Here is a 101,475-nt window from a genome sequence, read left to right on the forward strand (position 1 = left end):
TTGGCCAGGCTGGTCTCACACTCCTGACTTCAAGTGATCTGTCCAGCTAGACCTCCCAAAGTACTGGAATTACAGGCGTGAGCTACTGTGTCCAGCCCATAGCCCTAGTTTCAACACGTCCCTCCCTAATCCTTGATATTTGGGGGCTGGTCCCAGCCTGTACGTTTCTGGATTCACGTCTTCCCCCAGGTACCTGTGACAAAAGTGACCTTGGAGGGAGACCAGTGCCCCCCACTGACTTCCCGTGCATTCCATTTCAGTGTCACTAGGAAGGGGCCCGATGGCGAGTGTCACTGATGATTGGGCCGACACTGCCATCGTCAGCATAGTCTTCCCACAGCTCTGCTCCTTCCTTCTCCCCAGCAATCCTCTTGCCTGTCTTGAGCTCTGGCTGGAACCTTATTAATTTCTGGAGCCAGCTCCCAGTCTCAGTTGTGTGTGGGCAGCCTACAGTCAGCAGCATCTGACATTACAGCCATGTCTCCCAACCCCAATAGAACACTCTTTTCTCTTCCATCTTCTCCAGCTTCCCCACAAAGGCTGGACCCCAATGTGGGCATGGAGCATTCTCGAACCGCAGACGGAGGATTCCTGCAGTCTTAGCTCGTCCATCGCCTCCCTGAGTGGGGCGGGGCTCCTTCCCAGGCTCTGCAGGGAAAGTGGCCACTTGTCCCCATTCAGAATGCAAAGATGTCACCTTTCCCTCTCCCTTCTGGGCAGGCGTTCAAATGACTGTGCTCCCAGCTAGGAGATAGTAAGTATGCATCATGGGAGAGATATCAGTAATGAGCTCCATTAATTTCAGGAGTGGGCCAGACATGGTGGCTCACACCTGTAATCACAGCACTTTGGGAGGCCAAGGTGGGAGGGTTACTGGAGGGCAGGAGTTTGAAACCAGCCTGGACAACATGGTGAAACCCCATCTTTACTAAAAATACACAAAAAAATTAGCCAGGTGTGGTGGCACATATGCCTGTAACCCCTGCTACTTGGGAGGTTGAGGCAGGAGAATCTCCTGAACCCATAGGCAGAGGTTGCAGTGAGCCGGGATTGCTCCATTGCACTTCAGCCTGGACGACGGAGCGAGACTCCATCTCAAAAAAAACAAAAAACAAAAAAAATTCCAGGAGTGGAAAAGGTCACTTCCTAATTGCGCATGACTTCCTGGAGGAGGTGAGGAAGGTGTAGAACTGTAAAGGAAAGGTGGGATTTTCACAGGTGAGAGAAAGCGGAAGAGCGGGAGGGCACTGCAGGTGTAGGAATGGCTCAGGCAAGGGCCTGGAGTGGGGCAGAGGCTGAGGTCGGGGGTCTGGTGGCTGGAGCAGAAGGGGGTGTGGGTATTAGAGAGGTGGTGGACAGAAGGGGTGGTGGATGGGGGTAGATCTGGGATCCATCTCCCCAGGAGCCTGGTGATCTTTACTTACAACAGGGATCCATTTTCCATTTACATCTGTGTCTCCAGAACAGTGATGGGAATCTTATGGTGTTTGATACTTAAAAAAAAAAAAAAAGGCCTGGAAACCCCTGAAACCTCCAGCTTGGTTTGCAGCGTCTTGGCTGGCTGTGGTGCTTGACCACGTGGCTTCAGTGGTTTCCACAGAGACTGCTCCGAAAAACAACAACAAAACTTTTTGCAAACGACTATCTTCATGCTGGGCAACTTGATCAAATGTATTAAGAAATCGAAGTGGAAGACCCCAAGAGTAGCCCTGCTCCATGTTGGCCCCTCCCCTGAGTTACCACCAATGGTGTCATTGTCGGGCTCTGAGCTCTACTTCATTTGGACTCTTTAGCTTTTCATTTCTTTGCTCACTTCCTCAACTTGACCACACACCCTGAGGCCAGGGCTATATAATGTGTCCCCTGGATTTTGGTGCAGCCATTTGCACAACCGATGCACAGGCAGTGTCACTTGGTGGGTATGCACAGCACCTCTTATTTAGGGTCCCTTCAGTGACTCTCAATAAGGACGAGGTCCCCCAGGAGACATGAGAGGCACAGCCCCTCACGAAGATCTCCCAGCGGGCCTGGCCTCAGAGAGTTCGCTGGCTGCCTTTGCAATCCTGTCCCTTGGACCTGCTGGGAAGAGGAAGAGCTGCAGTTTCTCTCCGCAAAGCTTCTTCCCTTAGGGATGGTCAGACCTATTTAGATCTATTTTTCTTTTTATGTTTTTTTTTTTTTTTTTTTTTTTTTTGTAGAGATGGGTCTCGCTATATTGCCCAGCGTGGTCTTGAACTCCTAGCCTCAAGTGATCATCCCGCCTCGACCTCCCAAAGTGTTGGGATTACAGGTGTGAGCTACTGTGCCTGGTCTGACTTAATTTTATTTTATAATTTTTTTTTGAGACGGAGTCTTACTCTGTCACCTAGGCCAGAGTGCAGTGGCGGGATCTTGGCTTACTACAACCCTCACCCCCTGGGTTCAAGCAATTCTCCTGCCTCAGCATCCTGAGTAGCTGGGATTACAGGAGTGCACTACCATGCCTGGCTTATCTTTGTATTTTTAGTAGAGATGGGGTTTCGCCATGTTGGTCAGGCTTGTCTCAAACTCCTGACCTCAAATGATCCACCCACCTCGGCCTCCCAAAGTGCTGGGATGACAGATGTGAGCCACTGTGCCTGGCCCTGACCTAATTTTATATTCATAATTTTTTTTTTTTTTTTTTGAGACAGGTTTTCGCTTTGTCACCTAGGCTGGAGTGCAGTGGCTCGATCATGACTCTTTGGAGCCTCGACCCCCTGGGCTCAGGTGATCCTCCCATCTTGGCCTACCAAGTAGCTGAGACCACAGGTGCACACCACTATGCCTGGCTAATTTTTTGTGTATTTTTTTTTTTTTTTGGTAGAGATGGGGTCTTGGCATGTTGCCCAGGCTGGTCTGGAACATCTGGGCTCAAGAGATCCTCCTGCCCCGGCCTCCCAAAGTGCTGGGATTACAGGCATAAGCCACTGAATCTGGCCTGAGCACAGTGTTCTGTAGGGTGACTATTCCATCTTCTTTCTGGGTTGAAACAATCGTTTGGGCTGTTTCCAGTTTCCATCAAAATTGCCATAATTGAGAGTCAATAAACATCCTCGTGAATGCTTCCTTGAAAGACTTCTTGGACACAGAGATGGAGGGTGAAATTGCTGGGTCCTAAGGCACTCATTTAAAATTTTAATAGATGCCACCAAATTACCCCTTTAAAGCAACCCAACCCACCTACACACCCACCAGCTGGATAAGAACATTTGTTTTACTTTATCTGATTTTTGAAATGAAGTGTCGCTCTGTTGCCCAGGCTGGAGTGCAGAGGCACGATCTCAGCTCATTGCAACCTCTGCCTCCGGGGTTCAAGCAATTCTCCTGCCTCAGCCTCCCAAGTAGGTGGGATTACAGGTGCCCACCCCACGCCAGGCTAAGTTTTGTATTTTTAGTAGAGATGGGGTTTCACTATGTTGGCCAGTCAGGTCTCGAGCCCCTGACCTCAAGTGATCCTCAAATTAACCTTTTAAAACAACCCAACCCAACTACACACCCACCAGCTGGGTAAGAATGTTTATTCTTCACAGCTTTGCCCAAACTGGGTAGGTCAAACAATGTGCTGGGTCCAAACTAGTTTTTTTTTTTTTTTTTTTTTTTTGAGATGGAGTCTCGCTCTGTTGCTCAGGCTGGAGTGTAGTGGTGTGCTCTCGGCTCACTGCAACCTCCACCTTCTGGGTTCAAGCGATTTTTCTGCCTCAGCCTATTAGTAGAGATGGGGTTTTGCCATGTTGCCCAGGCTGGTCTCGAACTCATGACCTCAAGTGATCCACATCCCTCAGCCTCGCAAAGTGCTGGGAATACAGGAATACAGCCACCGTGCCGGGCCCAGACTAGTATTTTTGAGTGTTTCCTTTGGTCATCCATGTTTCCTTTTCTGGGACCTAGCCCCAACTCTTCAGATAATAAAATGACTTCAGATGGAATTCTGTGTTAATCACTCCCACGGTTTTGTCTGGCCTATGGGGTCCTGCGGGGGGCAGGATGGAGCTGGGGCACACTGAGGGACAGAAGGGCCTTGAAGGAGAGCGAGGTTGCACTGTCTCCCCAGCAGGAGGAACTGAAACTAAGGAGAGGCTGCAGGAGTCGGACCTGACTCCAGAGTCCAAGTCCTCGGTCAAGGGTACCCTCTACGAGTGTCGGGGAGGAAGGGCAGCTTCCAGGCAGTTCCATGTGGGCCAGGCAGGCTGTGGAGCTGAGCCAATAGCAGCTCTTCCTCCCTGACACTTCCTGGACTTGTCCTATCTTTTCCCCCGTGTCCGCTTCCTACAGCGCTGACGTCTGTCTGTCCGGGTGCAGGGAGAAGGGAGGAAGAGGGGAGAGGTGGGGCGGTGCAAAGGTGAGGCTGTGCTCAGCCCTGACGCTCAGCAAAACCGATACCAGCACTTTCATTACGTGCAGGCCCCAGGGCCACGTCCCTGCCGCTGTCCTGGTCCTGAAGCCTGTTCTGCCCCAGCCCTCTGCCCGCTGGGCCCATGCAGCTGTTGGGGTTCCTCGGCCTCCTCTGGATGCTCAAGGCCTCCCCATGGGCCACAGGTAAGAGGGAGAGGCGGGAGGGGGTTGGAGAAAAGCTCCTGATGTGATGTTCCAGGAAAGGGGAGGGGAAAGTGGCTGTGAGGCCTGGGGAGGGGGGATAAGAAGGCACCGCTTGGGGCTCTGGGTGCAGGGAGAACCCAGGCACGGCCTGATTGGGGGAGGGGGCGATGAGGAGAGGTTTCTTCCAGAGCTCCAGGTGCAGGGAAAACCGAGGTTGGGAAAGAGTGAGGGAGCTGGGTCCCTGCCACTCTCCACCAAGCACTGAGCAGGTTGCAGGGGCTGAGCCCCAATCTGTATCTGCAGCTGGAGGGTAGAGGGTGGGATTTACGTCTTTCCAGAGCAGTGCCCTTCCTGCCTTGGCTCCTTCTGTCACCTGCCTCACGCCCCCAGCTTGAATGCCCCCTTCACACTGGCCTCTCCCTCCCTGACAGCCCTCTAACTTCTACCCCTGGTCTCGGTCCTCTGGTTTCAGCCTCTCTGCCTTTTGTCCCCCAGCGGCTCCTCCCCAGCTCTGCTGTCACTCTCTCACCCCGGCCAGGGCCCATGTGTCTGGGCACAGCTGTTGGTACCAGGGCCGGGGCAGGGAGCTCCTGAAGTCCACTTCGCTTCCAAGGGTGCGTCTGAAACTACCCGGCATGGGGTCCCAGGCTTCTCTCTTCTGCCCTGCAGGAACACCCAGCAATTCCTCTATACTTCTCTTTTCTCTCTACTTCAGTGTCTGCTTCTGATCCCCGATCCCAGGCCACCCAGCCTAGAGGCCCATGAGTCCCCTTCTCAGTCACCTCCAGGGCCACATCCTGGAGCCAAGGACTGTAGCCTGGGGATTCTCATAATCCCTGACCCCACCTCCCTGGCACCCTCGAGCTAGGGTGAGACGTGACACCCCAGCTCTCAGCCACAAGATGGGCTGTGCCCGAGGTGAGGGGTAGCAGGTCGGGTACTTCCCACTTCCCATCTGCTGTGGCTGCCTGTCTTCCTCGTCCCCGACACCCCTGACAGCTGGATCTCTGATCCTAACTCTGACCAATTGTGAAATGGGTTGAAATCCACGTGCTGGGGTTCATGCTTGTAAACTAATGAATCCCACGGCCAAAAGGGAATAGTTATAGAAAAATATGTCTATTTTTGTGATGAACACTCACTGCTAAGCCTTAAGGTCTCCAGAACTCATCACGCCTGACTGCTGAGGTAGCTCGTTCTGGAAGTTTCCTTTTCTATGCTGTCTCTCCACCTCTCTGCCTAGTCCTCACTCCATGCCCTTTGAAGTCATTAGCGTGTGAGCTTAGCCTGTTTCTCTTTGGTGTTCTCTGGGCAGTGTTTTTGTTTTTGTTTTTGTTTTTGTTTTGATGGAGTCTTGCTCTGTCACCCAGGCTGGAATGCAGTGGCGCCATCTCAGCTCACTGCAGCCTCTGCCTCCCGGGTTCAAGCGATTCTCCTGCCTCAGCTACAGGTACACGCCACTACGCCTGGCTAATTTTTGTATTGTGTTTTAGTAGAGAAAGGGTTTCACCATGTTGGTCAGACTGGTCTCCAACTCCTGACCTCAAGGGATCTCTTGCCTTGGCCTTTCAAAGTGCTGGGATTACAGGCGTGAGCCACTGTGCCTGGCCCTCTTTGTGCAGTTTTCCCTGTCTCCTGGTTTTTGTGATGCGCCCCCTGCCAGGACATGGCTGGGTTCTCTCTTTTTCTCTTTGAAAGCCGGAGTCAGCCCAGACAGCAGCAGGGTGCAGGGAGAAGCAGTGGTGGGAGCAGAAGGTTAATTGGTGGGGGGGGATGGGAGGACTCCAGGCAGTAGCAGGGGGAGGAGAGGAAGGGGCAGAGGGAGGAGGAGCCTGGATGTGACCAGAGGAGGGAAGGGAGGGGAGGGAGGCTCTGCCCAGCTCGGCTATATCAGGACAGGAGGACCTGCCATGACAAGGCCAAGGCCGGGTGAGGATGAGGGCTCCTATGCCCCACTGCTGCCCTAGGAGCAGACAGGCAGTGGGCTCCAGCACCACAAAGCGCCCAGCTCCAAGCTGCCTCTGATGCAGGAGTGAGCTGCGGTATGCCCTGCCCTCTGTGATGCTGCCTGGAAAATGGGTGAGTGAGTAGCTTACATGAGTGATGTAACAAAATGACCCACGGATTTACCAGTGGATTCCTCTGCTCTGCTGCCAATGCAGGAACTTTATCCACGGCCACATCCACCTCTCATGTGACTTTCCCCAGGGCGGAAGCAACCCGCGCTGCCCTCAGCAATTCTCCACACTCCAGAGACCTGGCTGAGTGGCCACTCGGTGTCCCCCAGCTCGCCTCTCCTGCTCCCGGCCACAGGGAAAATGCACCTATGACGCTCACTACTTCCCCCCATGACACACTCATCTCTGAAACATTGCTCACCTCTCCAGTCAGTTCCAACACCTCAACCACCCCGACGTCCAAGTTTGCCTTCAAGGTCGAAACCACTCCACCCACCGTGTTGCTCTATTCGGCCACCACTGAGTGCGTGTATCCAACGAGCTTTATAATCACCGTCTCCCACCCCACCTCCATCTGTGTGACCACGACGCAGGTGGCCTTCACCAGCTCTTACACCCCCACTCCCGTGACACAGAAGCCAGTGACCACCGTCACCAGGACTTACCCTATGACCACTACTGAGAAAGGAACGTCAGCCATGACATCTTCTCCCTCTACCACCACTGCTAGGGAAACTCCCATAGTGACAGCGACACCCTCCTCCTCTGTGTCAGCCACAGACACAACCTTCCACACTACAATCTCCTCTACAACTAGAACCACAGAAAGGACTCCCCTGCCCACTGGAAGCGTCCATACAACCATGTCCCCAACCCCAGTATTTACCACTCTCAAAACAGCAGTGACTTCCACTTCCCCCATCACTTCTTCAATCACTTCCACAAATACAGTGACTTCTATGACAACGACCACCTCCCAGCCCACAGCCACTAATACATTGTCATCACCCACCAGGACCATTTTATCTTCCACACCTGTCCTGAGCACAGAAACAATCACCAGTGGTATCACAAACACTACCCCTCTATCCACCTTGGTGACCACACTCCTCACTACCATCACCAGGTCTACACCTACATCTGAGACCACCTACCCTACTTCTCCTACCAGCACTGTCACAGACTCCACAACCGAAATCACCAACTCCACAAGTATGACAGGTACATTGTCCACAGAGACTTCTCTCCCATCCACCTCTTCCTCTCTCCCAACCACAGAAACAGCCACGACTCCTACGACAAACTTGGTAACCACCACCACTGAGATCGCCTCCCACAGTACTCCCACCTTCTCTTCTTCAACCATCTACTCCACAGTCAGCATATCCACAACTACCATGTCCTCACTTCCCCCTACCTCAGGTACCATAGTGACTTCCACAACCATGACCCCATCTTCTCTGAGTACAGACATCCCTTCCACAACACCAACAACTATCACCCACCATTCGATGGGCTCTACCGGTTTCCTGACTACAACAGAACTCACATCAACATTCACTGTTTCCAGTTCCTCAGCAATGTCCACAAGTGTCATTCCATCTTCCCCCAGCATTCAGAATACAGAAACCTCATCCCTTGTCAGCATGACCTCTGCCACTACTCCCAGTGGGAGACCAACTTTTGCAAGTACACTCAGCACTCCTACAAGTTCCTTCCTGACGACCTTCCCAGCAACATATTCATTTTCATCTTCCATGTCTGCCAGCAGTGCCGGGACCACTCACACAGAGAGTATCTCCTCACCTCCAGCCAGCACCAGTACACTCCACACAACAGCTGAATCCACACTGTCACCCACTACCACCACCTCATTCACAACTTCCACAACTATGGAACCACCTTCAACCACTGTAGCAACTACAGGAACAGGTCAGACCACCTTCACCAGCTCTACAGCCACATTCCCTGAGACCACTACACTGACTCCTACAACTAACATGTCCACAGAATCTCTCATAACAGCCATGACTTCTCCCCCCATCACTTCATCAGTCACTTCCACAAATACAGTGACTTCTATGACAACTACGACCTCTCCTCCCATAACCACCAATTCTTTTACATCACTGACCAGTATGACTCTGTCTTCTACACCTGTCCCAAGCACAGAAGCAATCACCAGTGGCACTACAGACACAATCCCTCCATCTATCTTGGTGACCACACTCCCCACTCCAAATGCCTCATCTGTGACTACATGTGAGACCACCTATCCTAATTCTCCGACTGGTCCTGGTACAAACTCCACGACTGAAATCACCTATCCCACCACTGTGACAGAGACATCATCCACTGCCACCTCTCTTCCACCCACCTCTTCCTTGGTCTCAACCGCAGAAACAGCCAAAACTCCTACCACAAACTTGGTAACCACCACCACCAAGACCACCTCACATAGTACCACCAGCTTCACTTCTTCAACCATCTACTCCACAGCCAGCACATACACAAATGCCATCACCTCAGTTCCCACTACGTTGGGTACCGTGGTAACTTCTACATCCATGATCCCATCTACTGTGAGTACAAGTATCCCCTCACAACCAACAACCATCACTCCCTCATCCGTGGGCATCAGTGGTTCATTACCTATGATGACAGACCTCACCTCAGTGTACACAGTCTCCAGCATGTCTGCAAGGCCAACAACTGTCATTCCCTCATCTCCCACTATCCAGAATACAGAAACCTCAATCTTTGTTAGCATGACGTCTGCTACCACCCCCAGTGGAGGACCAACTTTCACAAGTACTGAGAACACTCCAACAAGGTCCCTCCTGACAAGCTTTCCAATGACACATTCATTCTCTTCTTCTATGTCTGAAAGTAGTGCTGGGACCACTCACACAGAGAGTATCTCCTCACCTCGAGGCACCACCAGTACACTCCACACAACAGTTGAATCCACCCCGTCACCCACTACCACCACCTCATTCACCACATCCACAACGATGGAACCACCTTCATCCACTGTATCAACTACAGGCACAGGTCAGACCACCTTCCCCAGCTCTACAGCCACATTCCCTGAGACCACTACACTGACTCCTACAACTGACATTTCTACAGTATCTCTCACAACAGCCATGACTTCTACTCCTCCCATCAGTTCTTCAATCACTCCAACCAATACAGTGACTACTATGACAACTACGACCTCTTGGCCCACAGCCACTAATACGTTGTCATCACTCACCAGTAGCATTTTATCTTCTCCACCTGTCCCAAGCACAGAAATGATCACCAGTCATACCACAAACACCACCCCTCTATCCACCTTGGTGACTACACTCCTCACTACCATCACCAGGTCTACACCTACATCTGAGACCACCTACCCTACTTCTCCCACCAGCACTGTCTCAGACTCCACGACTGAAATCACCTATTCCACAAGTATAACAGGTACATTGTCCACCGCCACTACTCTCCCACCCACCTCTTCCTCTCTCCCAACCACAGAAACAGCCACGATGACTCCTACCACAACCTTGATAACCACCACCCCCGATACCACCTCCCATAGTACTCCTAGCTTCACTTCTTCAACCATCTACTCCACAGTCAGCACATCCACAACTGCCATCTCCTCAGCTTCCCCTACCTCAGCTACCGTGGTGACTTCCACAACCATGACCCCATCTTCTCTGAGTACAGACATCCCTTCCACAACACCAACAACTATCACCTACCCTTCTGTGGGCTCTACTGGTTTCCTGACTGCAGCAACAGACCTCACATCAACATTCACTGTTTCCAGTTCCTCAGCAATGTCCACAAGTGTCACTCCATCTTCCCCCAGCATCCAGAATACAGAAACCTCATCCCTTGTCAGCATGACCTCTGCCACCACTCCCAGTTTGAGACCAACTATCACAAGTACTGACAGCACTCCAACAAGTTCCCTCCTGACTACCTTCCCAAGTACATATTCATTTTCCTCTTCCATGTCTGCCAGCAGTGCAGGGACCACTCACACAGAGACTATTTCCTCACTTCCAGCCAGCACCAATACAATCCACACAACAGCTGAATCCACCCTGTCACCCACTACCACCACCTCATTCACCACATCCACAATGATGGAACCACCTTCAACCACTGTAGCAACTACAGGCACAGGTCGGACCACCTTCCCCAGCTCTACAGCCACATTCCTTGAGACCACTACACTGACTCCTACAACTGACATTTCTACAGAATCTCTCACAACAGCGATGACTTCTACTCCCCGCATCAGTTCTTCAATCACTCCCACCAATACAATGACTTCTGTGAGAACTGTGACCTCTTGGCCCACAGCCACTAATACGTTATCATCACTCACCAGTAGCATTTTATCTTCTACACCTGTCCCAAGCACACAGATGACCACCAGTCATACCACAAACACCAATCCTGTATCCACGTTGGTGACTACACTCCCCATTACCATCACCAGGTCTACACCTATATCTGAGACTGCCTACCCTAGTTCTCCCACGAGCACTGTCACAGAGTCCACGACTGAAATCACCTATCCCACCACTATGACAGAGACATCATCTATTGCCATCTCTCTTCCACCCACCTCTTCCTTGGTCTCAACCGCAGAAACAGCCAAAACTCCTACCACAAACTTGGTAACCACCACCACCAAGACCACCTCACATAGTACCACCAGCTCCACTTCTTCAACCATCTACTCCACAGCCAGCACATACACAACTGCCATCACCTCAGTTCCCACAAACTTGGGTACCATGGTGACTTCTACATCCATGATCCCATCTAGTCTGAGTACAGATATCCCTACCTCACAACCAACAACCATCACTCCCTCATCCGTGGGCATCAGTGGTTCATTACCTATGATGACAGACCTCACCTCAGTATACACAGTCTCCAGCATGTCTGCAAGGCCAACAACTGTCATTCCTTCATCTCCCACTGTCCAGAATACAGAAACCTCAATCTTTGTTAGCATGACGTCTGCTACCACTCCCAGTGGAGGACCAACTTTCACAAGTACTGAGAACACTCCAACAAGGTCCCTCCTGACAAGCTTTCCAGTGACACATTCATTTTCCTCTTCCATGTCTGCCAGCAGTGTAGGGACCACTCACACCGAGAGTATCTCCTCACCTCCTTCCATCACCAGTACACTCCACACAACAGCTGAATCCACCCCATCCCCTACAATCACCACGTCATTCACAACATTTACAACGATGGAAACACCTTCATCCACTGTAGCAACTACAGGCACAGGTCAGACTATATTCACCAGTTCAACAGCCACATCCCCTGAGACCACCACACTGACTCTTACCCCTGACATTTCCACAGGATCTTTCAAAACAGCAGTGAGTTCTACTCCCCCCATCACTTCTTCAATCACCTCCACATATACGGTGACTTCTATGACAACTACCACCCCTCTAGGGCCCACAGCCACTAATACGTTACCATCATTCACCAGTAGCGTTTCATCTTCTACGCCTGTGCCAAGTACAGAAGCGATCACCAGTGGTACCACAAACACCACTCCTCTATCTACCTTGGTGACCACATTCTCCAATTCCGACACCAGTTCTACACCTACATCTGAGACCACCTACCCTACTTCTCTTACTAGTGCTCTCACAGATTCCACGACCAGAACCACCTATTCCAGCAGTATGACAGGTACATTATCCACTGTGACCTCTCTCCGACCCACCTCTTCCTCTCTCCCCACCACAATAACAGCCACAGTTCCGAGAACAAACTTGGTAACCACGACCACCAAGACCACCTCACACAGTACTCCTAGCTTCATTTCTTCAATCGCAACCACCAAGACGCCCTCACACAGTACTCCCAGCTTCACTTCTTCAATCACCACCACCGAGACCACCTCACACAGTACTCTCAGCTTCACTTCTTCAATCACCACCACCGAGACCACCTCACACAGTACTCCCAGCTTCACTTCCTCAATCACTACCTCTGAGATGCCCTCACACAGTACTCCCAGCTTCACTTCTTCGATCACCACCACTGAGAACACCTCACACAGTACTCCCAGCTTCACTTCTTCAATCACCACCACCGAGACCACATTCCACAGTACTCCCAGCTTCACTTCTTCAATCAGGACCACCAAGACCACCTCTCACAGTACTCCCAGCTTCACTTCTTCAATCACCACCACCGAAACCACCTCACACAGTACTCCCAGCTACACTTCTTTGATCCCCACAACCGAGACCACTTCACACAGTACTCCCAGCTTCACTTCTTCAATCACCACCACGGAGACCACATCCCACAGCACTCCCAGCTTCACTTTTTCCATCACCACCACTGAGACCACCTCACACAGCACTCCCAGCTTCACTTCTTTGATCACCACCGAGACCACCTCACAGAGTACTCGCAGCTTCACTTCCTCGATCGCCACCACTGAGACCACATCCCACAGTACTCCCAGCTTCACTTCTTTGATCACCACCACGGAGACCACCTCACACAGTACTCCCAGCTTCACTTCTTTGATAACCACCTCTGAGACCCCCTCACACAGTAGTCCCAGCTTCACTTCTTTGATCACCACCACCGAGATCCCCTCAAGCAGTACTCCCAGCTTTACTTCTTTGATCACTACCACCGAGACCACATCCCACAGTACTCCCAGCTTCACTTCTTCAATCACCACCACTGAGACCACATCCCACAGTACTCCCAGCTTCACTTCTTTGATCACCACCACGGAGACCACCTCACACAGTACTCCCAGCTTCACTTCTTTGATAACCACCTCTGAGACCCCCTCACACAGTACTCCCAGCTTCACTTCTTTGATCACCACCACCGAGATCCCCTCAAGCAGTACTCCCAGCTTCACTTCTTTGATCACCACCACCGAGACCACATCCCACAGTACTCCCAGCTTCACTTCTTCAATCACCACCACTGAGACCACATCCCACAGTACTCCCAGCTTCACTTCTTCTATCACCATCACCGAGACCACCTCACACAGTACTCCCAGCTTCATTTCTCCAATCAGGACCACCGAGACCACATCCTACAGTACTCCCAGCTACACTACCTCAATCACCACCACTGAGACCCCATCACACAGTACTCCCAGCTTCACTTCTTCAATCACCACCACCAAGACCACATCCGACAGAACTCCCAGCTTCACTTCTTCAATCAGGACCACCGAGACCACATCCTACAGTACTCCCAGCTTCACTTCTTCAAATACCATCACTGAGACCACCTCACACAGTACTCCCAGCTACATTACCTCGATCACTACCACCGAGACCGCCTCACACAGTACTCCCAGCTTCACTACCTTAATCACCACTACTGAGACCACCTTACACAGTACTCCCAGCTTCACTACTTCAATCACCACCAGTGAGACCCCCTCACACAGTTCTCTCAGCTCCACTTCTTTAATCACCACCACCGAGACCACCTCACACAGTACTCCCAGCTTCACTTCTTCGATCACCACTAGAGAGACCACCTCACACAGTAGTCCCAGCTTCACTTCTTCGATCACCACCACCGAGACCACCTCTCACAATACTACCAGCTTCACTTCTTCGATCGCCGCCACTGAGACCACCTCACACAGTACTCCCAGCTTCACTTCGTCGATCACCACTAGCGAGACCACCTCACACAGTAGTCCTAGCGTCACTTCTTCGATCACCACCACCGAGACCACCTCACACAGTTCTCCCAGCTTCACTTCTTCGATCACCACCACCGAGACCACCTCACACAGTACTCCCAGCTACACTTCTTTGATCACCACAACTGCCACCACCTCACACGGTACTCCTGGCTTCACTTCTTTGATCACCACCACTGAGACCACATCCCACAATACTCCCAGCTTGACTTCTTCGATCACCACCACCGAGACCACATCCCACAGTACTCCCAGCTTCACTTCTTCAATCACCACCACTGAGACCACATCCCACAGTACTCCCAGCTTCACTTCTTTGATCACCATCACTGAGACCACCTCACACAGTACTCCCAGCTACACTACCTCAATCACCACCACTGAGACCCACTCACACAGTACTCCCAGTTTCACTTCTTCAATCACCACCACCGAGACCACCTCACACAGTACTCCCAGCTTCACTTCCTCAATCACCACCTCTGAGATGCCCTCACACAGTACTCCCAGCTTCACTTCTTCGATCACCACCACTGAGAACACCTCACACAGTACTCCCAGCTTCACTTCTTCAATCACCACCACCGAGACCACATTCCACAGTACTCCCAGCTTCACTTCTTCAATCACGACCACCGAGACCACATTCCACAGTACTCCCAGCTTCACTTCTTCAATCAGGACCACCGAGACCACCTCTCACAGTACTCCCAGCTTCACTTCTTCAATCACCACCACAGAAACCACCTCACACAGTACTCCAAGCTACACTTCTTTGATCCCCACAACCGAGACCACTTCACACAGTACTCCCAGCTTCACTTCTTCAATCACCACCACCGAGACCACATCCTGCAGCACTCCTAGCTTCACTTTTTTGATCACCACCACTGAGACCACCTCACACAGCACTCCCAGCTTCACTTCTTTGATCACCACCACCGAGACCACCTCACAGAGTACTCGCAGCTTCACTTCCTCGATCGCCACCACTGAGACCACATCCCACAGTACTCCCAGCTTCACTTCTTTGATCACCACCTCTGAGACCCCCTCACACAGTACTCCCAGCTTCACTTCTTTGATCACCACCACCGAGACCCCCTCAAGCAATACTCCCAGCTTCACTTCTTCGATCACTACCACCGAGACCACATCCCACAGTACTCCCAGCTTCACTTCTTCGATCACCGCCACTGAGACGACATCCCACAGTACTCCCAGCTTCACTTCTTTGATCACCATCACGGAGACCGCCTCACACAGTACTCCCAGCTACACTACCTCAATCACCACCACCGAGACCCCCTTACACAGTATTCCCAGCTACACTACCTCAATCACCACCACTGAGACCCCATCACACAGTACTCCCAGCTTCACTTCTTCAATCACCACCACCAAGACCACATCCTACAGTACTCCCAGCTTCACTCCTTCAATCAGGACCACCGAGACCACATCCTACAGTACTCCCAGCTTCACTTCTTCAAATACCATCACTGAGACCACCTCACACAGTACTCCCAGCTACATTACCTCAATCAGCACCACCGAGACCCCCTCACACAGTACTCCCAGCTTCACTACCACAATCACCACCACTGAGACCACCTCACACAGTGCTCCCGGCTTCACTTCTTCAATCACCACCAGTGCTCCTGGTTTCACTTCTTCAGTCACCACCAGTGAGACCCCCTCACAAAGTTCTCCCAGCTCTACTTCTTTAATCACCACCACCGAAAGCACCTCACACAGTACTCTCAGCTTGACTTCTTTGATCACCACCACCGAGACCACCTCACACAGTACTCCCAGCTTCACTTCTTCGATCACCACCACTGAGACCACCTCTCTCAATACTACCAGCTTCACTTCTTTGATCACCACCACCAGCACTGAGACCCCCTTACACAGTACTCCTGGCCTCACTTCGTGGGTCACCACCACTGAGACCACCTCACAGAGTACTCCCAGCTTCAGTTCTTCAACCATCTACTCCACAGTCAGCACATCCACAACTGCCATCACCTCACATTTTACTACGTCAGAGACTGCGGTGACTCCCACACCCATAACCCCATCTTCTCTGAGTACAGACATGCCGACCACAACCCTACGAACTCTCACCCCTTCATCTGTGGGCACCAGCACTTCATTGACTACAACCACAGACTTTCCCTCTATACCCACTGATATCCGTACCTTACCAATCCGAACACACATCATTTCATCTTCTCCCTCCTTCCAAAGTACAGAAACCTCATCCCTTGTGGGCACCACCTCTCCCACCATGTCCACTGTGAGAACAACCCTCAGAATTACTGAGAACACCCCAATCAGTTCCTTTAGCACAAGTATTGTTGTTACACCTGAAACCCCAACACAGACCCCTCCTGTACTGACGTCAGCCACTGGGACCCAAACATCTCCTGCACCTACTACTGTTACCTTTGAAAGTACGGATTCCTCCACGTCCACGATTCATATGATTACTCCATCAACAGCCTTGAGCACGATCATGTCAACATCACAGGTTCCTATTCCTAGCACACATTCCTCCACCCTTCAAACAACTCCTTCTACTCCCTCATTGCAAACTTCACTCACATCTACAAGTGAGTTCAGTACAGAATCTTTCACTAGGGGTAGTACGTCTACAAATGCAATCTTGACTTCTTTTAGTACCATCATCTGGTCCTCAACACCCACTATTATCATGTCCTCTTCTCCGTCTTCTGCCAGCATAACTCCAGTGTTCTCTACTACCACTCATTCTGTTCCTTCTTCACCATACATTTTCAGTACAGAAAATGTGGGCTCCTCTTCTATCACAGCCTTTCCTAGTCTCTCTTCCTCTGCAACTACCAGCACTTCTCCAACCAGCTCCTCCCTGACCACAGCTCTCACTGAAATAACCCCCTTTTCTTATATTTCCCTTTCCTCCACCACACCCTGTCCAGGAACTATAAAAATTACCATAGTCCCTGCCTCTCCCACTGATCCGTGTGTTGAAATGGATCCCAGCACCAAAGCTACTTCTCCTCCCACCACCCCATTAACAGTCTTTCCCTTTACTACCGAAATGGTCACCTGTCCTAGCTCCATCAGTATGCAAACTACTCGTGCTACATATATGGACACTTCTTCCATGATGCCAGAAAGTGAGTCCAGCATCACACCCAATGCTTCCAGTTCCACTGGCACTGGGACTGTACCCACAAACACAGTTTTCACAAGTACTCGACTGCCCACCAGTGAGACCTGGCTGAGCACCAGCTCTGTGGTCCCCCCACCTCTTCCTGGCGTCTCTACTGTCCCGCTCACCATGAAACCAAGCAGCAGCCTCCCGACCATCCCGAGGACTTCAAGCAAGTCAACACACCCCTCCCCACCCACCACCAGGACTTCAGAGACACCAGTGGCCACTACCCAGACTCCTACCACCCTTACGTCGCGCAGGACAACTCGCATCACTTCTCAGATGACCACACAGTCCATGTTGACCACCACTGCAGGTTAGACCTTCTGCCTCTCTGTTCCCCTCCTTCCTCCCCTGCAAAATTCCTGTGTCGCTGAGGTGAGGCTTTCTCCCGAGCTTCCCTTTCTTCCTGTGTTTTCCAGGCACCTGTGACAATGGTGGCACCTGGGAACAGGGCCAGTGTGCTTGCCTTCCGGGGTTCTCTGGGGACCGCTGTCAGCTCCAGACCAGATGCCTGAACGGGGGTCAGTGGGATGGCCTCAAGTGCCAGTGCCCCAGCACCTTCTATGGTTCCAGTTGTGAGTTTGCTGTGGAACAAGTGGATCTAGGTGAGTCGCCAGAGCTATGCCTTCTGCACTTCCTCCCAGAGGGTGTCACTGACTCTCCCCAGACTTATCCCTCTGTGGGGCCTGGAGGCACCCATGCCTTTTTGCCCGGTCCTTCCCTCCCTGCCATCTCTCCCATGCCCTCCGCTGCCCTGTGTCATGCTCCTCTCCGTCCTCACCCTTAGGAGGTGGCTGGCACCACCCTCCCTCCTGGGGCCATCTCCTGACTTGGGCTGCTTGGAGCTGTATCAGTTTCCAACTGCTGCCGGACCAACAAACACAAACGTGGCTGCTGGAACAACACGACATTATCATGTTAGAATTCTGTAGATTAGAAGTCTGATGTGGGTGTCACTGGGCTGAAATCAAGGCATCACCAGGGCTGTGTTGTCTTTCAGAGGCTCCAGGGAAGAAACCATTTTTTTTGCCCTTTGCAGCTTCTGGAGCCTCCCACATTTCGTGTGCCAGGGCCCCTGGCTCCATCTTCCAAGCCAGCAAGGCTGCATCTCTCTGTGTCTTTCTCTCATAGCCTCATCTCCCTCTGATGAACTCTGGCCTCCTCAATTGCTTCTCCCACTGTTAAGGACCCTTGTGATGACTTTGCCTCCTCCCCAAATAGTCTATGTTAATTTTCTTAAGATCAGCTGATTAGGCTGGGCAGGGTGGCTCACACCTGTAATCCCAGCACTTTGGGAGGCCAAGGCGGGAGGATCACCTGGGGTCAGGAGTTCGAGACTAGCCTGGCCAACATGGTGAAACTGTCTCTACTATTAGTTGGGCATGGTGACAGATGCCTGTAATCCCCACTATTCAGGAGGCTGAGGCAGGAAAATCGCTTGAATCCAGGAGGCGGATGTTGCAGTAAGCCGAGATTTAGCCACTGCACACTAGCGTAGATGACAGAGGGAGAGCGAGACTCTGTCTCAAGAGAGAAAAAAAAAAAAAATCAGCTGATTGTCTTATAATCCCTGCACTTTGGAAGGCCGAGGAGGGAGTATCGCTTGAGGCGAGGAGTTCAGGACCAGCCTGGGCAATTAAGCGAGACCCTCATCTCCACAAAAAATTAAAAAACTTACCTGGGCATGGTGGCTCATGCCTGTGGTCCCAGTTATTTGGGAGGCTGAGGTGGGAGGATCACTTGAGCCTGGGAGTTCAAGGCTGCAGTGAGCTATGATCCCCCTATTGCACTCCAGCCTGGATGACAGAATGAGACCCTATCTCAACAATAAAAAAAAGTTAGGCTGATTAGCAATCTAATTCAATCTGCACCCTTGATCCTCCCTTGTCATGTAGTATAGCATAGTCACAGTTCTGGGGCTTAGGACATGGACATCCACCCACTATGGGGGCAGCCAGGAGGGACCACAGGCTGACCACTGTCTTCCTGCCTGCTTTCACTCATCTCCACACAATTCATTCCTTCCTTCCTTCCTCTCTCTCTCTTCTTTTCTTTTCTTTTGTCCCTCTTTCTTTCTTTCTCTCTCTTTTTCTTTCTTTCTTTCTTTTCTTCTTTCCCTCATCTTCACACAATTCTTTCTCCCTTTCTTTCTCTCTCTCTCTATCTTTCTTTTTCATTTTCTTGAGAGAGAGTCTCACTCTGTGGCCCAGGCTGGAGTGCAGTGATGCAATCTCAGCTAACTACAACCTCCGCCTCCTGGGTTCAAGTGATTCTCCTGCCTCAGCCTCCTGAGGCATAATGCATCCTGGAATTCCTACATCTGTTCCTGCCTCTTGGCATCAGTCCTCAGGGATCTTGGAGGGGAGCAAAAGGAGGAGCCTGTGGGTTGGGGTGGTGGTGGTATTGGTGGCTTCAGACAAAAGCAGACAGAGAAGTGACTGGGGACACGCATGCTCTGTGCAGCTGTGGTGGAGACCGAGGTGGGCATGGAAGTGTCTGTGGATCAGCAGTTCTCGCCGGACCTCAATGACAACACTTCCCAGGCCTACAGGGATTTCAACAAGACTTTCTGGAATCAGGTAAAGGGCAAAGAGAGGGGATTTTTTTTTTTTTTTTTTTTTTTTGAGATGGAGTCTCGCACTGTCGTCCTGGCTGGAGTGCAATGGTGCGATCTTGGGTCACTGCAACCTCTGCCTCCCGGGTTCACATGATTCTCTTGCCTCAGCCTCCCAAGTAGCTGGGATCACAGGTGCACACCATGACACCGGGCTAATGTTTTGTATTTTTAGTAGAGACGGGGTTTCACTATGTTGGCCAGACTGGTCTCGAACTCCTGACTTTGTGATCCGCCTGCCTCGTCCTCCCAAAGTGTTGGGATTACAGGCGTGAGCCACAGCCCCTGGCCAGGGAGGGGAATTGAAGGGTCTCCCCTGGAGCTGGGGCTGGGCGTCTGGGTGCCCTTAGGTCTGCAGGTTTGGACGTGAGCCCAGGGATCCTTGGTGTTTCAGATGCAGAAGATTTTTGCAGACATGCAGGGCTTCACCTTCAAGGGTGTGGAGATCCTGTCCCTGAGGTAGGAGACCCATCTGGGGATGCAGAGGCGGTGTTTGGTGGGGGAAATATGTGCACACAAAAAACCCATTCCTTTCTTTTGTAATCATCAGATTTTATAAAGAGACGGGTGGAGGGGGTACATAAGGAATCGCTCCCTGGGTATTTTTTCGGATCGTTTTCTGGGGCCATTTATCTGGAGGAGGGGTGGCACCTCTCTTCTTCCGCACACTGGAAGGAGAGAAGTTGCAGGGATATGTGGGAAGGTGGTGCCTGGATTGGTGACTTAGTCCCCCCTCTGGCTGGTCCCTGCTCTACTGAGTGGGTCAGCATTAGAGAGAGAGAGAGAGGGACGGAGAGCGCATCCAGGGGCGCCTGGTGGATGATGGCTTGATGTAACACAAAGCGAATGTCAGGCCAGATGTGGTGGCTCACACTTGCAATCCTAGCACTTTGGGAAGGCTAGGCGGGTGGATCACCTGAAACCAGTTCAAGACCAGCCTGGGCAACATAGTGAGAACCCATCCCTACAACAATAAAAATAGTAATAATAATAATAATGATAATAATAATAATAATAATAGTAAAATGATTAGCCAGGCGTGGTAGTGCACACCTGTAGTCCCAGATACTTGGGAGGCTGAGGAGAAAGGATCACTTTAGCCCAGGAGTGGGAGGCTGCAGTGAGCTATAATTATACCACTGCACTCCAGCCTGGGTGACAGAGCAAGACTTTGTCTCTGTAAAACACACAGAGAGAGGAAGTCAATCATGTCAGTCATTCCTTGTCCTGCCTTCCCAGGCGGACCAAGTCAGGAATGCTGGCAGCCCCTTCTGAAAAGGATGCACGTGGCATCCCAACTCATGACCTCTGCCCCCTTTCCCCCTTCTGGTGCACTTTGGGTTGCTTCTGGAGGTGCTCCTCCAAGGACCCATGTGTCCCTGGCTGGGGCACTCTCTAAGGCTGTGGACCCCTCAGGAATGGCAGCATCGTGGTGGACTACCTGGTCCTGCTAGAGATGCCCTTCAGCCCCCAGCTGGAGAGCGAGTATGAGCAGGTGAAGACCACGCTGAAGGAGGGGCTGCAGAACGCCAGCCAGGATGCGAACAGCTGCCAGGACTCCCAGAGTGAGCCCAGGCTGGAGGGAGGGGCCAGGGCCTGAGTTGCCACCCCAGCCCACTCCAGCTCGGCCAGGGGGCCTCTGGGCTCGGGTGCCAGCCCTGTGGTACCTCTGGCAGGTTGGGAGAAGGGGAATGAGTCCACACACAACGGTGTCAAGGGTGGGGCTAGGGAGGGTCTCCCCCGAACCTCAGTACTGGGAAAGAGACCCCCTGATTGTCATGCTCAGCATCTCCTGGATGGCTGAAGACCTCGGATTATTCAGGGGAGATGAGGCGGGCAACAGGAGTCTTCCCTTGTGGCTCCTCCACACTCCCCCAGACGGAGAGAGCCGTCACTGCCCTCCCTGTGCCTATCCTGCTTCCTGGCGCTAACCCCTTGACCTTAACCCCTCGACCTGCCCTGCCCATTCCATCCGCGCCTGTGTTCCCGCAGCCCTGTGTTTTAAGCCTGACTCCATCAAGGTGAACAACAACAGCAAGACAGAGCTGACCCCGGAAGGTGAGGGTCGGGTAAAGGGTTGAGTGATCTCCCGTGGCTATGATCCGGGCTACCAGGGACGTTTGCCCATTGAAGCCGGGGGGCAGGGAGAGAACTCTGGGGGAGGCAAGTCATGGGGCCCAGGGCGGCCCTTCCTGGCGCTGGTTAGTGGCTTCCACCTGAGGACAGCAGGGGCCACCAGGAGAGGGTGAGGGTGCTGGGGCTGGACTCCCCTCATCGAATCCCAGGGTCTACCCGACAGCACCCCACCTCGGAAATGGAATCCACCTCGCGCATATTCAGAGGCACCATTATCAGGCCCCTGAATAGAATGGATGAGGTCCTTGTCTCTGTGCATCCCCCTCCCCAACCCCCAGCCATCTGCCGCCGCGCCGCTCCCACGGGCTATGAAGAGTTCTACTTCCCTTTGGTGGAGGCTACCCGGCTCCGCTGTGTCACCAAATGCACGTCGGGCGTGGACAACGCCATCGACTGTCACCAGGGCCAGTGCGTTCTGGAGACGAGCGGTCCCGCGTGTCGGTAAGGCCCCGCTCACCATCAGCATCAGCCGAGCCCCGCCCACTCTTTCTAGGATGAAGCCCCGCCCCATGCTCCGCCCCGGCTCTGCCCCCAGGCCCTACAGTGGAGCCTCGTCCCCAGAGTCACGCTCCAAGCCCATCTCCCTTGCCCTACGGTGGAGCCCTGCCCTGGAGCTCTGCTCCGTCGCCCTAAGGTGGAGCTCCGCCTCCTTGATGGGGTTGAGTCCCGTCCCCTGGTTCTGGGATAGAACCCCGCCCACTCATTCTAGGGTGGGGCCCCGCCTCCTCGTTCTGGGGTGGAGCCCCGCCCCCTCCTTCTAGTGTGGAGCCCTGCCCACTTGATCTAGGGTAGAGCCCCGCCCCGTTACCTAGCCTAGAGCCCCGCCCCCTCGTTCCAGGGTGGATTCCCGGCCCCTTGTCTAGGGTGGAACCCCCCAGCTTGCACTAGGGTGGAAGCCCCCGCCGCCCTAGGCTGGAGCTTCGCCCCCTCACCCGCCCCCGCGGGGCCCAGGTGCACGCGTGGACCCCGAGCTCGGAGGTGAAGAGGGTCTGACCCTGCGATCTCCCGCAGCTGCTACTCTACCGACACGCACTGGTTCTCTGGCCCGCGCTGCGAGGTGGCCGTCCACTGGAGGGCGCTGGTCGGGGGCCTGACGGCGGGCGCCGCGCTGCTGCTGCTGCTGCTCCTGGCGCTGGGCGTGCGGGCGGTGCGCTCCGGATGGTGGGGCGGCCAGCGCCGAGGCCGGTGAGCGCGCGGGGGGCGGGGCTGGGGGGCGGGGCTGGGGGCGAGGGCGGCCAAGGGGTCCCAGGCGGGCAGGCTCTGTCTGACCGTGCGGCGGCCCCACCTAGGTCCTGGGACCAGGACAGGAAATGGTTCGAGACCTGGGATGAGGAAGTCGTGGGCACTTTTTCAAACTGGGGTTTCGAGGACGACGGAACAGGTGAGTCCTGCCTCCTGGGGAAGCAGGCAGGGGCTTTCCTGGGCACCACTGCGAGGGCAGACGCCCTCCCTGCCTGCCTCGCATTTACTCCGTTCCCTTCTCCCTTCCGTCCCCTCCCTCTCCCCTTCTCTTTCTCCCCTCCTCTCTCTCTCCAGACAAGGATAAAAATTTCCATGTGGACTTGGAGAACGTGGACACCATTATGAAGGTGAGGGGCTAAAGAGGGGGACCCCAAGGAACTCTCCCAGTCTCCATTCCAGAATCCCTCCCCGACTCCCACCAGGGCAGGGAGAGGGCTGGGCTCGGATCAGCAGTGACCTCCCTGTCAGCCCAAACCAGTGGCTCCGCGTTCCCGTCCCTCACTGTGACTCTGTGACAGGTGCACATCAAGAGACCCGAGATGACCTCGTCCTCAGTGTGAGCCCTGCGGGGCCCCTTCACCACCCCCTCCGCCCTGCCCCAACACAAGGATCTGCATTGCGTCCATTTCGAGAGGTGGCCCCAGGACGTGGGCAGCCCAGGCTCCTGCTGTTCTTGGGCAAATTGAGACTGTTCCCCCAAATCCCAACCTTCTCTTTCCAACTTGGCTGAAACCCACCTGGAGATGCAGTTCACGTGCAGGCTCTTCCAGTGTGGAACCTTGGGCAAGTCAGTAACGAGCCTCAGTTTCCTCACCTGCAAAACGGGTACAACATTCCTGTATGATATCTCACGCCGTTGTTGTGAAAACCACATAGACTTGGTCAATTCTCGGTCCTACGCTGCCCTCCCGTCTCAGCCCTCGTGTTGCCATTGCCTCTCTCGGATCCTCCAATCCTCATGTCCTTCGCCTGGTCTCTGGCCCTGGTTCCTATTTTCTCTCAATTCCCTACTGCATGTTTCTTACTTTGAACTGGACGCAGCCTGCAGCCCCATCCCATCTCCTGCCCTCTCCTGATCTAAGTCCCTGCTGCATCTCTTGCTCTCATTCCTTAGACGTCCTCCCCTTCTGACCCCGTTCCTTCATCCATCCTGCCCCCCAGTCCCCCAGCCCTAAATCCTCCCTCCTCTCCTCACATCCTGGTTCCTAGCAAGGTATAGATAGCCTCTGTGTCTTAGGATACCCCAGCTGCTGTTCCCCCCATCACCCCGTTGCCCAATTCCCTGTTTCTCTTGCTCTCATTCCTTGTATCCTCTCCCCTTCTGAGCCTGTCCATTCATCGGTTCTGCCCCGACTCCCTCTGACCTAAATACCCCAACTGCTGTTCCCCCCATCACCCTGCTGCCCAGTTCTTTATTCTCCACCCCTGGAGCCCCGTGGGTGGGGGCAGGGCATGAGTTCCCCAGTCCCCAAGGAAAGGCAGCCCCCTCAGTCTCCCTCCTCCTCATTCCCTTCGATCCTCCTCCCTTCTCGCCTCACCACTGCCTTTTAAACCCATCCCCTCCGTTTCCCCTCCTCCCCCCTCTCTGCCTGGTGTCACCTGGATTCCTGTGGTAACTCTGAGCCCTTGAAATCCTCAGCCTCCTTGGCGGGGAAGATCGGCTTCGGGGACAGGAAGTCGGTACATCTCCAGGTCTCCATGTGAACACAATATAGAGTTTATTGTAAAAAGCAGCAGCTCTCTGTCTGTCTCCTTTTCACCCCCCCCCACCCCCCGTGGTCTCTGTTTGATTGGAGAACAGGGATTTCCAGAGGCGGCGCTGTAGGAGGATCCTGGGAGCACCCGTGTCTCCCAGGGAGGAAGGAGGGGGTCTGTGGGCAGCCCTTGGGGGCCATGACGTTCCTCATAGAAAACAGAGGTTGGGGGGTCACATTTTGTTGGGGAGTGACTCTGGGCAGGGGCCCCTTGGGCTTTGTCATCTGTGCTCTACCCGCCCCCACCACTGCCCTGACCTTGACACTGGGGTCTCAGGGAGCAATTAGACCCCTGGTGTTGGGTCAGGGAGTTGGATGGCTCAGGGGCTAGGGCTGCCTGTTCCAGCCACCTTTTGCAAGGATGGGTAAAGCTGAGCCTCCCCAAAGATCTTGATCCCCCACAAGGCCCCCAAACCCTGATAGCAAACCCTTCTGTTCCTGCTGTTGCGGGCAGTCAGGCCTGCCTGAGGAGTCGAGAGTGATCAGAAATAACGTGTCCCCTTGGGTCTTTGGGTGCGGGCTTGCGAGAGGCCCCTTTGATGCTTGCCCTGGGCCGGGATGGGCCATGGCCTTTCGTCACCTCTGTGTCTGGCCAGGGGTGGGGACCAGGACCATAAAGTCACAGGTGTGAGTGGGCACCCGGCCCAGGGGAAGGGCTGGAAACTGGGGACCCCAGGGAAAGCCCTGGACATTTGGCAAGGACCATGTTGAGGTGGGGGATAGGGAGGGATGGCTGGAAGAGAGAGGGGCTTCTCGGGGGTAGGAGTGGAGGGTCCTTCACTTGGTCTGGCCTGTTGCCAGCTGCTCCTTCCACGGTTCTGAACTTCTCCCTCCGTGGTCACCCGCTCCCCGGCGCTTCTTGGCCTCCACCTCTTGTCACCAGTGGTGTGCTCACATCTCTAGCCTCCGTCCCTCCCTCCTGCGCTGCCCCACCCCCAGTGGCTCTGACTTCCGCTGAAAGAGAGGGACCCTGGCTCAGGGCGGTCACTGCTCCAGGACTTATAAGGGAGGAGGGTGGACAGGCTGCCCTTCGTTTAACTCCCCGTGGTCACCACGCGCTACCTGCTCCACGCCATCACCTCACCTCTACCCTGGGACAGGCACTGCTCTTCTTCAACGCAAAGTTCTCTGGGGTCCTTTTTATAGCTGATCCCTTCCTGGGAGGCTTTCATTTCTTGGTCCCTCCTGACGAGGGAAGACGGGCAGCCAGGGGCCCGTTCCCCAGGAGATGCTGGTGATCTGGATTCTGACGCTGGCTCTCCGGCTCTGCGCATCAGTTACTGCTACACCGACAGCAGGTGAGTGCTCCTGGGCTGATGCTCTGGGTCCAGTGCTCCCGGGTGGTCATGGTACACGCCCCTGCCTCAGGCAGCAGGGCTGCAGGTGGCCTCCTCCCCTTTGCACGGCAAGGGGCTGCCACAGGGCTGGAGGCCCGTGCTGTGACCTCATCTTGCCTTGGGGGTGCTGAAGGGGTCACTGTGGAGACCTGTTGGTGCCTGTGGTTGTGCAGGGGATGGTCTGCACACAGCCCCTAGCCGAGGGGCGGCTGAAATCCACAGCTTCTGCTCTCCAGGCTCCCCCCAGGATGACGAGGGGGCTTTTGTCACATAGACAGTGGTCTCTGCCTGCCCTCATCCTGGGGGCTTTATCTGCTGGAGGGATGGGTCTTTCCAAACCTCATGAGGCATTGCACATGCTGCCAGCCCTGGTCGGGAGAGAGGGAGTCCAGAGGGGTGTGTGACAGTATTGTCTCTTGACTTGGGGGAGCCTCAGGTGCACCCGGGGAATCCTCACTAGTTAGAAATGGCTGATGGGGCTGGGTGTGGTGGCTCACGCCTGTAATCCCAGCACTTTGGGAGGCCGAGGCGGGTGGATCACCTGAGGTTGGGAGTTTGAGACCAGCCTGGCCAACATGGTGAAACCCCGTTTCTACTAAAAATACAAAAATTAGCTGGGCATAGTGTGGCGCCCCTGTAATCCCAGCTACTCGGGAAGCTGAGGCAGGAGAATCACTAGAACATGGGAAGGGGAGGTTGCAGTGAGGCAAGATGGCACCAGTGCACTCCAGTCTCAGGACAAGAGTAAAACACCCTCTTAAAAAAAAATGGCTGAGGGGCTGTGGGAAGAGACAGAGGCTCGGGGATCCTTGCTCAGCCTGGTCGTGGCTGTGTCTGAAAGATGACTCTGACCCGCTGATTTCCCTCATACAGAACAGACTTTCTGATTCCTTTCTGGCAGGGGTGGACAGGGGTGAGGAGAGGCGAGAGAGGGAGACCTTGGGTTGAAGGCTGTGGGGTGGGCAGAAGGGGTGGTGAGGGGGCAGGGGAGCTGGGGTGGGGGTCTCTGGAGCCCTGCAGGACACCTTCGAGGTAAAGCCCACCAGGGAAGTTCCACCATCCTCCCAGCCAGGGACTCAGGCCCTCTGAGGCTGCCTCTGCCAGCCAAGCCTTGACAGATGAGACCTCCTTTACCCCACCCGGACATGTTGGGAGAGAGGTACAGGTAGGGAGGAGCTGAAGGGAGAGTTTCAAGGGCTGGAGTGATGAACTCTGTGGATTTGGGGACATTACGAGAGTTTGTTAATAACACATAGATTCCCTTTAAGTTCATATACAGGAGTGGGAAGCCGTGGGCCTGGATGGGTCTTTAGGAGGGGTCCTCCCCATCCCTGCTCCCAAGGCCTGGCCCAGCGGATCTCTGTAGTCAGATTATTCAAAGAGAGGGTGATGGAGGTGATGACAGCGATGATGAAGGCCCCAGAAGTCAGCAGGTGGCATTGCCTCTGTGTACCCAGCCGAGTGTTAGAGACGGCCCCCAAGCAACCAAAAGCCCCCGTCCCTCAGGTGCTTATAATTGTGTGGCAAAGATAACACAGGTGAATCCCTTCGTGTGCAAAACGGTCAGAAAAACATCTATCTATGGCCAGTGCAGAGAGCAGGAGGGAGTGAGGCCAGGCAAGTAGGGCCACTCCGGAGGGCTCTGGAAGATCTGATTAGATCCAGAGACCCCCTGCCCTCCTCTTGCAGAGGGCTCTGCTGTTCACAAAGCCATTTCCCAGCAGGTAGCTCATATGATTGTCACCAGGCGGACTGTGTAAGGAAGTCAGGGCAGGTGAGGATATGGAGGCTCAGAGAGGATGAGTGACTTGTCTAGGGCAACACAGCAAATAATGAACACGGCCACCACTTGACAGGGGATTTGTGCCCCACGCCCCTCCCCCTCTAGAGGACCCCAGTGCTCTGCACCCGCACCTCTCCTCCCCTAGAGGACCCCAGTTCTCCTCACCTGCGCCTCTCCTCCCCTAGAGGACCCCAGTGCTCTGCACCCATGCCTCTCCTCCCCTAGAGGACCCCAGTGCTCTGCACCCACGCCCCTCCCCCCCAGAGGACCCCAGTGCTCTGCACCCACGCCCCTCCCCCCCCAGAGGACCCCAGTGCTCTGCACCCACGCCCCTCCCCCCCAGAGGACCCCAGTGCTCTGCACCCACGCCCCTCCCCCCCTAGAGGACCCCAGTGCTCTGCACCCACGCCCCTCCCCCCCAGAGGACCCCAGTGCTCTGCACCCACGCCCCTCCCCCCCAGAGGACCCCAGTGCTCTGCACCCATGCCCCTCCCCCCCAGAGGACCCCAGTGCTCTGCACCCACGCCCCTCCCCCCCAGAGGACCCCAGTGCTCTGCACCCACGCCCCTCCCCCCTAGAGGACCCCAGTGCTCTGCACCCACACCCCTCCCCCCCAGAGGACCCCAGTTCTATGCACCTGCGCCTCTCCTCCCCTAGAGGACCCCAGTGCTCTGAACCCGCGCCTCCCCTTCCCCTCTAGAGGACCCCAGTTCTCTGTACCCGCACCTCTCCTCCCCTAGAGGACCCCAGTTCTCCTCACCTGCGCCTCTCCTCCCCTAGAGGACCCCAGTGCTCTGCACCCATGCCTCTCCTCCCCTAGAGGACCCCAGTTCTCCGCACCCGTGCCCTTCCCCCTCTAGAGGACCCCAGTGCTCTGCACCCGCGCCTCTACTCCCCTAGAGGACCCCAGTTCTCTGCACCCGCGCATCTCCCCCTCTAGAGGACCCCAGTTCTCTGCACCTGCGCCTCTCCTCCTCTAGGCGACCCCAGTACTCTGTACCTGCGCCTCTCCTCCTCTAGCGGACCCTAGTTCTCTGCACCCGCGCCTCTCCTCTCTAGCGGACCCCAGTTCTCTGCACCCGTGCCTCTCCTCCTCTAGAGGACCCCAGTTTTCTGCACCTGCACCTCTCCTCCTCTAGAGGACCCCAGTTTTCTGCACCTGCACCTCTCCTCCTCTAGAGGACCCCAGTTTTCTGCACCTGCACCTCTCCTCCTCTAGAGGACCCCAGTTTTCTGCACCTGCACCTCTCCTCCTCTAGAGGACCCCAGTTTTCTGCACCCATGCCTCTCCTCCTCTAGAGGACCCCAGTTTTCTGCACCTGTGCCTCTCCTCCTCTAGCACACCCCAGTTCTCTGAAAACCATCCCCTGCTCCGGGAATGGATTCTGGGTCCTTGGGGAGCATCTGTAGCTTTTTTTTTTTTTTTTTTTTTTTTTTTGAGGCAGAGTATTACTCTTTTGCTCAGCAGGCTGGAGTGCAGTGGCGGGATCTCAGCTCACTGCAACCTCCACCTCCTGGGGTCAAGCAATCCTTCTGCCTCAGCCTCCCAAGTAGTGGGGATGACAGGCACCTGCCACTACGCCCAGCTAATTTTTGTAATTTTAGTAGAGAGGGGATTTCACCATGTAGGCCAGGCTGGTCTTGAACTCCTGATCTTGTGTTCTGCCCACCTTGGCCTCCCAAACTGCTGGGATTACAGGCGTGAGCCACCGTGCCTGGTCCTAATTGTTAAAAAATTTTTTATTAAAAAATAAAATATTTTTGCCCAGGCTAGTCTCAAACTCCTGCCCTCAAGTGACCCTCCCACCTCAGTCTCCCAAAGTGCTGGGATTGTAAGCATGAATGAACCACCATGCCTGGCCCATTTTTAATATTAATATGATACCCAGACTATCGGGTCTCTGTTGACTTCTCCAACTGCGGTGTGGGGGTCTCTGGGCCTTCCCACACCCCAATGAGCTGTGGGCGACCCCAGCTCATCCCAGTGTCACCCAAGATTTGATCTTCTCCAGGGAATCTGATTACCAATATCCCAATTATCTCCCTAGCTCCGTGGAAGTTCAGACAATGCCGTTCTGAATTTGTCTAAGGCCTTTGAGCATCTGTTAATATAATACTTCCTTCCTATACGACTCAACCGCCACCAAACTCAAACGCTGCCTCTCCCTGCACCCTCATCAGCCCAGGTGGAAGGGCCCCGGAGGCCCCCTCTGTGCCCCTCCAGCCCTAGGCTCTCTCTCGTAGCTCCAGCAGCAGATTGGGCTGTGGCCATTTCTGCCCCAATCCCATCTCATTAACTCTACTATAAACTGTTTATTCACCCTGCCTCATCCAGAGCACCTGCTCAAGCAGAGCCAGCCTTTGGTGTTTGCTGAATGCATAAGTTTATTACTCTCTGTATAAAACAGCACTCCTTGTAATTGCTTCAATTTTTACATCACTTGAGTTTCAAAGGTTGCCCCTTTGTCTATTGTGAACAAATGTGTTCTCACCTCCACCGCTCTCTTCCCAATTTTATAGATGTTAACCATTTCCACCCCCAGTTTCACCTTTCTAAGCTAAAGAGTGCTGACCCCTTCAGACCCCTGGCCCCGCCCCTCCAGGGCAGACACTTTGTCCCTGTCCCCTAGCCCATCCCCTCCCCGACGCTTACTAGGAACACTGTGCAACTTCATGTACACAAAACAGGATACCGGTTCCAGTCCCCAAGTGGGTCCCGGGCATTTTTCCGGCATTTTCTGGCCTTTGTGCCCTCTGCAGCACTTGGAGAAGGTAGAGTTCTAGACTGTGTCCCTCATCCGGGAGCCACAGGACTCCAGGACAGCTCCTCCCAGAAACCCCACGGTCATTCCACACTCAACAGGCCCAACTGGAGACCCTTGTCTTCCACCAAAGAGAGGCTCCTGTCCTCCCGGTCAATACAGCGTCCTGGACTGTCCATCTCCTAGTCCAGGGTGGCTCTCGGTGCCTCTCAAGAGGCCTCTTTCAAAGGAAGATGGTAGAAATAAAAACCGTAATATCAGAGATAAAGATTCTTTTCTAATTTTTTAAAATTATTATTATTATTTGAGACAAAGTCTCTCTTTGTTGCCCAGGCTGGAATGCAGTGGCACAATCACAGCTCACTGCAGTCTTGACCTCCTGGGCTCAAGCATTCCTCCTATCTCAGCTTCTCAAGTAGCTGGGACTACAGGTGCACACCAACACACCCAGCTAATTTTTTTCTGATATTTTTTGTAGAGACGGGGTCTCAGTATGTTGCCCAGGCTGGCCTCAAACTCCTGAGCTCAAGCTATCCTCCCACCTCAGCCTCCCAAAGTGCTGGGATTACAGGTGTAAGCCATTGCACCTGGCCAAGACTTCTTTTCAACAGGATGTTCAGTAGATAAGGCACAGTAGAGGAAAGAATTATGAAGATAAGTCAGTTTTTATCTTCACTCAATTGACTGAAGATACATCAATAAAAATTACTCAAACTGAAACCCAGAAAGGGGTGGTGGGGATTTGTGCAGAGCAGAGCACCCAAAAGCTATAGTTCTATATGGAGTGTCCTAACATATGTCTCATTGGAGTCTCAGAAGGAGAAGAGAGAGAGAACGGGGCAGGAGAAATATTTGAAGGCAATAATCACTAAGAATTTCCCCAAAATAAAACAAGGACCACAAACTACAGACATTATAGTCAAATTGCTGAAAATCAAAGATAAAGAGAGAAAAAAAATGTTTTGAGACAGGGCCTCACTCTGTCACCCAGGCTGGGGTGCAATGGTGCAATCACAGCTCACTGCAGTCTCTAATTCCTGGACTCAAGAGATCCTCTTCCCTCAGCCTCCCAAGTAGCTAAGACTATAAGCATGCACCACTCTGACGAGCTAATTTTTTTTTAAGAGACCAGGTCTCCCTGTGTTGCCCAAGCTGGTCTCGAACTCCTGGGCTCAAGGGATCCTCCTGCCTCGGCCTCCCAAAGTGCCGGGATTACAGGCATGAGCCATCACACCCATCCTAATTGTTTTTTTTTTTTTTTTTTGAGATGGGGTCTCACTACATTGCCCAGGTTGGGGCCTCCCAAAGTACTGGGATTACAGGCATGAACCACTGCACCCAGCTGTTGAAGAGAAAATCATGAAGGCAGCCTGTCTTAGTCAGCTTGGGCTACCATAGCAGATACCGCAGACTGAGTGCATTAAATAATAGAAATTGGCTGGCCACAGTGCGTCATACCTGTAATCCCAGCACTTTGGGTGGTTGAAGTGGGAGGATAGCTTAAGTCCAGGAGTTTGAGGCAAGCCTGGGCAACAAAGCAAGACTTCCATCTAAAAAAAAAAAAAAATAGAGATTTATTTCTCACAGCTCTGAAGGCTGCAAAGTTCAAGACCAAGGTGCTGGCTGATTTAGTGCATGGTGAACACCCACATTTTCACACCGTGGCCCACAGCAGGGGCTGGGGCAATGGCAGTGGACCCATCCCAGAAGTCCTCCCCTGAGACCCGAGGCCTCCAGGACAGCTCCACCCTGAAGCCTCACCGACACCCCAAACTCCACACACTCAACTGGAAACCCTCGTCATCCAGCAAAAAGAGGCTCCTCTCCTCCCAGTCAACACAGCCTCCTGGACCATCCATCTCAGTGCCCCTTAGCCAACCATCAAGAGCCCCCATTTCCAGGGGAGTCGGGTTCCCAGCTGGGCCTTCATGTCCTCCTCCCAGGATGGCTTTGGGTGCCTCTCAATGGCCTCTCTGATGCTGGTCAGCCCTACAGAGGCATTTCCAGGCCTACTCAGCCCACAGAGGTTCTTCTGATGTCTAAACATCTCAAGCTTATGGGGCCGGATGCGTTGGCTCATGCCTGTAATCCCAGCACTTTGGGAGGCCAAGAGAGGTGGATCACCTGAGGTCAGGAGTTTGAGACCAGCCTGGGCAACATGGTGAAACCCCGTCTCTACGAAAAATACAAAAATTAGCTGGGCATGGTGGCATGTACCTGTAATTCCAGCTATTTGGGAGGCTGAGGCAGGAGAATTGCTGCAACCTGGGAGGTGGAGGCTGCAGTGAGCTGTGATCACACCACGGCACTCCAGCTTGGGTGACAGCGCAAGACTCTGTCTCAAATAAATAAATAAATAAATAAACAAACAAACATCTCAGCTTGGTCGTACTGCTCTTGTCACCTACAAATGCACCAGCATCATCACTCTCTCCCCAGCAAACATCACGCTCAATCCAGCACTGCCCCTCATCTTTCAGGGCATTCCTGCACCTTAGCTCCCCTGGAGAGCAGTGGAAATGATTTTTCTGCCTTCTCAGGGTAGTCTTCCCTCACTCTACTGTCTGCTTGTCCAAAACCTCACCAGTTCTCAGTGTGCACTGGAGTACCCAGAAGAGGGTACCCAGCAGAGAGTGGGAAGGAAATCAAGCTGCAGATGCTGGGCCAGGTGCGGTGGCTCACACCTGTCATCCCAGCACTTTGGGAGGCCGAGGCGGGTGGATCATTGAGGCCAGGATTTCGAGACCAGCCTAGCCAACATGGCAAAACCTGGTCTCTACTAAAAATAAAAATTAAAAAAAAAAAATTGCTAAGCATGACGGCACACACCTGTAATCCCAGCTACTCGGGAGGCTGAGGCAGGAGAATCATTTGAACCAGGACAGAGCTTGCAGTGAGCCGAGATCGCATCACTGCACTCCAGCCTGGACGACAGAGTGAGACTCTGTCTCTAAAATCAATTCTCCTGCTTTAGCCTCCCGAGTAGCTGGGATTACAGATGCGTGCCACCAAGGCTGGCTAATTTTTGTATTTTTAGTAGAGACAGGGTTTCACCATTTTGGCCAGGCTGGTCTCAAACTGCTAACCTCAAGTGGTCTGCCCGCCTTGGCCTCCCAAAGTGATTGCAGGCATGAGCCACTGCGCCCGGCCTCAAATTACCCTTTTAAAGCAACCCAACCCACCTATACACCCACCAGCTAGGTAAGAACATTTATTCTTCACACCTTTGCCCAAACTGGATAGACTCAACCTTCCTAATCGTTGCCACCTAGGAAGGTCAAATAATGTGCTAGGTCCAAATTAGTTTTTTTTTTGTTTTTGTTTTTGTTTTTTTTTGAGATGGAGTCTTGCTCTGTTGCTCAGGCTGAAATGCAGTGGTGTGATCTTGGCTCACTGCAACCTCCACCTCCTGGGTTCAAGCGATTGTCCTGCCTCAGCCTCCCAAGTAGCTGGGATGACAGGCACCCGCCACCATGCCAGGCTAATTTTTGTATTTCTAGTAGAAATGGGGTTTCACCATGTTGCCCAGGCTGGTCTCGAACTCCTGACCTCAAGTGATCCACCTGCCTCGGCCTCCCAAAGTGCTGAGATTACAGGCGTGACCCTCCACTCCTGGCCCAGACTAGTATTTTTGAGTGTTTCCTTTGGTTGTCTGTGTTTCTTTTTCTGGGATCTAGTCCCAACTCTTCAGATAATAAAATGACTTCAGATGGAGTTCTGTGTTAATTACTCCCGTGGTTTTGTCTGGCCTGTGGGGTCCTATTAGGGGCAAGCTGGAGTGGGGGAAGACTAAGGGAAAGAGCAGGCTTGAAGGAGAGTGAGGTTGTACCCAGCAGAAGGAATTGAAACTAAGGAGAGGCTGCAGGAGTCGGCCCAGACTCCAGAGTCCAAGCCCTTGGTCAAGGGTACACTCCATGGGGGTGTGGGAGGAAGGGCAGCTTCCAGGCAGCTCCATGTGGGCCAGGCAGGCTGTGGGGCTGGGCCACCAGTGGAACTCCCTGCCTGACACCTCCTGGATTTGTCCTTTTCCCTCGTGTCCCTGCTTCCCACAGCGCTGACGTCTGTCCAGATGCAGGGAGAAGGGAGGAAAAGGGGTGAGGTGGGGCGGTGCAAAGGTGAGGCTGTGCTCAGTATAACAGATAATCAGCACTTTCACTGCGTGCATGTCCAGGTCCCTGCCGCTGTCCTGGCCCTGGAGCCCTCTCTGCCCCAGTCCCCTGCCCGCTGGGCCCATGCAGCTGTTGGGGCTCCTCAGCATCCTCTGGATGCTCAAGGCCTCCCCAGGGGCCACAGGTAAGAGGGAGAGGCGGGAGGGGGCTGGAGAGAAGCTCCTGATGTGATGTTCCAGGGGAGGGGAGGGGAGGGGAAGGTGGCTCTCAGGCCTGGGGCCAGGGGATGAGGAGGGGCTGCTCCCAGCTCTGGGTGCAGGGAGAATGGAGGCATGGCCTCGGGGGGATGAGGAGGGGTTTGGTGCAGGGAAAACCAAGGTTGGGAAGGAGCAAGGGAGCTGGGTCCCCACTGCCACTCTCCACCAAGCTCTGAGCAGGTTGCAGGGGCTGCGCCCCAACCTGTATCTGCAGCTGGAGGGTGGAGGGTGGGAGTTACGTCTTCCCAGAGCAGTGCCCTTCCTGCCTTGGCTCCTTCTTGTCACCTGCCTCATGCTCCCAGCCCCGGTGTCCCCTCCAAACTGGCCTCTCCCTCCCTGACAGCCCTCTGACCTCTGCCCCTGGTTTCCGTCATCTGGTTTCAGCCTCTCTGCCTTTTGTCCCCCAGTGACTCCTCCCCAGCTCTGCTTGTCACTCTCTTACTCCGGCCAGGGCCCATGTGTCTGGGCACAGCTGTTGGTACCAGGGCCAGGGCAGGGAGCTCCTGAAGTCCACTTCACTTCCAGAGGTGCATCTGAGACTACCCGGCATGGGGTCCAGGCTGCTGTCTTCCACCCTGCAGGAACACCCCACAATTCCTCTATACTTCCCTTGTCGCTGTTCTCCAGTGTCTGCTTCTGATCCCCAATCCCAGAGGCCCATGAGTCCCCTTCTCAGTCACCTCCAGGGGCATATCCTGGAGTCAAGTGGGGATTCTCATAATCCCTTACCCCGCTTCCCTGACATCCGCGAGCTAGGCAGAGATGTGGCACCCCAGTTCTCAGCCACAAGATGGGCTGTGCCTGAGGTAAGGGGCAGCAGGTCCGGTATTTTCCACTTCCCATCTGCTGTGACTGCCTGTCTTCCTTGCCCGTGACCCCCCCCCCCCCCACCGACAGCTGGATCTCTGATCCTAAGTCTCACCATCTGTGAAATGGGTTGAAATCCACATGCGGGGGTTCATGCTTGTAAATTAATGAATCCCGTGGCCAAAATGGAATAGTTATAGAAAGATATGTCTATTTGTGTGATGAACACTCACTGCTAAGCCTTAAGGTCTCCAGAATTCATCACGCCTGACTGCTGAGGTAGCTCCTTCTGAAAGTTTCCTTCTCGATCCTGTCTCTCCGCCTCTCCGTGTGGTCCTCACACCATGCCCCTTGAAGTCATTAGCATGTGAGCTTAGCCTCTGTTTCTCCTTGGTGTTCCCTGTGCAGTTTTGTTTGTTTGTTTTTTTTTTGTTGTTTGTTTGTTTGTTTTGAGATGGAGTCTTGCTCTGTCACCCAGGCTGGAGTGCAGTGGTGCAACCTAGGCTCCCTGTAGCCTCTGCCACCTGGGTTCAAGCGATTCTCCTGCCTCAGCTACAGGCGCACGCCACCATGCCTGGTTAATTTTTTGTACCTTTTTTTTAGTAGAGAAGGGGTTTCACCATGTTGGCCAGACTGGTCTCGAACTGCTGACCTCAAGTGATCACCTGCTTTGGGCTCCCAAAATGCTGGGATTACAGGCGAGAGCCACCGCGCCTGGCCCTCTTTGTGCAGCTTTCTCTGTCTCCTGGTTTTTGTGATGCGCCCCCTGCCAGGACATGATTGGGTTCTCTCTTTTTCTCTTTGAAAGCGGGAGTCAGCCCAGACAGCGGCAGAATTCGGGCAGAGGCGGAGGTGGGAGCAGAAGGTTAATGGGGGCGGGGAGGGGATGACTCCAGGCAGCAGCATGGGGAGGAGAGGAAGGGACAGAAGGAGGAGGGGACTGGATGTGTCCAGAGGAGGGAAGGGAAGGGAAGGGGCTGCTGAGCTCGGCTATCCAAGGACAGGGGGACCAGCCATGACAAGGCCAAGGCCGGGTGAGGGATGGGGCTCCCATGCCCCACTGCTCCCCTGGGAGCAGACAGGCAGTGGGTTCCAGTACCCTAAAGCGCCCAGCTCCAAGCTGCCTCTGATGCAGGAGTGAGCTGCAGCATGCCCTGCCCTGTGATGCTGCCTGGAAAATGGGTGAGTGAGTAGCTTACATGAGTGATGTAACAAAATGACCCACGGATTTACCAGTGGATTCCTCTGCTCTGCTGCCAATGCAGGAACTTTATCCACGGCCACATCCACCTCTCATGTGACTTTCCCCAGGGCGGAAGCAACCCGCGCTGCCCTCAGCAATTCTCCACACTCCAGAGACCTGGCTGAGTGGCCACTCGGTGTCCCCCAGCTCGCCTCTCCTGCTCCCAGCCACAGGGAAAATGCACCTATGATGCTCACTACTTCCCCCCATGACACACTCATCTCTGAAACATTGCTCACCTCTCCAGTCAGTTCCAACACCTCAACCACCCCGACGTCCAAGTTTGCCTTCAAGGTCGAAACCACTCCACCCACCGTGTTGGTCTATTCGGCCACCACTGAGTGCGTGTATCCAACGAGCTTTATAATCACCATCTCCCACCCCACCTCCATCTGTGTGACCACGACGCAGGTGGCCTTCACCAGCTCTTACACCCCCACTCCCGTGACACAGAAGCCAGTGACCACCATCACCAGGACTTACCCTATGACCACTACTGAGAAAGGAACGTCACCCATGACATCTTCTCCCTCTACCACCACTGCTAGGGAAACTCCCATAGTGACAGCGACACCCTCCTCCTCTGTGTCAGCCACAGACACAACCTTCCACACTACAATCTCCTCTACAACTAGAACCACAGAAAGGACTCCCCTGCCCACTGGAAGCGTCCATACAACCATGTCCCCAACCCCAGTATTTGCTACTCTCAAAACAGCAGTGACTTCCACTTCCCCCATCACTTCTTCAATCACTCCCACAAATACAGTGACTTCTATGACAACGACCACCTCCCGGCCCACAGCCCCTAATACGTTGTCATCACTCATGAGTAACATTTTATCTTCTACACCTGTCCCAAGCACAGAAATGGCCACCAGTCATACCACAGACACCAACCCTCTATCTACCTTGGTGACCACACTCCTCACTACCATCACCAGGTCTACACCTACATCTGAGACCACCTACCCTACTTCTCCCACCAGCACTGTCACAGACTCCACAACCGAAATCACCTACTCCACAGTTTTGACAGGTACATTGTCCCCCGCCACTACTCTCCCACCCACTTCTTCCTCTCAGCGAACCACAGAAACACCTACAACTCCTACCACAAAATTGATAACCACCACCACTGAGACCACCTCCCAGAGTAGTCTGAGCTTCTCTTCTTCAGCCATCTACTCCACTGTCAGCACATCCACAACTGCCATCCCCTCACTTCCCCCTACCTCAGGTACCATAGTGACTTCCACAAATATAGTCCCTACAGCAGATTTAAAACCAGAACTTATACTCCTCGAAGTTCATGACCAAAGAATTCGAGCAAAGAACCCCCGATATTCTCAGACCCCCTTCGCCAGCTCTACAGCCACATCTCCTGAGACCACCACACTGACTCGTACGAATGACATCTCCACAGAACCTCTCACAACAGCAATGACTTCTACTACCCCCATCATTTCTGCAATCACTCCCAAGACTACAGTGACTTCTATGACAACTACCGCCTCCCGGCCCACAACCACTAATACATTATCATCACTCACAAGTAGCATTTTATCTTCCACACCTGCCCCGAACACAGAAGTGATCACCAGTCATACCACAACCACCACCCCACCATCTACCTTGGTGACCACACTCCCCACTACCATCACCAGGTCTACACCTACATCTGAGACCACCTACCCTATTTCTCCTGCTGGCACTGTCACAGACTCCATGACCGAAATCACATATTCCACAAGTATGACAGGTACATGGTCCACCGCCACTACTCTCCCACTCACCTCTTGCTCTCTCCCAACCATAGAAACAGCCATGACTCCTTCCACAAACTTGGGAAACACCACCACTGAGACCACCTCCCACAGTACTCCCAGCTTCACTTCTTCAGCCATCTACTCCACCGTCAACATATCCACAACTACCATCTCCTCACTTCCCCCTTCCTCAGGTACCATGGTGACATTCACAACCATGACCCCATCTTCTGTGAGTACAGACATATCTACCACCACACTGAAAAATATCACCCAGCCTTCTGTGGGCTCTACTGGTTTCCTGACTACAGCTACAGACCTCACCTCAACATTCACAGACCTCACCTCAACATTCACTGTTTCCAGTTCCTCAGCAATGTCCACAAGTGTCACTCCATCTGCCCCCAGCATCCAGAATAAAGAAATCTCAACACTTGTGAGTACAACCACTACCACTGGTCCCACTGAGAGAATGACTTTCACAAGTACAGAGAATACCCTGACAAGTTACATCCTGACCACCTGTCCAGTGACATATTCATTTTCCCCTTCCACGTCTGCCAGCAGTGACTGGACCACTGACACAGAGAGCACCTCCTCAGCTCCAGCCATCACCAGTACACTCCACACAACAGCTGAATCCACCCTGTCACCCACTACCACCAACTCATTCACAACATCCGCAAACATGGAACCACCTTCAACCACTGTGGCAACTACAGGCACAGGTCAGACCACCTTCACCAGCTCTACAGCCACATTCCTTGAGACCACCCCAGTGACTCCTACAACTGACATGTCCACAGAATCTTTTATGACACCAATGATTTCTGCTACACCCATCACTTCTTCAGTCACTCTCAGAAATACAGTGACTTCTATGACAACTGCCGCCTCCCGGCCCACAGCCAGTAATACGTTATCATCACTCACCAGTAGCATTTTATCTTCCATACCTGTCCCGAGTGCAGAAGTGATCACCAGTCAAACTGCAAACACCACACCTCCATCTACCTTGGTGACGACACTCCCAACTACCATCACCACGTCTACACCTACGTCTGAGAAAACCTATTCTACTTCTCCCACTAGCACTGTCACAGACTCCACCACCGAAACCATCTACTCCACAAGTATAGCTGGTACATTGTCCACTGAGATTTCTCTCCCAGCCACCACTTCCTCTCTCACAACCAAAGGAACATCCACGACTTCTACCAGAAACTTGGTAACAACCACTAATAAGACCACCTCTCATAATACTCCCACCTTCACTTCAACCATCCACTCCACCATCAGCACATCCACAACTGCCATCTCCTCAGTTCCCGTTACCACAGGTCCCATAGTGACTTCCACAACCATGACCCCATCTTCTCTGACTGCAGACATCCCTACCACCACACTGACAACTATCACCCAGCCTTCAGTGGGCTCTACTGTTTTCCTGACTACAGCAACAGACCTCACCTCAACATTCACTGTTTCCAGTTCCTCAGCAATGTCCGCAAGTGACATTCCATCTTCCCCCAGCATCCAGAATACAGAAACCTCATCCATTGTCAGCACGACCTCTGCCACCATTCCCAGTGTGAGACCAAATTTTGCAAGTACACACAGCACTCCGACAAGTTCCCTCCTGACGACCTTCCCAGAAACATATTCATTTTCCCCTTCCATGTCTGCCAGCAATGATGGGACCACTCACACAGAGAGTATCTCGTCACCTCCAGCCAGCACCAGTACACTCCACACAACAGCTGAATACACCCCGGCACCCACTACCACCACCTCATTCACAACTCCCACAACTACGGAACTACCTTTGTCCACTGTAGCAACTAGAGGCACAGGTCAGACCACCTTCACCAGCCCTACAGCCACATTCTCTGAGACCACCACACTGACTCCTACCACTGACATTTCTACAGAATCTCTGACAACAGCCATAACTTCTCCTTCCAACACTTTATCAGTCACTTCCACAAATACAGTGACTTCTATGACAACTATGACCTCTCCTCACACAACCACCCATTCTTTTACCTCACTGACCCGTATGACTCTGTCTTCTACATCTGTCCCAAGCACAGAAGCAATCACCAGTGGCATCACAAACACAATCCCTGCATCTACCTTGGTGACCACACTCCCCACTCCAAATGCCTCGTCTATGACTATATTTGAGACCACTTATCCTAATTCTCTGACCGGTCCTGGTACAAACTCCACGACCAAAATCACCTATCCCATCACTGTGACAGAGACATCACCCAATGCCACCTCTCTTCCGCTCATCTCTCCTTCAGTCTCGACTGCAGAAACAGCCAAAACTCCTACCACAATCTTGGTAACCACCACCACCAAGAGCACCTCACATAGTACCACCAGCTTCACTTCTTCAACCATCTACTCCACAGCCAGCACATACACAACTGCCATCACCTCAGTTCCCACAACCTTGGGTACCATGGTGACTTCTACATCCATGATCCCATCTAGTCTCAGTACAGATATCCCTACCTCACAACCAACAACCATCACTCCCTCATCTGTGGGCATCACTGGTTCATTACCTATGTTGACAGACCTCACCTCAGTGTACACAGTCTCCAGCATGTCTGCAAGGCCAACAACTGTCATTCCCTTATCTCCCACTGTCCAGAATATGGAAACCTCATCCTTTGTCAGCATGACCTCTGCCACCACTCCCAGTGAGAGAACAACATTCACAGGTACTGAGAACACTCCAACATGGTCCCTCCTGAAAAACTTTCCAACGACACATTCATTCTCTTCTATTTCTGCCAGCAGTGCCGGGACCACTCACACAGAGAGTATCTCCTCACCTCCAGCCACCACCAGTACACTCCACACAACAGCTGAATCCACACAGTCACCCACTATCACCACCTCATTCACCACATCCACAACTATGGAACCACCTTCAACATCTGTAGCAACTACAGGCACAGGGCAGGCCACCCTCCACAGCTCTACAGCCACATTCCCTGAGACCACCACACTGACTCCTACAATTGACATTTCCACAGAATCTCTCACAACAGCCATGACTTCTACTCCCCCCATCACTTCTTCAGTTACTCCCGCCAATACAGTGACTTCTATGACAACTACGACTTCCTGGCCCACAGCCAGTAATACGTTATCATCACTCACCAGTAGCATTTTATCTTCCACACCTGTCCCGAGTGCAGAAGTGATCACCAGTCAAACCGCAAACACCACACCTCCATCTACCTTGGTGATGACACTCCCAACTACCATCACCACGTCTACACCTACATCTGAGAAAACCTATTCTACTTCTCCCACTAGCACTGTCACAGACTCCACCACCAAAACCACCTACTCCACAAGTATAGCTGGTACATTGTCCACTGAGATTTCTCTCCCAGCCACCACTTCCTCTCTCACAACCAAAGGAACATCCACAACTTCTACCAGAAACTTGGTAATCACCACCAATGAGACCACCTCTCACAGTACTCTCAGCTTCACTTCAACCATCCACTCCACTGTCAGCACATCCACAACTGCCATCTCCTCAGTTCCCACTACCTCAGGTCCCATGGTGACTTCCACAACCATGACCCTGTCTTCCCTGACTGCAGACATCCCTACCACCACACTGACAACTATCACCCAGCCTTCAGTGGGCTCTACTGTTTTCCTGACTACAGCAACAGACCTTGCCTTAACATTCACTGTTTCCAGTTCCCCAGCAATGTCCGCAAGTGTCATTCCATCTTCCCCCAACATCCAGAATACAGAAACCTCAACTCTTGTGAGTACAACCATTGCCGTCAGTCCCACTGAAAGAGCGACTCTCACAAGTACAAAGAAGACCTTGACAAGTTCAGTCCTGACAAGATTTCCAGTGACATACCCATTTTCCTCTTCCACGTCTGCCAGCAGTGACTTGACCACTGACATGGAGAGCATCTCCTCACTTCCAGCCATCACTAGTACACTCCACACAACAGCTGAATCCACCCCATCACCCACTTCCACCACATCATTCACGACATCTGCAACCATGGAACCACCTTCATTCAGTGTAGCAACTACAGGCACAGGTCAGACCACCTTCACCAGCTCTACAGCCACATTCCCTGAGACCATCACACTGACTCCTACCACGAACATGTCCAGAGAATCTCTCATGACACCAATGACTTCTACTACCCCCATCACTTCTGCAATCACTCCCACAAATACAGTGACTTCTATGACAACTATGACCTCTCCTCCTACAACCACCAATTCTTTTACATCACTGACAAGTAAGATTCTGTCCTCCACACCTGTCCCAAGCACAGAAGCAATCACCAGTGGCACCACAAACACAATCCCTCCATCTACCTTGGTGACCACACTCCCTACTCCAAATGCCTCGTCTATGACTACGTCTGAGACCACCTATCCTAATTCTCCGACTGGTCCTGTTACAAACTCCATGAGCAAGATCTCGTATCCCACCACTATGACAGAGACATCATCCACTGCAACCTCTCTTCCCCCCAACTCTCCCTCGGGCTCAACCACAGAAGTAGCCAAAAGTCCTACCACAAACTTGGTAACAACTGCCACCGAGGCCACCTCACATACTACCACCAGCTACACTTCTTCAACCATCTACTTCACAGCCAGCACATACACAAGTGCCATGACCTCAGTTCCCTTGGGTACTATAGTGACTTCTACATCCATGACCCCATCTACTCTGAGTACGAGTATCCCTACCTCACAACCAAAAACCATCAATTCCTTATCTGGGGGCATCACTGGTTCATTACCTATGATGACAGACCTTACCTCAGGGTATACCATCTCCAGTATGTCTGCAATTCCTACAACTGTCATTCTCACATCTCCCACTGTCCAGAATACAGAAACCTCAATCTTTGTCAGCAAGACCTCTGCCACTACTCCCAGTGGGAGACCAACTTTCACAAGTACTGTGAACACTCCCACAAGGTCCCTCCTGACAAGCTTTCCAACGACACATTTATTCTCTTCTTCCATGTCTGAAGGCAGTGCCAGGACCACTCACACAGAGAGTATCTCGTCACCTCCAGCCACCACCAGTACACTCCACACAACAGCTGAATCCACCCCGTCGTGCACTACCACCACGTCATTCATCACATCCACAACTATGGAACCACTTTCAACCACTGTAGCAATGACAGGCACAGTTAAGACCACCGTCCCTAGCTCCACAGCCACATTCCGGGAGACCACCACACTGACTTCTACAACTGACATGTCCACAGAATCTCTCATGACAGCAATGACTTCTACTACCCGACTCACTTCTGCAATCACTTCCAAGACTACATTGACTTCTTTGAAGACTACTGCCTCCCGGCCCACAGCCAATAGTACGTTATCATCACTCACCAGTAGCATTTTGTCTTTCACACTTGTCCCCAGCACAGACCTGATCACTAGTCATACCACAAACCTTACCCGTTCATCTCCCTTGCTTGCCACACTCCCTACTACCATCACCAGGTCTACACCTACATCTGAGACCACCTACCCTACTTCTCCTACCAGCACAGTGAAAGGCTCCACGACCAACATCAAGTATTCCACAATTATGACAGGTAAATTGTCCACGGAGACTTCTCTCCCCCCCACCTCTTCCTCTCTCCCAACCACAGAAACAGCCACGACTCCTACCACAAATTTGGTAACCACTGAGATAACATCCCACAGTACTCCCAGCTTCTCTTCTTCAACCATCCACTCCACAGTCAGCACATCCACAACTGTCATCTCCTCAGGTCCCCCTACCTCAGGTACCATAGTGACTTCCATAACTGTGACTCCATCTTCTCTGAGTACAGACATCCCTTTGACAACACCAACAACTATCACTCACCATTCTGTGGGCTCTACTGAATCCTTGCTTACAGCAACAGACCTCACATCAACATTCACTGTTTCCAGTTCCTCAGCAATGTCTACAAGTGACATCCCATCTTCCCCCAGCATCCAGAATACAGAAACCTCATCCCTTGTCAGCATGACCTCTGCCACCATTCCCAGTGTGAGGCCAACTTTTGTAAGTACACACAGCACTCCGACAAGTTCCCTCCTAACGACTTTCCCAGGGATGTATTCGTTTTCCTCTTCCATGTCTGCCAGCAGTGACGGGACCACTCACACAGAAACTATCACCTCACTTCCAGCCAGCACCAGTACACTCCACAGCACAGCTGAATCCACCACGGCACTCACTACCACCACCTCATTCACAACTTCCACAACTATGGAATCACCTTCATCCAGTGTAGCAACTACAGGCACAGGTCAGACCACCTTCTCCAGCTCTACAGCCACATTCACTGAGACCACCACACTGACTCCTACAACTGACTTTTCTAAAGAAACTCTCACAACAGCCATGACTTCTACTCCCCCCAACACTTCTTCAATCACTCCCACCAATACAGTGACTTCTATGACAATTATGACCTCTTGGCCCACAGCCACTAATACGTTGTCATCACTCACCACTAACATTTTATCTTCTACACCTGTTCCGAGCACAGAGATGACCACCAGTCACACTACAAACATCAATCCTGTATCCACCTTGATGACCACACTCCCCACTACCATCACCAGGTCTACACCTACATCTGAGACCACCTACCCTATTTCTCCCACCAGCACTGTCACGGAGTCCACGACTGAAATCACCTATTCCACTACTATGACAGAGACATCATCCACTGCCACCTCTCTGCCACTCACCTCTCCCTTGGTCTCAACCACAGAAACAGCCAAAACTCCTACCACAATCTTGGTAACCACCACCACCAAGACCACCTCACATAGTACCACTAGCTTCACTTCTTCAACCGTCTACTCCACAGCCAGCACACACACCACTGCCATCACTTCAGTTCCCACTACCTTGGGTACCATGGTGACTTCTACATCCAGGATTCCATCTAGTCTCAGTACAGATATCCCTACCTCACAACCAACAACCATCACTCCCTCATCTGTGGGCATCACTGGTTCATTACCTATGATGACAGACCTCACCTCCAGCATGTCTGCAAGGCCAACAACTCTCATTCCCTTATCTCCCACTGTCCAGAATACAGAAACCTCATCCTTTGTCAGCATGACGTCTGCCACCACTCCCAGTGAGAGACCAACTTTCACAAGTAGTGAGAACACTCCAACAAGGTCCCTCCTGTCAAGCTTTCCAATGACACATTCACTCTCTTCTATGTCTGCCAGCAGTGCCAGGACCACTCACACAGAGAGTATCTCCTCACCTCCAGCCACCACCAGTACACTCCACACAGCAGCTGAATCCATACTGTCACCCACTATCACCACCTCATTCACCACATCCACAACTATGGAACCACCTTCAACATCTGTAGTAACTACAGGCACAGGGCAGGCCACCTTCCCCAGCTCTACAGCCACATTCCCTGAGACCACCACACTGATTCCTACAACTGACATTTCTACAGAATCTCTCACAACAGCCATGACTTCTACTTATACGTTATCATCACTCACCAGTAGCATTTTATATTCTACACCTTTCCAGAGCACAGAAAGAATCACCAGTCATACCACCAACACCACTCCTCTATCTACCTTGGTGACCACACTTCCCACTACCATCACCAGGTCTACACCTAAATCTGAGACAACCTACCATACTTCTCCCACTAGCACAGTCACAGACTCCACGACCGACATCACCTACTCCACAGGTATGACAGGTACTTTGTTCACTGAGACGTCTCTCCCACCCACATATTCCTCTCTCCTAACCATAGAAACAGCCACGACTCCTACCACAACCTTGGTAACCACCACCCCTGAGTCCACCTCCCACAGTATTCCCAGTTTCACTTCTTCAACCATCTACTCCACAATCAGTACAACCACGACTGCCATCTCCTCAGCTTCGCCTACCTCAGATATCATAGTGACTTCCACAAGCATGACCCCATCTTCTCTGAGTACCGACATCCCTTTGACAACACCAACAACTATCTCCCACTCTTCTGTGGGCTCTACTGAATCCTTGACTACAACAGACCTCTCCTCAATATTTGCTGTTTCTAGTACATCAGCAATGTCCACAAGTGACATCCCATCTTCCTCCAGCATGCAGAATACAGAAACTTCATCACTTGTCAGCATGACCTCTGCCACCACTCCCAGTGAGAGAACAACTATCACAAGTACTGAGGGCATTCAGACAACTTCCCTCCTGACGAGCTTTCCAGTGACGTATTCATTTTCCTCTTCCATGTCTGCCAGCAGTGTAGGGACCACTCACACCGAGAGTATCTCCTCACCTCCAGCCATCACCGGTACACTCCACATGACAGCTGAATCCACCCCGTCACCCACAACCATCACCTCATTCACAACATTTACAACGATGGAAACACCTTCATCCACTGTAGCAACTACAGGCACAGGTCAGACTACATTCACCAGTTCAACAGCCACATCCCCTGAGGCCACCACATTGACTCCTACCCCTGACATTTCCACAGGATCTTTCAAAACAGCAGTGAGTTCTACTCCCCCAATCACTTCTTCAGTCACTTCCACATATACAGTGACTTTTATGACAACTACCGCCCCTCTGCCCACAGCCACTAATATGTTATCATCATTCAACAGTAGCGTTTCATCTTCTACGACTGTCCCAAGTACAGAAGCGATTGCCAGTGGTACCACAAACACCACCCCTCTATCTACCTTGGTGACCACATTCTCCAATTCTGACACCAGTTCTACACCTACATCTGAGACTACCTACCCTACTTCTCTTACTAGTGCTCTCACAGATTCCACAAACAGAATCACCTATTCCACCAGTGTGACAGGTCCACTGTCCACTGTGACCTCTCTCCGACCCACCTCTTCCTCTCTCCCAACCACAATAACAGCCACAGTTCCGAGAACAAACTTGGTAACCAAGACCACCAAGACCACCTCACACAGTACTCCCAGCTTCACTTCTGTGATCACCACCATCGAGACCACTTCACACAATACTCCCAGCTTCACTTCTCGGATCGACACCACCGAGACCACCTCACACAGTTCTCCTAGTTTCACTTCTCTGATCACCACCATGAAGACCACCTCACACCGTACTCCCAGCTTCACGTCTCCGATCGCCACCACCGAGACCTCCTCACACAGTTCTCCCAGCTTCACTTCTTCAATCGCCACCCTCGAGACCACCTCACACAGTACTCCCAGCTTCACTTCTTCGATCACCACCACCAAGACCACCTCACACAGTACTCCCAGATTCAGTTCTTCAATCGCCACCAGGGAGACTACCTCACACAGTACTTCCAGCTTCACTTCTTCGATTACCACCAGGGAGACCAACTCAAACAGTACTCCCAGCTTCACTTCTTCGATCACCACGACCAAGATCACCACACATAGTACTCCCAGCTTGACTTCTTCGATCACTACCACTGAGACCACCTCACACAGTACTCCCAGCTTCACTTCTTCAATGGCCACCACCAAGACCACCTCACACAGTACTCCCAGCTTCACTTCTCCGATCGCCACCAGGGAGACCACCTCACACAGTACTCCAAGCTTCACTTGTTCGATCAACACCACTTCACATAGTACTCCAAGCTTCACTTCTTCGATCACCATCACCAAGACCACCTCACACAATATTCTCAGCTTCACTTCCTCGATCGCCACCACTGAGACCACCTCACACAGTACTCCCAGCATCACTTCTTTGATCGTTACCACCGAGACTACCTCACACAGTACCCCCAGTTTCACTTCTATTGCCATCACAGAGACCACTTCACACAGTACTACCAGCTTCACTTCTCCAACCGCCACCACAGAGACCACCTCACACAGTACTCCCAGCTTCACTTCATTGATCAACACCACCAAGACCACCTCACACAGTACTCCCAGCTTCACTTCTTTGATCACCACCACTGAGACCACATCCCATAGTACTCCTAGCTTCAGTTCTTTGATCACCATGACCAGGACCACATCTCAGAGTACTCCCAGCTTGACTTCTTCCATCACCACAGCTGAGACCACCTCATACAGTAGTCCCAGCTTCCCTTCTTTAATCACTATCACTAAGTCCACATCCCACAGTACTACCAGCTTCAGTTCTTCAATCACCACCACTGAGACGAACTTACACAGTACTCCCAGATTCACTTCTTCAATCACTACCACTGAAACCGCCTCACACAGTACTCCCAGCTTCACTTCTTCAATCGCCACCACCAAGGCCACCTCACACAGTACTCCCAGCTTCACTTCTTCAATCACCACCACTGAGACCACCTCACACAATACTCCCAGCATCACTACTTCAATCAGCACAACCGCGACCACATTCCACAGTACTCCCAGGTTCACTTCCTCAGTCGCCACCATGGAGACCCCCTCACACGGTACTCCCAGCTTCACATCTTCAATCACCAGCACTGAAACCACCTCACACCGTAGTCCCAGCTTCACTTCTTCAATTACCACAACCGAGACCCCCTCACACAGTACTCCCAGCTTCACTTCCTCAATTACTACTGCTGAGACCACCTCACGTAGGACTTCCAGCTTCACTTTTTCGATCACCAACACCAAGACCACCTCACACAGTACTCCCATCTTCACTTCCTCGATCATCACCAAGACCAGCTCACACAGTTCTCCCAGTGTCACTTCTTCAATCACCACCACCGAGACCACCTCACACAATACTCCCAGCTACACTTTTTCGATTGCCACCATGAAGAACACCTCACAGAGTACTCCCAGCTTCACTTCTTCTATCATTACCATGGAGACCATACCACACAGTACTCCCAGCTTCACTTCTTATATCACTACAAACAAGACCATACCACACAGTACTCCCAGCTTGACTTCTGCTATCACAACCACCAAGACCACCTCAAACAGTATTCAAGGTTTCACTTTTTCGATCACCCCCACCGAGACCACCTCACACAGTACTCCCAGGTTCACTTCAACCGCTGCCATGGAGACCACCTCACACCACACTGCCAGCTTCAATTCTGTGATCGCCACCTCCGAGACCAACTCACACAGTGCTCCTAGCTTCAGTTCTTTGATCGCCAACACCGAGACCACCTCACAGAGTACTCCCAGCTTCACTTCTCTGATTGCCACCACCGAGACCACCTCACGGAGTACTCCCAGCTACACTTCTGCAATCACCAACACCGAGACCACCTCACACAGTACTCCCAGCTTCACTTCTTCGATCGCCACTGAGTCCACATCCACCAGTACTGCCATCTTCACTTCTTCCATCACCACCACCGAGATCACCTCCAACAGTACTGCCAGCTTGACTTCTTCAATGACCACCACCGAGACCACCTCACACAGTACTCCCAGCTTCACTTCCTTGATCACCACCACTGAGACCACATCCCATAGTACCCCCAGCTTGACTTCTTCGATTGCCAGCACCGAGACTATATCACACAGTACTCCCAGCTTGACTTCTCCCATCACCACCACCGAGATCACCTCACACAGTACTCCCAGCTTCACTTCCTTGATCACCACCACTGAGACCCTATCACATAGTACTACCAGCTTGACTTCTGCGATCACCAATACTGAGATCATATCACACAGTATTCCAGGCTTCACTTCTTTGATCACCACCACAGAGACCACATCACACAGTTCTCCCAGCTTCACTTCTTTGATCACCAACACCAAGACTACCTCATACAGTCCTCCAGGGTTCACTTCTTCAATCCCCACCACTGAGACCACCTCACACAGTCCTCCAGGCTTCACTTATTCAATCACTACCACCGAGACCACCTCACACAGTACGTCCAGCTTGACTTCTTCAATTACCACCAAGAAGACCACTGAGAGCCCCTCACACAGTACTCCCAGCTTAACTTCTTTGATCACCACCACCAAGTCCACCACACACAATCCTCCAAGCTTCACTTCTGAGATCACCACCACAGGGAACACCTCACACGGTACTCCCATTTTCACTTCTTTAGTTGCCACCACCGAGAGCACCTCACACAGTACTCCCAGCTTCACTTCATCGATCACCAGCATCGAGACCGTCTCACACAGTACTCCCAGCTTCAGTTCTTTGATCACCACCATGGAGACAACCTCACAGAGTTCTTCCAGCTTAAGTTCTTTGATCACCACCACTAAGTACACCCCATACAATCCTCCGAGCTTCACTTCTGTGATCACCGCCACAGGGATCATCTCACATAGTACTCCCATTTTCACTTCTTCGATCACCACCACTGAAACCACATCCCACAATACTTCCACCTTGACTTCTTCAATCACCACCACGGAGACTGCATCCCACAGTACTTCCAGCTTCACTTCTTCGATCACCAGCACCGAGACCACATCCCACAGTACTCCCAGCTTGACTTCTTCAATCACTGCAACAGGGACCACCTCACACAGTACTCCCAGCTTCACTTCTTTAATCACCATCACTGAGTCCACATCCCACAGTACTACCAGCTTCACTTCTTCAATCACCACCACTGAGACCACCTCACACAGTATGCCCAGCTTCACTTCTTTGATCGCCACCACTGAGATCATCTCACATAGTACTCCCAGCTACACTTCTTCGATGGCCACCACCGAGACACCCTCACACAGTACTCCCAGCTTCCCTTTTTCAATCACGACCACTGAGACCATATCACACAGTACTCCCAGCTTGAATTCTGCCATCACCACCACTGACAGCATGTCACACAGTATTCCAGGCTTTGCTTCTTCGATCACCACCAGCGAGACCACCTCACACAGTCCTCCCAGCTTCACTTCCTCAAGCACCACCACTGAGACCCCTTCACATAGTCCTCCTGGCTTCTCTTCGTCGATTGCCACCTCCAAGACCACCTCAACCAGTCCTCCCAGATTCACCTCTGCGATCGCCATCACCAAGACCACCTCACACAGTACTCCCAGGTTCACTTCTGCGATTGCCAGCACCAAGATCACTTCACAGAGTACTCCCAGTTTGACATCTCTGATCACCACCACCGGGACCAGCTCACACAGTACCCTCGGCTTAAGTTCTTCGACTGCCACCACTGAGACAACCTCACACAGTACTGCTGGCTTCACTTCTTAGATTGCCACCACTGAGACCAAGTCACACAATACTCCTGGCTTCACTTCTTCCATTGCCACCACTGACACCAGCTCACACAGTACTATCAGCTTCACTTCTTCAATAAACACCACTGAGACCATATCACACAGTACTTCCAGCATCACTTCTTCAATCACAACCACCAAGATAATTTCACGCAGCACTCCCAGCTACACTTCTTCGATTGCCACCACTGAGACACCCTCACACACTACTCCCAGCTTCACTTCTACGATCACCACCACCGAGAGTACATCTCACAGTAATTCCAGCTTGACTTCTGCCATCACCACCACTGAGACCAGGTCACACAGTCCTCCCATCTTCCCTTCTTTGATCACCACCACAGAGACCACCTCACACAGTACTCCCAGCTTCACATCTTTGATCACCACCACTGAGACCACCACACGCAGTATTCCAGGCTTCACTTTTTTGATCCCCACCACTGAGACCACCTCACACAGTCCTCCCAGCTTCACTTCTTCAATCGCTACCACCGAAAACCCCTCACATAGTAATCCCAGCTTCACTTCTTTCATCACCACCGCCGAGTCCACCTCACACAGTCTTCCAGGCTTCACTTCTGTGATTGCCACCACAAAGACCACCTCACAAAGTACTCCCATCTTCACTTCTTCTATCACTACCACCGAGGCCACCTCACACAATCCTGCAGGCTTCACTTTTTTGATCCCCACCACTGAGACCACCTCACACAGCCCTCCCAGCTTCACTTCTTCAATCACTACCATTGAGACCCACTCACACAGTATTCCCAGCTTCACTTCTTTGATCACCACCACCAAGTCCACCTCACAAAGTCCCCTGGGCTTCACTTCTGCAATCGCCACCACAGGGATCACCTCACACAGTACTCCCATTTTCACTTCTTCGATCGCCACCACCGAGAGCACCTCACACAGTACTCCCAGTTTCACTTCATCGATCACCAGCACCGAGGCCATCTCACACAGTACTCCCAGCTTCAGTCCTTTGATCACCGCCACCAAGACCACATCCCACAGTACTCCCAGCTTAACTTCTTTGATCACCACCACCAAGTCTACCTCACAGAATCCTCCGAGCTTCACTTCTGCGATTGCCACCACAGGGATCACCTCACGCAGTACTCCCATTTTCACTTCTTCGATCACAACCACCGAAAGCACCTCACACATTACTCCCACCTTCACTTTTTCGATCACCAGCACCAAGACCGCATCACACAGTACTCCCAGCTTCACTTCCTTGTTCACCACCATCGAGACCACATCCCATAGTACTCCCAGCTTGACTTTTTCGATCACTACAACCAGGACCACCTCACACAGTACTCCCAGCTTCACTTCCTTAATCACCATCACCGAGTCCACATCCCAAAATACTACCAGCTTCACTTCTTCAATCACCACCACTGACAACATCTCACACAGTATGCCCAGCTTCACTTCCTCAGTCGCCACCACTGAGATCATCTCACACAGTACTCACAGCTTCCCTTCTTCAATCACAAACACTGAGACCATATCACACAGGACTCCCAGGTTCACTTCTGTGATTGCCAGCACCAAGACCACCTCACACAGCACTCCCAATTTGACTTCTCTGATCACCACCACCGGGACCAGCTCACACAGTACCCTTGGCTTAAGTTCTTCAATCACCACCACCGAGACAACCTCACAAAGTACTGCCAGCTTCACTTCTTCGATTGCCACCACCGAGACCACATCACACAATACTCCCGGCTTCACTTCTTCGACTGCCACCACCGAGATCACCTCACACAGTACTCCCAGCTTCACTTCTTCTATCACCACCACGGAGACAACCTCACAGAGTTCTCCCAGCTTCACTTCTTTGATCACCATCACTGGGTCCACATTCCACACTACTGCCAGCTTCACTTCTTCAATCACCACCACTGAGACCACCTCACACGGTACTCACAGCATCACTTCTTCAATCATCACCATGGAGAGGACATCCCACAGCCCTCCCAGCTACACTTCTTCAATCGCCAACAGGGAGACACCCTCACACACTGTTCCCAGCTTCACTTCTTTGATCACCACCACCGAGAGCACATCCCACAGTAATCCCAGCTTGACTTCTGCCATCACCGCCACTGAGACCAGGTCACACAGTCCTCCCATCTTCACTTCTTCGATCACCACCAGAAAGACCACCTCACACAGTACTCCCAGCTTCACTTCTTTGATCACCACCACCGAGACCACCTCACGCAGTCCTCCAGGCTTCACGTTTTCGATCCCCACTACCGAGACCACCTCACACAGTCGTCCCAGGTTCACTTCTTCAATCACTACCACCGAAACCCCTTCACACAGTACTCCCAGCTTCACTTCTTGGATCACCACCACCGAGTCCGCCTCACACAGTCCTCTGAGCTTCACTTCTGTGATCACCACCACAGAGACCACCTCACACAGTGCTCACAGCTTCAATTCTTCGATCGCCACTGCTGAGACTACCTCACACAGTCCTCCAGGCTTCACGTTTCCCATCACCACCACCAAGACCACCTCACACACTCCTCGCAGCTTCACTTCTTTGATCAACACCACCGAGACTCCCTCACACAGGAATCCCAGCTTCACTTCTTTGATCACCACCACTGAGTCCACTTCACAGGGCCCTCCAAGCTTCACTTCTGTGATCGCCACCACAGGGATCACCTCACACAGTTCTCCCACTTTCACTTCTTCGATCGCCACTACCGAGAGCACCTCACACAGTACTCCCAGCTTCACTTCTTCAATCACCACCACGGAGACAACCTCACAGAGTTCTCCCAGCTTCACTTCTTTGATCACCATCGCTGGGTCCACATCCCACAGTATTGCCAGCTTCACTTCTTCAATCACCACCACTGAGACCACCTCACACAGTACTCCCAGCATCACTTCTTCAATCACCACCGCCGAGAGGACATCCCACAGTAATCCCAGCTTGACTTCTGCCATCACCACCACTGAGACCAGGTCACACGGTCCTCCCATCTTCACTTCTTTGATCACCACCACCGAGTCCGCCTCACACAGTCCTCTGAGCTTCACTTCTGTGATCACCACCACAGAGACCACCTCACACAGTACTCCCAGCTTCACTTCTTCGATTGCCACCACTGAGAACACCTCACACAGTACTCCCAGCTTCACTTCTTCAATTACCACCACGGAGACAACCTCACAGAGTTCTCCCAGCTTCACTTCTTCGATCACCATCACTGGGTCCACATCCCACAGTACTGCCAGCTTCACTTCTTCAATCACCACCACTGAGACCACCTCACACAGTACTCCCAGCATCACTTCTTCAATCACCACCACCGAGAGGACATCCCACAGCACTCCCAGCTACACTTCTTTGATCGCCACCACTGAGACACCCTCACACACCGTTCCTAGCTTCACTTCTTCAATCACCACCACAGAGAGCACAACCCACAGTAATCCCAGCTTGACTTTTGCCATCACCACCACTGAGACCAGGTCACACCGTCCTCCCATCTTCACTTCTTTGATCACCACCACAGAGACCACCTCACACGGTAATCCCAGGTTCACTTCTTTGATCACCACCATCGAGACCACCTCACGTAGTCCTCCAGGCTTCACTTTTTTGATCCCCACCACTGAGACCACCTCACACAGTCCTCCCAGCTTCACTTCTTCAATCACTACCACCGAAACCCCCTCACACAGTCCTCCCAGCTTCACTTCTTTCATCGCTACCACCGAGTCCACCTCACACAGTCCTCTGAGCTTCACTTCGGTGATCACCACCACAGAGACCACCTCACGCAGTGCTCACAGCTTCAATTCTTCGATCGCTACTGCTGAGACTAACTCACACAGTCCTCCAGGCTTCACATTTCCCATCACCACTACCGAGACCACCTCACACACTCCTCCCAGCTTCACTTCTTTGATCACTACCACCGAGACCCCCTCACATATTAATCTCAGCTTCACTTCTTTGATCACCACCACTGAGTCCACCTCACAGAGTCCTCCAAGCTTCACTTCTGTGATCGCCACCACAGGGATCACCTCACACAGTACTCCCATTTTCACTTCTTCGATCGCCACCACCGAGAGCACCTCACACAGTACTCCCAGCTTCACTTCATCGATCACCAGCACCGAGGCCATCTCACGCAGTACTCCCAACTTCAGTCCTTTGATCACCGCCACTGAGACCACATCCCACAGTACTCCCAGCTTAACTTCTTTGATCACCATCACCAAATCTACCTCACAGAATCCTCCGAGCTTCACTTCTGTGATTGCCACCACAGGGATCACCTCACGCCGTACTCCCATTTTCACTTCTTCGATCACAACCACCGAGAGCACCTCACACATTACTCCCACCTTCACTTTTTCGATCACCAGCACCAAGACCGCATCACACAGTACTCCCAGCTTCACTTCCTTGTTCACCACCATCGAGACCACATCCCACAGTACTCCCAACTTGACTTTTTCGACCACTACAACCAGGACCACCTCACACAGTACTCCCAGCTTCACTTCCTTAATCACCATCACCGAGTCCACATCCCACGGTACTACCAGCTTCACTTCTTCAATCACCACCACTGACAACACCTCACACAGTATGCCCAGCTTCACTTCCTCAATCGCCACCACTGAGATCGTCTCACACAGTACTCACAGCTTCCCTTCTTCAATCACAAACACTGAGACCATATCACACAGGACTCCCAGGTTCACTTCTGTGATTGCCAGCACCAAGACCACCTCACACAGCACTCCCAGTTTGACTTCTCCCATCACCACCACCGGGACCAGCTCACACAGTACCCTTGGCTTAAGTTCTTCGACTGCCACCACTGAGACAACCTCACAAAGTACTGCCAGCTTCACTTCTTCGATTGCCACCACCGAGACCACGTCACACAATACTCCCAGCTTCACTTCTTCGATCGCCACCACCGAGATCACCTCACACAGTTTTCCCAGCTTCCCTTCTTCAATCACGAACACTGAGACCACATCACACAGGACTCCCAGCTTGACTTCTGCAATCACCACCACTGAGACCATGTCACACAGTATTCCAGGCTTCATTTCTTCAATCACCACCACCGAGACTACCTCACACCTTCCTCCCAGGTTCACTTCTTTGATCACCACCACCGAGACCACCTCACACAGTCCTTCCAGCTTCACTTCTTTGATCACCAGCACCGAGACCACCTCACACAGACCTCCCAGCTTCACTTCTTCAAGCACCACCACTGAGACCCCTTCACAGAGTACTCCCGGCTTCTCTTCTTCGATTGCCACCTCCAAGACCACCTCAACCAGCCCTCCCAGATTCACCTTGGCAATCGCCACCACAAAGACCACCTCGCACAGTAATCCCAGGTTCACTTCTGTGATTGCCAGCACCAAGACCACCTCACACAGCACTCCCAATTTGACTTCTCTGATCACCACCACCAGGACCAGCTCACACAGTACCCTTGGCTTAAGTTCTTCAATCACCACCACCGAGACAACCTCACAAAGTACTGCCAGCTTCACTTCTTCGATTGCCACCACCGCGACCACATCACACAATACTCCCGGCTTCACTTCTTCGACTGCCACCACCGAGATCACCTCACACAGTACTCCCAGCTTCACTTCTTCAATCACCACCACGGAGACAACCTCACAGAGTTCTCCCAGCTTCACTTCTTTGATCACCATCACTGGGTCCACATTCCACAGTACTGCCAGCTTCACTTCTTCAATCACCACCACTGAGACCACCTCACATGGTACTCACAGCATCACTTCTTCAATCATCACCACGGAGAGGACATCCCACAGCCCTCCCAGCTACACTTCTTCAATCGCCACCAGGGAGACACCCTCACACACTGTTCCCAGCTTCACTTCTTTGATCACCACCACCGAGACCACATCCCACAGTAATCCCAGCTTGACTTCTGCCATCACCACCACTGAAACCAGGTCACACAGTCCTCCCATCTTCACTTCTTCGATCACCACCAGAAAGACCACCTCACACAGTACTCCCAGCTTCACTTCTTTGATCACCACCACCGAGACCACCTCACGCAGTCCTCCAGGCTTCACGTTTTCGATCCCCACCACTGAGACCACCTCACACAGTCGTCCCAGGTTCACTTCTTCAATCACTACCACCGAAACCCCCTCACACAGTATTCCCAGCTTCACTTCTTGGATCACCACCACCGAGTCCGCCTCACACAGTCCTCTGAACTTCACTTCTGTGATCACCACCACAGAGACCACCTCACACAGTGCTCACAGCTTCAATTCTTTGATCGCCACTGCTGAGACTACCTCACACAGTCCTCCAGGCTTCACGTTTCCCATCACCACCACGAAGACCACCTCACACACTCCTCCCAGCTTCACTTCTTTGATCAACACCACCGAGACTCCCTCACACAGGAATCCCAGCTTCACTTCTTTGATCACCACCACTGAGTCCACTTCACAGGGCCCTCCAAGCTTCACTTCTGTGATCGCCACCACAGGGATCATCTCACACAGTACTCCCATTTTCACTTCTTCGATCGCCACTACCGAGAGCACCTCACACAGTACTCCCAGCTTCACTTCTTCAATCACCACCACGGAGACAACCTCACAGAGTTCTCCCAGCTTCACTTCTTTGATCACCATCGCTGGGTCCACATTCCACAGTATTGCCAGCTTCACTTCTTCAATCACCACCACTGAGACCACCTCACACAGTACTCCCAGCATCACTTCTTCAATCACCACCGCCGAGAGGACATCCCACAGTAATCCCAGCTTGACTTCTGCCATCACCACCACTGAGACCAGGTCACACGGTCCTCCCATCTTCACTTCTTTGATCACCACCACCGAGTCCGCCTCACACAGTCCTCTGAGCTTCACTTCTGTGATCACCACCACAGAGACCACCTCACACAGTACTCCCAGCTTCACTTCTTCGATTGCCACCACTGAGAACACCTCACACAGTACTCCCAGCTTCACTTCTTCAATTACCACCACGGAGACAACCTCACAGAGTTCTCCCAGCTTCACTTCTTCGATCACCATCACTGGGTCCACATCCCACAGTACTGCCAGCTTCACTTCTTCAATCACCACCACTGAGACCACCTCACACAGTACTCCCAGCATCACTTCTTCAATCACCACCACCGAGAGGACATCCCACAGCACTCCCAGCTACACTTCTTTGATCGCCACCACTGAGACACCCTCACACACCGTTCCTAGCTTCACTTCTTCAATCACCACCACAGAGAGCACAACCCACAGTAATCCCAGCTTGACTTTTGCCATCACCACCACTGAGACCAGGTCACACCGTCCTCCCATCTTCACTTCTTTGATCACCACCACAGAGACCACCTCACACGGTAATCCCAGGTTCACTTCTTTGATCACCACCATCGAGACCACCTCACGTAGTCCTCCAGGCTTCACTTTTTTGATCCCCACCACTGAGACCACCTCACACAGTCCTCCCAGCTTCACTTCTTCAATCACTACCACCGAAACCCCCTCACACAGTCCTCCCAGCTTCACTTCTTTCATCGCTACCACCGAGTCCACCTCACACAGTCCTCTGAGCTTCACTTCGGTGATCATCACCACAGAGACCACCTCACGCAGTGCTCACAGCTTCAATTCTTCGATCGCTACTGCTGAGACTAACTCACACAGTCCTCCAGGCTTCACATTTCCCATCACCACTACCGAGACCACCTCACACACTCCTCCCAGCTTCACTTCTTTGATCACTACCACCGAGACCCCCTCACATATTAATCTCAGCTTCACTTCTTTGATCACCACCACTGAGTCCACCTCACAGAGTCCTCCAAGCTTCACTTCTGTGATCGCCACCACAGGGATCACCTCACACAGTACTCCCATTTTCACTTCTTCGATCGCCACCACTGAGACCACATCCCATAGTACTCCTAGCTTCAGTTTGATCACCATGACCAGGACCACATCTCAGAGTACTCCCAGCTTGACTTCTTCCATCACCACAGCTGAGACCACCTCATACAGTAGTCCCAGCTTCCCTTCTTTAATCACTATCACTAAGTCCACATCCCACAGTACTACCAGCTTCAATTCTTCAATCACCACCACTGAGACGAACTTACACAGTACTCCCAGATTCACTTCTTCAATCACTACCACTGAAACCGCCTCACACAGTACTCCCAGCTTCACTTCTTCAATCGCCACCACCAAGGCCACCTCACACAGTACTCCCAGCTTCATTTCTTCAATCACCACCACTGAGACCACCTCACACAATACTCCCAGCATCACTACTTCAATCAGCACAACCGCGACCACATTCCACAGTACTCCCAGGTTCACTTCCTCAGTCGCCACCATGGAGACCCCCTCACACGGTACTCCCAGCTTCACATCTTCAATCACCAGCACTGAAACCACCTCACACCGTAGTCCCAGCTTCACTTCTTCAATTACCACAACCGAGACCCCCTCACACAGTACTCCCAGCTTCACTTCCTCAATTACTACTGCTGAGACCACCTCACGTAGGACTTCCAGCTTCACTTTTTCGATCACCAACACCAAGACCACCTCACACAGTACTCCCATCTTCACTTCCTCGATCATCACCAAGACCAGCTCACACAGTTCTCCCAGTGTCACTTCTTCAATCACCACCACCGAGACCACCTCACACAATACTCCCAGCTACACTTTTTCGATTGCCACCATGAAGAACACCTCACAGAGTACTCCCAGCTTCACTTCTTCTATCATTACCATGGAGTCCATACCACACAGTACTCCCAGCTTCACTTCTTATATCACTACAAACAAGACCATACCACACACTACTCCCAGCTTGACTTCTGCTATCACTACCACCAAGACCACCTCAAACAGTATTCAAGGTTTCACTTTTTCGATCACCCCCACCGAGACCACCTCACACAGTACTCCCAGGTTCACTTCAACCGCTGCCACGGAGACCACCTCACACCATATTCCCAGCTTCAATTCTGTGATCGCCACCTCCGAGACCAACTCACACAGTGCTCCTAGCTTCAGTTCTTTGATCGCCAACACCGAGACCACCTCACAGAGTACTCCCAGCTTCACTTCTCTGATTGCCACCACCGAGGTCACCCCACGGACTACTCCCAGCTACACTTCTGCAATCACCAACACCGAGACCACCTCACACAGTACTCCCAGCTTCACTTCTTCGATCGCCACTGAGTCCACATCCGCCAGTACTGCCATCTTCACTTCTTCCATCACCACCACCGAGATCACCTCCAACAGTACTGCCAGCTTGACTTCTTCAATGACCACCACCGAGACCACCTCACACAGTACTCCCAGCTTCACTTCTTTGATCACCACCACTGAGACCACATCCCATAGTACCCCCAGCTTGACTTCTTCGATCACCAGCACCGAGACCACATCCCACAGTACTCCCAGCTTGACTTCTTCGATCACCACCACTGAGACTACATCACACAGTACTCCCGGCTTCACTTCTTCAATCACCATCACCGAGTCCATATCCTACAGTAATCCCAGCTTCAATTCTTCCATCACCACCACTGAGACCACCTCACACCATACTCCCAACTTCCCTTCTTCAATCACAAACACCCAGACCACGTCACAGAGTACTCCCAACTTCACTTCTTCAACCACCACCACCAAGACCACCTCACGCAGTACTCCCAGCTTCACTTCTTCAAACACCACCACCGAGACGACCTCACACAGTACCCCTAGCTTCACTTCTTTGATAACCACTACTGAGACCACCTCATACAGTACTCCCAACTTCACTTGTTTGATCACCACCACCAAGTCCACCTCATACAGTCCTCTGAGCTTCACTTCTGTGAGTGCCACCACAGAGACCACCTCACACAGTACTCCCATCTTCACTTCTTCCATCACCACCACCGAGAGCACCTCACACAGTACTCCCAGCTTCACTTCATCGATCACCAGCATCAAGACCATCTCACATAGTACTCCCAGCTTCAGTTCTTTGATCACTGCCACTGAGACCACAACACACAGTACACCCAGCTTCAGCTCTTTGATCACCACCACTAAGACCATATCAAACAGTACTCCCAGCTTCACTTCTTTGATCACCAGCACCGAGACCGCATCCCACAGTTCTCCCAGCTTCACTTCTTTGATCACCACCATTGAGACCACATCCCACAGTACTCCCAGCTTGACTTCTTTGATCACTACAACCAAGACAACCGCACAGAGTCCTCCCTGCTTCACTTCTTCGATCATCAGCACTGAAGCCACTTCACACAGTATTCCCAGCTTCACTTCTTCAATCACCACCACCGAGACCCTCTCACACAGTACTCACAGTTTCACTTCTTTGATCGCCATCACCGAAATCATCTCACACAGTACTCCCTGCCTCAGTTCATCGATCGCCACCACTGAGACCACCTCACACAGTACTCTCAGGTTCACTTCTGTGATCGCCAGCACCGAGACTATATCACACAATACTCCCAGCTTGACTTCTCTGATCACCACCACCGAGATCACCTCACACAGTACTCCCAGCTTCACTTCTTTGATCACCACCACTGAGACCCTATCACATAGTACTACCAGCTTGACATCTGCGATCACCAATACTGAGACCATATCACACAGTATTCCAGGCTTCACTTCTTTGATCACCACCACAGAGACCACATCACACAGTTCTCCCAGCTTCACTTCTTTGATCACCAACACCAAGACTACGTCATACAGTCCTCCAGGGTTCACTTCTTCAATCCCCACCACTGAGACCACCTCACACAGTCCTCCAGGCTTCACTTCTTCAATCACTACCACCGAGACCACCTCACACAGTACGTCCAGCTTGACTTCTTCAATCACCACCAAGAAGACCACTGAGAGCCCCTCACACAGTACTCCCAGCTTAACTTCTTTGATCACCACCACCAAGTCCACCACACACAATCCTCCAAGCTTCACTTCTGAGATCACCACCACAGGGAACACCTCACACGGTACTCCCATTTTCACTTCTTTAGTTGCCACCACCGAGAGCACCTCACACAGTACTCCCAGCTTCACTTCATCGATCACCAGCACCGAGACCATCTCACACAGTACTCCCAGCTTCAGTTCTTTGATCACCACCATGGAGACAACCTCACAGCGTTCTTCCAGCTTAAGTTCTTTGATCACCACCACTAAGTACACCCCATACAATCCTCCGAGCTTCACTTCTGTGATCACCGCCACAGGGATCATCTCACACAGTACTCCCATTTTCACTTCTTCGATCACCACCACTGAAACCACATCCCACAATACTTCCACCTTGACTTCTTCAATCACCACCACGGAGACTGCATCCCACAGTACTTCCAGCTTCACTTCTTCGATCACCAGCACCGAGACCACATCCCACAGTACTCCCAGCTTGACTTCTTCAATCATTGCAACAGGGACCACCTCACACAGTACTCCCAGCTTCACTTCTTTAATCACCATCACTGAGTCCACATCCCACAGTACTACCAGCTTCACTTCTTCAATCACCACCACTGAGACCACCTCACACAGTATGCCCAGCTTCACTTCTTTGATCGCCACCACTGAGATCATCTCACATAGTACTCCCAGCTACACTTCTTCGATGGCCACCACCGAGACACCCTCACACAGTACTCCCAGCTTCCCTTTTTCAATCACGACCACTGAGACCATATCACACAGTACTCCCAGCTTGAATTCTGCCATCACCACCACTGACAGCACGTCACACAGTATTCCAGGCTTTGCTTCTTCGATCACCACCAGCGAGACCACCTCACACAGTCCTCCCAGCTTCACTTCCTCAAGCACCACCACTGAGACTCCTTCACATAGTCCTCCTGGCTTCTCTTCATCGATTGCCACCTCCAAGACCACCTCAACCAGTCCTCCCAGATTCACCTCTGCGATCGCCATCACCAAGACCACCTCACACAGTACTCCCAGGTTCACTTCTGCGATTGCCAGCACCAAGATCACTTCACAGAGTACTCCCAGTTTGACATCTCTGATCACCACCACCGGGACCAGCTCACACAGTACCCTCGGCTTAAGTTCTTCGACTGCCACCACTGAGACAACCTCACACAGTACTGCTGGCTTCACTTCTTCGATTGCCACCACTGAGACCAAGTCACACAATACTCCTGGCTTCACTTCTTCCATTGCCACCACTGACACCAGCTCACACAGTACTATCAGCTTCACTTCTTCAATAAACACCACTGAGACCATATCACACAGTACTTCCAGCATCACTTCTTCAATCACAACCACCAAGATAATTTCAGGCAGCACTCCCAGCTACACTTCTTCGATTGCCACCACTGAGACACCCTCACACACTACTCCCAGCTTCACTTCTACGATCACCACCACCGAGAGTACATCTCACAGTAATCCCAGCTTGACTTCTGCCATCACCACCACTGAGACCAGGTCACACAATCCTCCCATCTTCACTTCTTTGATCACCACCACAGAGACCACCTCACACAGTACTCCCAGCTTCACATCTTTGATCACCACCACTGAGACCACCACACGCAGTATTCCAGGCTTCACTTTTTTGATCCCCACCACTGAGACCACCTCACACAGTCCTCCCAGCTTCACTTCTTCAATCGCTACCACCGAAAACCCCTCACATAGTAATCCCAGCTTCACTTCTTTCATTACCACCGCCGAGCCCACCTCACACAGTCTTCCAGGCTCCACTTCTGTGATTGCCACCACAAAGACCACCTCACAAAGTACTCCCATCTTCACTTCTTCTATCACTACCACCGAGGCCACCTCACACAATCCTGCAGGCTTCACTTTTTTGATCCCCACCACTGAGACCACCTCACACAGCCCTCCCAGCTTCACTTCTTCGATCACTACCATTGAGACCCACTCACACAGTATTCCCAGCTTCACTTCTTTGATCACCACCACCAAGTCCACCTCACAAAGTCCTCTGGGCTTCACTTCTGTGATCGCCACCACAGGGATCACCTCACACAGTACTCCCATTTTCACTTCCTCGATCGCCACCACCGAGAGCACCTCACACAGTACTCCCAGCTTCACTTCATCGATCACCAGCACCGAGGCCATCTCACACAGTACTCCCAGCTTCAGTCCTTTCATCACCGCCACCGGGACCACATCTCACAGTACTCCCAGCTTAACTTCTTTGATCACCATCACCAAATCTACCTCACAGAATCCTCCGAGCTTCACTTCTGTGATTGCCACCACAGGGATCACCTCACGCAGTACTCCCATTTTCACTTCTTCGTTCACATCCACCGAGAGCACCTCACACAGTACTCCCCCCTTCACTTTTTCGATCACCAGCACCAAGACCGCATCACACAGTACTCCCAGCTTCACTTCCTTGTTCACCACCATCGAGACCACATCCCATAGTACTCCCAACTTGACTTTTTCGATCACTACAACCAGGACCACCTCACACAGTACTCCCAGCTTCACTTCCTTAATCACCATCACCGAGTCCACATCCCACGGTACTACCAGCTTCACTTCTTCAATCACCACCACTGACAACACCTCACACAGTATGCCCAGCTTCACTTCCTCAATCGCCACCACTGAGATCGTCTCACACAGTACTCACAGCTTCCCTTCTTCAATCACAAACACTGAGACCATATCACACAGGACTCCCAGGTTCACTTCTGTGATTGCCAGCACCAAGACCACCTCACACAGCACTCCCAGTTTGACTTCTCCCATCACCACCACCGGGACCAGCTCACACAGTACCCTTGGCTTAAGTTCTTCGACTGCCACCACTGAGACAACCTCACAAAGTACTGCCAGCTTCACTTCTTCGATTGCCACCACCGAGACCACGTCACACAATACTCCCAGCTTCACTTCTTCGATCGCCACCACCGAGATCACCTCACACAGTTTTCCCAGCTTCCCTTCTTCAATCACGAACACTGAGACCACATCACACAGGACTCCCAGCTTGACTTCTGCAATCACCACCACTGAGACCATGTCACACAGTATTCCAGGCTTCATTTCTTCAATCACCACCACCGAGACTACCTCACACCTTCCTCCCAGGTTCACTTCTTTGATCACCACCACCGAGACCACCTCACACAGTCCTTCCAGCTTCACTTCTTTGATCACCAGCACCGAGACCACCTCACACAGACCTCCCAGCTTCACTTCTTCAAGCACCACCACTGAGACCCCTTCACAGAGTACTCCCGGCTTCTCTTCTTCGATTGCCACCTCCAAGACCACCTCAACCAGCCCTCCCAGATTCACCTTGGCAATCGCCACCACAAAGACCACCTCGCACAGTACTCCCAGGTTCACTTCTGTGATTGCCAGCACCAAGACCACCTCACACAGCACTCCCAATTTGACTTCTCTGATCACCACCACCAGGACCAGCTCACACAGTACCCTTGGCTTAAGTTCTTCAATCACCACCACCGAGACAACCTCACAAAGTACTGCCAGCTTCACTTCTTCGATTGCCACCACCGAGACCACATCACACAATACCCCCGGCTTCACTTCTTCGACTGCCACCACCGAGATCACCTCACACAGTACTCCCAGCTTCACTTCTTCAATCACCACCACGGAGACAACCTCACAGAGTTCTCCCAGCTTCACTTCTTTGATCACCATCACTGGGTCCACATTCCACACTACTGCCAGCTTCACTTCTTCAATCACCACCACTGAGAGCACCTCACACGGTACTCACAGCATCACTTCTTCAATCATCACCACGGAGAGGACATCCCACAGCCCTCCCAGCTACACTTCTTCAATCGCCACCAGGGAGACACCCTCACACACTGTTCCCAGCTTCACTTCTTTGATCACCACCACCGAGAGCACATCCCACAGTAATCCCAGCTTGACTTCTGCCATCACCACCACTGAGACCAGGTCACACAGTCCTCCCATCTTCACTTCTTTGATCACCACCAGAAAGACCACCTCACACAGTACTCCCAGCTTCACTTCTTTGATCACCACCACCGAGACCACCTCACGCAGTCCTCCAGGCTTCACGTTTTCGATCCCCACTACCGAGACCACCTCACACAGTCGTCCCAGGTTCACTTCTTCAATCACTACCACCGAAACCCCCTCACACAGTATTCCCAGCTTCACTTCTTGGATCACCACCACCGAGTCCGCCTCACACAGTCCTCTGAGCTTCACTTCTGTGATCACCACCACAGAGACCACCTCACACAGTGCTCACAGCTTCAATTCTTCGATCGCCACTGCTGAGACTACCTCACACAGTCCTCCAGGCTTCACGTTTCCCATCACCACCACCAAGACCACCTCACACACTCCTCCCAGCTTCACTTCTTTGATCAACACCACCGAGACTCCCTCACACAGGAATCCCAGCTTCACTTCTTTGATCACCACCACTGAGTCCACTTCACAGGGCCCTCCAAGCTTCACTTCTGTGATCGCCACCACAGGGATCATCTCACACAGTACTCCCATTTTCACTTCTTCGATCGCCACTACCGAGAGCACCTCACACAGTACTCCCAGCTTCACTTCTTCAATCACCACCACGGAGACAACCTCACAGAGTTCTCCCAGCTTCACTTCTTTGATCACCGTCGCTGGGTCCACATCCCACAGTATTGCCAGCTTCACTTCTTCAATCACCACCACTGAGACCACCTCACACAGTACTCCCAGCATCACTTCTTCAATCACCACCGCCGAGAGGACATCCCACAGTAATCGCAGCTTGACTTCTGCCATCACCACCACTGAGACCAGGTCACACGGTCCTCCCATCTTCACTTCTTTGATCACCACCACCGAGTCCGCCTCACACAGTCCTCTGAGCTTCACTTCTGTGATCACCACCACAGAGACCACCTCACACAGTACTCCCAGCTTCACTTCTTCGATTGCCACCACTGAGAACACCTCACACAGTACTCCCAGCTTCACTTCTTCAATTACCACCACGGAGACAACCTCACAGAGTTCTCCCAGCTTCACTTCTTCGATCACCATCACTGGGTCCACATCCCACAGTACTGCCAGCTTCACTTCTTCAATCACCACCACTGAGACCACCTCACACAGTACTCCCAGCATCACTTCTTCAATCACCACCACCGAGAGGACATCCCACAGCACTCCCAGCTACACTTCTTTGATCGCCACCACTGAGACACCCTCACACACCGTTCCTAGCTTCACTTCTTCAATCACCACCACAGAGAGCACAACCCACAGTAATCCCAGCTTGACTTTTGCCATCACCACCACTGAGACCAGGTCACACCGTCCTCCCATCTTCACTTCTTTGATCACCACCACAGAGACCACCTCACACGGTAATCCCAGGTTCACTTCTTTGATCACCACCATCGAGACCACCTCACGTAGTCCTCCAGGCTCCACTTTTTTGATCCCCACCACTGAGACCACCTCACACAGTCCTCCCAGCTTCACTTCTTCAATCACTACCACCGAAACCCCCTCACACAGTCCTCCCAGCTTCACTTCTTTCATCGCTACCACCGAGTCCACCTCACACAGTCCTCTGAGCTTCACTTCGGTGATCACCACCACAGAGACCACCTCACGCAGTGCTCACAGCTTCAATTCTTCGATCGCTACTGCTGAGACTAACTCACACAGTCCTCCAGGCTTCACATTTCCCATCACCACTACCGAGACCACCTCACACACTCCTCCCAGCTTCACTTCTTTGATCACTACCACCGAGACCCCCTCACATATTAATCTCAGCTTCACTTCTTTGATCACCACCACTGAGTCCACCTCACAGAGTCCTCCAAGCTTCACTTCTGTGATCGCCACCACAGGGATCACCTCACACAGTACTCCCATTTTCACTTCTTCGATCGCCACCACTGAGACCACATCCCATAGTACTCCTAGCTTCAGTTTGATCACCATGACCAGGACCACATCTCAGAGTACTCCCAGCTTGACTTCTTCCATCACCACAGCTGAGACCACCTCATACAGTAGTCCCAGCTTCCCTTCTTTAATCACTATCACTAAGTCCACATCCCACAGTACTACCAGCTTCAATTCTTCAATCACCACCACTGAGACGAACTTACACAGTACTCCCAGATTCACTTCTTCAATCACTACCACTGAAACCGCCTCACACAGTACTCCCAGCTTCACTTCTTCAATCGCCACCACCAAGGCCACCTCACACAGTACTCCCAGCTTCATTTCTTCAATCACCACCACTGAGACCACCTCACACAATACTCCCAGCATCACTACTTCAATCAGCACAACCGCGACCACATTCCACAGTACTCCCAGGTTCACTTCCTCAGTCGCCAGCATGGAGACCCCCTCACACGGTACTCCCAGCTTCACATCTTCAATCACCAGCACTGAAACCACCTCACACCGTAGTCCCAGCTTCACTTCTTCAATTGCCACAACCGAGACCCCCTCACACAGTACTCCCAGCTTCACTTCCTCAATTACTACTGCTGAGACCACCTCACGTAGGACTTCCAGCTTCACTTTTTCGATCACCAACACCAAGACCACCTCACACAGTACTCCCATCTTCACTTCCTCGATCATCACCAAGACCAGCTCACACAGTTCTCCCAGTGTCACTTCTTCAATCACCACCACCGAGACCACCTCACACAATACTCCCAGCTACACTTTTTCGATTGCCACCATGAAGAACACCTCACAGAGTACTCCCAGCTTCACTTCTTCTATCATTACCATGGAGTCCATACCACACAGTACTCCCAGCTTCACTTCTTATATCACTACAAACAAGACCATACCACACACTACTCCCAGCTTGACTTCTGCTATCACTACCACCAAGACCACCTCAAACAGTATTCAAGGTTTCACTTTTTCGATCACCCCCACCGAGACCACCTCACACAGTACTCCCAGGTTCACTTCAACCGCTGCCACGGAGACCACCTCACACCATATTCCCAGCTTCAATTCTGTGATCGCCACCTCCGAGACCAACTCACACAGTGCTCCTAGCTTCAGTTCTTTGATTGCCAACACCGAGACCACCTCACAGAGTACTCCCAGCTTCACTTCTCTGATTGCCACCACCGAGGTCACCCCACGGACTACTCCCAGCTACACTTCTGCAATCACCAACACCGAGACCACCTCACACAGTACTCCCAGCTTCACTTCTTCGATCGCCACTGAGTCCACATCCGCCAGTACTGCCATCTTCACTTCTTCCATCACCACCACCGAGATCACCTCCAACAGTACTGCCAGCTTGACTTCTTCAATGACCACCACCGAGACCACCTCACACAGTACTCCCAGCTTCACTTCTTTGATCACCACCACTGAGACCACATCCCATAGTACCCCCAGCTTGACTTCTTCGATCACCAGCACCGAGACCACATCCCACAGTACTCCCAGCTTGACTTCTTCGATCACCACCACTGAGACTACATCACACAGTACTCCCGGCTTCACTTCTTCAATCACCATCACCGAGTCCATATCCTACAGTAATCCCAGCTTCAATTCTTCCATTACCACCACTGAGACCACCTCACACCATACTCCCAACTTCCCTTCTTCAATCACAAACACCCAGACCACGTCACAGAGTACTCCCAACTTCACTTCTTCAACCACCACCACCAAGACCACCTCACGCAGTACTCCCAGCTTCACTTCTTCAAACACCACCACCGAGACGACCTCACACAGTACCCCTAGCTTCACTTCTTTGATAACCACTACTGAGACCACCTCATACAGTACTCCCAACTTCACTTGTTTGATCACCACCACCAAGTCCACCTCACACAGTCCTCTGAGCTTCACTTCTGTGAGTGCCACCACAGAGACCACCTCACACAGTACTCCCATCTTCACTTCTTCCATCACCACCACCGAGAGCACCTCACACAGTACTCCCAGCTTCACTTCATCGATCACCAGCATCAAGACCATCTCACATAGTACTCCCAGCTTCAGTTCTTTGATCACTGCCACTGAGACCACAACACACAGTACTCCCAGCTTCAGCTCTTTGATCACCACCACTAAGACCATATCAAACAGTACTCCCAGCTTCACTTCTTTGATCACCAGCACCAAGACCGCATCCCACAGTTCTCCCAGCTTCACTTCTTTGATCACCACCATTGAGACCACATCCCACAGTACTCCCAGCTTGACTTCTTTGATCACTACAACCAAGACAACCGCACAGAGTCCTCCCAGCTTCACTTCTTCGATCATCAGCACTGAAGCCACTTCACACAGTATTCCCAGCTTCACTTCTTCAATCGCCACCACCGAGACCCTCTCACACAGTACTCACAGTTTCACTTCATTGATCGCCATCACCAAAATCATCTCACACAGTACTCCCTGCCTCAGTTCATCGATCGCCACCACTGAGACCACCTCACACAGTACTCTCAGGTTCACTTCTGTGATCGCCAGCACCGAGACTATATCACACAGTACTCCCAGCTTGACTTCTCCGATCACCACCACTGAGATCACCTCACACAGTACTCCCAGCTTCACTTCTTTGATCACCACCACTGAGACCCTATCACATAGTACTACCAGCTTGACATCTGCGATCACCAATACTGAGACCATATCACACAGTATTCCAGGCTTCACTTCTTTGATCACCACCACAGAGACCACATCACACAGTTCTCCCAGCTTCACTTCTTCGATCACCAACACCAAGACTACCTCATACAGTCCTCCAGGGTTCACTTCTTCAATCCCCACCACTGAGACCACCTCACACAGTCCTCCAGGCTTCACTTCTTCAATCACTACCACCGAGACCACCTCACACAGTACGTCCAGCTTGACTTCTTCAATCACCACCAAGAAGACCACTGAGAGCTCCTCACACAGTACTCCCAGCTTAACTTCTTTGATCACCACCACCAAGTCCACCACACACAATCCTCCAAGCTTCACTTCTGAGATCACCACCACAGGGAACACCTCACACGGTACTCCCATTTTCACTTCTTTAGTTGCCACCACCGAGAGCACCTCACACAGTACTCCCAGCTTCACTTCATCGATCACCAGCACCGAGACCATCTCACACAGTACTCCCAGCTTCAGTTCTTTGATCACCACCATGGAGACAACCTCACAGAGTTCTTCCAGCTTAAGTTCTTTGATCACCACCACTAAGTACACCCCATACAATCCTCCGAGCTTCACTTCTGTGATCACCGCCACAGGGATCATCTCACACAGTACTCCCATTTTCACTTCTTCGATCACCACCACTGAAACCACATCCCACAATACTTCCACCTTGACTTCTTCAATCACCACCACGGAGACTGCATCCCACAGTACTTCCAGCTTCACTTCTTCGATCACCAGCACCGAGACCACATCCCACAGTACTCCCAGCTTGACTTCTTCAATCACTGCAACAGGGACCACCTCACACAGTACTCCCAGCTTCACTTCTTTAATCACCATCACTGAGTCCACATCCCACAGTACTACCAGCCTCACTTCTTCAATCACCACCACTGAGACCACCTCACACAGTATGCCCAGCTTCACTTCTTTGATCGCCACCACTGAGATCATCTCACATAGTACTCCCAGCTACACTTCTTCGATGGCCACCACCGAGACACCCTCACACAGTACTCCCAGCTTCCCTTTTTCAATCACGACCACTGAGACCATATCACACAGTACTCCCAGCTTGAATTCTGCCATCACCACCACTGACAGCATGTCACACAGTATTCCAGGCTTTGCTTCTTCGATCACCACCAGGGAGACCACCTCACACAGTCCTCCCAGCTTCACTTCCTCAAGCACCACCACTGAGACCCCTTCACATAGTCCTCCTGGCTTCTCTTCATCGATTGCCACCTCCAAGACCACCTCAACCAGTCCTCCCAGATTCACCTCTGCGATCGCCATCACCAAGACCACCTCACACAGTACTCCCAGGTTCACTTCTGCGATTGCCAGCACCAAGATCACTTCACAGAGTACTCCCAGTTTGACATCTCTGATCACCACCACCGGGACCAGCTCACACAGTACCCTCGGCTTAAGTTCTTCGACTGCCACCACTGAGACAACCTCACACAGTACTGCTGGCTTCACTTCTTCGATTGCCACCACTGAGACCAAGTCACACAATACTCCTGGCTTCACTTCTTCCATTGCCACCACTGACACCAGCTCACACAGTACTATCAGCTTCACTTCTTCAATAAACACCACTGAGACCATATCACACAGTACTTCCAGCATCACTTCTTCAATCACAACCACCAAGATAATTTCACGCAGCACTCCCAGCTACACTTCTTCGATTGCCACCACTGAGACACCCTCACACACTACTCCCAGCTTCACTTCTACGATCACCACCACCGAGAGTACATCTCACAGTAATCCCAGCTTGACTTCTGCCATCACCACCACTGAGACCAGGTCACACAGTCCTCCCATCTTCACTTCTTTGATCACCACCACAGAGACCACCTCACACAGTACTCCCAGCTTCACATCTTTGATCACCACCACTGAGACCACCACACGCAGTATTCCAGGCTTCACTTTTGTGATCCCCACCACTGAGACCACCTCACACAGTCCTCCCAGCTTCACTTCTTCAATCGCTACCACCGAAAACCCCTCACATAGTAATCCCAGCTTCACTTCTTTCATCACCACCGCCGAGCCCACCTCACACAGTCTTCCAGGCTCCACTTCTGTGATTGCCACCACAAAGACCACCTCACAAAGTACTCCCATCTTCACTTCTTCTATCACTACCACCGAGGACACCTCACACAATCCTGCAGGCTTCACTTTTTTGATCCCCACCACTGAGACCACCTCACACAGCCCTCCCAGCTTCACTTCTTCGATCACTACCATTGAGACCCACTCACACAGTATTCCCAGCTTCACTTCTTTGATCACCGCCACCAAGTCCACCTCACAAAGTCCTCTGGGCTTCACTTCTGTGATCGCCACCACAGGGATCACCTCACACAGTACTCCCATTTTCACTTCTTCGATCGCCACCACCGAGAGCACCTCACACAGTACTCCCAGCTTCACTTCATCGATCACCAGCACCGAGGCCATCTCGCACAGTACTCCCAGCTTCAGTCCTTTGATCACCGCCACGGAGACCACATCCCACAGTACTCCCAGCTTAACTTCTTTGATCACCATCACCAAGTCTACCTCACAGAATCCTCCGAGCTTCACTTCTGCGATTGCCACCACAGGGATCACCTCACGCAGTACTCCCATTTTCACTTCTTCAATCACAACCACCGAAAGCACCTCACACATTACTCCCACCTTCACTTTTTTGATCACCAGCACCAAGACCGCATCACACAGTACTCCCAGCTTCACTTCCTTGTTCACCACCATCGAGACCACATCCCATAGTACTCCCAACTTGACTTTTTCGATCACTACAACCAGGACCACCTCACACAGTACTCCCAGCTTCACTTCCTTAATCACCATCACCGAGTCCACATCCCACAGTACTACCAGCTTCACTTCTTCAATCACCACCACTGACAACACCTCACACAGTATGCCCAGCTTCACTTCCTCAATCACCACCACTGAGATCATCTCACACAGTACTCACAGCTTCCCTTCTTCAATCACAAACACTGAGACCATATCACACAGGACTCCCAGGTTCACTTCTGTGATTGCCAGCACCAAGACCACCTCACACAGCACTCCCAGTTTGACTTCTCCGATCACCACCACCCGGACCAGCTCACACAGTACCCTTGGCTTAAGTTCTTCGACTGCCACCACTGAGACAACCTCACAAAGTACTGCCAGCTTCACTTCTTCGATTGCCACCACCGAGACCACATCACACAATACTCCCGGCTTCACTTCTTCGACTGCCACCACCGAGATCACCTCACACAGTACTCCCAGCTTCACTTCTTCAATCACCACCACGGAGACAACCTCACAGAGTTCTCCCAGCTTCACTTCTTTGATCACCATCACTGGGTCCACATTCCACACTACTGCCAGCTTCACTTCTTCAATCACCACCACTGAGACCACCTCACACGGTACTCACAGCATCACTTCTTCAATCATCACCACGGAGAGGACATCCCACAGCCCTCCCAGCTACACTTCTTCAATCGCCACCAGGGAGACACCCTCACACACTGTTCCCAGCTTCACTTCTTTGATCACCACCACCGGGACCACATCCCACAGTAATCCCAGCTTGACTTCTGCCATCACCACCACTGAGACCAGGTCACACAGTCCTCCCATCTTCACTTCTTCAATCACCACCAGAAAGACCACCTCACACAGTACTCCCAGCTTCACTTCTTTGATCACCACCACCGAGACCACCTCACGCAGTCCTCCAGGCTTCACGTTTTCGATCCCCACCACTGAGACCACGCCACACAGTCGTCCCAGGTTCACTTCTTCAATCACTACCACCGAAACCCCCTCACACAGTCCTCCCAGCTTCACTTCTTGGATCACCACCACCGAGTCCGCCTCACACAGTCCTCTGAGCTTCACTTCTGTGATCACCACCACAGAGACCACCTCACACAGTGCTCACAGCTTCAATTCTTCGATCGCCACTGCTGAGACTACCTCACACAGTCCTCCAGGCTTCACATTTCCCATCACCACCACCGAGACCACCTCACACACTCCTCCCAGCTTCACTTCTTTGATCAACACCACCGAGGCCCCCTCACACAGTAATCCTAGCTTCACTTCTTTGATCACCACCACTGAGTCCACTTCACAGGGCCCTCCAAGCTTCACTTCTGCGATCGCCACCACAGGGATCACCTCACACAGTACTCCCATTTTCACTTCTTCGATCGCCACTACTGAGAGCACCTCACACAGTACTCCCAGCTTCACTTCTTCAATCACCACCACGGAGACAACCTCACAGAGTTCTCCCAGCTTCACTTCTTTGATCACCATCGCTGGGTCCACATCCCACAGTATTGCCAGTTTCACTTCTTCAATCACCACCACTGAGTCCACCCCACACAGTCCTCCAAGCTTCACTTCTGTGATCGCCACCACAGGGATCACCTCACACAGTACTCCCATTTTCACTTCTTCGATCTCCACCACCGAGAGCAACTCACACAGTACTCCCAGCTTCACTTCATCGATCACCAGCACCGAGGCCATCTCACGCAGTACTCCCAGCTTCTGTCCTTTGATCACCACCACCGGGACCACATCCCACAGTACTCCCAGCTTAACTTCTTTGATCACCATCACCAAATCTACCCCACAGAATCCTCCGAGCTTCACTTCTGTGATTGCCACCACAGGGATCACCTCACGCAGTACTCCCATTTTCACTTCTTCGATCACAACCACCGAGAGCGCCTCACACAGTACTCCCCCCTTCACTTTTTCGATCACCAGCACCAAGACCGCATCACACAGTACTCCCAGCTTCACTTCCTTGTTCACCACCATCGAGACCACATCCCATAGTACTCCCAACTTGACTTTTTCGATCACTACAACCAGGACCACCTCACACAGTACTCCCAGCTTCACTTCCTTAATCACCATCACCGAGTCCACATCCCACGGTACTACCAGCTTCACTTCTTCAATCACCACCACTGACAACACCTCACACAGTATGCCCAGCTTCACTTCCTCAATCGCCACCACTGAGATCATCTCACACAGTACTCACAGCTTCCCTTCTTCAATCACAAACACTGAGGCCTTATCACACAGGACTCCCAGGTTCACTTCTGTGATTGCCAGCACCAAGAACACCTCACACAGCACTCCCAGTTTGACTTCTCCGATCACCACCACCGGGACCAGCTCACACAGTACCCTTGGCTTAAGTTCTTCGACTGCCACCACTGAGACAACCTCACAAAGTACTGCCAGCTTCACTTCTTCGATTGCCACCACCGAGACCACGTCACACAATACTCCCAGCTTCACTTCTTTGATCGCCACCACCGAGATCACCTCACACAGTTCTCCCAGCTTCCCTTCTTCAATCATGAACACTGAGACCACATCACACAGGACTCCCAGCTTGACTTCTGCAATCACCACCACTGAGACCATGTCACACAGTATTCCAGGCTTCATTTCTTCAATCACCACTACCGAGACTACCTCACACCTTCCTCCCAGGTTCACTTCTTTGATCACCACCACCGAGACCACCTCACACAGTCCTTCCAGCTTCACTTCTTTGATCACCAGCACTGAGACCGCCTCACACAGACCTCCCAGCTTTACTTCTTCAAGCACCACCACTGAGACCCCTTCACACAGTACTCCCGGCTTCTCTTCTTCGATTGCCACCTCCAAGACCACCTCAACCAGTCCTCCCAGATTCACCTTTGCAATCGCCACCACAAAGACCACCTCACACAGTCCTCCCAGCTTCACTTCTCCAATCGCTACCACCGAAACCCCCTCACACAGTCCTCCCAGCTTCACTTCTTGGATCACCACCACAGAGACCACCTCACACAGTACTCCCAGCTTCACTTCTTCGATTGCCACCACTGAGAACACCTCACACAGTACCCCCAGCTTCACTTCATCGATCACCAGCACCGAGGCCATCTCACGCAGTACTCCCAGCTTCAGTCCTTTGATCACCGCCACCGAGACCACATCCCACAGTACTCCCAGCTTAACTTCTTTGATCACCATCACCAAATCTACCTCACAGAATCCTCCGAGCTTCACTTCTGTGATTGCCACCACAGGGATCACCTCACTCAGTACTCCCATTTTCACTTCTTCGATCACAACCACCGAGAGCACCTCACACAGTACTCCCCCCTTCACTTTTTCGATCACCAGCACCAAGACCGCATCACACAGTACTCCCAGCTTCACTTCCTTGTTCACCACCATCGAGACCACATCCCATAGTACTCCCAACTTGACTTTTTCGATCACTACAACCAGGACCACCTCACACAGTACTCCCAGCTTCACTTCCTTAATCACCATCACTGAGTCCACATCCCATGGTAGTACCAGCTTCACTTCTTCAATCACCACCACTGACAACACCTCACACAGTATGCCCAACTTCACTTCTTCCATTGCCACCACTGAGATCATCTCACACAGTACTCCCAGCTTCCCTTCTTCAATCACAAACACTGAGACCATATCACACAGGACTCCCAGGTTCACTTCTGTGATTGCCAGCACCAAGACCACCTCACACAGCACTCCCAGTTTGACTTCTCCGATCACCACCACCGGGACCAGCTCACACAGTACCCTTGGCTTAAGTTCTTCAACTGCCACCACTGAGACAACCTCACAAAGTACTGCCAGCTTCACTTCTTCGATTGCCACCACCGAGACCACGTCACACAATACTCCCAGCTTCACTTCTTTGATCGCCACCACCGAGATCACCTCACACAGTTCTCCCAGCTTCCCTTCTTCAATCACGAACACTGAGACCACATCACACAGGACTCCCAGGTTGACTTCTGCAATCACCACCACTGAGACCATGTCACACAGTATTCCAGGCTTCATTTCTTCAATCACCACCACCGAGACTACCTCACACCTTCCTCCCAGGTTCACTTCTTTGATCACCACCACCGAGACCACCTCACACAGTCCTTCCAGCTTCACTTCTTTGATCACCAGCACTGAGACCACCTCACACAGACCTCCCAGCTTTACTTCTTCAAGCACCACCACTGAGACCCCTTCACAGAGTACTCCCGGCTTCTCTTCTTTGATTGCCACCTCCAAGACCACCTCAACCAGTCCTCCCAGATTCACCTTTGCAATCGCCACCACAAAGACCACCTCACACAGTCCTCCCAGCTTCACTTCTTCAATCGATACCACCGAAACCCCCTCACACAGTCCTCCCAGCTTCACTTCTTGGATCACCACCACAGAGACCACCTCACACAGTACTCCCAGCTTCACTTCTTCGATTGCCACCACTGAGAACACCTCACACAGCACTCCCAGCTTCACTTCTGTGATCGCCACCACAGGGATCACCTCACACAGTACTCCCATTTTCACTTCTTCGATCGCCACCACCGAGAGCAACTCACACAGTACTCCCAGCTTCACTTCATCGATCACCAGCACCGAGGCCATCTCACGCAGTACTCCCAGCTTCAGTCCTTTGATCACCGCCACCGAGACCACATCCCACAGTACTCCCAGCTTAACTTCTTTGATCACCATCACCAAATCTACCTCACAGAATCCTCCGAGCTTCACTTCTGTGATTGCCACCACAGGGATCACCTCACGCAGTACTCCCATTTTCACTTCTTCGATCACAACCACCGAGAGCACCTCACACAGTACTCCCCCCTTCACTTTTTCGATCACCAGCACCAAGACCGCATCACACAGTACTCCCAGCTTCACTTCCTTGTTCACGACCATCGAGACCACATCCCATAGTACTCCCAACTTGACTTTTTCGATCACTACAACCAGGACCACCTCACACAGTACTCTCAGCTTCACTTCCTTAATCACCATCACTGAGTCCACATCCCACGGTACTACCAGCTTCACTTCTTCAATCACCACCACTGACAACACCTCACACAGTATGCCCAGCTTCACTTCCTCAATCGCCACCACTGAGATCGTCTCACACAGTACTCACAGTTTCCCTTCTTCAATTACAAACACTGAGACCATATCACACAGGACTCCCAGGTTCACTTCTGTGATTGCCAGCACCAAGAACACCTCACACAGCACTCCCAGTTTGACTTCTCCGATCACCACCACCGGGACCAGCTCACACAGTACCCTTGGCTTAAGTTCTTCGACTGCCACCACTGAGACAACCTCACAAAATACTGCCAGCTTCACTTCTTCGATTGCCACCACCGAGACCACGTCACACAATACTCCCAGCTTCACTTCTTTGATCGCCACCACCGAGATCACCTCACACAGTTCTCCCAGCTTCCCTTCTTCAATCACGAACACTGAGACCACATCACATAGGACTCCCAGCTTGACTTCTGCAATCACCACCACTGAGACCATGTCACACAGTATTCCAGGCTTCATTTCTTCAATCACCACCACCGAGACTACCTCACACCTTCCTCCCAGGTTCACTTCTTTGATCACCACCACCGAGACCACCTCACACAGTCCTTCCAGCTTCACTTCTTTGATCACCAGCACTGAGACCACCTCACGCAGTGCTCACAGCTTCAATTCTTCAATCGCCACTGCTGAGACTACCTCACACAGTCCTCCAGGCTTCACATTTCCCATCACCACCACCGAGACCACCTCAGACACTCCTCCCAGCTTCACTTCTTTGATCACTACCACCAAGACCCCCTCACATAATAATCCCAGCTTCACCTCTTTGATCACCACCACTGAGTCCACCTCACACAGTCCTCCAAGCTTCACTTCTGTGATCGCCACCACAGGGATCACCTCACACAGTACTCCCATTTTCACTTCTTTGTTCACCACCACCGAGAGCACCTCACACAGTACTCCCAGCTTCACTTCATCGATCACCAGCACCGAGGCCATCTCACACAGTACTCCCAGCTTCAGTCCTTTGATCACCGCCACCGAGACCACATCGCACAGTACTCCCAGCTTAACTTCTTTGATCACCATCACCAAATCTACCTCACAGAATCCTCCGAGCTTCACTTCTGTGATTGCCACCACAGGGATCACCTCAAGCAGTACTCCCATTTTCACTTCTTTGATCACAACCACCGAGAGCACCTCACACAGTACTCCCCACTTCACTTTTTCGATCACCAGCACCAAGACCGCATCACACAGTACTCCCAGCTTCACTTCCTTGTTCACCACCATCGAGACCACATCCCATAGTACTCCCAACTTGACTTTTTCGATCACTACAACCAGGACCACCTCACACACTCCTCCCAGCTTCACTTCTTTGATCACTACCACTGATACCCCCTCACACAGTCCTCCCAGCTTCACTTGTTTGATCACTACCACTGAGTCCACCTCACACAGTCCTCTGAGCTTCACTTCGGTGATCACCACCACAGAGACCACCTTACACAGTGCTAACAGCTGCAATTCTTCGATTGCCACTGCTGAGACTACCTCACACAGTCCTCCAGCCTTCACGTTTCCCATCACCACCACCGAGACCACCTCACACTCTCCTCCCAGCTTCACTTCTTTGATCACCACCACGGAGACTCCCTCACATAGTAATCCCAGCTTCACTTCTTTGATCACCACCACTGAGTCCACCTCACACAGTCCTCCAAGCTTCACTTCTGTGATCGCCACCACAGTGATCACCTCACACAGTACTCTCATTTTCACTTCTTCGATTGCCACCACCGAGAGCACCTCACACAGTACTCCCAGCTTCACTTCATCGATCACCAGCACCGAGACCATCTCACACAGTACTCCCAACTTCAGTCCTTTGATCACCGCCACCAAGACCACATCCCACAGTACTCCCAGCTTAACTTCTTTGATCACCACCACCGAATCTACCTCACAGAATCCTCTGAGCTTTACTTCCACGATTGCCACCACAGGGATCACCTCATGCAGTACTCCCATTTTCACTTCTTCAATCACAACCACTGAGAGCACCTCACACAGTACTCCCACCTTCACTTTTTCGATCACCAGCACTGGGACCACATCGCACAGTACTCCTAGCTTCACTTCCTTGATCACCACCATCGACACCACATCCCACAGTACTCCCAGGTTGACTTATTCGATCACTACAACCAGGACCACCTCACCCAGTACTCCCAGCTTCACTTCTTTAATCACCATCAGCGAGTCCACATCTCCCAATACTACCAGCTTCACTTCTTCAATCACCACCACTGACAACACCTCACACAGTATGCCCAGCTTCACGTCTTCTATTGCCACCACTGAGATCATCTCACACAGTACTCCCAGCTACACTTCTTCAATCACCACCACCGAGACACCCTCACACAGTACTCCCAGCTTCCCTTCTTCAATCACGAACACTGAGACCATATCACACAGGACTCCCAGCTTGACTTCTGCAATCACCACCACCGAGACTACGTCACACAGTTTTCCAGGCTTCATTTCTTCAATCACCACCACCGAGACTACCTCACACCTTCCTCCCAGGTTCACTTCTTTTATCACCACCACGAAGAGCACTTCACAGAGTCCTCCCAGCTTCACTTCTTTGAACACCAGCACCGAGACCACCTCACACAGTCCTCCCAGCTTCACTTCTTCAAGCACCACTACCGAGACCCCTTCACACAGTACTCCCAGCTTGTCTTCTTCGATTGCCACCTCCAAGACCACCTTAACCAGTCCTCCCAGATTCACCTTTGTGATCGGCACCACCGAGACCACCTCAGACCGTACTCTCAAGTTCACTTCTGTGATTTCCATCACCAAGACCACCTCACAGAGTACTCCCAGTTTGACTTCTCTGATCACCACCACCGGGACCAGCTCACACAGTACCCTCGGCTTAAGTTCTTTGATCGCCACCACCGAGACAACCTCACGCAGTACTGCCAGGTTCACTTCTTCGATTGCCACCACCGAGACCACGTTACACAATACTCCCGGCTTCACTTCTTCAATCGCCACCACCGAGATCACCTCACACAGTACTCCCAGCTTCACTTCTTCAATCATCACCACGGAGACAACCTCACAGAGTTCTCCCAGCTTCACTTCTTTGATCACTGGGTCCACATCCCACTCTACTGCCAGCTTCACTTCTTCAATCACCACCACTGAGACCACCTCACACAGTACTCCCAGCATCACTTCTTCAATCACCACCACCAAGAGGACATCCCACAGCACTCCCAGCTATACTTCTTCGATCGCTACCAGTGAGAAACCCGCACACACTGTTCCCAGCTTCATTTCTTCGATGACCACCACCGAGGGCACATCTCACAGTAATCCCAACTTGACTTCTGCCATCACTACGACTGAGACCAGGTCACACAATCCTCCCATCTTTAGTTCTTCGATCACCACCACAGAGACCAACTCACACAATACTCCCAGCTTCACTTCTTCGATCACCCCCACCAAGACCACCTCATGCAGTCCTCCATGCTTCACTTTTTTGATCTCCACCCCTGAGACCACCTCACACAGTCCTCCCAGCTTCACTTCTTCAATCACTACCACCGAAACTTCCTCACACAGTCCTCCCAACTTCACTTCTTTGATCGCCACCACTGAGTCCGCCTCACACAGTCCTTTGAGCTTCACTTCTGTGATCACCACCACAGAGACCACCTCACACAGTCCTCCCAGCTTCACTTCTTTGATCACTACCACCGAGACCCCCTCACACGGTAATCCCAGCTTCACTGCTTTGGTCACCACCACCGAATTCACCTCACACAGTCCTCCAAGCTTCACTTCTGTGATTGCCGCCACAGGGATCACCTCACACAGTACTCCCATTTTCATTTCTTTGATCGCCACCACTGAGAGCACCTCACACAGTACTCCCAGCTTCACTTCATCGATCAGCAGCACCAAGACCATCTCACGCAGGACTCCCAGCTTCAGTTCTTTGATCACCGCCACCAAGATCACATCCCACAGTACTCCCAGCTTAACTTCTTTGATCACCACCACCAAGTCCACCCCACACAATCCTTCAAGCTTCACTTCTGTGATTGCCACCACAGGGATCACCTCACACAGTACTCCCATTTTCACTTCTTCAATCGCCATCACCAAGAGCACCTCACACAGTACTCCCACCTTCACTTCTTTGATCACCAGCACTGAGACCACATCGCACAGTACTCCCAGCTTCACTTCCTCCGTCACCACCATTGACACCACATCCCACAGTACTCCCAGCTTGACTTATTCGATCACTACAACCAGGACCACCTCACACAGTACTCCCAGCTTCACTTCTTTAATCACCATCACCGAGTTCACATCCCACAATGCTACCAGCTTCACTTCTTCAATCACCACCACTGACAACACCTCACTCAGTATGCCTAACTTCACTTCTTCCATTGCCACCACTGAGATCATCTCACACAGTACTCCCAGCTACAATTCTTCAATCACCACCACTGAGACACCCTCACACAGTACTCCCAGCTTCCCTTCTTCAATCACGAACCCTGAGACCATATCACACAGGACTCCCAGCTTGACTTCTGTAATCACCACCACTGAGACCATGTCACACAGTATTCCAAGCTTCATTTCTTCAATCACCATCAGGGAGACTACCTCACACCTTCCTCCCAGGTTCACTTCTTGGATCACCACCACCGAGACCACCTCACATACTCCTCCCAGCTTCACTTCTTCAAGCACCACCACTGAGACCCCTTCACACAGTACTCCTGGCTTCTCTTCTTCGATCGCCACCTCCAAGACCACCTCAACCAGTCCTCCCAGATTCACCTTTGCGATCGCCACCATGAAGAGCACCTCACACAGTACTTCCAGGTTTACTTCTGTGATTGCCAGCACCAAGACCACCACACACAGCACTCCTAATTTGACTTCTCTGATCACCACCACCGGGACCAGCTCACACAGTACCCTTGGCTTAAGTTCTTCAATCACCACCACCGAGAAAACCTCACAAAGTACTGCCAGCTTCACTTTGATTGCCACCACTGAGACCACATCACACAATACTCCCGGCTTCACTTCTTCGATTGCCACCACCGAGATCACCTCACACAGTACTCCCAGCTTCACTTCTTCAATCACCACCACGGAGACAACCTCACAGATTTCTCACCGCTTCACTTCTTTGAACACCATCACTGGGTCCACATCCCACAGTATGGCCAGCTTCACTTCTTCAATCACCACCACTGAGACAACCTCACACAGTACTCCCAGCATCACTTCTTCAATCATGACCACGGAGAGGACATCCCACAGGCCTCCCAGCTACACTTCTTCAATTGCCACCAGGGAGACACCCTCACACACTGTTCCCAGCTTCACTTCTTTGATCACCACCACCAAGACCACATCCCACAGTAATCCCAGCTTGACTTCTGCCATCACCACCACTGAGACCAGGTCACACAGTCCTCCCATCTTCACGTCTTCGATCACCACCAGAAAGACCACCTCACACAGTACTCCCAGCTTCACTTCTTTGATCACCACCACCGAGACCACCTCACGCAGTCCTCCAGGCTTCACGTTTTCGATCCCCACCACCGAGATCACCTCACAGAGTCCTCCCAGCTTCACTTCTTCAATCACTACCAGCGAAACCCCCTCACACAGTCCTCCCAGCTTCACTTCTTGTATTACCACCACCGAGTCCACCTCACACAGTCCTCTGAGCTTCACTTCTGTGATCACGACCACAGAGACCCCTTCACACAGTACTCCTAGCTTCACTTCTTCGATTGCCACCACTGAGAACACCTCGCACAGTCCTCCCAGCTTCACTTCTTGGATTACCACGACCGAGTCCGCCTCACACAGTCCTCTGAGCTTCACTTCTGTGATCACCACCAGAGAGACCTCCTCACACAGTACTCCCAGCTTCACTTCTTCGGTTGCCACCATTGAGAGCACCTCACACAGTCCTCCCAGCTTCACTTCTTTGATCACTACCACCGAGACCCCCTCACACGGTAATCCCAGTTTCACGTCTTTGATCACCACCAGCGAATCCACCTCACACAGTCCTCCAAGCTTCACTTCTGTGATTGCCGCCACAGGGGTCACCTCACACAGTACTCACATTTTCATTTCTTCGATCGCCACCACCGAGAGCACCTCACACAGTACTCCCAGCTTCACTTCATCGATCAGCAGCACCAAGACCATCTCACGCAGGACTCCCAGCTTCAGTTCTTTGATCACCGCCACCAAGATCACATCCCACAGTACTCCCAGCTTAACTTCTTTGATCACCACCACCAAGTCCACCCCACACAATCCTTCAAGCTTCACTTCTGCGATTGCCACCACAGGGATCACCTCACGCAGTACTCCCATTTTCACTTCTTCGATCGCCACCACCAAGAGCACCTCACACAGTACTCCCACCTTCACTTCTTTGATTACCAGCACCCGGACCACATCGCACAGTACTTCCAGCTTCACTTCCTCCGTCACCACCATTGACACCACAACCCACAGTACTCCCAGCTTGACTTATTCGATCACTACAACCAGGACCACCTCACACAGTACTCCCAGCTTCACTTCTTTAATCACCATCACCAAGTCCACATCCCACAATGCTACCAGCTTCACTTCTTCAATCACCACCACTGACAACACCTCACTCAGTATGCCCAACTTCACTTCTTCCATTGCCACCACTGAGATCATCTCACACAGTACTCCCAGCTACAATTCTTCAATCACCACCACCGAGACACCCTCGCACAGTACTCCCAGCTTCCCTTCTTCAATCACGAACACTGAGACCATATCACACAGGACTCCCAGCTTGACTTCTGTAATCACTACCACTGAGACCATGTCACACAGTATTCCAAGCTTCATTTCTTCTATCACCACCACCGAGACTACCTCACACCTTCCTCCCAGGTTCACTTCTTTGATCACCACCACCGAGACCACCTCACACACTCCTCCCAGTTTCACTTCTTCAAGCCCCACCACTGAGACCCCTTTGCACAGTACTCCCGGCTTCTCTTCTTCGATTGCCACCTCCAAGATCACCTCAACCAGTCCTCCCAGGTTCACCTTTGCGATCGCCACCATGAAGACCACCTCACACAGTACTCCCAGGTTGACTTCTGTGATTGCCAGCACCAAGACCACCTCACACAGCACTCCTAATTTGACTTCTCTGATCACCACCACCGGGACCAGCTCACACAGTACCCTTGGCTTAAGTTCTTCAATCACCACCACCGAGAAAACCTCACAAAGTACTGCCAGCTTCACTTCTTTGATTGCCACCACCGAGACCACATCACACAATACTCCCGGCCGCACTTCTTCGATTGCCACCACCGAGATCACCTCACACAGTACTCCCAGCTTCACTTCTTCAATCACCACCACGGAGACAACCTCACAGAGTTCTCCCAGCTTCACTTCTTTGATCACCATCACTTGGTCCACATTCCACAGTACTGCCAGCTTCACTTCTTCAATCACCACCACTGAGACAACCTCACACAGTACTCCCAGCATCACTTCTTCAATCATCACCGAGGAGAGGACATCCCACAGCCCTCCCAGCTACACTTCTTCAATCGCCACCAGGGAGACACCCTCACTCACTGTTCCCAGCTTCACTTCTTTGATCACCACCACCGAGACCACATCCCACAATAATCCCAGCTTGACTTCTGCCATCACCACCGAGATCAGGTCACACAGTCCTCCCATCTTCACTTCTTCGATCACCACCAGAAAGACCACCTCACACAGTACTCCCAGCTTCACTTCTTTGATCACCACCACCGAGACCACCTCACGCAGTCCTCCAGGCTTCACGTTCTTGATCCCTACCACCGAGACCACCTCACAGAGTCCTCCCAGCTTCACTTCTTCAATCACTACCACCAAAACCCCCTCACACAGTCCTCCCAGCTTTACTTCTTTGATTACCACCACCGAGTCCGCCTCACACAGTCCTCTGAGCTTCACTTCTGTGATCACCACCACAGAGACCTCCTCACACAGTACTCCCAGCTTCACTTCTTTGATTGTCACCACTGAGAACACCTCACACAGTCCTCCCAGCTTCACTTCTTTGATCACTACCACCGAGACCCCCTCACACGGTAATCCCAGCTTCACGTCTTTGATCACCACCACCGAATCCACCTCACACAGTCCTCCAAGCTTCACTTCTGTGATTGCCGCCACAGGGATCACCTCACACAGTACTCCCATTTTCACTTCTTTGATTGCCACCACCGGGAGCACCTCACACAGTACTCCCAGCTTCACTTCATCGATCAGCAGCACCAAGACCATCTCACGCAGTACTCCCAGCTTCAGTTCTTTGATCACCGCCACCAAGATCACATCCCACAGTACTCCCAGCTTAACTTCTTTGATCACCACCACCATGTTCACCCCACACAATCCTTCAAGCTTCACTTCTGTGATTGCCACCACAGGGATCACCTCACGCAGTACTCCCATTTTCACTTCTTTGATCACCACCACCAAGAGCACCTCACAGAGTACTCCCACCTTCACTTCTTTGATCACCAGCACTGAGACCACATCGCACAGTACTCCCAGCTTCACTTCCTCCGTCACCACCATTGACACCACATCCCACAGTACTCCCAGCTTGACTTATTCGATCACTACAACCAGGACCACCTCACACAGTACTCCCAGCTTCACTTCTTTAATCACCATCACCGAGTCCACATCCCACAATGCTACCAGCTTCACTTCTTCAATCACCACCACTGACAACACCTCACTCAGTATGCCCAACTTCACTTCTTCCATCGCCACCACTGAGATCATCTCACACAGTACTCCTAGCTACAATTCTTCAATCACCACCACCGAGACACCCTCACACAGTACTCCCAGCTTCCCTTCTTCAATCACGAACACTGAGACCATATCACACAGGACTCCCAGCTTGACTTCTGTAATCACCACCACTGAGACCATGCCACACAGTATTCCAAGCTTCATTTCTTCTATTACCACCATCGAGACTACCTCACACCTTCCTCTCAGGTTCACTTCTTTGATCACCACCACCGAGACCACCTCACACACTCCTCCCAGCTTCACTTCTTCAAGCCCCACCACTGAGACCCCTTCACACAGTACTCCCGGCTTCTCTTCTTCGATCGCCACCTCCAAGACCAGCTCAACCAGTCCTCCCAGATTCACCTTTGCGATTGCCACCACGAAGACCACCTCACACAGTACTCCCAGGTTCACTTCTGTGATTTCCAGCATGAAGACCACCTCACACAGTACTCCCAGTTTGACCTCTCTGATCACCACCACTGGGACCAGCTCAGACAGTACCTTCGGCTTGAGTTCTTCGGTCGCCACCACCAAGACAACCTCACACAGTACTGCCAGCTTCACTTCTTCGATTGCCACCACCGAGACCACGTCACACAATACTCCCGGCTTCACTTCTTCGATTGCCACCACTGAGATCACCTCACACAGTACTCCCAGCTTCACTTCTTCCATCACCGCCACTGAGACCCCCTCCGACAGTACTCCAGTTTTCACTTCTATTTCCACCTCCAAGACAACCTCACACAGTACTGCTGGCTTCACTTCTTCGATCAGCACCACCGAGACCACCTCACACAGTACTCCCATGTTCACTTCTTCTGTTGCCACCACGGAGACCACTTCACATAGTACTCCAAGCTTCACTTCTTCAGTCACCACCACTGAGACCACCTCACACAGTACTCCCAGCTTCACTTCTTCGATCACCACCACTGAGATCATCTCACATAGTACTCCCAGCTACACTTCTTCGATCACGACCACTGAGACCACATCACACAGTACTCCTAGCTTGACTTCTGTGATCACCATCACTGAGACCATGTCACACAGTATTCCAGGCTTCACTTCTTCGATTACCACCACCGAGACCCCCTCACACCTTCCTCCCAGGTTCACTTCTTCAATCCCCACCACCGAGATCACCTCATACAGTGCTCCCAGCTTCACTTCTTTGATCACCAGCACCACGACCACCTCACACAGTGCTCCCAGCTTCTCTTCTGTGATCGCCAGCACTGAGACCACCTCACACAGTACTCCCATCTTGACTTCTCCCATCGCCACCACCAAGAACATCTCACACTGTACTCCCAGCTTCAGTTCTTCAATCGCCACCACTGAGACCACCTCGCACAGTACTCCTAGCTTCATTTTTTCGATCACAACCACCGAGACCACCTCGCACAGTACTCCTAGCTTCATTTTTTCGATCACCACCACCGAGACCACCTCACATAGTAGTCCCGGCTTCGCTTCTTCAATCACCACCACTGAGACCACCTCACACAGTACTCCCAGCTTCACTTCTTCTATCACCACCTCCAAGACAACCTCACGCAGGACTCCTGGCTTCACTTCTTCGATCGCCACCACCGAGACCACCTCACGCAGTACTCCTGGTTTCACTTCTTCGATTGTCATCACTGAGACCACCTCACCCCATACTCCCGGCTTCATTTCTTCAATCACCACCACCGAGAGAATCTCACAGAGTACTCCCACCTTCACTTCTTTGATCACCACCAGCGAGATCACATCCCACAGTACTCCCAGCTTGACTTTTTCAATCACCACCACCAAAAGCACATCCTACAGTACTCCCAGCTTCACTTCTTCAATCACCACCACAGAGAGCACCTCACACAGTACTCCCCCCTTCACTTCTTCAATCACCACTAATGAGACCACCTCACACAGTACTCCCAGCTTCACTACTTCAATCACCAAAACCAAGACCACATCCCACAGTACTCCCAGTTTCACTTCTTCAATCAGCATCACTGATTCCAGGTCACATAGTACTCCCCACTTCACTTCTTCAGTCACCACCCCGGAAATGACCTCACACAGTACTCCCGGTCTCTTTTCTTCAATCATCACCACCGAGACCACCTCACACAGTACTCCCAGCTTCACTTCTTCAACCATCTACTCCACAGTCAGCTCATCCACAACTGCCATCACCTCACCTTTCACTACCTCAGAGACTGGGGTGACTTCCACACCTTTATCCCCATCTTCTCTGAGTACAGACATCCCGACCACATCCCTAAGAACTCTCACCCCCTTATCTTTACGCACCAGCACTTCATTGACTACAATCACAGACCTTCCCTCTATACCCACTGATATCAGTAGCTTATCAACCCCAACAGACATTTCATCTTCTCCCTCCGTCCAAAGTACAGAAACCTCATCCCTTTTGTGCACAACCTCTCCCACCATGTCCACTGTGAGAGCGACTCTCAGAAGTACTGAGAACACCCCAGTCAGTTCCTTTAGCACAAGTATTGTTGTTATGCCTGAAATCCCAACACAGACCCCTCCTGTACTGATGTCTGCCACTGGGACCGAAACATCCCCAGTACCTACTACTGTCGCCTTTGGAAGTATGGATTCCTCTATGTCCACTCTTCATACTCTTACTCCATCAACAGCCTTGAGCAAGATCATGTCAACATCACAGTTTCCTGTTCCTAGCACACATTCCTCCACCCTTCAAACAACTCCTTCAATCCCCTCTTTGCAAACTTCACTCACATCTACAAGTGAGTTCACTACAGAATCTTTCACTAGGGGAAGCACATCTACAAATGCAATCTTGACTTCTTTTAGTACCATCATCTGGTCCTCAACACCCACTATCATCATGTCCTCTTCTTCATCTTCTGCCAGCATAACTCCAGTGTTCTCTACTACCACTCATTCTGTTCCTTCTTCACCATACATTTTCAGTACAGAAAATGTGGGCTCCTCTTCTATCACAGCCTTTCCTAGTCTCTCTTCCTCTGCAACTACCAGCACTTTTCCTACCAGCTCCTCTCTGACCACAGCTCTCACTGAAATAACCCCCTTTTCTTATATTTCCCTTCCCTCCACCACACCCTGTCCAGGAACTATAACAATTACCATAGTCCCTGCCTCTCCCACTGATCCGTGTGTTGAAATGGATCCCAGCACTGAAGCTACTTCTCCTCCCACCACCCCATTAACAGTCTTTCCCTTTGCTACCGAAATGGTCACCTGTCCTAGCTCCATCAGTATGCAAACTACTCGTGCTACATATATGGGCACTTCTTCCATGACGCCAGAAAGTGAGTCCAGCATCACACCCAATGCTTCCAGTTCCCCTGGCACTGGGACTGTACCCACAAACACAGTTTTCACAAATACTCGACTGCCCACCAGTGAGACCTGGCTGAGCACCAGCTCTGTGGTCCCCCCACCTCTTCCTGGCGTCTCTACTGTCCCGCTCACCATGAAACCAAGCAGCAGCCTCCCGACCATCCCGAAGACTTCAAGCAAGTCAACACACCCCTCCCCACCCACCACCAGGACTTCACAGACACCAGTGGCCACTACCCAGACTCCTACCACCCTTATGTCGCGCAGGACAACTCGCATCACTTCTCAGATGACCACACAGTCCATGTTGACCACCACTGCAGGTTAGACCTTCTGCCTCTCTGTTCCCCTCCTTCCTCCCCTGCAAAATTCCTGTGTCGCTGAGGTGAGGCTTTATCCCGAGCTTCCCTTTCTTCCTGTGTTTTCCAGGCACCTGTGACAATGGTGGCACCTGGGAACAGGGCCAGTGTGCTTGCCTTCCGGGGTTCTCTGGGGACCGCTGTCAGCTCCAGACCAGATGCCTGAACGGGGGTCAGTGGGATGGCCTCAAGTGCCAGTGCCCCAGCACCTTCTATGGTTCCAGTTGTGAGTTTGCTGTGGAACAAGTGGATCTAGGTGAGTCGCCAGAGCTATGCCTTCTGCACTTCCTCCCAGAGGGTGTCACTGACTCTCCCCAGACTTATCCCTCTGTGGGGCCTGGAGGCACCCATGCCTTTTTGCCCGGTCCTTCCCTCCCTGCCATCTCTCCCATGCCCTCCGCTGCCCTGTGTCATGCTCCTCTCCGTCCTCACCCTTAGGAGGTGGCTGGCACCACCCTCCCTCCTGGGGCCATCTCCTGACTTGGGCTGCTTGGAGCTGTATCAGTTTCCAACTGCTGCCGGACCAACAAACACAAACCTGGCTGCTGGAACAACACGACATTATCATGTTAGAATTCTGTAGATTAGAAGTCTGATGTGGGTGTCACTGGGCTGAAATCAAGGCGTCACCAGGGCTGTGTTGTCTTTCAGAGGCTCCAGGGAAGAATCCATTTTTTTTGCCTTTTGCAGCTTCTGGAGCCTCCCACATTTCGTGTGCCAGGGCCCCTGGCTCCATCTTCCAAGCCAGCAAGGCTGCATCTCTCTGTGTCTTTCTCTCATAGCCTCATCTCCCTCTGATGAACTCTGGCCTCCTCAATTGCTTCTCCCACTGTTAAGGACCCTTGTGATGACTTTGCCTCCTCCCCAAATAGTCTATGTTAATTTTCTTAAGATCAGCTGATTAGGCCGGGCAGGGTGGCTCACACCTGTAATCCCAGCACTTTGGGAGGCCAAGGCGGGAGGATCACCTGGGGTCAGGAGTTCGAGACTAGCCTGGCCAACATGGTGAAACTGTCTCTACTATTAGTTGGGCATGGTGACAGATGCCTGTAATCCCCACTATTCAGGAGGCTGAGGCAGGAAAATCGCTTGAATCCAGGAGGCGGATGTTGCAGTAAGCCGAGATTTAGCCACTGCACACTAGCGTAGATGACAGAGGGAGAGCGAGACTCTGTCTCAAGAGAAAAAAAAAAAAAAATCAGCTGATTGTCTTATAATCCCTGCACTTTGGAAGGCCGAGGAGGGAGTATCACTTGAGGCGAGGAGTTCAGGACCAGCCTGGGCAATTAAGCGAGACCCTCATCTCCACAATAAATTAAAAAACTTACCTGGGCATGGTGGCTCATGCCTGTGGTTCCAGTTATTTGGGAGGCTGAGGTGGGAGGATCACTTGAGCCTGGGAGTTCAAGGCTGCAGTGAGCTATGATCCCCCTATTGCACTCCAGCCTGGATGACAGAATGAGACCCTATCTCAACAATAAAAAAAAGTTAGGCTGATTAGCAATCTAATTCAATCTGCACCCTTGATCCTCCCTTGTCATGTAGTATAGCATAGTCACAGTTCTGGGGATTAGGACATGGACATCCACCCACTATGGGGGTAGCCAGGAGGGACCACAGGCTGACCGCTGTCTTCCTGCCTGCTTTCACTCATCTCCACACAATTCATTCCTTCCCTCCTTCCTCTCTCTCTCTTCTTTTCTTTTCTTTTGTCCCTCTTTCTTTTCTTTCTTTCTTTCTCTCTCTTTTTCTTTCTTTTTCTTTTCTTTCTTTCTTTTCTTCTTTCCCTCATCTTCACACAATGCTTTCTCCCTTTCTTTCTTTTTCTTTCTTTCTCTCTCTCTCTCTTTATCTTTCTTTTTCATTTTCTTGAGAGAGAGTCTCGCTCTGTGGCCCAGGCTGGAGTGCAGTGATGCAATCTCGGCTAACTACAACCTCCGCCTCCTGGGTTCAAGTGATTCTCCTGCCTCAGCCTCCTGAGGCATAATGCATCCTGGAATTCCTACATCTGTTCCTGCCTCTTGGCATCAGTCCTCAGGGATCTTGGAGGGGAATAGCAGGAGGAGCCTGCGGGTTGGGGTGGTGGTGGTATTGGTGGCTTCAGACAAAAGCAGACAGAGAAGTGACTGGGGACACGCATGCTCTGTGCAGCTGTGGTGGAGACCGAGGTGGGCATGGAAGTGTCTGTGGATCAGCAGTTCTCGCCGGACCTCAATGACAACACTTCCCAGGCCTACAGGGATTTCAACAAGACTTTCTGGAATCAGGTAAAGGGCAAAGAGAGGGGATTTTTTTTTTTTTTTTTTTGAGATGGAGTCTCGCACTGTCATCCTGGCTGGAGTGCAATGGTGCGATCTTGGGTCACTGCAACCTCTGCCTCCCAGGTTCACATGATTCTCTTGCCTCAGCCTCCCAAGTAGCTGGGATCACAGGTGCACACCATGACACCCGGCTAATGTTTTGTATTTTTAGTAGAGACAGGGTTTCACTATGTTGGCCAGACTGGTCTTGAACTCCTGACTTTGTGATCCGCCTGCCTCGTCCTCCCAAAGTGTTGGGATTATAGGCGTGAGCCATGGCACCTGGCCGGGGAGGGGAATTGAAGGGTCTCCCCTGGAGCTGGGGTTGGGCATCTGGGTGCCCTCAGGTCTGCAGGTTCGGACGTGAGCCCAGGGATCTTTGGTTTTTCAGATGCAGAAGATTTTTGCAGACATGCAGGGCTTCACCTTCAAGGGTGTGGAGATCCTGTCCCTGAGGTAGGAGACCCATCTGGGGATGCGGAGGCAGTGTTGGGTGGGGGAAATGTGTGCACACAAAAAATCTATTCCTTTCTTTTGTAATCATCAGATTTTATAAAGAGACGGGTGGAGGGGTTACATAAGGAATCACTTCCTGGGTATTTTTTCGGATCGTTTTCTGGGGCCATTTATCTGGAGGAGGGGTGGCACCTCTCTTCTTCCGCACACTGGAAGGAGAGAAGTTGCAGGGACGTGTGGGAAGGTGGTGCCTGGATTGGTGACTTCGTCCCCCTCTGGCTGGGCCCTGCTCTACTGAGTGGGTCAGCGTTAGACAGAGAGAGAGAGAGAAAGAGAGAGAGGGACAGAGAGCGCATCCAGGGGCGCCTGGTGGATGATGGCTTGATGCAACACAAAGCGAATGTCAGGCCAGATGTGGTGGCTCACACTTGCAATCCTAGCACTTTGGGAAGGCTAGGCGGGTGGATCACCTGAAACCAGTTCAAGACCAGCCTGGGCAACATAGTGAGAACCCATCCCTACAACAATAAAAATAGTAATAATAATAATAATGATAATAATGATAATAATAATAATAGTAAAATGATTAGCCAGGCATGGTAGTGCACACCTGTAGTCCCAGATACTTGGGAGGCTGAGGAGAAAGGATCACTTTAGCCCAGGAGTGGGAGGCTGCAGTGAGCTATAATTATACCACTGCACTCCAGCCTGGGTGACAGAGCAAGACTTTGTCTCTGTAAAACACACAGAGAGAGGAAGTCAATCATGTCAGTCATTCCTTGTCCTGCCTTCCCAGGCGGACCAAGTCAGGAATGCTGGCAGCCCCTTCTGAAAAGGATGCACGTGGCATCCCAACTCATGACCTCTGCCCCCTTTCCCCCTTCTGGTGCACTTTGGGTTGCTTCTGGAGGTGCCCCTCCAAGGACCCATGTGTCCCTGGCTGGGGCACTCTCTAAGGCCGTGGACCCCTCAGGAATGGCAGCATCGTGGTGGACTACCTGGTCCTGCTAGAGATGCCCTTCAGCCCCCAGCTGGAGAGCGAGTATCAGCAGGTGAAGACCACGCTGAAGGAGGGGCTGCAGAACGCCAGCCAGGATGCGAACAGCTGCCAGGACTCCCAGAGTGAGCCCAGGCTGGAGGGAGGGGCCAGGGCCTGAGTTGCCACCCCAGCCCACTCCAGCTCAGCCAGGGGCCCACTGGGCTCAGGTGGCAGCCCTGTGGTACCTCTGGCAGGTTGGGAGAAGGGGAATGAGTCCACACACAACGGTGTCAAGGGTGGGGCTAGGGAGGGTCTCCCCCGAACCTCAGTACTGGGAAAGAGACCCCCTGATTGTCATGCTCAGCATCTCCTGGATGGCTGAAGACCTCGGATTATTCAGGGGAGATGAGGCAGGCAACAGGAGTCTTCCCTTGTGGCTCCTCCACACTCCCCCAGACGGAGAGAGCCGTCACTGCCCTCCCTGTGCCTATCCTGCTTCCTGGCGCTAACCCCTTGACCTTAACCCCTCGACCTGCCCTGCCCATTCCATCCGCGCCTGTGTTCCCGCAGCCCTGTGTTTTAAGCCTGACTCCATCAAGGTGAACAACAACAGCAAGACAGAGCTGACCCCGGAAGGTGAGGGTCGGGTAAAGGGTTGAGTGATCTCCCGTGGCTATGATCCGGGCTACCAGGGACGTTTGCCCATTGAAGCCGGGGGGCAGGGAGAGAACTCTGGGGGAGGCAAGTGATGGGGCCCAGGGCGGCCCTTCCTGGCGCTGGTTAGTGGCTTCCACCTGAGGACAGCAGGGGCCACCAGGAGAGGGTGAGGGTGCTGGGGCTGGACTCCCCTCATCGAATCCCAGGGTCTACCCGACAGCACCCCACCTCGGAAATGGAATCCACCTCGCGCATATTCAGAGGCACCATTATCAGGCCCCTGAATAGAATGGATGAGGTCCTTGTCTCTGTGCATCCCCCTCCCCAACCCCCAGCCATCTGCCGCCGCGCCGCTCCCACGGGCTATGAAGAGTTCTACTTCCCTTTGGTGGAGGCTACCCGGCTCCGCTGTGTCACCAAATGCACGTCGGGCGTGGACAACGCCATCGACTGTCACCAGGGCCAGTGCGTTCTGGAGACGAGCGGTCCCGCGTGTCGGTAAGGCCCCGCTCACCATCAGCATCAGCCGGGCCCCGCCCACTCTTTCTAGGATGAAGCCCCGCCCCATGCTCCGCCCTGGCTCTGCCCCCAAGCCCTACAGTGGAGCCTCGTCCCCAGAGTCCCGCTTCAAGCCCATCTCCCTTGCCCTACGGTGGAGCCCTGCCCTGGAGCTCTGCTCCGTCGCCCTAAGGTGGAGCTCCGCCTCCTTGATGGGGTTGAGTCCCGTCCCCTGGTTCTGGGATAGAACCCCGCCCACTCATTCTAGGGTGGGTGGTGGGGCCCCGCCCCCTCGTTCTAGGGCTGAACCTCGCCCCCTCCTTCAGGGGTGGGGCCCTGCCCACTTGATCTAGGGTGGAATACCGCCCCTTGCCTAGGGTGGAGCCCCGCCCCCTTGTTCTAGGGTGGAGCCCCGCCCCCTCCTTCTAGGGTGAAGCCCTGCCCACTTGATCTAAGGTGGAATCCCGCCCCCTCACCTAGGGTAGAGCCCCGCCCCCTCGTTCTGGGGTGGAGACCCGTCCCCTTGTTCTACGGTGGATTTCGGCCCCTTGTCTAGGGTGGAACCCCCCAGCTTGCCCTAGGGTGGAACACCCCGCTGTCCTAGGCTGGAGCCCCGCCCCCTCACCCGCCCCCGCGGGGCCGAGGTGCACGCGTGGACCCCGAGCTCGGAGGTGAAGAGGGTCTGACCCTGCGATCTCCCGCAGCTGCTACTCCACCGACACGCACTGGTTCTCTGGCCCGCGCTGCGAGGTGGCCGTCCACTGGAGGGCGCTGGTCGGGGGCCTGACGGCGGGCGCCGCGCTGCTGCTGCTGCTGCTCCTGGCGCTGGGCGTGCGGGCGGTGCGCTCCGGATGGTGGGGCGGCCAGCGCCGAGGCCGGTGAGCGCGCGGGGGGCGGGGCTGGGGGGCGGGGCTGGGGGCGAGGGCGGCCAAGGGGTCCCAGGCGGGCAGGCTCTGACCGCGAGGCGGCCCCACCTAGGTCCTGGGACCAGGACAGGAAATGGTTCGAGACCTGGGATGAGGAAGTCGTGGGCACTTTTTCAAACTGGGGTTTCGAGGACGACGGAACAGGTGAGTCCTGCCTCCTGGGGGAGCAGGCAGGGGCTTTCCTGGGCACCACTGCGAGGACAGACGCCCTCCCTGCCTGCCTCGCATTTACTCCGTTCCCCACTCCCTTCCATCCCCTCCCTCTCCCCTTCTTTTTCTCCCCTCCTCTCTCTCTCCAGACAAGGATAAAAATTTCCATGTGGCCTTGGAGAACGTGGACACCATTATGAAGGTGAGGGGCTAAAGAGGGGGACCCCAAGGAACTCTCCCAGTCTCCATTCCAGAATCCCTCCCCGACTCCCACCAGGGCAGGGAGAGGGCTGGGCTCGGATCAGTAGTGACCTCCCTGTCAGCCCAAACCAGTGGCTCCGTGTTCCCGTCCCTCACTGTGACTCTGTGACAGGTGCACATCAAGAGACCTGAGATGACCTCGTCCTCAGTGTGAGCCCTGCAGGGCCCCTTCACCACCCCGTCTGCCTTGCCCCGACACAAGGATCTGCATTGCGTCCATTTCGAGAGGTGGCCCCAGGACGTGGGCAGCCCAGGCTCCTGCTGTTCTTGGGCAAGTTGAGACTGTTCCCCCAAATCCCATCCTTCTCTTTCCAACTTGGCTGAAACCCACCTGGAGATGCAGTTCACGTGCAGGCTCTTCCACTGTGTAACCTTGGGCAAGTCAGTAACGAGCCTCAGTTTCCTCACCTGCAAAACGAGTACAACATTCCTGTATGATATCTCACGCCGTTGTTGTGAAAACCACATAGACTTGGTCAATTCTCGGTCCTACGCTGCCCTCCCGTCTCAGCCCTCGTGTTGCCATTGCCTCTCTCGGATCCTCCAATCCTCATGTCCTTCGCCTGGTCTCTGGCCCTGGTTCCTATTTTCTCTCAATTCCCTACTGCCTGTTTCTTACTTTGAACTGGACGCAGCCTGCAGCCCCATCCCATCTCCTGCCCTCTCCTGATCTAAGTCCCTGCTGCATCTCTTGCTCTCATTCCTTAGACGTCCTCCCCTTCTGACCCCGTTCCTTCATCCATCCTGCCCCCCAGTCCCCCAGCCCTAAATCCTCCCTCCTCTCCTCACATCCTGGTCCCTAGCAAGGTATAGATAGCCTCTGTGTCTTAGGATACCCCAGCTGCTGTTCCCCCCATCACCCCGTTGCCCAGTTCCCCGTTTCTCTTGCTCTCATTCCTTGTATCTTCTCCCCTTCTGAGCCCGTCCATTCATCAGTTCTGCCCCCACTCCCCCAGCCCTAAATACCCCGGCTGCTAATCCCCCCCTCACCCCGTTGCCCAATTCCCCATTTCTCTTGCTCTTATTCCTTGTATCTTCTCCCCTTCTGAGCCTGTCCATTCATGGGTTTTACTGCCCCTACTCCCCCAGCCCTAAATACCCCAGCTGCTGTTCCTCCCCATCACCCAGCCACCCGATTCTCCATTCTCCACCCCTTTCTCTCACCCCTGGAGCCCCGTGGGTGGGGGCAGGGCATGAGTTCCCCAGTCCCCAAGGAAAGGCAGCCCCCTCAGTCTCCCTCCCCCTCATTCCCTTCGATCTCCCTCCCCTCTCACCTCACCACTGCCTTTTAAACCCATCCCCTCCGCTTCCCCTCCTTCCCCCTCTCTCCCTGGTGTCAGCTCGATTCCTGCGGTAACTCTGAGCCCTGAAATCCTCAGTCTCCTTGGCCGGGAAGATCAGATTTGGGGACAGGAAGTCGGCACATCTCTGGGTCTCCATGTGAACACAATATAGAGTTTATTGTAAAAAGCAGCTGCTCTCTGTCTGTCTCCTTTTCACACCCCCCCGCCCCAAGTGGTCTCCACTTGGTTGGAGAACAGGGATTTCCAGAGGCGGCGTTGTAGGAGGATCCTGGGAGCACCCGTGTCTCCCAGGGAGGAAGGAGGGGGGTCTGTGGGCAGCACTTGGGGGCCATGATGTTCCTCATAGAAAACACAGAGGTTGGGGGGTCCCATTTTGTTGGAGAGTGACTCTGGGCAGGGGCCCCTTGGACTTTGTCATCTGTGCTCTCCCCATCCCCACCACTGCCCTGACCTTGACACTGGGGTCTTAGGGAGCAATTAGACCCCTGGTGTTGGGTCAGGGAGTTGGATGGCTCAGGGGCTAGGGCTGCCTGGTCCAGCCACCTTTTGCAAGGATGGGTAAAGCTGAGCCTCCCCAAAGATCTTGATCCCCCACAAGGCCCCCAAACCCTGATAGCAAACTCACACAGCAGAACCTGTCTATGCTGATGCGGGGCCCTTCTGTTCCTGCTGTTGCGGGCAGTCAGGCCTGCCTGAGGAGTCGAGAGCGATCAGAAATAATGTGTCCCTTTGGGTCTTTGGGTGCGGGCTTGGGAGAGGCCCCTGTGATCTTTGCCCTGGGCAGAGACAGGCCATGGCCTTTCATCACCTCTGTGTCTGGCCAGGGGTGGGGACCAGGACCATAAAGTCACAGGTGTGAGTGGGCACCCCACCCAGGAGAAGGGCTGGAAACTGGGGACCCCAGGGAAAGCCCTGGACATTTGGCAAAGACCATGTTGAGG

At 52.5% G+C, this 101,475-nt stretch overlaps 9 protein-coding genes across 10 annotated transcripts; all 9 read left to right on the plus strand.

Annotated features, from left to right (window-relative positions):
• Positions 1–4,496: 4,496 nt before the first annotated feature.
• On the plus strand, positions 4,497–25,178 carry MUC3A (mucin 3A, cell surface associated). 2 transcript variants are annotated; one of them, XM_054496432.1, is made up of 15 exons: positions 4,497–4,557; positions 6,720–12,443; positions 14,175–15,105; positions 15,157–15,749; positions 16,197–17,774; positions 17,881–18,066; positions 19,925–20,040; positions 20,470–20,534; positions 21,492–21,640; positions 22,068–22,133; positions 22,490–22,652; positions 23,223–23,396; positions 23,501–23,592; positions 23,748–23,800; positions 23,972–25,178. In XM_054496432.1, exons 1-15 carry the CDS (start codon positions 4,497–4,499, stop codon positions 24,011–24,013), a joined length of 9,993 nt encoding a protein of 3,330 aa, XP_054352407.1. In that variant the 3' UTR covers positions 24,014–25,178. The 2 variants fall into 2 exon arrangements, with proteins under 2 accessions (XP_054352407.1, XP_063523323.1); XM_063667253.1 differs by lacking the exons at positions 4,497–4,557; positions 6,720–12,443; positions 14,175–15,105; ... (1 more) ...; positions 16,197–17,774; positions 19,925–20,040 and having other exon boundaries at positions 17,993–18,066; positions 23,972–25,138.
• A 10,143-nt stretch (positions 25,179–35,321) lies between these two features.
• LOC129040851 (mucin-3A-like) lies at positions 35,322–43,585 on the plus strand. Its single transcript, XM_054495694.1, has 10 exons — positions 35,322–35,382; positions 37,528–38,310; positions 39,034–39,193; positions 39,335–39,922; positions 40,081–40,185; positions 40,615–40,785; positions 41,206–41,331; positions 42,328–42,432; positions 42,847–43,100; positions 43,416–43,585. The coding sequence occupies exons 1-10, from the start codon at positions 35,322–35,324 to the stop codon at positions 43,583–43,585; spliced, it is 2,523 nt and encodes an 840-aa protein (XP_054351669.1).
• A 421-nt stretch (positions 43,586–44,006) lies between these two features.
• LOC129040852 (mucin-3A-like) lies at positions 44,007–49,912 on the plus strand. Its single transcript, XM_054495695.1, has 3 exons — positions 44,007–44,419; positions 45,521–49,640; positions 49,829–49,912. Exons 1-3 carry the CDS (start codon positions 44,007–44,009, stop codon positions 49,910–49,912), a joined length of 4,617 nt encoding a protein of 1,538 aa, XP_054351670.1.
• A 3,970-nt stretch (positions 49,913–53,882) lies between these two features.
• Positions 53,883–56,310, plus strand: LOC129040853 (mucin-3A-like; the record flags this gene model as incomplete). Its single annotated transcript, XM_063668071.1, has 4 exons — positions 53,883–54,067; positions 54,221–54,924; positions 55,624–55,995; positions 56,303–56,310. Coding segments are annotated over 4 exons (1,269 nt in total), but the record flags the coding sequence as incomplete, so codon positions are not given.
• Positions 56,311–56,995: 685 nt separating this feature from the next.
• LOC129040854 (mucin-3B-like) lies at positions 56,996–60,520 on the plus strand. Its single transcript, XM_063668072.1, has 4 exons — positions 56,996–57,688; positions 58,097–58,800; positions 59,500–59,871; positions 60,432–60,520. Exons 1-4 carry the CDS (start codon positions 57,171–57,173, stop codon positions 60,518–60,520), a joined length of 1,683 nt encoding a protein of 560 aa, XP_063524142.1. The 5' UTR covers positions 56,996–57,170.
• Positions 60,521–60,560: 40 nt separating this feature from the next.
• On the plus strand, positions 60,561–71,443 carry LOC129040855 (mucin-3B-like). The gene is made up of 10 exons (XM_054495698.2): positions 60,561–62,584; positions 63,146–63,540; positions 65,488–65,571; positions 65,674–66,355; positions 66,509–67,416; positions 68,130–68,334; positions 69,203–69,453; positions 69,556–70,295; positions 71,001–71,229; positions 71,319–71,443. The coding sequence occupies exons 1-10, from the start codon at positions 60,561–60,563 to the stop codon at positions 71,441–71,443; spliced, it is 5,643 nt and encodes a 1,880-aa protein (XP_054351673.2).
• Positions 71,444–72,851: 1,408 nt separating this feature from the next.
• On the plus strand, positions 72,852–74,475 carry LOC129040858 (mucin-3B-like). The gene is made up of 3 exons (XM_054495699.1): positions 72,852–73,581; positions 73,735–74,298; positions 74,453–74,475. Exons 1-3 carry the CDS (start codon positions 72,852–72,854, stop codon positions 74,473–74,475), a joined length of 1,317 nt encoding a protein of 438 aa, XP_054351674.1.
• A 3,383-nt stretch (positions 74,476–77,858) lies between these two features.
• Positions 77,859–79,741, plus strand: LOC129040859 (mucin-3A-like). Its single transcript, XM_054495700.1, has 4 exons — positions 77,859–77,929; positions 78,074–78,365; positions 78,621–79,500; positions 79,590–79,741. The coding sequence occupies exons 1-4, from the start codon at positions 77,859–77,861 to the stop codon at positions 79,739–79,741; spliced, it is 1,395 nt and encodes a 464-aa protein (XP_054351675.1).
• Positions 79,742–89,720: 9,979 nt separating this feature from the next.
• LOC129040861 (mucin-3A-like) lies at positions 89,721–100,132 on the plus strand. Its single transcript, XM_054495703.2, has 12 exons — positions 89,721–90,297; positions 90,604–92,967; positions 93,074–93,259; positions 95,155–95,270; positions 95,695–95,759; positions 96,733–96,881; positions 97,309–97,374; positions 97,731–97,893; positions 98,598–98,771; positions 98,872–98,963; positions 99,119–99,171; positions 99,343–100,132. Exons 1-12 carry the CDS (start codon positions 89,721–89,723, stop codon positions 99,382–99,384), a joined length of 4,047 nt encoding a protein of 1,348 aa, XP_054351678.1. The 3' UTR covers positions 99,385–100,132.
• The last annotated feature ends 1,343 nt before the right edge of the window (positions 100,133–101,475 follow it).

Source organism: Pongo pygmaeus, chromosome 6 (genome assembly GCF_028885625.2).
Source record: "Pongo pygmaeus isolate AG05252 chromosome 6, NHGRI_mPonPyg2-v2.0_pri, whole genome shotgun sequence".
NCBI classification, from domain to species: Eukaryota; Metazoa; Chordata; class Mammalia; order Primates; family Hominidae; genus Pongo; species Pongo pygmaeus.

Coding starts and splice junctions, on each gene's coding strand:
- LOC129040858 (XM_054495699.1), top strand. CDS start 72,852: ATGGAGACAACCTCACAGAGTTCTTCCAGCTTAAGTTCTTTGATCACC. Junction 73,582..73,734: donor CACCACTGAGACCCCTTCAC/ATAGTCCTCCTG, acceptor AGATCACTTCAC/AGAGTACTCCCAGTTTGACA. Junction 74,299..74,452: donor CACTGAGACCACCACACGCA/GTATTCCAGGCT, acceptor CACCTCACACAG/TCTTCCAGGCTCCACTTCTG.
- MUC3A (XM_054496432.1), top strand. CDS start 4,497: ATGCAGCTGTTGGGGTTCCTCGGCCTCCTCTGGATGCTCAAGGCCTCC. Junction 12,444..14,174: donor CTTCACTTCTTCAATCACCA/CCACCGAGACCA, acceptor CTTCGATCGCCG/CCACTGAGACCACCTCACAC. Junction 22,134..22,489: donor GACAGAGCTGACCCCGGAAG/GTGAGGGTCGGG, acceptor CCCAACCCCCAG/CCATCTGCCGCCGCGCCGCT.
- LOC129040854 (XM_063668072.1), top strand. CDS start 57,171: ATGCCCAGCTTCACTTCCTCAATCGCCACCACTGAGATCGTCTCACAC. Junction 57,689..58,096: donor ACCTCACACCTTCCTCCCAG/GTTCACTTCTTT, acceptor AAGTACTGCCAG/CTTCACTTCTTCGATTGCCA. Junction 59,872..60,431: donor CACAGAGAGCACAACCCACA/GTAATCCCAGCT, acceptor TCCACCTCACAG/AGTCCTCCAAGCTTCACTTC.
- LOC129040851 (XM_054495694.1), top strand. CDS start 35,322: ATGCAGCTGTTGGGGCTCCTCAGCATCCTCTGGATGCTCAAGGCCTCC. Junction 35,383..37,527: donor GGCCTCCCCAGGGGCCACAG/GTAAGAGGGAGA, acceptor CTGCCAATGCAG/GAACTTTATCCACGGCCACA. Junction 40,786..41,205: donor TTCCTCAGCAATGTCCGCAA/GTGACATTCCAT, acceptor ACATTTCTACAG/AATCTCTGACAACAGCCATA.
- LOC129040852 (XM_054495695.1), top strand. CDS start 44,007: ATGACCCCATCTACTCTGAGTACGAGTATCCCTACCTCACAACCAAAA. Junction 44,420..45,520: donor ACAGCTGAATCCACCCCGTC/GTGCACTACCAC, acceptor TACACTCCACAG/CACAGCTGAATCCACCACGG. Junction 49,641..49,828: donor GTACTCCCAGCTTCACTTCT/TCAATCACCACC, acceptor CTCACACCGTAG/TCCCAGCTTCACTTCTTCAA.
- LOC129040861 (XM_054495703.2), top strand. CDS start 89,721: ATGAAGACCACCTCACACAGTACTCCCAGTTTGACCTCTCTGATCACC. Junction 95,271..95,694: donor ACAAGACTTTCTGGAATCAG/GTAAAGGGCAAA, acceptor TTGGTTTTTCAG/ATGCAGAAGATTTTTGCAGA. Junction 99,172..99,342: donor ACGTGGACACCATTATGAAG/GTGAGGGGCTAA, acceptor ACTCTGTGACAG/GTGCACATCAAGAGACCTGA.
- LOC129040855 (XM_054495698.2), top strand. CDS start 60,561: ATGACCAGGACCACATCTCAGAGTACTCCCAGCTTGACTTCTTCCATC. Junction 63,541..65,487: donor CACTGAGAGCCCCTCACACA/GTACTCCCAGCT, acceptor ACAATCCTGCAG/GCTTCACTTTTTTGATCCCC. Junction 70,296..71,000: donor CCATCTTCACTTCCTCGATC/ATCACCAAGACC, acceptor ACTTCTTCAATG/ACCACCACCGAGACCACCTC.
- LOC129040859 (XM_054495700.1), top strand. CDS start 77,859: ATGTCACACAGTATTCCAGGCTTCATTTCTTCAATCACCACTACCGAG. Junction 77,930..78,073: donor ACCTCACACCTTCCTCCCAG/GTTCACTTCTTT, acceptor CCCTTCACACAG/TACTCCCGGCTTCTCTTCTT. Junction 79,501..79,589: donor CACTGAGACCCCTTCACAGA/GTACTCCCGGCT, acceptor GCCACCACAAAG/ACCACCTCACACAGTCCTCC.